The sequence below is a fragment of the Salvelinus fontinalis genome, chromosome 2, assembly GCF_029448725.1.
Source record: "Salvelinus fontinalis isolate EN_2023a chromosome 2, ASM2944872v1, whole genome shotgun sequence".
In the NCBI taxonomy this organism is placed as follows: Eukaryota; Metazoa; Chordata; class Actinopteri; order Salmoniformes; family Salmonidae; genus Salvelinus; species Salvelinus fontinalis.
Window position 1 is genome coordinate 46,042,832 of NC_074666.1, and position 144,179 is coordinate 46,187,010.

General features: G+C 42.1%; 3 protein-coding genes and 1 long non-coding RNA gene across 6 annotated transcripts; 1 reads left to right on the forward strand and 3 right to left on the reverse strand.

The window, feature by feature from the left end:
* Positions 1-20,990: 20,990 nt before the first annotated feature.
* On the reverse strand, positions 20,991-33,523 carry LOC129819844 (calpain small subunit 1-like). 2 transcript variants are annotated; one of them, XM_055876483.1, is made up of 12 exons: positions 33,389-33,523; positions 32,914-32,976; positions 32,662-32,733; positions 25,055-25,091; positions 24,849-24,941; positions 24,524-24,581; positions 24,250-24,314; positions 22,654-22,722; positions 22,427-22,505; positions 22,072-22,188; positions 21,782-21,840; positions 20,991-21,606 (listed from the first exon to the last, which is right to left on the reverse strand). In XM_055876483.1, the coding sequence occupies exons 3-12, from the start codon at positions 32,706-32,708 to the stop codon at positions 21,580-21,582; spliced, it is 651 nt and encodes a 216-aa protein (XP_055732458.1). In that variant the 5' UTR covers positions 32,709-32,733; positions 32,914-32,976; positions 33,389-33,523; the 3' UTR covers positions 20,991-21,579. The 2 variants fall into 2 exon arrangements, with proteins under 2 accessions (XP_055732458.1, XP_055732451.1); XM_055876476.1 differs by lacking the exon at positions 32,914-32,976 and having other exon boundaries at positions 33,389-33,522.
* Positions 33,524-41,026: 7,503 nt separating this feature from the next.
* alkbh6 (alkB homolog 6) lies at positions 41,027-59,210 on the reverse strand. Of its 2 annotated transcripts, none has more exons than XM_055876467.1 (6): positions 58,437-59,210; positions 54,597-54,665; positions 54,432-54,492; positions 54,178-54,329; positions 48,420-48,518; positions 41,027-42,825 (listed from the first exon to the last, which is right to left on the reverse strand). In XM_055876467.1, the coding sequence occupies exons 1-6, from the start codon at positions 58,458-58,460 to the stop codon at positions 42,553-42,555; spliced, it is 678 nt and encodes a 225-aa protein (XP_055732442.1). In that variant the 5' UTR covers positions 58,461-59,210; the 3' UTR covers positions 41,027-42,552. The 2 variants fall into 2 exon arrangements, with proteins under 2 accessions (XP_055732442.1, XP_055732434.1); XM_055876459.1 differs by lacking the exon at positions 58,437-59,210 and adding an exon at positions 55,850-56,188.
* Positions 59,211-65,541: 6,331 nt separating this feature from the next.
* nova1 (NOVA alternative splicing regulator 1) lies at positions 65,542-98,547 on the reverse strand. The gene is made up of 4 exons (XM_055876387.1): positions 98,117-98,547; positions 94,970-95,113; positions 79,366-79,532; positions 65,542-74,174 (listed from the first exon to the last, which is right to left on the reverse strand). Exons 1-4 carry the CDS (start codon positions 98,118-98,120, stop codon positions 73,155-73,157), a joined length of 1,335 nt encoding a protein of 444 aa, XP_055732362.1. The 5' UTR covers positions 98,121-98,547; the 3' UTR covers positions 65,542-73,154.
* A 73-nt stretch (positions 98,548-98,620) lies between these two features.
* LOC129819884 (uncharacterized) lies at positions 98,621-106,001 on the forward strand. The gene is made up of 3 exons (XR_008754131.1): positions 98,621-98,752; positions 105,247-105,516; positions 105,612-106,001. It is a non-coding gene; the product is annotated as an uncharacterized LOC129819884 (long non-coding RNA).
* Positions 106,002-144,179: the final 38,178 nt, after the last annotated feature.

A 144,179-nucleotide genomic window follows, 5' to 3' on the forward strand; every position in this document is an offset into this window, starting at 1 on the left:
TTAGTCTCCCGCTCCTTGAAAGCGGCAGCCTTTAGCTCGATACGGATGTTGCCTGTAATCCATTGCTTCTGGTTGGGATATGTACGTACAGTCACTGTGGGGACGATGTCATCGATACACTTATTGATGAGGCCGATGACTGAGGTGGTCTATTACTCAATGCCATTGGATAGAATTATGGTCAGATTTGTCAAATGGAGGGCGGGGGAGAGCTTTGTATGCATCTCTGTGTGTGGAGTAAAGGTGGTCTAGGATTTTTTCCCCTGGTTGCACATGGGAATTTTGGTAAAACTGATTAAAGTTTTCCTGCATTAAAGTCCCCGGCCACTAGGAGCACCGCTTCTGGGTGAGCATTTTCTTATTTGCTTATGTTCTAATAGAGTTGGTTGAGAGTGATCTTAGTGCCAGCTTCGCTTTGTGGTGGTAAATAGACGGCTACGAATAATACAGATGAGAACTCTCTTGGTAGATAGTGTGGTCTACAGCTTATTGTAAGGTATTCTACCTCAGGCGAGCAATACCTCAAGACTTCTTTAATATTCGACATTGCGCACCAGCAGTTATTGACAAAAAGACACACATCCCCCTCACCTCGTCTTAACAGAGGTAGCGTCTCTGTTCTGCTGGTGCATGGAAGATCCCGCTAGCTCTATATTGTCCGCATCTTCGTTCAGCCACGTCTCGGTGAAACATAAGACGTTACAGTTTTTAATGTCCCGTTGGCAGGATAATCTTAATCGTAGGTCATCAATTTTATTTTCCTTTGATTGCACGTTAGCAAGAAGAATGGAAGACAATAGGAGTTTACTCGCTCGCCTCCGGATTCTCAGAAAGGTGCCCAATCTGCGGCCTCTTTTCTGACGTCTTTTCTTCACGCAAAAGGCATGGACCTGGGCCTGTTCCAGTGAAAGCAGGATATCCTTCTCGTTGGACTCGTTAAAGGAAAATATAAATATTTTATTATTATTAATATTCTATATTTTTTAAAGGAACTCAGTCCAGCTTTAAATGTACTCTTGAAAGTTTTAATAGTAGAAAGCTCAAGGTGCAATTTTGAAATTGTGTCACGCCCTGACCTGAGATATCTCTGTTTTCTTTATATTTTGGTTAGGTCAGGGTGTGACTAGGGTGGATACGCTAGTTTTTGTATTGTCTAGGGGTTTTGTATTGTCTAAGGGTTTTGTAGGTCTAGGGATTTGTATGTTTATGGTGGCCAGATAAGGTTCCCAATCAGAGGCAGCTGTTTATTGTTGTCTCTGATTGGGGATCATATTTAGGTAGCCATTTCCCTTTGGTGTTTGTGGGTTCTTGTTCTATGTTTAGTTTCCTGTCTGTACTATTCATATAGCTTCACGGTTCGTTTTGTTATTTTGGTTAGTTTGTTCAGTGTTCATTCTTATAATAATAAAGAATGTACGCATACCACGCTGCGCCTTGATCCGATTCATACGACGAACGTGACAAATTGGGTAGTGCATCATTAGTTCCTCTTGTCATGTTAGTCATTGCAAACCTATGTTAGTCATTGCAAAGCTATTTACAACATGTCAGAAATGTCCAGATCAACTAGCCCATGTCAGCTAACGTTTTTTTAGCCCATAGATATTGTTGTAACTTTTTTTGTCATTCAAATATCACATGAATACACATTAGACATGTCAAAATGTATAGAATTACAAGAAAAGTTGCTTTAAAATCACAGAATGTTCTTTACACCCCATGACAAAACATAGAATTGCAGTAAATAAGTTTTAAACCTGCAAAATTCTTTCCACCAGAGTGATTCTTAGTAGTCTTAAACAAATCTACAAAAGTATACAGTGCCTTCGGAAAGCATTCCGTCTCCTTGACTTTTTCCACATTTTGTTACGATACAGCCTTGTTCTAAAATTGAATAAATAGTTTTTTGAAAAAGTTAAAAGAGGTCTTGTATCTCCAGAGATGCCAGAGCCCGGGCTCTGGCTGGGCCACTCAGGGATATTCAGAGACGCCACTCCTGCATTGTATTGGCTGTGTGCTTAGAGTCATTGTCCGGTTGGAAGGTGAATCCTGAGCACTCTGGTGCAGGTTTTCATCAAGGATCTCTCTGTACTTTGCTCCATTCATCTTAGCCTCGATCCAGACTAGTCTCCCAGTCTCTGCCTCTGAAAAACTTCCCCACATCATGATGCTGCCACCACCATGCTTCACCGTAGGGATGGTGCCAGGTTTCTGTGGTGGTTAATTTCTTTACTATCAAATAAGGAGAGACAAACTTATCACACAAGTCAGAGTCATACTTAAACTAAATCTTTAATAATAAGAGCTTTGCAAGAGCAATGACTTTCAATGATTCACCATTTCTAATGATCCATTGAGAGTGGCAAAACAAAAGTACAAAGCTCTTTTATAACCAAGATACACCCCTTTCAACCTACATGACGAACAACAGATACATAGAATGGTCACAAGGTTAAGATTTGTATAAAAGATATATATAAGATAATATATAATACATAGCAGACAGCATCTGCAGTGTCAACAGTTTTCATTGTATAGACCAGTGTCTGGCCCTCCTACTCCAAAATGGAACCATCTCTCCATGGTACGGCATAGAACAGAAACATTAACTCATGTTCTCTGGAATGCTTTTTGGGTTTTATCACCCAAGACATCGTAAATCTCCTCTGTCAGTGTTATCTCATATAGGCCCATCCTCAGTAGAACACACACACACAATAGTTAACAGAACACTCTATTCTGTTGAATAAAACAACTATTATAATGCAATACAAGCATTATAACATAATCTTGCAATTACCCTGACATTTCCTCCAGACGTGACGCTTGGCAATCAGGCCAAAGAGTTCAATGTTGGTGTCATCATACCAGAGAATCTTGTTTCTCATGGTCTAAGAATCTTTAGATATCTATTGGCAAACTCCAAGCGGGCTGTCATGTGCCTTTTACTGAGGAGTGGCTTCCGCCTGGCCACTCTACCACAAATGCCTGATTGGTGGAGTGCTGCAGAAATGGTTGTCCTTCTGGAAGTTTCTCCCATCTCAACAGAGGAACTCTTGAGCTCTGTCAGAGTGACCATTGGGTTCTTGGTCACCTCCCTGACCAAGGCCGTTCTCCCCTGATAGCTCAGTTTGCCTGGGCAGCCAGCTCTAGGAAGAATCTTGCTGGTTCCAAACTTATTCCATTTAAGAATGATGGAGGCCAATGTGTTCTTGGGGACCTTCAATGCTGCAGACATTTTTTGGTACTCTTCCCCAGATCTGTGCCTCGGCACAATCCTGCACTGTCAACTGTGGGACCTTATATAGACAGGTGTGTGCCTTTTCATATTAAGTCAAATCAATTTACCACAGGTGTATTCCAATCAAGGTGTAGAAACATCTCAAGGATGATCAATGGAAACAGGATGCACCTGAGCTTAATTTCGAGTGTCATAGCAAAGGGTCTAAATACTTATGTAAATAAGAGATTTCTGTTCATTATTTTTAATACATTTACAAAAATGTCATTATGGGGTATTGTGTGTAGATTGCTGAGGATTTCTTTTATTTAATCCATTTTAGAATACGGCTGTATCGTAAAACAAAATGTGGAACAAGTCAATGTTACGGCTGTCGCTCTCCTCATCCTCGGACGAGGTGAGGAGAGAAGGATCTTCAGACCAATACGCAGCTTCAGGGAAATAAGCCATCTTTTATTTAGAAACGAAAACTGATGATGATGGCAACACGAAAACAAACACTTTAACAAACTTACAAAATAAGAAAACGACGTAGAACGAAACCTGAACATAAACTTACATAACTGAACGTAAACTCACGAACAGGAAACAGACGACATCGAAACGAAACGAACAGCCAAACAGTCCCATATGTGAATATAAATCGACAACACGAGAGACATCACAGGAGACAATCACCCACCAACAAACAGTGAGAACGCCCTACCTAAATATGACTCTTAATTAGAGGAAAACGCAAACCACCTGCCTCTAATCAAGAGCCATACCAGGTAACCCAAAACCAACATAGAAACAGATAACATAGACTGCCCACCCAAAACACATGCCCTGACCATAAACACATAAAAAACAACATAAAACAGGTCAGGACTGTTACAGAACCCCCCCCTCAAGGTGCGAACGCCGGGCGCACCAGCACAAAGTCCAGGGGAGGGTCTGAGTGGGCAGTTGACCACGGTGGTGGCTCCGGCTCTGGACGCTGTCCCCACACCACCATAGTCACTCCCCTCTTCTGTCTACCCCTTCCAATGACCACCCTAAAACTACCTTCCCCTAAATAAACGGCCAACACCGGGACAAGGGGCAGCACCGGGACAAGGGGTAGCACCGGGACAAGGGGCAGCACCGGAACAAGGGGCAGCACCAGGATAAGGACCAGCACCGGAATAAGGGGCAGCACCGGGACAAGGGGCAGCACCGGGACAAGGGGCAGCACCGGGACAAGGGGCAGCACCGGGACAAGGGACAGCACCGGGACAAGGGGCAGCACCGGGACAAGGGGCAGCACCGGGACAAGGGGCAACACCGGGACAAGGGGCAGGTCCCGGCTGATAAACTCTGGCAGATCCTGGCTGAGGGACTCTGGCAGGTGTATGCAGGCTGACGGCTCTCGACGCTCATGGCAGGCTGACGGCTCTCGACGCTCATGGCAGGCTGACGGCTCTCGACGCTCATGGCAGGCTGACGGCTCTCGACGCTCATGGCAGGCTGACGGCTCTCGACGCTCATGGCTCTCTGACGGCTCTGGCTGCTCATGGCTCTCTGACGGCTCTGGCTGCTCATGGCTCTCTGACGGCTCTGGCTGCTCATGGCTCTCTGACGGCTCTGGCTGCTCATGGCTCTCTGACGGCTCTGGCTGCTCATGGCTCTCTGATGGCTCTGGCAGATCCTGTCTGGTTGGCGGCTCTGGCAGATCCTGTCTGGTTGGCGGCTCTGGCAGATCCTGTCTGGTTGGCGGCTCTGGCAGATCCTGTCTGGTTGGCGGCTCTGGCAGATCCTGTCTGGCGGGCGGCTCTGGCAGATCCTGTCTGGCTGGCGGCTCTGGCGGATCCTGTCTGGCGGACGGCTCTGGCGGCTCCTGTCTGGCGGACGGCTCTAGCGGCTCCTGTCTGGCGGACGGCTCTGTAGGCTCATGGCAGACGGGCGGCTTTGCAGGCTCATGGCAGACGGGCGGCTTTGCAGGCTCATGACAGACGGGCGGCTTTGCAGACTCATGGCAGACGGATGGCTCAGACGGCGCTGGGGAGACGGATGGCTCAGATGGCGCTGGGGAGACGGATGGCTCAGATGGCGCTGGGGAGACGGATGGCTCAGATGGCGCTGGGGAGACGGATGGCTCAGATGGCGCTGGGGAGACGGATGGCTCAGATGGCGCTGGGGAGACGGATGGCTCTGGCCGGATACGGCGCACTGTAGACCTGGTGCGTGGTGCCGGAACTGGAGGCACCGTGCTAAGGATGAGCACCTTCCTACTAGTGCGGGGAGCAGGAACAGGGCACACTGCCTTCTCAAAGCCTACTCTATCCCTGATGCGAGGTACCGGCACTGGTGACACCGGGCTGAGGACAAGCACATCAGGATTAGTAGGGGGAGAATATACAGTGTGTTCAGGGCTCTGGAGACGCACAGGTGGCTTAGTGCGTGGTGCCGGAACTGGAGGCACCGGGCTAGATACACGCACTACAGGGAGAGTGCGTGGAGGAGGAACAGGGCTCAGGATACGCACTGGTAGCCTAGTGCGTAGTGTAGACACTGTAGGTACTAGGCTGGGGCGGGGAGGTGGCGCCGGAAATACCGGACCGTGGAGGCGTACTGGCACTCTTGAGCATTGAGCCTGCCCAACCTTACCTGGTTGAATGCTCCCGGTTGCCCGACCAGTGCGGGGAGGTGGAATAACCCGCACCGGGCTATGTAGGCAAACCGGGGAAACCATGCGTAAGGCAGGTGCCATGTATGCTGGCCCGAGGAGACGCACTGGAGACCAGACGCGTTGAGCCGGCCTCATGACACCTGGCTCAATACCCAATCTAGCCCTACCAGTGCGGGGAGGTGGAATAACCCGCACTGGGCTATGCACTCGTACAGGAGACACCGTGCGCTCTACTGCGTAACACGGCGCCTGCCCGTACTCCCGCTCTCCACGGTAAGCCTGGGAAGTGGGCGCAGGTCTCCTACCTGCCCATGGCCCACTACCTCCTAGCCCCCCCCCAAGAAATTTTTGGGAGTTACTTACGGGCTTTTTGGGCTTCCGTGCCAGACGCGTTCCCTCATAGCTCCGGTTCCTCTCTCCGGTAGCCTCTGCTCTCCTCAGTGCCTCCAGCTGTTCCCATGGGAGGCGATCTCTACCAGCCAGGATCTCCTCCCATGTGTAGACACCTTTTCCATCCAATAAATCGTCCCATGTCCATTGCTCCTTCTTCTCCTGTCCCTTACTCCGTTTATTTTTCCCTTGCCGCTTGGTCTTAGCGTGGTGGGTGATTCTGTTACGGCTGTCGCTCTCCTCATCCTCGGACGAGGTGAGGAGAGAAGGATCTTCAGACCAATACGCAGCTTCAGGGAAATAAGCCATCTTTTATTTAGAAACGAAAACTGATGATGATGGCAACACGAAAACAAACACTTTAACAAACTTACAAAATAAGAAAACGACGTAGAACGAAACCTGAACATAAACTTACATAACTGAACGTAAACTCACGAACAGGAAACAGACGACATCGAAACGAAACAAACAGCCAAACAGTCCCATATGTGAATATAAATCGACAACACGAGAGACATCACAGGAGACAATCACCCACCAACAAACAGTGAGAACGCCCTACCTAAATATGACTCTTAATTAGAGGAAAACGCAAACCACCTGCCTCTAATCAAGAGCCATACCAGGTAACCCAAAACCAACATAGAAACAGATAACATAGACTGCCCACCCAAAACACATGCCCTGACCATAAACACATAAAAAACAACATAAAACAGGTCAGGACTGTTACAGTCAATACTTTCCGAATGCACTGTAAGTATGTACAGTTGAAGTCGGAAGGTTCAATACACCTTAGCCAAATACATTTAAACTCAGTTTTTCACAATTCCTGACATTTAATCCTAGTAACAATTCCCTGTTTTAGGTTAGTTAGGATCACCACTTTATTTTAAGAATGTGAAATGTCAGAATAATAGTTGAGTGATTTATTTCAGCTTTTATTTCTTTCATCACATTCCCAGTGGGTCAGAAGTTTACATACACTCATTTAATATTAATATTCTCACACAAATTATCAATGAACCCACCTGGTACAACCCCAAATCCGTAAACACGGGCACCCTCATAGATATCATCCTAACCAACTTGCCCTCCAAATACATCTCTGCTGTTTTCAACCACGATCTCAGTGATCACTGCCTCATTGCCTGCATCCGTGATGGGTCTGCGGTCAAACGACCACCCCTCATCACTGTCAAACGCTAACTAAAACACTTCAGCGAGCAGGCCTATCTAACAGACCTGGCCCAGGTATCCTGGAAGGATATTGAACTCAACCCGTCAATAGAAGATGCCTGGTCATTATTTAAAAGTGCCTTCCTCACCATCTTAAATAAGCATGCCCCTTTAAAAAATGTAGAACCAGGAACAGATATAGCCCTTGGTTCTCACCAGACTAGACTGCCCTTGACCAGCACAAAAACATCCTGTGGCGTTCTGCATTAGCATCGAATAACCCCCGTGACATGCAACTTTTCAGGGAAGTTAGGAACCTATATACAGAGGCAGTTAGGAAAGCTAAGGCTAGCTTTTTCAAGCAGAGATTTGCATCCTGTAGCACAAACTCAAAAACGTTCTGGGACACTGTAAAGTCCATGGAGAATAAGAGCACATCCTCCCAGCTGCCCACTGCACTGAGGCTAGGAAACACTGTCACCACTGATAAATCCACTATAATTGAGAATTTCAATAAGCATTTTTCTACAGCTGGCCATGCTTTCCACCTGGCTACCCCTACCCCGGGCAACAGCCCTGCACCCCATACAGCAACTCACCCAAGCCTCCCCCATTTATCCTTCTCCCAAATCCAGATAGCTGATGTTCTGAAAGAGCTGCAAAATCTGGACCCCTACAAATCAGCTGGGCTAGACAATCTGGACCCTCTCTTTCTAAAATTATCTGCTGAAATTGTTGCAACCCCTATCACTAGCCTGTTCAACCTCACTTGCGTATTGTCTGAGATTCCCAAAGATTGGAAAGCTGCTGCGGTCATCCCCCTCTTCAAAGGGGGAGACACTAGACACAAACTGCTACAGACCTATATCTATCCTACCTTGCCTTTCTATGGTCTTCGAAAGCCAAGTTAACAAACAGATTACCGACCATTTCGAATCCCACCGTACCTTCTTCGCTATGCAATCTGGGTTTCAGAGCTGGTCATGGGTGCACCTCAGCCACGCTCAAGGTCCTAAACGATATCATAACTGCCATCGATAAGAGACATTACTGTGCAGCCGTATTCATCGACCTGGCCAAGGCTTTCGACTCTGTCAATCACCACAATCTTATCGGCAGACTCAACAGGCTTGGTTTCTCAAATGATTGCCTCGCATGGTTCACCAACTACTTCTCTGATAGAGTTCAGTGTGTCAAATCGGAAGGCCTGTTGTCCCGACCTCTGGCAGTCTCTATAGGGGTGCCACAGGGTTCAATTCTCGGGCCGACTCTCTTTTCTGTATACATCAAATCAAATCAAGTTTATTTTATATAGCCCTTCGTACATCAGCTAATATCTCGAAGTGCTGTACAGAAACCCAGCCTAAACCCCAAACAGCAATCAATGCAGGTGTAGAAGCACGGTGGCTAGGAAAAACTCCCTAGAAAGGCCAAAACCTAGGAAGAAACCTAGAGAGGAACCAGGCTATGAGGGGTGGCCAGTCCTCTTCTGGCTGTGCCGGGTGGAGATTATAACAGAACTATGCCAAGATGTTCAAAATGTTCATAAGTGACAAGCATGGTCCAATAATAATCAGGAATAAATGTCAGTTGGCTTTTCATAGACTCACATTAAGCATCTCCAATCCAAAATTAAATCTAGAATCGGCTTCCTACGTCGCAAAAAATCATCCTTCACTCATGCTGCTAAACATACCCTCGTAAAACTGACTATCCTACCAACCCTCGACTTCAGCGATGTCGTTTACAAAATAGCCTCCAACACTCTACTCTACAAATTGGATGCAGTCTATCACAGTGCCATCCGTTTTGTCACCAAAGCCCCATATACTACCCACCACTGCGAGCTGTATGATCTCGTTGGCTGGCCCTAGCTTCATACCTGTCGCCAAACCCACTGGCTCAAGGTCATCTACAAGTCTCTGCTAGGTAAAGCACCGCCTCATCTCAGCTCACTGGTCACCATAGCAGCACCCACGTGTAGCACGCGCTCCAGCAGGTATATCTCACTGGTCACCCCCAAAGCCAATTCCTCCCTTTCCTTCCAGTTCTCTGCTGCCAATGACTGGAACGAACTGCAAAAATCACTGAAGCTGGAGACTCATATCTCCCTCACTAGATTTAAGCACCAGCTGTCAGAGCAGCTCACAGATCACTGCACCTGTACATAGCCCATCTGTTAACAGCCCATCTATCTACCTCATCACCATACTGTATTTATTTATTTATCTTGCTCCTTCGCACCCCAGTATCTCTACTTGCACAGTCATCTTCTGTACATTTACCATTCCAGTGTTTAATTGCTATATTGTAATTACTTCGCCACCATGGCCTATTTATTGCCTTACCTCCCTTATCTTACCTCATTTGCACACACTGTAAATATACTTTTTTTATTTTTTTCTACTGTATTATTGACTGTATGAATGTTTATTCCATGTGTAACTCTGTGTTGTTGTATGTGTCAATCTGCTGTGCTTTATCTTGGCCAGGTCACAGTTGTAAATGAGAACTTGTTCTCAACTAGCCTACCTGGTTAAATAAAGGTGAAATAAAACAAATAAAATAATATATATATATATATATATATATATATATATATATATATATATTTGGTAATGTTGCCTTTAAATTGTTTAACTTGGGTCAAACGTTTCGGGTAGCCTTCCCTCAATAAGTTGGGTACATTTTATCCCCTTCCTCCTGACAGAGCTGGTGTAACTGAGTCAGATTTGTAGGCCTCCTTGCTCGCACACGCTTTTTCAGTTCTGCCCACAAATTTTCTATAGGATTGAGGTCAGGGTTTTGTGATGGCCACTCCAATATCTTGACTTTGTTGTCCTTAAGCCATTTTGCCACAACTTTGGAAGTATGCTTGGGGTCATTGTCCATTTGGAAGACCCATTTGCAACCAAGCTTTAACTTCCTGACTGATGTCTTGAGATGTTGCTTCATTATATCCACATAATTTTCCTGCCTCATGATGCCATCTATTTTGTGAAGTGCACCAGTCCCTCCTGCAGCAATGCACCCCCACAACATGATTCTGCCACCCCCGGGCTTCACGGTTGGGATGGTGTTCTTCGGCTTGCAATCCCCCCCTTTTTCCTCCAAACGTAACGATGGTCATTATGGCCAAACAGTTCTATTTTTGTTTCATCAGACCAGAGGACATTTCTCCAAAAAGTACAATCTTTGTCCCCATTTTGCAGTTGCTAACCGTAGTCTGGCTTTTTTATGGCGTTTTTGGAGCAGTGGCATCTTCCTTGCTGAGCAGCCTTTCAGGTTATGTCGATATAGGACTCGTTTTACTGTGGATATACTTTTGTACCTGTTTCCTCCAGCATCTTCACATCTTGGCTGTTGTTCTGGGATTGATTTGCACTTTTCACACCAAAGTACGTTTATCTCTAGGAGACAGAACGCGTCTCCTTCCTGAGCGGTATGACGGCTGCCTGGTCCCATGGTGTTTATACTTGTGTACTATTGTTTGTACAGATGAACGTGGTACCTTCAGGCATTTGGAAATTGCTCCCAAGGATGAACAAAAAAAAAAAATTCTGAGGTCTTGGCTGATTTATTTTGATTTTCCCATGATGTCAAGCAAAGAGGCACTGAGTTTGAAGGTAAGCCTTGAAATGCATCCACAGGTACACCTCCAATATGTCAATTAGCCTATCAGAAGCTTCTAAAGCCATGACATAATTTTCTAGAATTTTCCAAGCTGTTTAAAGGCACAGTCAACTTAGTGTATGTAAACTTCTGACCCACTGAAATTGTGCTACAGTGAATTATAAGTGAAATAATCTGTCTGTAAAAAAATTGCTTGTGTCATGCACAAAGTAGATGTCCTAACCGACTTGACAAAACTATAGTTTGTTAATAAGAAATTTGTGGAGTGGGTGTAAAACGAGTTTTAATGACAGCAACCTAAGTGTATGTAAACTTCCGACTTCAACTGTATATATAAATATATATACAAAATATATATATGGGGGATTGGAATTCATGCAGACAATTACATTGATGGAAGCTACGATCTATCTACAATATTAAAGCTGATCTACCACCTAAAAAAAAAAAGAAAGAACATTAGGCTCCTTAAGAGCACATCTCAGGCTGAGCTGGATATAAAGGTGAACTTTTTAATTTTGGTTGATATTAATTGGGGCCAATGTGTGTTAAAATGCTGGTGTAAAGGCTACAATGTTCTACACTCTTTTGGAATTCTTGATCTAGTTTCTTAATCCTTTGATGGGGTGATTGAAATGAAAAGATGCAGTCTTGCAGAACAGCCTACACTGCAGCTCAGGCCAGGCTGCCCTCTAGTGACAACATTGTCACTTTCATCCCTGCCTTGACCCGCTTGGTCAATGTATACAATATACAATACAATATACAAGTTTTTGGGCGACCTGACCAAATTCACATAGAAATGTGAGATATAGATATGTCATTGAAAGCAAGACTAAGAAGCGGTAGACCTGTACTATTTACGCTATTTCTATGCTAAATTTTTTGTTTTGGCATCTTTTACAAATTTTAGTACACCAGCTTCAAACAGCTGAAAATACAATATTATATTTTCTACAAAGCTAAAATATTGAATTGTTTTAAGATGGTCATTCCGTGGATCATTTAGTTATTTTGTTTAGAATTTTTGATCCCCTTTAGCTTGCAAAAAATACATAATTTTATAATAATTTTATAAGATATTTTATTTGGCCTATATTACTATAGCCATAGAAATGCATTAATAAATAACACATTCATAAAAGGCAAAAAATAAATAAGGAATAAGGCTTTCAAGTGTCTGTCCTATATCTAGGAGATATAAGAAAGCTCAGGAAATATATTTTTTGGGACACATATTTAACCCCTTATTATTTTTTGCACAAAACTACCTCCATATTCCATTCATTTTTATAGGTTATCTTCAGACAAGTCCCGTGACACTTCTGGGGGTTGTAGAGCAAACCATTGTGTTCACGAGTCTCCTCTTTCCACAGTGGGGTCATATTAGTTTATAGCCCAAACATGACCCTTGGCCGTAGAACAAAACGGAAAACTCCACGGTGTTTGTGAGAGTCTAAGGCCAAACCGTTATTTGTTTTAGGCCAAAGAGTTCTGACACTACAGAGGTTTCATGAGAAGACCAATTTTCAGGATGTCTCATGGGATGACAAACACTGCTGTAGCTCGGCCTCCTTCCATCACAGATGCGGAAGGCTGACATAGGCGGATGCTGTGTATTGAGACGCAGCCTACTCTAGTTTAAACTGACAGATTTTGATGGGGATTTTTTTTAATGATGTTACTTTGATGCATGGGCGAGTCAATACACTTAAGGATTAAAACAGGTGAGTAGAATTTTGATTTGATTTATCGGACCATTTTAAAACGCAATACAACCACTTGTGGATTCAACAATGCCATTAAAATCATCAAGGATGACAACGTTTTTAAAAGTATTTCCATTGTGTTCATCATGAACATACATGAAAACAAAATACATCTAACATTTCTTATTAATAGGGGGGAGGAAACCATAAAAGGAATGAAATAGATGACCAAGTGACGTTAATTGAAACAATTATACATTTTGCCCAGAAACCATTTCCTAAAACTCCCTAGCGTAGGGACAGACTTCAGTAAAGCTCACAGACAACTAGTAAAGCGCAAACCAAGTTTATTCCCCCACTGGGTCAAACAGCTGCAAAACAAAGACATGTTTACACAAGTACATAAACTCAGCAAAAAAAGAAATGTCCTCTCACTGTCAACTGTTAATTTTCAGCAAACTTAACATGTGTAAATATTTGTATGAACATAAGATTCAACAATTGAGACATTAACTGAACAAGTTCCACAGACATGTGAATAACATAAATGTAATAATGTGTCCCTGAACAAAGGGGCGGTCAAAATCAAATAAAAAAATCTCCTCCTCATGGACTGCACCAGATTTGCCAGTTCTTGCTGTGAGATGTTACCCCACTTTTCCACCAAGGCACCTGCAAGTTCCCGGACATTTCTGGGGGGAATGGCCCTAGCCTTCACCCTCCGATCCAACAGGTCCCAGACGTGCTCAATGAGATTGAGATCCGGGCTCTTCGCTGGCCATGGCAGAACACTGACATTCCTGTCTTGCAGGAAATTCAATGACAACAAGCTCAGTCCGATGATGCTGTGACACACCGCCCCAGACCATGATGGACCCTCCACCTCCAGATCGATCACGCTCCAGAGCACAGGCCTAGGTGTAACGCTCATTCCTTCGACGATTACCGTGAATCCGACCATCACCCCTGGTGAGAGAAAGCCGCGACTCATCAGTGAAGAGCACTTTTTGCCAGTCCTGTCTGGTCCAGCGTCAGTTTGTGCCCATAGGCGACGTAGGCGACGTAGCCGGTGATGTCTGGTGAGGACTTGCATTACAACAGGCCTACAAGCCCTCAGTTCAGCCTCTCTCAGCCTATTGCGGACAGTCTGAGCACCGATGGAGGGATTGTGCGTTCCTGGTGTAACTCGGGCAGTTGTTGTTGCCAACCTGTCCCGCAGGTGTGATGTTCGGATGCACTGATCCTGTGCAGGTGTTGTTACACGTGGTCTGCCACTGCGAGGACGATCCACTTTCCGTCCTGTCTCCCTGTAGCGCTGTCTTAGGCATCTCACAGTACGGACATCAAAGTTTATTGCCATGGCCTCATCTGCAGTCCTCATGCCCCCTTGCAGCATGCCTAAGGCACGCCCACGCAGATGAGCAGGGACCCTCGGCATCTTTTTTTGTTTTTCAGTCAGTAGAAAGGCCTTTTTAGTGTCCTAAGTTTTCATAACTGTGACCTTAATTGCCTACCGTCTGTAAGCTGTTAGTGGCTTAACGACTGTTACACAGGTGCATGTTCATTGTTTATGGTTCATTGAATTAGCATGGGAAAAAGTGTTAAAACCCTTTACAATGAAGATCTGTGAAGTTACTTGGATTTTTACGAATGATCTTTTAAAAACAGGGTCCTGAAAAAGGGACGTCTCTTTTTTTGCCGAGTTTATATTTATAATTTACAATACATCTCTATTGCTAGGCAGGAACTTAAGTGGTGACTGTTTCTTCTCACTTCATCTGACCTGACCTCGGCCGGAATTCCTCATTCCTCCCTAATTCACGGCTGTCCTACCTTATCAGTGACTGAAGCCAGACTGTTACCCTTTTCCTCTCTCCATAAAATACACAAGATTTAACAAAACCATTTTTTAACAGAATGTAAGCTCTCTGCACTTCCTCACTCAGTAACTTTCCATACACCAAGTTGTTATCCCTCCATTGACCCCAACATATACATTCATTATACATGTACAGTAATCAATAAGTTCTAATATGAATAAGTATATTCCTAGCTAAAATCCAACAGTCCCTTCTTTTGAATAGTAACTCCATACTGTTCAACATTATATACATTTGGAAATGACTTATGAACAGAAAATAAAACATGATTAACACTCAGTTGATTTGTATATTTACACCTCTGAGACTTATGACCTCTGATCTATAATCACATTATTGCACACTCTTATTCCCCCCTCTCATCCTACAAAGGATAATGACATTTCAGCTGTAGCTTTTGACTTTCTCTATTTCAGCTTCCGGGTTCCTAAGAACATAACTAGTATTAACAATGCGTTAAGCTATGCATAATTAGATATGCAAAGAAAAACTGAAGTTTGATAACATGATGATTCCCACTCTCTCTTAGCCTGACTCTATACCTTCGGGATACTGTTTTGCTGGGTTTCACAAAAATGAAGGCCCTAAAAGAAGGTATGCTTTCACCCAGTCTTCCCCGTTAGGCCACAGATTACAGAAGCTGTTCCAACGCCATATAACTTTTAACTTCGCCCCCTATCTCCTTCCCCCATGGCCACCCAATATACATGTGCAGTGGCCTTAATCAACTTTACCTCATCTTGAGGCAAATCAGCACTGTCTACACATATCAACATCAATGCCTTCAGAAGGTGATATCCCAGCAATGCTCACAAGGTAACCCCTGCTACCAATAACACTGCCCATGATGCATACTTTGAAATACACCTAATTTGCGCCATAGTCCAGTTCCATGCTGTTACTATAGCATCCTTCACCACTACCACTACTTCTTCAATTGCTGTCCCTACAGCGACTGCCGTGAGAATAGCTATTGCATTGAATCTGTCTCCTGGTCTCCTATTGCCCTTGTGTTTTGCCGATAGATCTAGGACTGAATCTTTCATATACTTCCTACCTGTCTCCTAACTCCTACACCAACATCTCCAAGGACATGCTATGTTCTGCTACAGTCAGTATCTGTGGATAATACTTCCCTGTGCTCAGGTAAGGTACACACACATCTCTCATCCCAAGGCCAATCTACACCCCACCCCTTTGTAAGCACCCTCGTTACAGTGTAACCTTTGGGTCCCAACAGTTGATAAGCAGCAACCTTCTGACACTTTCCTGTTACCATCACTCGGTCCCACTGCTGGCAGTTAGGAATGAGGAAGAGATTTGTGGTGTTGGATGTGTATCCAACCGTAGAAACACATGTTTCTTAATCACCACCTGCAGGAGATGTGATGCTATTATTACAGTGAACTTCCCCCTTCGAGTGAGGTGGCTTCCTGTATTCAGGGATCCGTAGCTAGTCTTTCAAGAGATGTATCTTCTTCGATGGGTATGCGTGACGATTTGTCTTCATAGTAGTCTCTATATTGTGCATAGCTAGCTGTCCTTCCTCTACTATGAGCTATCCCCTGTATCTATACACAGAAGAGTGGTATCGTTCCACAGAGACACTCTTTACCCACTTCCTTAATCTATGAGCCTCACAAATCTCTACCACAGTCATATTCAATTCCGCTTTCCCAATTCCCTGTAACGTTAAAGCCTTGGCTTTTGGGATTCCATAGAATGCACCGATGTCGGTCCTGCAACTAACACACTTATGCAAACATTCAGTCTCAAACACAGGCCCCCTATGTACTTTGCCTCTGGCCACAAATACATTTGCACATAAATCATTCCATCTAACCCATAACATGCTAGTCACTACTGCTAGTCCACTTATATAGTTATAAACATACTAAAACATGCTCAAGTCAATTAGTCAGTTTCCAACAATCCCTCATCTGGAACAATGATCACTCATGTTCCACACCCCCTAGAAAACATATCGACTTGAACAGGGAAGATCATTTTTATTTAACTAGGCAAGTCAGTTAAGAACAAATTCTTATTTACAATGACAGCCTTCAAAAGAATACATGTTTAATAATTTCATACACCCTTGATGAGAATGAGATTGCAACAAGAACCATCCATCCGGTCTGTTCCATGCCAATGGGATGCTAGTCTCCATGCCAGTCTCCTTAATCCTCATCCTTGGGTCTCAAAGCAAAATGCAGACTATGAACCTTTTAAGTAATTAAATGTACTATATCATCCAGAAAGCCATATGTATTGATGAGCTTTAACATTACGATTCAGATGACATGGTAAAACAAAACCCCTACTATCAATGTCAACATCATGGTTAGTCCAAGTTACCGTCTAGTGCAGGGGTATATATACACTGCTCAAAAAAATAAAGGGAACACTTAAACAACACAATGTAACTCCAAGTCAATCACACTTCTGTGAAATCAAACTGTCCACTTAGGAAGCAACACTGATTGACAATAAATGTCACATGCTGTTGTGCAAATGGAATAGACAAAAGGTGGAAATTATAGGCAATTAGCAAGACACCCCCAATAAAGGAGTGGTTCTGCAGGTGGTGACCACAGACCACTTCTCAGTTCCTATGCTTCCTGGCTGATGTTTTGGTCACTTTTGAATGCTGGCAGTGCTGTCACTCTAGTGGTAGCATGAGACGGAGTCTACAACCCACACATGAATGGTCTCAGGACGCTTTACTGTTGGCATGACACGACTGATGGTAGCGCTCACCTTGTCTTCTACGGACAAGCTTTTTTCCGGAAGCCCTTAACAATCGGAAAGGGGATTCATCAGAGAAAATGACTTTACCCCAGTCCTCAGCAGTCCAATCCCTGTACCTTTTGCAGAATATCAGTCTGTCCCTGATGTTTTTCCTGGAGAGAAGTGGCTTCTTTGCTGCCCTTCTTGACACCAGGCCATCCAACAAAAGTCTTTGCCTCACTGTGCATGCAGTTGCACTCACACCTGCCTGCTGCCATTCCGTACTAGTGGTGCCCTGATCTCACAGCTGAATGAACTTTCGGAGACGGTCCTGGCACTTGCTGGACTTTCTTGGGCGCCCTGAAGCCTTCACAACAATTGAACTGCTCTCCTTGGAGTTCTTGATGATCCGATAAATGGTTGATTTTTGTGCAATCTTACTGGCAGCAATATCCTTGCCTGTGAAGCCCTTTTTGTGCAAAGCAATGATGACGGCACGTGTTTCCTTGCAGGTAACCATGATTGACAGAGGAAGAACAATGATTCCAAGCACCACCCTCCTTTTGAAGCTTCCAGTCTGTTATTTGAACTCCATCAGCATGACAGAGTGATCTCCAGCCTTGTTAACGTGAGAATCACTGACTTGTCAGCTGGTCCTTTTGTGACAGGGCTGAAGTGCAGTGGAAATGTTTTTGGGGGATTCAGTTAATTTGCATGGCAAAGGGGGAATTTGCAAATAATCTTATCACTTTTCATAACATTCTGGAGTATATGCAAATTGCCATCATACCGAGGCAGCAGACTTTGTGAAAATTAATACTTGTCATTCAACTTCTGGCCACAACTGTATATATGCGTCTGTGTATATATTTGTTTGTGTAAATATATATTATACACAAACATGTACCTGTGTAAATATTTGAGTATGTGTGGTTGTATATAAATATGCATGTATATGTTTTTTGTGTATGTGTAAAAACATTTATTTTAGGTTCAACACTTTTACTACATGGTTCCATAGTTTTGATGCCTTTACTATTATTCTACAATGTAGAAAAAGTAATAAAGAAACCCTTAAATGAGTAAGTGTCCAAACGTTTGACTGGTAGTGTATATACAGTGCCTTTGGAAAGTATTCAGACCCCTTCACTTGCTCAACATGTTACGTTACAGCCTTATACTAAAATGGATTAAATAAATCCTCAGCAATCTACACACAATACCCCATAATGGACAGAGTGAAACGTTTAGAAATGTTGCATATTTATAGAAAACAAAAAAACCTTTACATAAGTATTCAGACCCTTTGCTATGAGACTTGAAATTGAGCTCAGGTGCATCCTGTTTCTACAACTTGATTGGAGTCCTCCTGTGGTCAATTAAATTGATTGGACATGATTTGGAAAGGCACACACCTGACTATATAAGGTCCGACAGTTGACATTACATGTCAAAGAAAAAACTAAGCCATGAGGTCCTTAGGAACTGTCTGTAGAGCTCTAAGATAGGATTGTGCTGAGGCACAGATCTGGGGAAGGGTACCAAAACATTTCTGCAGCATTGAAGGTCCCCAAGAACACCACCATTATTCTTAAATGGAATAAGTTTGGAACGACCAAGACTTTTCCTAGAGCTGGTCGCTGGCCAAACTTTACAATAGGGGGAGAAATGAACAAAAACCCGATGGTCACTCTGATACAGCTCAAGAGTTCCTCTGTGAAGATGGGGGAACCTTCCAGAAGGACAACCATCTCTGCAGCACTCCACCAATCAGGCCTTTATGATACAGTAGCCAGACGGAAGCCATTTCTCAATAAAAAAAGCACAACAGTCCGCTTGGAATTACTCTCAGACCATGAGAAACTAGATTCTCTGGTCTGATGAAACCAAGATCGAACTCTTTGACCTGAATGTCAAGAGTCACGTCTGGAGGAAACCTGGCACCATCCCTACTGTGAAGCATGGTGTTGGTAGCATCATGCTGTGGGAATGTTTTTCAGCGGCAGGAACTGGGAGACTAGTCAGGACCGAGGAAAAGATGAATGGAGCAAAGTAGAGATCCTTGATGAATACCTGCTCAGAACCTCTGGGTTAAAAGTTCACCTTCCAACAAGAAGCAAACAGTCAAGACAACGCAGGAGTGGCCCGGGGACAAGTCTCTGAATGTCTTTGGGTGGCCCAGCCAGAGCCCGGACTTGAACCCACTCTAACATCTCTGGAGAGACCTGAAAATATATGTGCAGTGACGCTCCCCATCCAACCTGACAGAGCTTGAGAGGATCTGCACCAAATACAGGTGTGCCAAGCTTGTAGCGTCATACCTAACAAGACTTCAGGCTGTAATCGCTGCCAAGGGTGCTTCAACAAAGTAAAGGGTCTGAATACTTATGTAAATGTGACATCCATTTTTAATAAATGTGTAAACATGTGTATTCATTGAAGTGAGGCAGACATATTCCACAATGCCCCTTATCCATCTCGTTGTCTGCTCTCGACCTTCCCTTCCCAAAACAATTCTCAGTACATCACTGGACCTATATAAAATAGACAGCATAAATCTAAAATAAAATGCATTTGATAAACTATAGAATTCTGATTACAAAATAACATTTGATTGATAGTGTAACCTGGATAAAAATCAGCAGGTGGGCGCATCAAAAATCAGGTAAAGTGAAGTGTGTCCACGAATGCGCGTTTATATTCTATTTGATTCCCGTTACATTGCATGAAAGAAAAAGAATACAAGCCCTGCAACCAATAATTGCACTGCTGCGACAGTCTCGCGCAATCAGTTTAACAGACGCAACCCGAGTACCATCATCATCAAATTGAGCCATAGAGCAGCCAGTGCTCCAAGTCTTGATTTAGTTAATCTTGACGTTACTGAGTAGACTGCTATTTAAGTAGCTACATTAGGTAAAGTTACCCTTTCGGAAAAAATGCATGACTTGCTAGCTAACGTTAGCTGTAACGTTTATGTACACAGCGGCAAACCCTGTTGGTATGGCAAATGGTAACATATTAGCTCTGTAAAAAGCACAATGCCTCAAATGTCGTTTTGCAAATTTTCCCATGTTTATCCACAAATAACGCTAGCTAGCTAAACTAATGTTAGTTAGCTAATGTTAACTAGTCACGTCTTTACAAAATTGTAGCTAGCTACCCAACGTTTCCCACGCATTGTCGCCTCTTCATTCTTTTTACAAGACCGACGAATAAACTTGATATTTGTAATATTAGTATGCATGATAGTGTTACCTTTGAGGGAAATAAAGGTTGTGTCATTTCTGATTAGTGGGAAAACATTGTAGTTGGCTAGCTAGCTAACCAGTCATATTTCTCACGCTAGTTTGTACGCAAGCTCAGTAGCTAGCTACGTGGTTTACTTTTCTGAGAAAGGAGAAGTACCCGGACTGACCACAATACATGAGCTAGAGCACTGTGTTGGATGCACATCTGAATTATAATTTTTTTAAATCCATTTATCATTCCAGCCATTAGGTAAATGCATCAACCCTTAAAGATTGAATGGTCGATAAGTAGGCTTGAAGTGTTGAAATAACACATGCAATAAATACATTGTTTAGATTTCTTTAATTCCATACATTTCAAAGTAATAACAGCTCAGTGACTTATGGCAACATTTACCCAATCATTAAATGGCATCTGTTGGCTTCATGACGCAATGGCACAAGACAATTTTTTGTTGTGAGACATGTCTAAAACTAGCATTGTTTTGCTGTTGTGTAGCTACATATGTGACAGACTATTTCATAACTGGCTTAAATAATTGTTAAATGACTACTATTTGAGAGAGCTCTTTGAAAGGTGAAGACAGCCATAGCCTGTGTAGAGGTTTTCTTGAATTCAAAAGGAAAACAAGCAGATAGTCGTGGCAAGTGCAAGACTAGCATTGGTATTGAGCAGTCCAAAGAACAACGTGTGCAGGTTTTTGCTACCACAATAGTCTACAAATTGGTCTACAACTCCCCTTTGTTATATGAGAAAATGCTATATTCACATAGTGTAGGTTGCAAAGCATGTAGGGAAACCTGCATACACTGGGGGGCTGGTTGACTGACATAGGGTGTCCCTGGAGTGGTCTAAAGCGCAGCGCCATGTAGAAAGAGTTGTTTTGTAAACACGTGTAGGCATTTAATGTGCTTAGGAGTACATTGTCAACTGGAGCCACTGCAGAGAGACAGAAAAACAATTGATTGACATCAACCCTGTACAATGGTGGGTTTTGACCTCGTGTGATATCGTCGGCATTACTCTACAATGTTGTTCCTAAAGTAGTTCTGCTAGGCTAATTACATTCATAAAACCGTCTAATTGTTACAGCTTGTAAGTGTGACATGCTTACCTCTTGAACGTTGACCTTGATAGTTCCATTGTTATCCTTGTCTAAGGTTTTGAAGGCACCTGAACCAGGAAGATACTACTTTTAGTGACAAAACAACTTTGCCAATTTTCACAATGATTATGTACCCCATTATTTTCAAAGTACCATTAGTTGTGCTGACACAAAAATGTAACAAAGGTTAATGCGTATGTAGTTATATATATATATATTTTTACATCGAACATCTATACAGATCAAAAATAACCATTGCCATGGTGATGAGATAGGAAAGAGCAGGGAATTGGACTTACGGCACATAGCGTCCAATCTCACAAGGCAGCCAATGCAGTTGTCAAAGTCCATGTTCCCGTTCTCATCGCTGTATCTGCGAATGATCATCTGGAACAGCTGATCATTGAGGGGAAAGCCTGTGTTCAAACCATAGACATACATGTTTAGGTTTTATGTACATCCTTGGTCCACACTGAAAAGCTGATATGTATAAAGTTGTAAAGAATAACAGAATTGCTGGGTCAAACACCACTTGACTTAAGAACTTAGAGATTCAAAATGTATTCATATAACAAAGTGCAATGTTTCAAGATGTATGCTGTAAAAAGTGTCTGGCAAACAGCCAAAATGTTTGTGCTACATGATAGCTCTTACCTGCCGCCCTGAAAGCATTGGGAAGCTCATCTGCACCAATAACCCCAGAGCCATCAGTGTCATAAGTCTTATACACACACTGAAAAAACACAGTGAGATACATGTGTATGTTGTATGATACATCTATGATTAAATCTCCATGGTTACAAATTTGTATTATACTTTCTAATAAAAAAATTAAAATGTATATTAGTGCCAATACTCTCAAACTACTTTGTTACTCTCACCTGCCATTTCTTGATATTGTTCCAGAGGTGTTTGAACTCATGGAATCCGAGCTTCCCAGTACTGTCACACTGCAACAGCGTTAAGGTTAACAAAAACCTGACACCTATAACAATGCTGTGTACACAAAACATTAAGAACACCCGTTCCTTCCCTGACAGACAAGGTGAATCCAGATGAAAGCCATGATCCTTTATTGATGTCACTTGTTAAATCCACTTCAAAACAATGAAGGGGAGGAGACTGGTTACAGAAGGATTTTTCAGACAATAGGGACATGGATTGTGTATATGTGCCGTTCATAGGGTAATTGGGCAAGACAAAAAATATTGAAGTGCCTTTGAACAGGGTATGGTAGTAGGTGCCAAGCACACCGGTTTGAGTGTGTCAAGAACTGCAACGCTGCTGGATTTTTCAACCTCAACAGTTTCCTGTGTGTATCAAGAACGGTCCACCACCCAAAGGACATCAAGCCAACTTGAGAACTGTGGGTAGCGCCAGCATCCCAGTGGAATGCTTTTGACACCTTGTAGAGTCCATGCCCCGATTAATTAAGGCTGCTCCGAGGGCAAAAAGGGGGTGCAACTCAAGATTAGGAAGGTGTTCCTAATGTTTTGTACACTCAGCGTAAGTTACATCATTGGCTTGGTGGAAGCATGGGCTAATGGGAGTTTCCACCATATTTCTTATACCAGTCATTGGGAGATTCTCAATTTGTTTTGCTCGACTCGTTGCTTCCACTACTCGTCTCCTATGAAAAAGGCCAAAGGTAAATCGAGGAGCGGAAGAAAGGAAACAAATGCGCAGTATGAAATGAGACTCCACCACGCACATCAGGCAAATTACGTTTCCAGAGGAATCCCAAAATAAATGTGTTAAGTGGTAAAAAGAAATGTAGCTGGTTGTGCCAGACATTTCATATATAAAAGATAAGTAGTGTATTGATTTTAAACATGTGCATGGTCTTCTCATTCGAGAAAAAACAACAGATGATTCAAATGGGGTGTGGGCAGATTTCAAAACACTTCCGTGATAGGAAACACCAGAATGTCCTTGGCTGGAGGAGGCTATCAGAGAGGTGCAAACTCTTCCGTTCGCCTATTAACAAATTGACATCCCTACATATGGTGACCACTTATTGGTTTCCGGGTCACAGAAAAGAGGATGGCGTAGTCGAGGGGAGGACAAACTTTACCAATTGAGAATTCCCCCATTTCCTTTCAAATCAGTGAAGGGAAGTGAACATGTGCACAATTACTTCCCACAACTCTAAAAGCTTTGGATTGGTGGAGTGAGAGTTTCCACCATATTTTTTTAAACCAGTAATTTCCTTTCAAAATCAGTGAAGGGAAGTGAACAAATACCCACTTAGGAAGGTATTTCGACATGTTCTTAGACATTTTCTATGGCTAAGGTGGAGGTTATGAACAACCCATGCTTTCCAAGCATGGTTTGTCAATAAACCTTCCCCCGCTGAGACCTTTTATATGGCCATGTCTGAATAATCTCTCCATTCTTATGGCACTAAATTCTGGAAATTATACTTTTGCATCAACATCAGATGCATTACCACAAACAGATAATAACAGGAAGGATACATCCATGACTGCAACCATGCTCCTGCAGGACTCAATGCTAAACCCGTCTGTCTTCAGGTCATCATCTAAAATTCAAAAGCAGCCAGGTCACTCACTGGATTAACATGCCCTTAATGACTCACAAAGACAAACAATCAATCTCACTGAGAAATTCATCACAAATATTACATCTCAAACATGGCTTTCTGAGATAGAGTGATTGAATAACAAGTATACACTTAATGCACACAAGCACAGGCAAAGCCACATGAACAGAGACAGGAACATAGCTTACGTTTGGAAATAATTCTGTTCAAGATGTTCATCAATTCAGTTGGGCTCACCTCCATGTCCTTTGGGAAAAGTTATTCCGTTTAATTACTCCAACATCAAAGAATACCACGTATAAAGTGTCTTAACAATATTCAACTTGAGACATTCTTAAAACAGAAATAATTACATGAAGATCAAACTGCTATGCTGCATCAATTTCAGCAGTCACAGTGCCTTTCTAATGGCAATGTGTAGCATTGCCACAAGGGGTTTACTTTTACGGGGGTATTATGAAGGTAAACTAGAATAGGAATGTGTGAGAAGTGACAGGGACGTATCGTACTCACATCTCCAGCCAACTGCTGGAAGACTTTGCGAAACTGTCTTTCCTCGTCACTCTCATTCTGCTCTGCGTACGCAAGTGGCCTTCGTGGTGCGGGCTGCGCGATAACATTTGTACTTCAGGTTACAATTATCCATAACAAATGCACATTTTCAGCAATACAGTATGCTCTGGTGATAACTTGAATGATAAAATAGCGATGCCACTCACTGGGTCAGAGGGCACAAACACAGCTGGATCAATATTGCTGCAAAGGACACAGGAAATGAACAGGTTAGTCACTTTGTAGCATTCCTAAGAGATAGATACGACACACACACACACACTTGTGGACTCCCCTTCAAATTAGTGTATTCGGCTATTTCAGCCACACCCGTTCCTGCAGCCATGGAATCGCCTTAGACAAACATTGGCAGTAGAATGACCTTACTGAAGAGCTTTGAACGTGGCACTGTCATTGGATGCCACCTCTCCAACAACTCAGTTCGGAAAATGTCTGCCCTGCTAAACTAAGTGCTGTTATTGTAAAGCCTTGGTTTCATGCATGTTAACATCAGATGCCTCCTCCCTAAGTTTGTTCTATTCGCTGCTTTAGCACACTCCGCTAACCTGGATGTCCTAGCCGTGTCTGAATCCTGGCTTAGGAAGTCCACCAAAAATTCTGAAGTTTCCATCCCCAACTACAACATTTTCTGTCAAGATAGAACTGCCAAAGGTGGCGGAGTTGCAATCTACTGCAGAGATAGCCTGCAGAGTTCTGTCATACTGTCCAGGTCTGTGCCCAATCAGTTCATGCTTCTACTTTTAAAAATCCACCTTTCCAGAAATAAGTCTTTCACTGTTGCCGCTTGTTATAGACCCCCCTCAGCCCCCAGCTGTGACCTGGACACCACATGTGAATTGATTGCCCCCCCATCTATCTTCAGAGCTCGTACTCTTAGGTGACCTAAACTGGGATATGCTTAACACCCCACCCGTCCTACAATCTAAGCTAGATGCCCTCAATCTCACACAAATTATCAAGGAAACCACCAGGTACAACCCCAAATACGTAAACACGGGCACCCTCATAGATATCATCCTGACTAACCTGCCCTCTAAATACACCTCTGCTGTCTTCAACCAGGATCTCAGCGATCACTGCTTCATTGCCTGCATCCGCTATGGGTCTGCGATCAAAAGACCACCCCTCATCACTATCAAACGCTCCCTAAAACACTTCAGTGAGCAGGCCTTTCTAATCGATCCTGGAATCCTGGAAGCATATTGACCTTATCCCATCAGTAGAGGATGCTTGGTTGTTCTTTAAAAGTGCTTTCCTCACCATCTTAAATAAGCATCCCCCATTCAAAAAAAATTTAGAACTAAGAACAGATATAGCCCTTGGTTCACTAAAGACTTGACTGCCCATGATCAGCACAAAAACATCATGTGGCGTACTGCATTAGCATCGAACGGGCACACGATATGCAACTTTCAGGGAAGTCAGGAACCAATATACACAGTCAGTTAGGAAAGCTAAGACTAGCTATTTCAAACAGAAATTTGCATCCTGTAGCACTAGTTCCAAAAGGGTTTGGGACACTAAAGTCCATAGAGTATAAGACCACCTCCTCCCAGCTGCCCACTGCACTGAGGCTAGGAAAAACTGTCACCACCGATAAATCTACAATAATCGAGTTTCAATAAGCATTTTTCTACGGCTGGCCATGCTTTACACCTGGCTAACCCTACTAGAGATCGACCGATTAATCGGAATGGCCGATTAATTAGGGCCGATTTCAAGTTTTCATAACAATCGGAAATTGGTATTTTTGGACACCGATTTGGCTGATTTTTACACCTTTATTTAATCTTTTTTTTAACTAGGCAAGTCAGTTAAGAACACATTCTTATTTTCAATGACGGCCTAGGAACGGCGGGTTAAGTGCCTCATTCAGGGGCAGAACGACAGATTTTTACCTTGTCAGCTCGGGGGATCCAATCTTGCAACCTTACAGTTAACTAGTCCAACGCTCTAACCACCTGATTACATTGCACTCCACGAGGAGCCTGCCTGTTACGCGAATGCAGTAAGCCAAGGTAAGTTGCTAGCTAGCATTAAACTTATCTTATAAAAAACAATCAATCATAATCACTAGTTAACTACACATGGTTGATGATTTTACTAGTTTATCTAGCGTGTCCTGCGTTGCATATAATCGATGCGGTGCGTATCGTTGCTCCAATGTGTACCTAACCATAAACATCAATGCCTTTCTTAAAATCAATACACAGAAGTATATATTTTTAAACCTGCATATTTAGCTAAAAGAAATCCAGGTTAGCAGGCAATAGTAACCAGGTGAAACTGTGTCACTTCTCTTCCGTTCATTGCACGCAGAGTCAGTGTATATGCAACAGTTTGGGCCGCCTAATTTGCCAGAATTTTACGTAATTATGACATAACATTGAAGGTTGTGCAATGTAACAGGAATATTTAGACTTATGGATGCCACCCGTTAGTTACGGTTCTGTATTTCACTGAAAGAATAAACGTCTTGTTTTCGAGCTGATAGGTCATTAATATGGTCAAATCTGGAAACTAAGGCTCATATTTCTGTATGTATCGTGTTATAACTAAGTCTATGATTTGATAGAGCAGTCTGACTGAGCGGTGGTGGGCAGCAGCATGCTCGTAAGCATTCATTCAAACAGCACTTTCGTGTGTTTTGCCAGCAGCTCTTCGTTGTGCTTCAAGCATTGCGCTGTTTATGACTTCAAGCCATCAACTCCCGAGATTAGGCTGGTGTAACCGATGTGAAATGGCTAGCTAGTTAGTGGGGTGCGTGCTAATAGCGTTTCAAACGTCACTCGCTCTGAGACTTGGAGTGGTTGTTCCCCTTGCTGTGCATGGGTAACGCTGCTTCGAGGGTTGCTGTTGTCGATGTGTTCCTGGTTCAAGCCCAGGTAGGAGCGAGGAGAGGGACGGAAGCTATATTGTTACACTGGCAATACTAAAGTGCCTATAAGAACATCCAATAGTCAAAGGTTAATGAACAACAAATGGTATAGAGAGAAATAGTCATATAATAACTACAACCTAAAACTTCTTACCTGGGAATATTGAAGACTCATGTTAAAAGGAACCACCAGCTTTCATATGTTCTCATGTTCTGAGCAAGGAACTTAAACGTTAGCTTTGGCACATATTGCACATATTGCACTTTTACTTTCTTCTCCAACACTTTGTTTTTGCATTATTTAAACCAAATTGAACATGTTTCATTATTTATTTGAGGCTAAATTGATTTTATTGATGTAATCTATTAAGTTAAAATTATTGTTCATTCAGTATTGTTGTAATTGTCATTATTACAAATAAAAAATAAAATAAAAATCGGCTTTTTTTGGTCCTCCAATAATCGGTATCGGCGTTGAAAAAAATCATAATCGGTCGACCTCTAAACCCTACCCCGCCAACAGCTCTGCACCCATCCACATCAACTTGCCCAAGCCTCCCCCATTTCTCCTTCACCCAAATCCAGATAGCTGATGTTCTGAAAGAGCTGCAAAATCTGAACCCCTACAAATCAGCTAGGCAATCTGAACCCTCTCTTTCTAAAATTATCCGCTGAAATTGTTGCAACCCCTATTACTAGCCTGTTCAACCTCTCTTTCGCATCGTCTGAGATCCCTAAAGATTAGAAAGCTGCTGCGGTCATCCCTCTCTTCAAGGGGGGAGACACTCTAGACCCAAACTGTTACAGACCTATATCCATCCTGCCATGCCTTTCTAAAATCAAGTTAAACAGATCACCGACCATTTCGAATCCCACCGTACCTTCTCCACTATGCAATCTGGTTTCCGAGCTGGTCATGGGTGCACCTCAGTCACGCTCAAGGTCCTAAACGATATCATAACCGCCATCGATAAAAGACAGTACTGTGCAGCTGTCTTCATCGACCTGGCCAAGGCTTTCGACTCTGTCAATCACTGCATTCTCATCGGCAGACTCGATAGCATTGGTTTCTCAAATGACTGCCTCGCCTGGTTGACCAACTACTTCTCTGATAGAGTTCAGTGTGTCAAATCGGAGGGCCTGTCGTCTGGACCTCTGGCAGTCTCTATGGGGGTACCACAGGGTTCAATTCTCGGGCCGACTCTTTTCTCTGTATATATATCAATGATGTCGCTCTTGCTGCTGGCGATTCTCTGATTCACCTCTACGCAGACGACACCATTCTGTATACATCTGGCCCTTTGTTGGACACTGTGCTAACAAACCTCCAAACGAGCTTCAATGCCATACAACACTGCTTCCATGGCCTCCAACTGCTTTTAACTTCTTATGGCTGCATGGGCAGTTATGAGTAGCTTGGATGAAAGGTACACAGAGGTGCCCATAGTAAACTGCCTGCTCCTCAGTCATAGTTATTAATATTTGCATTGGATAGGAAACACTCTGAAGTTTCTAAAACTGTTTGAATTATGTCTGTGAGTATAACAGAACTCATATGGCAGGCAAAAACCTGAGAAGTTCCACTTCCTGTTTGAATTTTTTCTGAGGTGGCAGATTTTCAACCAAGCTCTCAATGAAATTACAGCGAGATATGGATGAGTTTTCACTTCTTACGGCTTCCACTAGATGTCAACAGTCAATAAAACTTTGATGACTCTAATGTGAAGGGGGGCCGAAGGAGACAGGAATTAGTAATCACTGCCACGAGCTGAGCATGCTTTCACATGAGGAGGACCTACGTTCCACCGCTCTTCTGAAGTCAATCTAATTCTCCGGTTGGAACGTTATTCAAGATGTATGTTAACAAAATTCTAAAGATTGATTCAGTACATCGTTTGACATGTTTCTACTGACTGTTACGGAACGTTTGGACATTTCGTCACGTTATAGTGGAGGCGCTTTGTGACTTTGGAATTGTTTACCAAAGGCGCTAACCAAAGTAGCTAATTGGACATAAATAACAGACATTATCGAACAAATCAAGCATTTATTGTGGACCTGGGATTCCTAGGACTGCATTCTGATGAAGTTCATCAAAGGTAAGGAAACATTTATCATATATTTTCTGGTTTCTGTTGACCCCAACATGGCGTCTAATTTGGCTATTGTTCTGAGCTCCGTCTCAGATTATTGCATGATTTGCTTTTTCCGTAAAGTTTTTTTGAAATCTGACACAGCGGTTGCATTAAGGAGAGATATATCTATAATTCCATGTGTATAACTTGTATTATCATCTACATTTATGATGACTATTTCTGTTGAAACGACGTGGCTATGCAAAATCACTTGATGTTTTTGGAACTAGTGAATGTAACGCGCCAATGTAAACTCCGATTTCTTGTTATAAATATGAACTTTATCAAACAAAACATGCATGTATTGTGTAACATGAAGTCCTATGAGTGTCATCTGATGAAGATAATCAAAGGTTAGTGATTAATTTTATCTCTATTTCTGCTTTTTCTGACTGCTATCTTTCGCTGGAAAAATGGCTGTGCTTATTGTGGTTTTGTGGTGACCTAAAATAATCGTTTGTAGTGCTTTCGCTGAAAAGTATATTTGAAATCGGACACTTTGGTGGGATTAACAAGATTACCTTTAAAATTATATAAAAGACATGTTTGAGGAATTTTAATTATGAGATTTCTGTTGTTTGAATTTGGCGCCCTGCACATTCACTGGCTGTTGTCATATCGATCCCGGTAGCGGGATGCAGCCATAAGAAGTTTTAAATGCTAGTAAAACTAAATGCATGCTCTTCAACCGATTGCTGCCCGCACACGCTCGACTAGCATCACTACTCTGGACGGTTCTGACTTAGAATATGTGGACAACTACAAATACCTAGGTGTCTGGTTAGACTGTGAACTCTCCAGACTCACATTAAGCATCTCCATTCCAAAATTAAATCTAGAATCAGCTTCCTATTTCGCAACAAAGCCTCCTTCACTCATGCTGCCAAACATACCCTGGTAAAACTGACTATCCTTCCGATCCTTAACTTCGGGGATGTAATTTACAAATTAGCCTCCAACACTCTACTCAGACTACATCCAATTTGCTATCACAATGCCATCCGTTTTATCACCAAAGCCCAATATACAATCCACCACTGCAACCTGTATGCTCTCGTTGGCTGGCCCTCACAACATATTCGTCGCCAAACCCACCAGCTCCAGGTCATCTATAGCAACACCCATCCGTAGCACGTGCTCCAGCAGGTATATTTCACTGGTCATCCCCAAAGCCAACACCTCGTTTGGCTGCCTTTCCTTCCAGTTCTCTGCTGTCAATGACTGGAACGAATTGCTAAAATCACTTAAGCTGGAGGCTTATCTCCCTCACCAACTTTAAGCATCAGCTGTCTGAGCAGCTTACCGATCACTGCACCTGTACACAGCCCATCTGTAAATAGCCCACCCAACTACCTCATCCCCATATTGTTATTTTTTCCCCCACCCAAGTATCTCTACTTGCACATCATCATCTGCACATCTATCACTCCAGTTTTAATGATAAATTGTAATTATTTCATCACTATGGCCTATTTATTGCCTTACCTCCCTAATTTTACTACATCTGCACATAGCTTTTTCTATTGTGTTATTGACTGTACGTTTCTTTATCCCATGTGTAACTGTTGTTTTTGTCGCACTGCTTTGCTTTATCTTGACCAGGTCGCAGTTGTAAATGAGAACTTGTCCTCAACTGGCCTACCTGGTTAAATAAAGGTGAGAAAATAAATAAATAGGAGCAACAACAGCCCTGCCGCAAAATGGTAAGCCACACAAGCTCACAGAACTGGACCACCAAGTGCTAGAGCGTAAAACTCACCTGTCTTCAGTTGCAACACTCACTACCGAGTTCCAAACTGCCTCTGGAAGCAACGTCAGCACAATAACTGTTTGTTGGGAGCTTCAGGAACTGTATTTCCATGGCTGAGCAGCCGTTCACAAGCCTAAGATCACTGTGCGCAAAGTTTGGTGGAGGAGGAATAATGGTCTGGGGCTGTTTTCATGGTTCAGGCTAGGCCCCTTTGTTCCAGTGAAGGGAAATCTTAACGCTACAGTGTACATACTCGACGATTCTGTGCTTACAACTTCTTGGCAAAAGTTTGGGGAAGGCCCTTTCCTGTTGCAGCATGACAATGCCCCTGTGTACTAAGCAAGGTCCATACAGAAATGGTTTGTTGAGATCGGTGTGGAAGAACTTGACTGGCCTGCACAGAGCCCTGACCTCAACCACATCGAACACCTTTGGGATGAATTGGAACGCCGACCATGAGCCAGGCTTAAATTCCCAACATCAGTGCCCGACCTCACTAATGCTTGTGGCTGAATTGAAGCAAGTCCGCACAGCAATGTTCCAACATCTAGTGGAAAGCCTCCCCAGAAGAGAGGAGGCTGTTATAGAAGTAAAGGGGGGATTCCATATTAATGCCCATGATTTTGGAATGAGATGTTCAACAAGCATGTGTCCACATACTTTTGATACTATAGTGTATGATGAGGGATTGTTTTATGGCCTGAGGTTACTATCTGAAGAATCATGCTCCTATCCAACATAGCTTGGCTGTTGCAATGGTACAATCAGTTTTAGGAGTGTCAGTGTCCTAAAATTAGACTACTTTCATTGCCCTTCCTCCCCCGCAACCTATACAGCCTCCTCAACCACCTTCCCATCTGGCAAAGTCCAGGAAACGATTATTATTTTTTTTGCCAGAAACATGTAGAGACTAAATTCTCGTGGTGAACATTGTTAATACATAAGAGAATGATTTAGAAGACGTCCTTACTACTACAGCCAGATCCCTACCTTACGACATCAAGAATGCCACCGATGAGTCTTTTGGCAAGAAACATGTTTAATCAATTGAAATGTGTCAACCTGGGAGAAAGGAAAAACATGAAAAAACGTTAGTCGTTTTTAAACGTAGTTTATATTTAAAAAACACCTGAGTCAAATAAATCATGGAAATCATACGGCCATTACAAGAATAATGGAAGCCTACTAAGTCAGCTAGGATAGGCCAATTACTCAAGTTGATACATGCCATGGGAGTCATACCCGCTGCAAATGTTTCGCCCTAAGACGACTTTGGCAAAAAAACACCCCTTTCAGAGTGGTCTGCTAAAAAGGACAAAATTAATCAATATTAAACCTGCGAATGATAAATTGATGTTTAACTCACGACAGCAAGTTAGGGGGGTAATTTGCCGACCACATCGACGTTAACTAGCGAAGTTAACTTAAATCAATGCTACGAACATATTTAATGGGAAGGCTGAACAGTCAGTTCGTTTAAATAATGTTACGATTACAACCCAAAACTGTATGGTCTTTTTCGTAAGCCTACAAACCAACTACTAGACAGGCTAGCTACTAGCTAGCTTGCCCGGAAAGGAAGAGGATGGCTAGCAGGGTGTTACTAACTAGTTAACGTTAGCTAGCTGAGCATGCTGACGTGGTAGGCAAACGAGGCTACAATAACACTATAGTCACATCGACAAAAGTATTCAACATGTTAGTAGTAGCTACTTACCAGACTTTGAGTTGCCAGTGATATTGTAAAAAGAAAGCAAGGAGGCTGTCACGCACGTTATTTTGGTAAACCAATGAGGAGTGATGCCGTGCCCATGTCATGTCTGAAACTGGGGTCCTCTTAGTTAAAGTGAACGTAAGTTTTTTGCGTAGAGCTAGCTGCTTCTTCGATGAGGTTTAACGGCGGTTAGCATCCAATAAATGTTGCATTACAGCCACATACTACACTGGAGTACAACTAACTCCCTTATACTTTGCTTGAATTTTATTTATTTTATAAAAATTTAAAAAACGACCCTCTAACACTACACTCACAAAAAAATAACACCACACTACTCCACTATTTAAATATATTTAGTCCTACCTCAGGCCAATAACCTGAAAGGATGGGACACCACCACTTAACACACCCTGTAAATTCTGATGTCATGTCTCGCACACCCAACTACCTCTCTGCAGCTGCCACCACAACCTCAATTTTCTGTGACTTACGTTCTATCCCTCCAGTACAGTTGATAACCATTGCTATAAATGCTAAAAATCCAATCTTACTCTAACATATCACTTTTTGGCCTATCCCTCTGTACTGGTACATATCTACCTCACACCCCTCCTCGCAGGATCCCTCCCCCTTGACCCATCTTCCTCTACTTTCTTCACTGTCTCAGCATATGACAACTTTTGCACTACTCTAACCATGAAAACATCAACCTGCCTCACTCGCACGGGCCTTTTCTGATCCTCAGCCCCATGACTACACCTACAATTAACACATACCACTACTTTCCCCAAAGCTACACATTCCTTTGTCTCATGCCCTTCTGCACACTTCTCACATCTAGGAACCTCCCTCCTACACACTGCTGCTACATGCCCATAAGCTTGACACCTGTAACAACGTAAAGAGTTCGGCACAAAAGCTCATACAGGATAACTTATATATCCCAACATCACTTTGGCAAGCAGACTCAACATAAAAACAACAAACAATGACTCTATTTCACCACTCACACCACCCTGTCTGCGTTGCACCAAACGACGAGCATCACAAACACCGGGAATCTTCCCCTTCAATTGGTCAACTTTTACATTTACTGTTACCCCAGTAAATCACTCCTTTCAATGGCGCTATTTTATTGGGAGCAAAACAATTAAAATGTCTTGCCCCCATTGGTTTAACGCAGAGCACCTTCGTACCTATGACCAGCAGAAACACAAACAATTATCACAAGACCACTTCTGGTTACCCTCACTGATTCCACAGCACCCAATTCTGTTTTCACTGACCCTAAAACAACAAATGGATCAGCCAAAGGGCAAGGGTCCACATCTTCCAAAAACTTCAGCCCTACTGTCAGACTCATCTTTATCCTGACCCTCGGTGCAAGCCTCGGGCTCCGAGAAATTCACCACACCTACCACCTCGGATACTTCGACCTCATTCACTTCCATTTCTCCTCCTGTCTTCAGCTCACTCTGCTTACAATTTCTACCATTCTTCTTTAACAAACCATATCCCTTTTCCTTGCCATTTTTAACCGACTCAAGCTTATCCTCTACCGTGCTCTCTCTCTCTGCCTCTCTTTTTCCCTCCATTTCAAGTATATGTCTCCTTATGATAATACTGCACTTCTCCTGACATACATCTTGTTCTTGCCTTTGTAACGGATGTGAAATGGCTAGCTAGTTAGCGGTGGTGCGCGATAATAGCCTTTCAATCGGTGACGTCACTCGCTTTGAGATCTTGAAGTAGTGGTTCCCCTTGCTCTGCAAGGGCCGCGGCTTTTGTGGAGTGATGGGTAACGATGCTTCGTGGGTGACTGTTGTTGATGTGTGCAGAGGCGCCCGGGGCGAGGGACGGACGTAAAGTTATACTGTTACATTGATGCTGTTGACCCGGATCACTGGTTGCTGCGGAAAAGGAGGAGGTCGAAAGGGGGGTGAGTGTAACGGATGTGAAATGGCTAGCTAGTTAGCGGTGGTGCGCGCTAATAGCCTTTCAATCGGTGATGTCACTTGCTCTGAGATCTTGAAGTAGTGGTTCCCCTTGCTCTGCGAGGGCCGCGGCCTTTGTGGTGCGATGGGTAACGATGCTTCGTGGGTGACTGTTGTTGATGTGTGCAGAGGGTCCCTGGTTCGCGCCCGGGGCGAGGGGACGGACTAAAATGATACTGTTACACCTCGCGTCCTTTGTGGGGCGATGGGTAACGATGCTTCGTGGGTGACTGTTGTTGATGTGTGCAGAGGGTCCCTGGTTCGCGCCCGGGTCGGGGCGAGGGGACGGACTAAAATTATACTGTTACACCTTCAAGGGACACCATTTAACCGGCTGTCACATTCTCCGTACAATGTAGCGCTGCTCAACAGTGCATCCCACTTATAAAGCAGCTGCTTCATCTTGATGTTCTTTTTTATCAAAAGCTACCTCAACTCTTTTCCATTTCAAACAAGCGCACTCTTCCAACCACCATCTACATAACGCTAACCCTTTTTCTAATCTTAACCTAAGTCGCATAGAGCTTGCTATTGGTTGATTCTGATACATACTGTAGTTCCCAAGTGGGAACTCTGGTATCATCTTTCTACGCATAAGCAAAATGTCTGTGATTCCGCGTGAGTTGATCATGGCATAAACAAAACCACTGACACTGTCAATCAAACTCACTAGCTGGGTCCCCCGAAGCAGAATGGATGATCATGCAAAGAGAAAGGAAGTCTTTACCGCCAAACATAACTTGACCACAAGTAGAAAATATTTGCCACAATCCTGATAAAACCATACATTAAATATTATCATCTAACATCTGTGTGTAGTTTTATGTACTGTTATCTGTACAAAAATCTGAAAATCTATAGACTCTGGTTTCTCCTCATTACGCAAAAACCTGTGCAGTGGAGATTTTCTGGGGTTGTGTTCCTCCATACCTTTTCTCCATCTTCTATTTTATTTTGGCGGACAAGGGGACAGCGCTAGTAACAGTGACTTGACCACGGCTATGGCTGTTCCCCTAGTTCACGGACCACTCAGACACCTGAAAGACTGGGGAAGAAGGGAAGCTACTGTAAGTGTCTTGACAGCGGTCTGACCTGACTCCATGGACAATCCCGGACTCCCCCAGCCACAACCAGACAACCGCCAGTAGCAGTTTCCTAACAGGAGAAACCAGGCCGGACGCAGAAAACACCACCTCAACCAGGGCACAGAGTAAGGAATCCCCTAAAGATACCAACCTACGCCCGGAGCGAGCAGGCCACAGGGGAGTACCATCACTGACCTCCGGGTCTTGGGCTTCCGTGTCTGTGTAACAGTATAGCTTCCGTCCCTCTCCTCGCTCCTACCTGGGCTCGAACCAGGGACTCTCTGCACACATCAACAACTGACACTCACGAAGCATCGTTACAACTACTTCAAGGTCTCAGAGCGAGTGACGTCACCGGTTGAAACGCTATTAGCGTGCACCACCGCTAATTAGCTAGCCATTTCACATCGGTTACATCTGCTCGCTCCTCAAGTTGTCCCAGTTCCAGCACCAGACCCAGGACCGGAACCAGTCCCAGACACCAGACGAGGTGCAGAGGATGGACCAGAATTCTAATCTTCACCTGAAGCAAGCAGACCACAGGGGAGTGCCACCGTTAACCACTGGGTCTAGGGCTTCCTTGTGTGTCTCTGCTTGCTCCTCAGGTTGCCCTTCCTCCTGTCTACAGACCCAGTCCCAGCACTAGAACCAGCACCCACCCCAGGTTTCCAGTCCTGGTACCAGCACAACTTCCAGACCCGGACCAAACACAGGTACAAACCAATGATTTACAGCAGGGATCATCAACTAGATTCATCCACTGGCCGATTTCTTCTTGAGCGGATGGTCGGGGGGCCGGAACATAATTACAAATAATTTGGAGACTGCAAAAAGCCCAAACAGATATAATATTTGACTAAAACTTAATCATTTCAAACCTTGCTTACATTTGTATATGATCACGTGTCTCTCTATTTTGTGTGGAAATGCATTTTACATTTACATTTTAGTAGACAGATTTCCCAAATTAAAATCATTTGGAGCCAATTTACTGGTGTTTTTACAGTTTATGTCCAACAATGAAAATTCAACAGACACTTGAGGGGCCAAATAACTACCCGTGGGCCGGTAGTTGGGGAACCCTGATTTACAGTATATACACTGAGTATACAAAATACCAAGAACATCTGCTCTTTCCATGACATAGACTGCAAGGTGAATCCAGGTGAAAGCTATGATCCCTTATTGATGTCACTTGTTAAATCCACTTTATTTAGTGTAGATGAAGGGGGGGAGACAGGTTAAAAGAAGATTTTAAGACAATTGAGACATGGATTGTGTATATGTGCCATTCAGAGGGTGAATGGGCAAGACAAAATATTTAAGTGCCTTTGAACGGGGTATGGTAGTTGCCAGGTTCACCGGTTTGTGTCAATAACTGCCACTCTGCAGTTTTTTTTGTTCACTCTCAACAGTTTCCCATGTGTATTAATAATGGTCCACCACCCAAAGGACATCCAGGAGCGGTGCAACTCAACATTAGGAAGGTGTTCGTAATGTTTGGTATACTTAGTGTACACATACATATACACACATACACATATATATATATATATATATACACATACATACATACATACATACATACATACATGACAGACACCTTAATGCATACTTTTAAATTATTTTGTGAGAGCATTGCAGAATAATAGTGAAGACATCAAAAATATGAAATAACATATATGGAATCATGTAGTAACCAAAAAAAAGTGTTACAAATGTTTTTATATTTAAGATTCTTCAAAGTAGCCAACCTTTGCCTTGATGACAGCTTTGCACACTCTTGGCATTCTCTCAACCAGCTTCATGAGGTAGTCATCTGGAATGCATTTCAATTAACAGGTGTGCCTTGTTAAAAGTTAATTTGAGGAATTTCTTTCCTTCTTAATGCGGTTGAGCCAATAAGTTGTGTTCTGACAAGGTAGGGGTGGTATACAAAACCAAGTCCATATTATGGCAAGAACAGCTCGAATAAGCAAAGAGAAACGGCAGTCCATCATTACTTTAAGACATGAAGGTCAGTCAATTTGGAAATTTTCAAGAACTTTGAAAGTTTCTTCAAGTGCAGTCGCAAAAACTGTCAAGTGCTATGATGAAACTGGCTCCCATGAAGACCGCCACAGGAAAGGAAGTTGCAGCCCAAATAAATGCTTCACAGAGTTCAAGTAACAGACACATCTCAACATCAACTGTTCAAAGGAGACTGCGTGAATCAGGCCTTCATGGTCAAATTTCTGCAAAGAAACCACTACTAAAGGACACTAAGAAGAAGAGACTTTTTCCACATTTTGTTGTGTTACTGCCTGAACTGAGAATGGATTAAATGGAAGAAAAAAATGACACTGTTCTACACACACACACACACACACACAATACCCCATAATATTTTCCAAATGTTTACAAATTAATAAAAAATGATGTCTTGCAAACCTAAATAAATTCAGGAGTCGAAATTTGCTTAACAAGTCACATACTGTAAGTTTCATGGACTCACTCTGTGTGCAATAATAGTGTTTAACATGATTTTTGAATGACCTCATCTCTGTACCCCACACATACAGTTATCTGTGAGGTCCCTCAGTCGAGCAGTGAATTACACTTTGGATGGTGTATCAATACACCCAGTCACTACAAAGATACAGGCGTCCTTCCTAACTCAGGTGCCGGAGAGAAAGGAAACTGGTCAGGGATTTCACCATGAGGCCAATGGTGACTTTAAAACAGCTACAGAGTTTAATGGCTGTGATAGGAGAAAACTGAGGATGGATCAACAACATTGTAGTTACTCCACAATACTAACCTCATTAACAGAGTGAAAGGGAAGCCTGTACAGAACAAAAGCATTACAAAACATGAATCCTGTTTGCAACAAGGCACTAAAGTAATACTGCAACAGTGCATCCAATACAACACATTACCGAGTACCACTCTCCATATTTTCAAGCATAGTGGTGGCTGCATTATGTTATGGGTATGCTTATAATCGTTTAGAGCGGGGGAGTTTTTCAGGATAAAAAAAGAAACGTAATGGAACTAAGCACAGACAAAATCCTACAGGAAAACCTGGTTCAGTCTGCTTCCCAACAGACACTGGGATATTAATTCACATTTCAGCAGGACAATAATCTAATACACAAGGCCAAATCTACACTGGAGTTGCTTACCAAGAAGACAATAAATGTTCCTGAGTGGCCGAGTTATAGTTCTGACTTAAATCTACTTTAAAATCTATGGCATGGCCTGAAAATGGTTGTCTAGCAATGATCAACAACCAATTTGACAGAGCTAAAAGAATAATGGACAAATGTTGCACAATCCAGGTGTGGAAAGCTATTAGATACTTAACCAGAAAGACTCACAGCTGTAATCGCTGCCAAAGGTGCTTCAAAGTATTGACTCAAAGGTTAAACAACAAATGTGGAATAAGTTGAATAAAATAGAAAGGATATTTTTCCCATTCCGACTTGAGTGCTATTATGAAGTGGCTATGTTGAGCGTAAAAGTGATCATATGAAACAGTTCATATTCACTAGATTGAGTAATTTGGCAACAATTGTGAATGATACTACCCTTAAAAATGTCCAAGAAATCAAAAATATACGAGCTGCATGATGCAACTACAGGCTACTGATGAGAAAGTCGCAAAAAACCACTTGCGCTCTGTTCCTTGCCTTTGGCTGCACAGCTGTTCTCTCAGCAAGTGATCATATTTTCACCAATCATACTTTTCTCCATTTAATCTTTAATGTGCAAAACTAGTTTTGATTTAAGAAGGGCCCGTTATGAAATGAGCAAGAACAGGGGCAGGGGAAAGACGTCATCCGTTTGTACTCCAATAGTGAATGGAGGCCACTTTCCCGCCGGTTCATTTTTTCTCCCCAATGATGCTGGGTAGGCTACTTCAGTTTTATAGCAGAGCATGTGCTTAATATGAGCAGCTAAGCAATAAATATAGTAGCAGCAGGGATCCTCTTTTTAGTGGCAACCACAAAAACGTTGCTTTCACACGGGGTTGCATAGAGAAATGTCTGGCCTTATAGGAACACTTACATCACTCCACGCATCAATCACTGCTTGAGGAGCATGCACTCGCAGTGTGACAGGTGATATTCCGCCCAAACTCTGTATGTCATGGGCTCTCCAACCCTGTTCCTGCAGCAACCCATTGCTTAATTTGGGAAACCAAGTAAAATCTGTTGGGGAACATCGATACTAACATGTTTTCACAACAAAACATTTAATTCAACCGTTGACAGCCCCTCTCTCTGCACGACCGAGAAAGGAATGAAGGAGAGAGGAGCTGGTGAGATTCTGTATAGCTAAAAGGTCATGTGTAAGCCTAATAAATTATGAAAATATAAAAGAATGCAGGTTTTTCAAAAATCAAATACATCACTATAATTGTAGGCTAACTCCGTGAGCCGCCCTGCACAATCAATGAACCAACAGCATCGCCTAGGCCTATACGTTCTCTTCCAGACTCGTAGACAACGTTTGGAGCGTAGCACAAGGCAACCAGTCCATCCAGTATGCATAATAATACAGTCCACACTCAAAAGGCAACTACTAGAATGTGTTTAATTTTGGAGTGTAGGCAAGACCAATTACATCTGAAATCAGTTTTGTTTTATATTTTCTGCCGTGCATAATATGCGGTAGGCTATATATTGTATAACGGCACAATCATTTAAATTTGTTTTAAAAACTGTTTTACCCTTGCATATGCGTAAGCTCTAATATGTGCATGGATGTTTTGAATTAATCATCACCTTAGAAAGTACTGTCCATTTCATTGTTTTGGTCGTTGTTTCAGAGCCTATGTTTTCCACTCAGTTCCAACCTGTTGTTGAACTTCTTTCTTCAAATTGATCATCACAGTGAGGTGTTTTAAAAGCACAATACTGTTTTGAAGATAAGTGTTTATGATTTTCGATAGCAGTTGCATTGATGTCAGAGTGGTTAGAAGTACAATAGAGCCCTGAGTACCAGGCCATTGGTGACCTGAAGGTCATTAGCAATTTGGGTACTACCAACCAGGGCCTAAAACTAACTTTTCTGTATACCAGCCACTGTGGCAGGTATAATTATTATTATTTTAAAATCTACTAGCGACTCAGATTTTTTAATCAGACAAAATATAGCTTTGCATAATTACACAAAAAAAACATGAGCATGCTTAGTAATGTTTCTAAAACAAATGTATTACTAGTAAGAATGTTGTATATTGAGTTAATATTCTGTGACCTTTGAACCAAAATAACAGAGAAAAAAAAATCTGCTGCCTGTTACCTTGGTAACAGGGACACTCAAGTCATGTGTGCCTGTGAGAATCTCACTAGTAGAGTCCGACAATGTCTGTTTTTGCTAGCAGAGGGAGCAAACTCCAACATTAAAAATAAACCTAGTTTGTGAACAAAACAATGTCAATAGCCAAGAAAAACGGGGACAGTCTCACTTTAGTCGAATTGAGTAAATTAGACCAACTTTTATTCCTGTGCGCATTGCTTCTAAAAACAAACCTTTTAGCACTTCACACATGGTGCTCATAGCCCCCTAGACAGGCAGCATTGCTGTGCGAGGTGGGATAGCTATAACGTTACGATTCAGATTTCTTTGTGCATTACCAGATATTAAACAAAATGGCATTTATTTTGCTATAAATCACAACTGGCACTTGTGCCCATACTTGACTATTTTTATGAAATGCTCGCACTGTAGAGTCCTGAGTATTACCACCTGCCAACGTGGCTAGTGAATTACACATTTTAGGCCCTTCTACCAACGGATGTCCAGATCACAGAGAAGATTACCGTGACCGTTGTCATGTGGAACTTTACTGCAGCCATGACAAATGACTGCCGGTGTGGCGGTAATATATCCACTGCAACAACCGTACCCGTTTGAAATTTCAACTTCAACGGGATGACGTCAAGAGTTGGAACATCCCAAGGATCCCATTTAAACTTTTCCTTGGCATTATAATTAATACATTTTATAGAGGATCGAGACAGTGAATGACATAATCAAGTCAGTCTGTATCATGGTGTCAATTTTTTCCCAAGCCCTCAAATGTCACTTCCTCTTGTCATTTCCTGCCCAGGAGCAGATTGGCCCTCATGACTATGGGCACGTGACGCACGGTGAGGGACACCCTGGTGCCTCGGGTTAATGTGGCACCTGGCAGGACACCAGCAGCGAGCAGGTTGGCCACCCTTTCAGTGAGGGAGTCGTGGTGCGTCCCCTGGATGCCGTGGAGGAGGCGCTGGTACATGTCGTCCTGGAGGATGAGGAGGCTCCGCGGCCGCACCAGCAGAGACAGGAGGTAGCGGCTCTCCTCAGTCTGTGGCACCTCATCCAGCTGGGGATGAAGTGAGTGACAAGACATTAGTAAGCTAGTTCCACCAATTCGGTGTCTTTTGAGAAGTGTAACTTGGTAAATAATTATAATAATAAATCACCTCATAACATTGTCAAAAAAGAACACATGTTCAACTTCATAAAAACAAGTTCCCATTTTAAGAGGTTAAATAAACTATAGTAAGTGTCTATTGAGTAACAGGGTTGACAATTTATTCTTAAAAATCAGCCATGAATCCCTTTATGACATGGGGAATAGAATCTTGTTCTGTGCAACAGCGAGTGGAAATTGAACGTGATCTTCATCCCCAAAAATGTCATTGTTAAAACATTTCTAGCCTTTCTATCCATGGATAGATAACAGGGTTGATGCGTTATGCTCGAACCGCTCAGTTTTAGAATACAAACCACAAGAAACTGTCCAAAATGAGAACCATCTCAACTGCTTTAACTCAATTTTTTATTTTATCTTTATTTAACTAGGCAAGTCAGTTAAGAACAAATTCTTATTTTCAATGACGGCCTCGGAACAGTGGGTTAACTGCCTTGGAAATAAGCAAACAGGAAACCACTCACCCAGAGGCAGCGCTCCTAGTGGCAGGAGACTAATGCAGGGAAACTTAAATCAGTTCTACCTCATTTCTATCAACAAATGTTAAATGTGCAACCAGAGGGGAAAAAAACTTCTAGATCACCTGTACTCCACACACAGAGACACGTACAAAGCTCTCCCTCCATTTGTTAATCCGACCACAACTCTATCCTCCTGATTCCGGCTTACAAGCAAAAATTAAAGCAGGAAGCACCAGTGACTCGCTCTATAAAAAAGTGGTCAGATGAAGCAGATGCTAAACTCCAGGACTGTTTTGCTAGCACAGACATGAACATGTTCCAGGATTCTTCCGATGGCATTGAGGAGTACACCACATCGGTCACTGGCTTTATCAATAAGTGCATCGAAGACGTCGTCCCCACAGTGACTGTACGTACATACCCCAACCAGAAGCCATGGATTACAGGCAACGAGCTGCCGCTTTCAAGGTGCGGGACTCTAACCCGGAAGATTACAAGAAATCCTGCTATGCCCTGCGACGAACCATATACAGGCAAAGCGTCAATACAGGGCTAAAATTGAATAATGCTACACCGGCTCCGACGCTCGTCTTATGTGGCAGGGCTTGCAAACGATTACAGACTACAAAGGGAAGCACAGCCACGAGCTGCCCAGTGACACAAGCTAAATCACTTCTATGCTAGCTTCGAGGCAAGCAACACTGAGGCATTCATGAAAGCATCAGCTGTTCCGGACGACTGTGTGATCACGCTCTCCGTAGCTAACGTGAGTAAGACCTTTAAACAGGTCAACATTCACAAGGCTACGGGGCCAGACGGATTACCAGGACGTGTGCTCCGGGCATGTGCTGACCTACTGGCAGGTGTCTTCACTGACATTTTCAACATGTCCCTAATTGAGTCTGTAATACCAACATGTTTCAAGCAGACCACCATAGTCTCTGTGCCCAAGAACACGAAGGCAACCTGCCTAAATGACTACAGACCCGTAGCACTCAAGTCCATAGCCATGAAGTGCATTGAAAGGTTGGTAATGGCTCACAACACCATTATCCCAAAAACCCTAGAACCACTCAAATTTGCATAAGGCCCAAACAGATCCACAGATGATGCAATCTCTATTGCACTCCACACTGCCCTTTCCCACCTGGACAAAATGAACACTTATGTGAGAATGCTATTCATTGACTACAACTCAGCGTTCAACACCATAGTACCCTCAAAGATCATCACCAAGCTAAGGATCCTGGGACTAAACACCTCCCTCTGCAACTGGATCCTGGACTTCCTGACGGGCCGCCCCCAGGTGGTGAGGGTAGGTAGCAACACATCTGCCACGCTGATCCTCAACCCTGGAGCCCCCCAGGGGTGTGTGCTCAGTCCCCTCCTCTACTCCCTGTTCACCCACGACTGCACGGCCAGGTACGACTCCAACACCATCATTAAGTTTGCAGACGACACAACAGTGGTAGGCCTGATCACCGATAACGATGAGTAAGCCTATAGGGAGGTGGTCAGAGACCTGGCCGGGTGGTGCCAGAATAACAACCTATCCCTCAACGTAACCAAGACTAAGGAGATGATTGTGGACTACAGGAAAAGGAGGACCAAGTACGCCCCCATTCTTATCGACGGGGCTGTAGCGGAGCAGGTTGAGAGCTTCAAGTTTCTTGGTGTCCACATCACCAACAAACTAGAATGGTCCAAACACACCAAGACAGTCGTGAAGAGGGCACGACAAAGCCTATTCCCCCTCAGGAAACTAAAAAGATTTGGCATTGGTCCTGAGATCCTCATAAGGTTCTACAGCTGCAACATCGAGAGCATCCTGACTGATTGCATCACTGCCTGGTACGGCAAATGCTCAGCCTCCGACCGCAAGGCACTACAGAGGGTAGTGCGTACAGCCCAGTACATCACTGGGGCTAAGCTGCCTGCCATCCCGGACCTCTACACCAGCCGGTGTCAGAGGAAGGCCCTAAAAATTGTCAAAGACCCCAGCCATAGACTGTTCTCTCTACTACCGCATGGCAAGCGGTGCCAGAGTGCCAATTTTAGGACAAAAAGTCTTCAACAGTTTTTACCCCCAAGCCATAAGACTCCTGAACAGGTAATCAAATGGCTACCCGGACTATTAGTATTGTGTGCTCCCCCCAACCCCTCTTAAGCTGATGCGACTCCATGTTTATCATATATGCATAGTCACTTTAACTATACATTCATGTACATACTACCTCAATTCACCCGACCAACCAGTGCTCCCGCACATTGGATAACCGGGTTATCTGCATTGTGTCCCGCCACCCACCAACCCCTCTTTTAAACTACTGCTAGTCTCTGTTCATCATGTATGCATAGCCACTTTAACCATATCTACATGTACATACTACCTCAAATCAGCCCCACTAACCAGTGTCTGTCTGTATGTAGCCTCGTTACTTTTATAGCCTCGCTACTGTTATTTTTCACTGTCTTTTTACTGTTGTTTTTATTTCTTTACTTACCTATTGTTCACCTAATACCTTTTTTTGCACTATTGGTTAGAGCTTGTAAGTAAGCATTTCACTGTAAGGTCTACACCTGTTGTATTCGGCGCACGTGACAAATAAACTTTGATTTGATTGTTCAGGGGCAGAACAACAGATCTTTTTACCTTGTCAAGCTTTCGGGTTACAATTCCAACGCTATAACCACTAAGCTACCTGCCACTCCTATTTGATGAGCATTCTATGTTGACTGTTTTTTTTTTTTTTTAAATCACCATATTAAAACAAGAGTTCAGTTCACGTAACAGGGTTGACCTTAAAGATAGACGCCCCACAAGTCCTCAACTGGCAGCTTCATTAACTAATACCCGCAAAACACCAGTCTCAACGTCGACAGTGAAGAAGCGACTCCGGGATGCTGGCCTTTTAGGCAGAGTTGCAAAGAAAAAGCCATATCTCAGACTGGCCAATAAAAATAAAAGATTAAGATGGGCAAAAGAACACAGGCACTGGACCTCTGCCTAGAAGGCCAGCATCACGGAGTCACCTCTTCACTGTTGACGTTGAGACTGGTGTTTTGCCGGTACTATTTAATAAAGCTGTCAGTTGAGGACTTGTGAGGCGTCTGTTTCTCAAACTAGACACTCTAATGTACTTGTCCTCTTGCTCAATTGTGCACCGGGGCCTCCCACTCCTCTTTCTATTCTGGTAAGAGCCAGTTTGCGCTGTTCTGTGAAGGGAGTAGTACACAGTGTTGTATGAGATCTTCAGTTTCTTGGCAATTTCTCGTATGGAATGGACTTCATTTCTCAGAACAAGAATAGACTGACGAGTTTCAGAAGAAAGGTCTTTGTTTCTGGCCATTTTGAGCCTGTAATCGAACCCACAAATGCTGATGCTCCAGATACTCAACTAATCTAAAGAAGGACATTTTTATTGCTTCTTTAATCAGGACAACAGTTTTCAGCTGTGCTAACATGATTGCAAAAGGGTTTTCTAATGATTAATTATCCTTGTCAAATGATAAACTTTGATTAGCTAACACAACGTGCCATTGGAACACAGGAGTGATGGTTGCTGATAATGGGCCGCCGTACGCCTATGTAGATATTCAGCTACACTACCTTTTGAACGATCGTTGCACGAATGTACCTAACCATAAACATCAATGCCTTTCTTAAAATCAATACACAGACATAGATTTTTTTAAACCTGCATATTTAGTTAAGAAATTAATGTTAGCAGGCAATATTAAACTAGGGAAATTGTGCCACTTCTCTTGCTTTCATTGCAGGCAGAGTCAGGGTATATGCAACAGTTTGGGCCGCCTGGCTCGTTGCGAACTAATTTGCCAGAATTTTACGTTATTATGACATAACATTGAAGGTTGTGCAATGTAACAGCAATATTTAGACTTATGGATGCCACCCGTTCGATAAAATACAGAACGGTTCCATATTTCCCTGAAAGAATAAACGTTTTGTTTTTTCGAAATGATAGTTTACTGATTTGACCTTATTAATGACCAAAGGCTCATATTTCTGTGTGTTATTATATTATAATTAGGTCTATGATTTGATAGAGCAGTCTGACTGAGCGGTGGTAAGCAGCAGGCTCGTAAGCATTCATTCAAACAGCACTTTACTGCGTTTGCCAGCAGCTCTTCGCAATGCTTCAAGCCTATCAACTCCCGAGATTAGGCTGGCAATACTAAAGTACCTATTAGAACATCCAATAGTCAAAGGTATATGAAATACAAATGGTATAGAGAGAAATAGTCCTATAATAACTACAACCTAAAACTTCTTACCTGGGAATATTGAAGACTCATGTTAAAAGGAACCACCAGCTTTCATGTTCTGAGCAAGGAACTTAAGCATTAGCTTTTTTACATGGCACATTTTGCACTTTTACTTTCTTCTCCAACACTTTGTTTTTGCATTATTTAAAACAAATTGAACATGTTTCATTATTTATTTGAGACTAAATTGATTTTATTGATGTATTATATTAAGTTAAAATAAAATTGTTCATTGTTCATTCAGTATTGTTGTAATTGTCATTATTACAAATATATATATAAAAAAAAGTTTTTTTATTTTTTATTTTTTATTTTTTAAATCGGCCGATTAATCGGTATCTGCTTTTTTTGGTCCTCCAATAATCGGTATCGGCGTTGAAAAATCATAATCGGTCGACCTCTAGACCTTATACAGTCAGGTGTGTGCCTTTCCAAATCATGTCCAATAAATTGAATTTATCACAGGTGGACTCCAATCAAGTTGCAGAAACATCTCAAGGATGACCAATGGAAACAGGATGCACCTGAGCTGATTATTTTAATTTAATCCATTTTAGAAGGCTGTAACTTAACAAAATGTGGAAAAAGTCAAGGGGTCCATATACTCTCCGAATGCACTGCATCTGTATATTGCGCGTGTAAAATGTGCTCCATAGATGAATTATTACTACATGTTAGCATCTATTCACATATTTATAAATGAGAGCAGACACAGTGCTGTGTTGGGAAGCTTACCTCCTCGGCGCTGATGGGCCTGTAGAAGTCCAGCAATGTGTGGGAGCCCAGGCTAATGGTCGTCACTGTGGGATGGTACAGAGGCCCGTCCTCATGGGGCTGTGACAACACACACACACACAACCCCCCTGTAGTAAGCAGTAGCCAAATCACCACCTACCAGGGGCTGGTCATATACAGTACCAGTGAAAAGTTTGGAAACACCTACTCACTCAAAGGGTTTGATTTATTTTCACTATTTTCTACATTGTAAAATAATAATGAAGACATCAAAACTATGAACTAATACATGGAATCATGTAGTAACCAAAAAAAGTGTTCAACAAAACAAAATGTATTTTATAGTTGAGATTCTTCAAAGTAGTCACCCTTTGCCTTGATGACAGCTTTACACACTCTTGGCATTCTCTCAAACAGCTTCATGAAGTAGTCAACTGGAAAGCATTTGAATTAACAGGTGTGCCTTGTTAAAAGTTAATTTGTGGAATTTCTTTCCTTCTTACTGCGTTTGAGCCAATCAGTTGTTAACAAGGTAGGGGTGGTATACAGAAGATAGCCCTATTTGGTAAAAGACCAAATCCATATTATGGCAAGAACAGCTCAAATAAGCAAAGAAACGACAGTCCGTCATTACTTTAGAGTTACCAGCCTCAGAAATTGCAGCCCAAATAAATGTTCAGAGTTCAAGTTATTTTTTTTAAATTTCACCTATATTTAACCAGGTAGGCCAGTTGAGAACAATGTAGGTAGGTAGGCCAGTTGAGAACTGCGACCTGGCCAAGATAAAGCAAAGCAGTGTGACACAAACAACAAAACAGAGTTCCACATGGAATAAACAAACGTATAGTCAATAACACAAGAGAAATATATACAGTGTGTGCAAATGAGGTAAGGCAATAAATAGGCCGTAGTGGTAAAGTAATTACAATTTAGCAATTAAACACTGGAGTGATCGATGTGCAGAAGATGAATGTGCAAGTAGAGATACTGGGGTGCAAAGGAGAAAAAAAATAATAATAACAATATGGGGATGAGGTAGTTGGATGGGCTATTTACAGATGGGCTATGTACAGGTGCAATGATATGTGAGCTGCTCTGACAGCCAGTGCTTAAAGTTAGTGAGGGAGATAAGTCTCCAGCTTCAGTGATGTTTGCAGTTCGTTCCAGTCATTGGCAGCAGAGAGCTGGAAGGAAAAGCGGCCAAAGGAGGTGTTGGCTTTGGGGATGACCAGTGAAATATACTTGCTGGAGCGCGTGCTGCGGGCGAGTGCTGCTATGGTGACCAGTGAGCTGAGATAAGGTGGGGCTTTACCTAGCAAAGACTTATAGATGACCTGGAGCCAGTGGGTTTGGTGACGAATATGAAGCGAGGGTCAGCCAACAAAAGCATACAGGTCGCAGTGGTGGGTAGTATATGGGGCTTTGGTGACAAAACAAATGGCACTGCGATAGACTACATCCAATTTGCTGAGTAAAGTGTTGGAGGCTATTTTGTAAATGACATCGCCAAAGTCAAGGATCGGTAGGATAGTCAGTTTTACCAGGGTATGTTTGGCAGCATGAGTAAAGGAGGCTTTGTTGTGAAATAGGAAGCCGATTCTAGATTTAACTTTGGATTGGAGATGCTAAATGAGTCTGGAAGGAGAGTTTACAGCCTAACCAGACACCTAGGTATTTGTAGTTGTCCACATATTCTAAGTCAGAACTGTCCAGAGTAGTGATGCTAGACGGGTGGGCAGGTGCGGGTAGCGATTGGTTGAAGAGCATGCATTTAGTTTTACTTGCATTTAAGAGCAGTTGGAGGCCACGGAAGGAGAGTTGTATGACATTGAAGCTCGTCTGAAGATTAGTTAACAGTGTCCAAAGAAGGGCCAGAAGTGTACAGAATGGTGTCGTCTGCATAGAGGTGGATCAGAGAATCACCAGCAGCAAGAGCGACATCATTTATGTATACAGAGAAAAGAGTCGGCACGAGAATTGAACCCTGTGGCACCCCCATAGAGACTGCCAGAAGTCCGGACAACAGGCCCTCCAATTTGACACAATGAACTCCATCTGAGAAGTAGTTGGTGAACCAGGCCAGGCAGTCATTTGAGAAACCAAGGCTGACCAAGACCTTGAGCGTGGCTGAGGTGCACCCATGACCAGCTCGGAAACCCGATTGCATAGTGGAGAAGGTACGGTGGGATTCGAATCGGTTGATGATCTGTTTGTTAACTTGGCTTTCGAAGACCTTAGAAAAGGCAAGGTAGGATAGATATAGGTCTGTAACAGTTTGGGTCTAGAGTGTCTCCCCCTTTGAAGAGGGGGACGACCGCAGCAGCTTTCCAATTTTTGGGGATCTCAGACGTTTTGAAAGAGAGGTTGTAATAGGGGTTGCAACAATTGTGGTGGATAATTTTAGAAAGAGAGGGTCCAGATTGTCTAGCCCAGCTGATTTGTAGGGGTTCAGATTTTGCAGCTCTTTCAGAACATTAGTTATCTGGATTTGGGTGAAAGAGAAACGGGGGAGACTTAGGCAAGTTGCTGTGGGGTGTGCAGAGCTGTTGACAGGGGTAGGCGTAGCCAGGTGGAAAGCATAGCCAGCCGTAGAAAAATGCTTATTGAAATTCTCAATTATTCTCCATGGACTTAGTGTCCTAGAACTTTTTGGAGTTTGTGCTACAGGATGCAAATCACTGTTTGAAAAAGCTAGCCTTTGCTTGCCTAACTGCCTGTATATATTGGTTCCTAACTTCCCTGAAAATGTGCATATCGCAGGTGCTATTCGATGCTAATGCAGTACGCCACAGGATGTTTTTGTGCTGGTCAAGGGCAGTCAGGTCTGGAGTGAACCAAGGGCTATATCTGTTCCTGGTTCTACATTTTTTGAACGGGGCATGCTTATTTAAGATGGTGAGGAAGGCACTTAAAGAATAACCAGGCATCCTCTACTGACGGAATGAGGTCAATATCCTTCCAGGAAAGGCCTGCTCGCTGAAGTGTTTTAGGGAGTGTTTGACAGGGCTGAGGGGTCATCGTTCGACCGCAGACCCATTACGTACGCAGGCAATGAGGCAGTGATCACTGAGATCCTGGTTGAAGACAGCAGAGGTGAATTTAGAGGGCAGGTTGGTCAGGATGATATCTATGAGGGTGCTCGTGTTTACGGATTTGGGGTTGTACCTGGTAGGTTCCTTGATAATTTGTGTGAAATTGAGGGCATCTAGCTTAGATTGTAGGACGGCCAGGGTGTTAAGCATGTCCCAGTTAAGGTCACCTAAGAGTACGAGCTCTGAAGATAGTTGCGGGGCAATCAATTCACATATGGTGTCCAGGGCACAGCTCCGGGCTGAAGGTGGTCTATAACAAGCGGCAATGGTGGGAGAATTGTTTCTGGAAAGGTGGATTTTTAAAAGTAAAAGCTCAAATTGTTTGGGCACAGACATGGACAGTATGACAAAACTCTGCAGGCTAACTCTGCAGTAGATTTCAACTCTGCCCCCTTTGGCAGTTCTATCTTGTCGGGAAATGTTGTAGTTGGGGATGGAAATTTCCAAATTTTTGGTGGCCTTCCTAAGCCAGGATTCAGACACGGCTAGGACATCCGGGTTGGCAGTGTGGTAAAGCAGGGAATAAAACAAACTTAGGGAGGAGGCTTCTCATGTTAACATGCATGAAACCAAGGCTTTTACGGTTACCGAAGTCAACAAATGAGCGCACCTGGGGAATGGGAGTGGAGCTAGGCGCTGTAGGGCCTGGATTAACCTCTACATCACCAGAGGAACAGAGGAGGGGTAGGATAAGGGTACCTGCTAAAGGCTATAAGAACTGGTCGTCTAGGGCATTCGGAACAGAGAGTAAAAGGAGCAGGTTTCTGGGCGCGGAAGAATAGATTCAAGGCATAATGTTAAGACAATGGTATGGTAGGATGTGAATACAGTGGAGGTAAACCTAGGCATTGAGTGACGAGAGAGGTTTTGTCTCTAGAGACACCATTTAAACCAAATCAGGTCACCGCATGTGTGGGAGTTGGAACAAAAGGGCTAGCTAAGGCATATTGAGCAGGGCTGGAGGCTCTACAGTGAAATAAGACAATCACTAACCAAAACAGTGATCATAGGGTCCAGTGAATAGCTAGGCGAGCTGGAGACACGGCAATTCAGACAGCTAGCGGGCCGGGGATAGACGGGCCTTCAGGGGACGTCGCGACCGAGGAGCCTGTTGAAACCCCCTCGGGCGGATTACGTCAGTAGGATCGTGATGGATCAGCGGGGCTCCTTGTCGGCAGTAAAAGGGGTCCAGGCCAATTGGCAAAATAGGTATTGTAGCCCAAGAAGTGGCTGATTGTCCTCTTCAGCTAGCTGGGAGATGGGCCTAGCACGAGGCTAGCTCCAGGGTAACTGGTGCTTGCTTCGAGACAGAGACGTTAGCCAGGAGTAGCCTCTCGGATAGCAGCTTGCTAGCTGCGATGATCCAGGTGAAAAGGTTCAGAGCTTGCGGTAGGAATTCGGAGATGTGGTAGAGAAAAAGCAGTCCGATATCCTCTGGGTTGAATGGCGCTGTGCAGATTGGCAGGAGTTGACCGGGCTGAGGTTAGCTGATAACCGCTAGCAGTGGCTAACTGACTAAGCTGGCTAGCTTCTGTTGGGGGTTCCGGTTCTAAAGCATAGAAAATTGCAGATCCATACCACATTGGTATTGGGTGAGGAGAGTATGTTGAAATTGAGGTTAAAAATATATATGGATTCTGATGATAGACACATCAACATCAACTGTTCAGATGAGACTGCGTGAATCAGGCCTTGATGGTTGAATTGCTGCAAAGAAACCACAACTAAAGGACACCAACAAGAAGAAGAGACTTGCTTGGGCCAAGAAACATGAGCAATGGACATTAGAAGGTGGAAATCTGTCCTTTTGTCTGTTGAGTCCAAATTTGAGATTTTTGGTTCCAACCGCTGTGTCTTTGTGAGACACAGAGTAGGTGATGGATGCTCTCCACATGTGTGGTTCCCACCGTGACGCATGGGGGAGGTGGTGTGATGGTGCTTTGCTGGTGACACTGATTTATTTAGAATTCAAGGCACAGTTAACCAGCACGGCTACCACAGCATTCTGCAGTGATACACCATCCCATCTGGTTTGTGCTTAGTGGGACTAGCATTTGTTTTTCAACAGGACAATGACCCAAAACACACCTCCAGACTGTGTAAGGGCTATTTCACCAAGAAGGAGAGTGATGTAGTGCTGCATCATATGACCTGGCCTCCACAATCACCTGACGTCAACCCAATTGAGATGGTTATGGTTTGGGATGAGTAGGACCGCAGAGTGAAGGAAAAGCAGCCAACAAGTTCTCAGCATATGTGAGAACTCCTTTAAGACTTTTGGAAAAGCATTCCTGGGGAAGGTAGTTGAGAGAATGTCAAGAGTGTGCAAAGCTGTCATCAAGGCAAAAGGTGGCTACTTTGAAGAATCTAAGATATATTTTGATTTGTTTTAACACTTTTTTGGTTACTACATGATTCCATATATGTTATTTCATAGTTTTGAAGTCTTCACTATTATTCTACAATGTATAAAATAGTAAAAAATAAAGTAGGTATCCAAACTTTTGACTGGTACTGTACAAAATGAACAATGACACAAAAGCAGTGAAGTAACACACCCGATGGAATGTATTGAACACTTATTTTCACACACACACACAAAAGTGCACAAGAATATCGGTGTTATCACACAGTGCTAATGACTGAAGCTGATGTGAGAACCGTACCATTATTCCCTCCCCTGGCTTATATTCATTCACCAGTACATGATTGGCAGTCTTCCCAGCAAATGCACCAAGAGCAGATATTCTCTCGCAGTACTTCAGGAGCCAATCAGGAAGCTTCTCTCCAAGCATCCCTTTCGGACGAGGCAGCCCACCTGTATTAAGTACATAGGCGTAAGAATAGCATTTCACCCAGCAGTCATATCATTCCCAGTTCACAAATGCACCTCACATTCAGTTTTAAATCACTGACATACCCCAGTTCTGGAGCCTTCTGTTGGATAACTGCGTCCATTTAGTTTTTGGTGCCTTATACACCTGGAACAGCATTAGAATAAAGGCATTTCATGATGTCATGTCTAGTTGGCATTATACCTAAACATGTGTAGTGCATGTCACCCCCTTCCCTTGTTTTCCATTACCTGTTGTGATAGTTGAGACTCCTCATCCTCTGTTATGAAATCTGGAATGTAGTAAACCGTTGGTGGAGCCTAAAAATGTAAATATCATACTCAGATTAATATCCATTTCACATTTAACCTTTTCATATAATGTATGCCTACCTAGAGCTAGACTAGTTAGTAGCAAAGATTATGATAATGTTTTCCCTTTCATCTGTGCTTGCGTAAGATGCAAGCTAGTAAAATATTGGCCAAGTAGCTAAATCTATTAGCATCCTATCTAGCTAGATAGCGTTTTTTATACTGACCAATTTATAAAACACATGTTAAATGTTTCATGAGCTGAAATAAAAATCCCTGAAATTGTCAATACCCACAAAAGCATATTTCTCTCAAAGTTTGTGCATACATTTGTTTACATCCCTATTAGTTAGCATTTTTCCAATGCCAAGATAATCCATCCACCTGACAGGTGTGGCATATCAAGATGATTAAACAGCACGATCATTACACAGGTGCACCTTGTCCTGGGGACAATGAGAGGTCACTTTAAACTGTTAATTTCGCTACCATAAACTGCCCCCAACGTCATTTTATAGAATTTGGCAGTATGTCCACCTGGCCTCACAACCGCAGACCACGCCAGCCATATGAACAGTAACTCAAAATATTTGAAATTGTGTTTATATTTTTGTTCAGTATGTTTTAATTCAGAGAAGCTCAACTTGCTCTCGAAAACACAACCGTTTTCAGCCATTAGCTTTGCCCACAACAATCCCTACCCTGTGTTAACGTTTAGAAACGTCAATAATCGCTTGTGATATCGCTTTCGAAGCATACGGCCCTTATCTTTCATCAGCGATAAAGAATCATTCAAATAAAAAAATATATACTTTTGCACAGATCCATACAGTTCTATGGGTGCCTCAATCTGACGAAACTACATTTCGAGTTATGCTTACACACAGGTGTTCAGAGCATGCTAGATAGCTAATTAGCACAGGTGGTAGCCTCGTCTACCGTAAACAAGCGCAGTAACGTGGAGATATGGCGTGTGGGAACACTACATCGAGGTGTGTATCAATGTAAAACAATTGTATTGTTATTTCTCGGTGAGCGTCGGTCTTATAAAACTCCCCGTAAAGAACACGCCTTCGTCCAATGACTTGTGTAACGTTAATGTAATGGAGTCGTGCTCAAGGGCTAACCCTCAACTATCTGACAAACACTATGACACTAGAAGTACATGAGGGGGGTATTAAAGTTTTTCTTACGTCTTTTACGACATATCGTTCCAAATCCTCAAAACTACTGCATGGGTGTTCCATATCTCCTCGTGAAAGTTGACATGGAATGCCTGCTAAAAGTAGTTGGAAGGAGCTAACCGTTAGCTAAACTGGCAGCTAGCTAAACGTGCACCTATACCAGCATTTTCCCTGAATATAAAACGTATTAACCGTAGCTACTATGAACACAAAACAAAGTCATGTAATATGACAAACAAGATTCATCGATCGCTACAGTGGCTAATTGTTCTCGAAGCACTTCTCCTGATACGCTTATTAGATTCTTCTTCTAAACCTTGAACAGCTGGCTTGAATCAATATGTAGTGCAATACTGCCACCTACTGCACTGGAGTATATCGCAAAGCAGAGGGTCCTTGGTTCAATCAGATATGTGATCATTGGTTCACTCAGAGATGCGGTCATTTCTGTCTAGCTCCCGCCTATCTTTTATTTGTATTGTTGGATACCTAAATGATAAAGCCCGAGAAACCAGTGTTTGGAAGATATATTATGGCACGGGCAAACCGTGCCAATATATCCTCCAAACACTGGCTTCGAGAGCATTATCACTTTTATACAACAGGTTACCAACACATGATTGACATATTTTCGTTGATTTTATTCATTCTATTTCATACTTCCACAAGATATAGTCCCGACACAAATGTAGGGTTGCTACACCTTCTATCGGTTTGGTTGCCAGAGACGCGACCCTGTCAGTCTTTTTGTTCTGTATCAATGGACGCAACCTAGTTGTTCTTTCTAAATGTCCCATTGTCATACTGGCTGGCAACGTTCTAATCCCTTGCTTGCTAGCTAGCCAATTACGGCTAATTTACAGTCACGTCAAACAGTGCATACAGAATAACAACAGTAGCTGCATTTGTTTAAACTGTATTGCAGTGACATTTATTTTGATACAGCCATAACAATGAGCTAATGAGGCGCGATTTTGCCTGGCATAGAAAATGTGCTCACTTTTCACAGACTGCAAGGTTTGTACAATTCTCTGCTGTTGAAAACTAAATGTTATTCTAAAAGAAATGTGAGAAATGTTTAGATGTTTTTTTATAGTGGAGATCAAGTGTATAACTTCCCTGCCTGGGTTGATGAGACAGTGGATTGCGCAGTCAAATGGAACAGAGTAAATAGGCATTTTCATGTCATAGATTTAGCCGGTGGTAACTTGTGGAATAAACACTGGCTGGAACACGGTTTTAACCAATCAGCATTCAGGATTAGACCCACCCTTTGTATAAATCTCATTATAAACTGGGTGGTTCAAGCCCTGAATTATAGTTGGCTGACAGCCATTGTATATCAGACCGTATACCACAGGTACAACAAAACATTTATTTTTACTGCTCTAATTACGTTGGTAACCAGTTTATAATAGCAATAAAGCACAGGGGTTTGTGGTATATTGACAATATAGCACGGCTAAGGGCTGTGTCCAGGCACTCCGCATTGTACTTAAGAACAGCCCATAGCCATGGTATATTGGCCATATACCACACCTCCTCGGGCCTTATTGCTTAATTATTGTAATCCTTTTTTGAATATCTAAAGAGGGTTGTTGACGTCAACCGTTTGTATTCAATGGAGAGAGATGATATGCTAATAGCCTCAAATCCTGAATATGCAGAGCCATCTCGAGACAACTTCAATATAAGTGTCTTTTTCTCAAAGTTTCCAGGCTGTCATGTGTCCTTATCAGTAAACTCGTAACAACTTAAGCATTACGAAAATTATATTTTATCAAAGAAACCTCACATTCATTTTTTTGTTGAACAAATTCGACACTCTCTCATTGACCTCCATACAAAAACTCCTTGCTTGTGAGTGAAACAATGCCACCTGCTGGAAGGAGAAATGTTTTCAGCCGTGTTGGGCCTCTCTCTGCTGGTACCCAAACTAGTGGTTCAGTGTAATACTGCAGTCTGTTAGGCTGTTACCTACCTAGAACGAGACTACAGTGTTTTTAAAAATCTCATTATTGATTTGTCTGAAACTGACCAAACTAACATAATGTGCAACACAAACACATCATATATTGAGAATCTTACATAGCTAGTTCATATTAAACAATCCAAATTATTTAATAAATTCAAGACTAGTTTGGATGTATAAAGACAATTAGGGATCATAGTATGATACTTTACAGTATCTGTACAGTAGTTTGTTTTAATAATTTTTATTAGACTTGGTATATTATGAAGAACCATGTAAATGTATTACAAAGGCTCTGCAGAGATATCTACTCATTCAATCCCACTCCATCGAGATTCACTCCAACCATGAAATATAGGTTTCCATGGTTACATTAGGAGCTATGTTAAGGGGTGCCTCAATGCCTCTTGATTCTGCAGTAGTCTCCACCTTTATTTTCCATTCACCATGTTGCAAGACAGTGCCATCTTAGGAATAGGGCTGTGCTGCAGTTCTAGTGTTTGAAATCACACAAATAGGGGAACCAATTATTTTTTGCAACATCATTGACCTGAGTCACCTTGCTGTGTGTTTCAAACGTTGTGATTTATTGAAACAAAAAATATCAGCACAGCTCGCACTTACCTGGTCATCCTGATGGGGGTGCATTGCAGATCTTGAGTTGTTCAGGAGTTGCCAGGGCTACAGATTTAATCCTTGCAAGAGCATCCCCAGTGTGACATATTGTTCTCGGTACAACCTGTTACCTTGACAACATGATTTGATCATTCTAGTCCACCACTACCTTTTCCCACAAAGGGGATCAAATGCTTTCACAAAGCCGGATAAGACTGCGGTTTGCCGGGAATGTCTTGAAATATATGGTACCACCACACTTGCTTCCAGGGTTTTTTCTGGGTCAAAATGGGGCTTAGGTGGTGGGCGTGGCGGGGGCTTGCCCAGTGGTGTGTCGCTAACCGCAAATTGTAGAGGCAACCTTGTTGGCCACAGTGAAAAAATGTAGCTGTTTTAAAGCTAATTTCCTGCAATTTTTAACATTTCGCCATGGCTTATGCTATCTGAGACTCAAATATTATAACAAAATCAATAGAGGCCCATGGCATGACAAAAATACTCCTGAATGGATAATTTAGGTGTTTTTTGGTTCTCTTATCTACGTACTTTATATCTTTATAACTTTTTTTACAATCCGAAAATGTATATATGTATATATACACACACTGACTGTACAACACATTAGGAACACCTTCCTAATATTGAGTTGCACCACCTTTTGCCCTCAGAACAGACTCAATTCATCAGGGTTGACTTCAATGCTTCCTGCAGTTGTGTCAAGTTGGCTGGATGTCCTTTGGGTGGTGGACCATTCTTGAGACACACAGGAAACTGTTGAGTGAGAAAAACTCAGCAGCGTTGCAGTTCTTGACACACTCAAAACGGTGCGCCTAGCACCCCGTTCAAAGGCACTTACATATTTTGTCTTGCCCAATTACCCTATGAATGGCACACATACACAATCCATGTCTCAATTATCTCAAGGCTTAAAAATCTTCTTTAACCTGTCTCCTTCCCTTCATCTACACTGATTGAAGTGGATTTAACAAGTGACATCAATAAGGGGTCATAGCTTTCACCTGGATTCACCTGGTTCAGGTCTGGAGATTGGGCTGGCCATGACAGGGTCTTGATCTGGTGGTCCTCCATACATACCTTGATTGACCTGGCTGTGTGGCATGGAAGATTGTCCTGCTGGAAAATCAATCCTCAGAGTTGGAGAACATTGTCAGAGCAGAAGGAAGCAAGTTTTCTTCCAGGGCAACCTTGTTCGTGGCTTGATTCATGCGTCCTTCACAAAGACAAATCCACCAGATTCCAGCCTTACTGAAGCACCCCCAGATCATCACCGATCCTCCACCAAATTTCACAGTGGGTGCGAGACACTCTGGCTTGTTGGCCTCTCCAGGTCTCGCACTCACTGTGAAATTTGGTGGAGGATCGGCCATCGATTGCTTGGCCCAATCTCCAGACCTGAACCCCATTGAAAACCTCTGGAATGTGATCAAGAGGCAGATGGATGGTCACAAGCCATCAAACAAAGCCGAGCTACTTGAATTTTTACGCCAGGAGTTGCATAAAGTCACCAAACATCAATGTGAAAGACTGGTGGAGAGCATGCCAAGACGCATGAAAGCTGTGATTGAAAATAAGGGTAATTCCACCAAATATTGATTTCTGAACTCTTCCTAAGCCATGCTGGTTAAGTGTGCCTTGAATTCTAAATAAATCACTGACAGTGTCACCAGCAAAGCATCCCCACACATCACACCTCCTCCTCCATGCTTCATGGTGGGAACCACACATGCTGAGATTATTCGTTCACCTACTCTGCATCTCACAAAGACACGGCGGTTGGAACCAAAAATCGCACAGTTGGACTCATCAGACCAAAGGACAGATTTCTACCGGTCTAATGTCCATTGCTCGTGTTTCTTGGTCCAAGCAAGTCTCTTCTTCTTATTGGTCCTTTAGTAGTGGTTTCTTTGCAGAAATTCGACCATGAAGGCCTGATTCACGTTGATGTTGAGATGTGTCTGTTAGTTGAACTCTGTGAAGCATTTATTTGGGCTGCAATCTGAGGTGCAGTTAACTCTAATGAACTTATCCTCTGCAGCAGAGGTAACTCTGGATGCTCCTTTCCTGTGGCGGTCTTCATGAGAGCCAGTTTCATCACAGCGCTTGATGGTTTTTGCGACTGCACTTGAAGAAACTTTCAAAGTCCTTGAAATTTTACGGATTGGCTGACCTTCATGTCTTAAAGTAATGATGGACAGTCATTTTTCTTTGCTTATTTGAACTGTTCTTGACAATATATGGACTTGATCTTTTACCAAATAGGGCTATCTTCTGTATACCACCCCTACTTTGTCACAACACAACTGATTGGTTCAAATGTATTTAGAAGGAAAGAAATTCCACAAATTAACTTTTATCAAGGCACACCTGTTCATTGAAATGCATTCCAGATGGCTACCTCGTGAAGCTGGTTGAGAGAATTCCAAGAGTGTGCAAAGCTGTCATCAAGGCAAAGGTTGGCTACTTTGAAGAATCTCAAATATAACATATTTGGATTTGTTTAACACGTTTTTGGTTATTACATGATTCCATATGTGTTATTTCATAGTTTTGATGTCTTCACTATTATTCTACAATGTAGAAAATAGTAAAAATAAAGAAAAACCCTGGAATGAGTAGGTGTGTCCGAAGTTTTGACTGGTACTGTATATATATATTTTTTACTGTTTGGACATAGGCGGCCCGAAAAACACTTAAACGGCCTGCCCAAGACTTTTCTATGAAGAAAAAAACCTGTCTTCCTTTACCATTGTGCGGTGTAGGGTGGGGAGTTGGTGAGACCTTCTCCTTGATATTATGCACAAAGCACAGATGAGAATAGATTACATTTATTGTTGAATGTATACGCTCAGCCAGATATTGCTGTATTGGTTTTGCCGGCTATTTGCTAGTCTTCACACATGGTGAACCCATCTGTTGGCGCATCTGTTTCAGTGTTTTCTGTTATCACTACCATCCCATGTTACTGAATGACTTTCCAATAACACCCTAAACAAATGCTTAATTTACTCAGGGAAACCCATATCTGTTTTTCATGTAACTTCAGAGATTGTAACTTTTCTGTGTCTCATCCAAAGTCGCCGGAACAGCCAATATCTTTCATTCATGAGGTTGCTCAGCCACCTGTCTGAATACACGCATTGGGTCTCTAAAGGAGAACATTCAAAGGGTAGGAGAAACCAAGCAGCTTCACATGGTAGGCCTACTGTGGGTGTATTGCAGTGTTGAGAGCCTTTACACTGTTTTAACCTCTCACATTCCACAGAAATATGAAACATATATTATTATAACTACCTTAGATTCATATATTTCGCAGTGGCGGAGACATGGTTGAGCAGCATCCCATATCCTCACCTCGAATGTACTCCCCGCCATCTACCTCAAGGCACCTCAGACTCTAGGTTCTATCAAATCTGGCCTCAAAACGTACCTACAGTGCCTTGCAAAAGTATTCAAGCCCCCGTGGATTTCTTCACCTTTCATTGGGTTACAAAGTGGGATGAAAATGGATTTAGTTGTCATTTTCTGTCAACAATATACACAAAATACTCTGTAATGTCAGCGGAACTAAAATTCTTTAAAATATATATTTAAATTACTCAAATATAATCATTGATTAAATATTCAGCCCCTTTGTTTAGGCAAGCCTAAATAAGTTCAGGATAAAAATGTGGCTTAACAAATCACATAATAAGTTATATGGACTCACTCTGTGTGAAATAATAGGGGCTGACATATTTTTTAACCACTAACCCTTTTGCTGTCCACAATACATACAAGATCTGTAAGGTCCCTGAGTCAAGTATTGAATTTCAAGCACAGATTCAACTTTCGATACCACGACGGTCCTCCGATACCATGACGGCCCTCAAGGAACTACACTGGACTTTGTGGAAACTGGAAACTACATATCCTGAGGCTGCATTTATTGGAGCTGAGGACTTTAACAAAGCAAATTTGATGAAAAAAAAACCCTACAAGCATTTCACTACACCCACAATAACATCTGCTAAATATGTGTATGCGACCAATAAAATGTTATTTTATTTCCAAAAATCAGGGATCTTTTAAAAAGCCTCATAAAGAATGGTAGTGATTGGTAGATGGGTAACAGTAACACATCAGACATTGAATATCTCTTGAAGCATGGTCAAGTTAATAATTATGCCGTAGATTACATATATGAAATCACCCAGATACATCAAAGATACATTCGTCCTTGTGAACTGAGCTGCAGGAAAGAAATTAAACTTCCATGAGGTCATTGGTGGTTTTAAAACAGTGTCAGAGTTCAGTGTCTGTGATGGTTGAAAACTGAGGATGGATCAACAGCCTTGTAGTGACTCCACAATAATGACCTAAATGACAGTGAGAAGAAGAATACAATATACATAATAAAAATATTCCAAAACTTGTATCTTGTATGCAACAAGGCACTAAAGTAATACTGCAAAGGGATACACTTTTTGGCCTAAATGCAAAGAATTCTGTTTGTGACAAATCCAAAACGTAACTGAGTAAACACGGATATGATGCAGCCACCACCATGCTTGAAAATAAGGAGGCAGTTTGACATCGACAAATACTAGGGAGTTTTTCAGGATAAAAACACATGGCAAAAATCCTAGAGGAAAACCTGCTTCACACCAGCAACTGTGAGAGAAATTTACCCTTGAACGGGACGACAACAACCTACAACACAAGGCCAAATCTACACTGGAGTTGCTTACCAATAAGACAGTGAAAGTTCCTGAGTGGCAAATTTAGAGTTTTGACTTGAAAATCTATGGCAAGACTTGAAAATGTTGAGCCATGATCCCCAATCACCTTTGGCAGCGATAACAGCGGTGAGTCTTTCTGGGTAAGTCTCTAAAAGCTTTCCACACCTGGATTGTGCAACATTTGCCCATTATTGTTTTCAAAATTCTTCAAACTCTGTCAAATTGGTTGTTGATCATTGCTAGACAACCATTTTCAGGTCATGCCGTAGATTTAAGTCAAAACTGTAACTCAGCATTTATTGTCTTCTTGGTAAGCAACTCCAGTGTAGATTTATTAGATTATTGTTCTGCTGAAATGTGAATTCATCTCCCAGTGTCTGTTGGGAAGCAGACTGAACCAGGGTTTCCTGTAGGATTTTGTCTGTGCTTAGCTCCATTACGTTCTTTTTTTATCCTGAAAAACTCCCCAGTCCTTAACGATTACAAAAAAATATGGAGAGTGGTACTCGGTAATGTGTTGTATTAGATTTGCCCCCAAAATAAAATTTGTATTCAGAACAAAAAGTGAATTGCTTTGGCCCATTTCTTAGCAGTATTACTTTAGTGCTTTGTTGCAAAGAGGATGCATGTTTTGGAATATTTTTTATTCTGTCCAGGCTTCCTTCTTTTAACTCTGTCAATTAGGTTAGTATTGTGGAGTAACTACAATGTTGTTGATCCATCCTCAGTTTTCACCTATCACAGCCATTAAACTCCGTAGCTGTTTTAAAGTCACCATTGGCCTCATGGTGAAATCCCTGAGCAGTTTCTTTCCTCCCTGTCAACTGAGTTAGGAAGGACACCTGTATCTTTGTCGTGACTGGGTGCATTGATACACCATAAAATAATAACTTTACCACGCTCAAAGGGATATTCAATGTGTGCTTTTTTTTTACCCATTTACCAATAGGTGCCCTTCTTTGCAAGGCATTGAAAAACCTCCCTTGTCTTTATGGTTGAATCTGTTTTTGAAATTCACTGCTCGACTGAGGGACCTTACAGGTAATTGTGTGGGTACAGAGATGAGAAAGTCATTCAAAAATAATGTTCAACATTATTATTGCACACAGAGTGAGTCCATGGAATTTTTGTGACTTGTTAAGCAAATGTTTACTCCTGAACTTATTTAGGCTTGCCATAACAAAGGGATTTAATACTTATTGACTCAAGACATTTCAGTTTTTCCTTTTTAATTAATTATGTAACATTTCTAAAAACATAATTCCACTTTGACATTATGGGGTATTGTGTGTAGGCCAGTGACACAAAATCTAAATGTAATAAAAATTAAATTCACACTGTAACACAACAAAATGTGGAAAAAGTAAAGGGGTGTGAATACTTTCTAAAGGCACTGTAGATCAAGGTAACTTCAACAGGTTCTGGCCTATTTGAAGAACTTCACAGGTTCACAAAACAGATACAGGTGTAGGATATACATTTGACCAGTTTCTCACAGCAGGAAAATAATCCTGCATCAATAGAAAATATGAATTATTGTGTGGATTATAATTAATGGAGATGTTTAGTTAGGGCAAATCAAGTCTGACATTTTGAAGTGGAAATTACTAACTTTAGAAGTCTTTTCAAACCTTGAATACACTACAAGTTTGCATTTCCTGCTGAGCAGGGAATTTCCTGCAACAACAGGGTGATCAAATTAAGATCTCAGCTATTTCTGTAACGCTCCAACATTCTGCCCACACACCACTGTACTAGAACTACCCACTGGGCACACAATGGTTAAATCAACATTGTTTCCACATAATTTCAATGAAATTACATTGAACCAACGTGGAATAGACGTTGAATAGATGTCTGTGCCAGGTAGACACTAATTAGCTTAGACGCTAACTTTAGCTTTCACCAAGACCTTGAACAACGATTAGGACAGCACTCATACAGAACATGCACAATAAAATCGCAGTTATGATTTGGAGATATAGAGTGGCGCAGCGTTTAAAGGCACTGCATCACAGTGCCAGAGTCATCACTCCAGACCCTGGTTAGATTCCAGGCTGTTTCACAACCGGCCGTGATTGAGCGTCCCATAGGGCGGAGCGCAATTGGCTCAATGTCGTCCGGGTTAGGGTTTGGCTGGGGTAGGCCGTCATTGTAAATAAGAATTTGTTCTTAACTGACTTGCCTAGTTAAATAAAGGTTAAATAGAAATATGTAAATGTTTCATGAACTACTTCATAAGCGAAGATTCAGCACTCCATTTAGAAAACAAACATGTCGGTGAGCATATTGCATGCAGTTTTATCAACTCAAGACCTTTCACTCCAATGAGGCAGAGAGTAGAGGTGGAGGAGAATAAAGGAACAGAAGACAAGTGATGCTAAAATGAACATTTATAATGACTCTTTGTTGCTGTTGCCATCGCAAAAATAATCTTTAAAAAACAATTCAATATATTAACACTGAAATGCTGACTTCACTGGTAGTCCACGAGTCATAAAACACAACTCACAGATTTTTTTTACAAACACAGTACTACAGTTACATTATATAGTCATTACCCTTAAATCTATTAATGAATGATGTTCAGATAAATTTATAATAATAATTAAAAAAAGTTCACAAAAATGACACTTTAAAAATCCTTTCATTCCCTTTTCATAGTTGCTGTTGTCATTAATCAACAGTGTATCGTTATAAAAGGAACTGCTTCTGAGATGTTTCACTGAGGAAAGCAGTAAATAGACTGGCAGCATATAAAAATAGTGGCATGTCATGTCAAATGTCAAACAATGAAGTGTTGTCTGGGAGAAATGGGATTGGGAAGTGAACCATCCCAGTGCTACCACAGATTCAGTGTGTAGGCTAGCTGGCTTTTGGCTTAATGGAGATTTCATTTGGCACTCGTATTGGCAAATATCTCGATTAAAAAGCTCCCATCCGTACTTCACTGAAATGGCTCAAGGAAAGAGAGTGTTGCCCTTGTATCTTTCAGATTGAGACTGTGTCTGTGTAAAGGCATCCAAGCAAATGCTTAAGTCAAAGGACAAGTGAGGCCTAAACTTTCAAATGGTATCTTCTCTGTCTTAATATAGAGACACTAGTCATTCAGATTGACAAAACTCTTTTTAGTTTTGAATAACATTTAACTTATGCTGACAGTCCATTTCTTGAAATGGAAAAACAAAAAGAGTTTTACAAAATTAAAAACCTAACCTAAAATAATATTTGCAATGGAGCCAAAGAGGTGTGCAAGGCATTGTCATGCTTTTTCAATCAACATTTTAGTTAACTTTCAACCCTTCAGAATTATCCGGATGACAAGAAAACAAACAAACAAAATGAAAATTCATACAGTTGTAGTCTCAGCAAAGTTTGGCAATAAACCTGGGGTCAAAATAATAAAAACACACAAAGGGTGGATAAGGTCAACTAAGTTCATGGGAGGGTCATAAAAGGGTCAAAGATAAGGTGCCAGACACAACACCACACATAATCGTAATGTCATGTAGGCTGAAATGATGATGAAGAGAGTTGAGGAGAAGCGGGGGCAAGCAGCCTGAACCGTCTTAGTCCTGTGTCTGATAGTTCAACGGAATCCCCCCCCGAGGAGGATCACTGGGGGGTTAGGTGAATATCCAGATGATTCTTTTTTAAATAATATATATTTTATAAATGTTTGGAATGGTGTTGACTTAGTTTGGCACTCTGTAGTGGAGAGGTTAGAACAGTGATGGAGGTTAGTAGCAGTGCATGACAGAAGAATGAGACAGACACTCAAAGCATGCATGTGGTAAAGTAGTTAGGCCATTTTAGGTTACACAGGGTTCTAAAATGTTGTTGTCATCAAATACACCAACACTGACAGCGGTATGACCGAAGTGATCACATTTTTCCGGTGCTGTTTTTGTCTCTGATCTAATATTACATTAGCGAGACCTTGGGATAGCATTCTGTAACGTAACAAATATGGACTCTGATAACAACACATAGAGACAGTGTATGAGGTTTACCATGCTTTCAATGCCAATTTGTTCATAAAAATACTCCCACCGCTAGACTTCAAGGCAGCAGAATGCAACATGACAAGGTGGAACAGTTCCACTCTTAAGTTCCCTCTTTTAAATCTAGAATCCTTAATTGAAAAAATTACAAAGCTGAGGGATGGGTCTGGAGAAATGTAACAACTCAAATTCATAGACAGTCATGGATGCAAGGACTGACCATGCATGATATTAACATTTTAGTTTTAACCATGTTTTGAGGCAATAAAGCGTTTGTTTACATCTACATTGTTAGCAAACATTGGAGTAAAACAAGCGCATATTTGGGGTTCTGCTGTGATACGACAGTTGAACTAAGCTTATGAGGCATGTATAAGTTATATTCTTCAAGGATCAATGGGTATATATCATTAATTTATAAGTTAAAAAAATTATGTAGCAACAAAGGATTCTATCTTCAAAGAGAGATTTGCTCATTGCGATTAACACAAATCTTTGCTAAAAGGAAATGAGAATCGATATTGTGAGGACTCGGGTGCCACCTTTTCAAAGAAGTCTGATACACAAACCCCTCTCATCATTCACAAAAAGTTTCATTTTTTTGAGTGTTTGTTTGTTTTTTACTAAAACAATAACATCAGAGCAACAGCAAAGAATGACAAAAACGGCAGAAAATTAACATTGTTTGCTTTGTTTCACATCCAATAATAGGAGATGTAATTTGTAAAAAGTAAAGTGCATTTATGCAACACCAAACATACAGGATAATGTTTACAGCGAATCTGAAGTGTTGTTGAAACATATCTGGATTATGACTATGGCCATGTCCGGCCTACCTGACTATAGCTGAAATTGGTTCTTGACATAATATGTTAACGCTACATGTAGTTGACATTCCAGCCTTGAATTCACATTTAAAGACTGATAAACATTCAACAGAAATAATGAGCAAATGGTAGTACATTCATAGATTAGATCTGGGAATTCAAGCTGTAGTATAAAAAATCGTAAAAAATATTACGCAGGTTTTGTGAGGTTTAACCTGATCCTAAAAAAATGCATGCCTGGTATTCTAGAAAGCAAAACACAAGAATAACACTGACTAACATTTTCGCATTTGTAATACGTCTCATGGTACCTTAAGAAAACAAAATCATATCTGTAATAATATAAAGAGATGGACTGTATGAGAATTTGATCTGAAATATGTTGTATTTGGACCAACATGACAATAATAGAACCCCTCCCAACTTACGACAATAAACCATTTTTTAAATATGAGACGGTTTTAACGTAAGTGCTCTACAACTGATTGCATGCAACGTTATGTCTTTGAATGTTGCGAGAACACCTCCATTTTTTTTGCATTCATTTTTTCCCCTCCTTATTTCACTTTGATACCATGCAATAGAAGACGTGCAAAAAGATAACACCTAACTCCACGAAACACATTTTGTCTGATAATGGCTGGCTATGTTATGAATGCTTATAACATGTTATGCTAAGTCCATGCTGGCCTATAGAGACATTTGTGAAAAACAGCAGTGCTTAAGCCACAGGTCAAATGAACACACAGGGGATGCATGGAGTGTAAAACAACATGGATCCATAAAAATCACAATCTTTAGCTCTTACTTTATGTAGCTATGGGGTAAAACAATGCACAAAACAGTTATCCATCCTTTGTTTTCTTAAGTAATGTATTTGATTATCTTTTCTTAACTTAAAAACATTGTTTGATTGGCACTTGATCAGCACTTCTAAACAAGTTATTGATATCTAACATTTGATTGCACATCTACAATTTCAAAAGCTGCAGAAGTCTAGTTTGGCACAGGTTGTACTATAGAGTCTATTATTACTGTTACTATCTTACCAATACTGTATAGTATTCTATACACCTAATTGTATGCCCCTGTCTTTTAGAGCATGTTTCTAATCAACAGACCAGACATCTTTTCAACTAAAATGTTTTGTATATTTTACTTATCAAATAGCAGCATTTTCATAATTTACAAAAAGTACATGTAAACCTATTAATTCAAAATCTTAGTAATTTCAAAGGTACATACGACAAACATAACCAAAACACAAAACAGGACAACATGCTACTATATTGCTTCCAATATTCTTTACATTTTTCTTACGGTCAAACTAAATGACAGAAATATGGACGCCATATGATGAGTCATCGTAATGCACAAACAAATAGCGAAGCTAATCTTACTCAGGCTTAGTTGGCACTCTTCATCATCCACACAAAGATAACATAGAGTTTCACATTGTATCGACGAGACGCTGGACTGCATTTGGACTACAAACTAGAATAGCTACAATAACGTACATATACATCATGTTGACATGACATATTCCACAGAAATTAATTTCTAGTCATTTTTCAGATAAGAGGATATGCATAAAGGATGTCACTGTTTCAGCATGAGGTCACGAACGAGTTCCCATCTTTCTCTTGCGCTCTATCATTAACTTTTTTTGAAATAAACTCCTGTTAAAAGGCTGAAATAGAAGTTCTGTTTGGTCAACCAACAGACATTTGCTCATTGAACAAAGATTTGCTTTCTTATTTTGCTTTCCAGTAGAAAAAAATACATAACCTCTCCCGTTCCCCTAAAAGGTCATAGATTACAACGTAAGCCTGTCTAACTCCTACTTGTTCTTCTTTTAGTAGGGAATTTGATACCGTAGTTTGAACCAATGTTGCTTGTTGGTCTTGTGGGGTGTCACAGTTTGGAGGCAGTTGTTATCTGTGCATTTTTTGCCTGGTGAACTCTATGGGCTGTGAAAATATTTGCATACCCTTATGACCTATAGTGCATAACTGCTATCGATCACTTTGGCACTCCCTGCAACCCCAGACGTCAGCGCCTATGAGTAGACGTCAGGAAGGAGAGAGAGGGGGAGCAGAGTGGAGGAGAGAGAGAAGGGAATCTGGATATAGGAGCGTTCTAAAATATACTCAAAATACCATATGAAGGGTGGGAGAAATGTCGGAGTAAGTAATGTAATGAACGGAAAAGGAGGACAATGTATAGATCAGACAGCTCTAGAGTAGTCCTCTAAACCAAGTCTAGTTGCATTGCTTATATTATTAAATTCACCTTGATTTGTGCTTTTATTTTAAATCAGCGTAAACATTTTGTGAGGTTAGGGCTAAAATATGAAGGTTTCTGAACCCCACGGGTGGAAGTTACAGATATTTTAACTGGAGTGCCATTTCAAATAACCAGTGCACCATTGAGTACTGTTATAAGTCACAGCACATCCCTTCAGAAATACAATGAAAGGGAAACGTATATTCAGTTGAGTCAAGGTAATGGGGCTTGTGGCTAATGCCATGCCATGCGGAGTGCTCAAACACATAGTTGATAGTAAGATGAGGTAAAGGTAACTTCTTTCTCGAGCAAACATTCCTTAGAATAACTATTGAGTAGGTATGGTGGAGGAGGGGTGTGGTCATTTCACTCATAAAAAGGGAGTGTTGCTTTTTCTTTGATTCTCTGCAGCTATCCCTTCCGGTCCTGTATTACTGAAAGCCAATCACAGAGCTCTGGTTACATAAGGATAAACGTGTGAAATGGAAAAGAGGGTCCGAATAAGATTCAGGGACTGCTGTGCAGGAAAATAAATGTAGTAGGAGTCATTTGGATTAATAAAAGACAATATGGTTGACCGATGACTCTGGACTCATCAGTAGAAGAGACTTCCATTAATATGAATGTATAGCAGCTCTCTGCTGTGCAATATTATTGGTAAACCAAAACATCTCCAAGACATCACATTATGGATGTTCTTGTGGAGATGTTCCTTATCTCACTGCCCGGCTGGTCTTGCTCTAGAACATGCAATGCATGTGTGTCAGCTGTAGGCCTATTTCTTGGATATGTACATCAACATATGAACACTTGGCTCAAGAAGGGACAGGCGAAATATGCGTTGTGTCTTCGTTGTGTCTCACAGTGCAGTCATAATAGACCCAGTGTACTCGGATGAAAACCAATGTATAGCAGCGCAGAAGCAAGCAAGGGTAATCTTTGTTTGTTTGAGAATGTTCTAGAAGACAATTACTCCCCCCCCCCCCCTGCAATTATCCTTACAGAATGTCAGCAAAATGTTTCAGCAATGCATTATGCACTACTGCCAATGTAAGCTAGTGTCGATGTCTGCTTTAGGCAAGATAACAAGTTGGACTGACCAACTGCATATACTGTTCGACTCCATATTGGTATTTACTCTGATTGGGAAGAATGGTTCACAAAAAACTCTAAATGGTTTCAGTCCAAATGTGTTTCATGGTGACTCCATTTCTTTCTCATTCGTGTCTCTCTTGACTACCAGCCACCCTAAATCTAAAGCAATTGTCTTCTTGTTCACAGATAAGGTTCAAACTGCTTTTCTTAACAAAACTGCTTTGTAGTGCTTCATTCCCTTGGGGGACTCTTCTGGTTAGATGTTCCTTCAATTGAAAAGGTAATGTAACATACCTCGAGCTGTGTCTAGTGCTGTCTTCCCTTTTGGATACGATGCTCCTTCCCATAGGGGTTTAATCATATTTCTACATACTGTAGGAGTATGTCCCAAGGAGCAATATCGGCTGGCAAACTCAAAGTACATGGCCAATTTATGACAATAGGATAACAATTATTGGTTTTAAACCAGTAACTACGTTATTTGGATCTAAACTGCCCATGATGGTACAAGAAACAGTTTGCCATGGCAACTAAAGGACAACTGATTTACTGGGGTAAAATATTAAGACTAGCAATCATAGCATGAGATCTTTACTCACATAAAGGCAGAACTAAATCCCGTAAACTATAAATGAGTGGACAACGCTTGGCATCTCACAATCATGGATAGGGAGAGCAATCTCCAAAGGGATTTTCAATTTAGGTAATACAGGAGATATAGGCCTATCTGTAGTTATGTTTTCGTAGCACCAAAAGTGGTGTGTATGTGAGTGGCGGTCTACATGTATGAATGATTGTCTGTGTGTGTTCCTGTGTATGTGTGTGTACATTCCTGTGTGTCTCATCTATCCTCTCACATTGAACATTTGACCCCCGATCTACACTCATATATAGTTACTGTGCAGTTCTGGGTTAAAACTATACATATCTGTCACTGCAACTCAACATTTGATCCTCGTTAATAACAAAATAACAATAATACTGTCTTTACATTCATATCAACCCGAATTCACAGGTTAAAATAATCTATACGTGTTTGAATGAGACCATATTTCAATAAATAATTGATGAAAATAAAAAATTATAACAACCAAAGTGTTAAAATCTTAATTTTGATATGAATCATACAGTGGCATGTCATTAACATTGTGATATCCGTTAAGAATTTAGATTAAAATGGATGCCTAATGGTCTTGGACGACCTCTGGTGAGCATCATTTAACCTCTCTCATGTAGACAAGGCCTTTTTTGCTTTGTTCACATGGAGAAAGGTTAACATCAAAGGAAAAAGGCATGAGCAAACATCCATCTCTGCTCTTTTAGCTTGTCTGGAACCTCAACTGACTCTCAACTCACCTGGAGCGGAGGTCTGCAACTGAAGCTGAAAAACCCACACAATGATAGAAGAGTGAAACGGAAGAGAACGAAACCCAAAACAAACCCAGCTATGAGGTTTCTGAATAGGGGTGAACTCGTGTGCTCACCCCTGGATCTGCAGCTTGGCAGTGGACCAGTTCAGCTTTACTCTAATCGCCATCATCAAAAGGACTCCTCACAGCTTTTTAAAAACATCAGGACCTCGGTCCTAAAAACACAATCACATATCACACAAACTTATCTTGGTTTTCTCCACCTCTTCCTCCTTTGTGATCTTCTCTTTTTAATACTGAAATATTGAACGGATATTTGGACATTTTTTTCCCCTCGCCGTGACCCTCGATTCCCTTTTATTTTCTCTGTCTCCATCCTTCCTTTATTTGACTATTTTTTTCCCATTTAGCCCACCTTCTGTGGGTTGGTGGCACGCACACCCTGCTCATACGTGATCCGCTGGCTGATCAGATACTGGGCAGCTTGCGTTGCCGCGGGCGACCCTGTTATGGTAACTTTACGGTTTCGCGTGCCGGGGATGAACTCTCCCTTTTTGGAGATCTGGATGCGGGCGCCTGTCAGCTCCTGGTACTCCACCAGCGTTTTACCACCTTTCCCCAGGATGGCGCCCACCAGATTCTCGGGCACGGCAATCTCCACCACGTCCTTGGCCCCATCTCCCAGCTTCTCTGTGGCCAGCAGGGAAGAGGCCATCAGTGGGGATGAGGCGTTCAGGTAGCCGTTGGAGGCCCCTGTGGCGGCAGCCAGCGAGCCCAGGGAGAAGCCGCCCAGGCCGACAGCGGGGTGGCCGGAGCCGCCGGAGGCATCGCTGGCATAGGAGGCCAGGAGGTTAGCGGCGGCAGCAGCGGCTGGGTTAGCGCTAGCAGCCACGGCGGCCAGGACCCCGGAGGCGGCAGCGGGGTTCAGGCCCAGACCCAGGGTGTTGGTGTTGTAGCCATAGCTGGCCAGTGTGTTGAGGGCCGAGGTGATGGCCAGCAGGTCATTGCCAGAGAAGCTGGACATGGTGCCCGGGAAGCCGCCCATTCCTGCCAGGCCGGCCTGGCCCAGAAGGCTGGAGGCAGTGGCGGCAGCCGCGGCTGCGTTGGGGAGGACCTCAGATGAGTTGGCGTAGGGGGAACCGGTGGGGTTGGAGTTGGCCACGGGGCCTGAGATGTTGGAGTAGCTGATGTTGAGGCAGCTGCTGCTCTGAGGGTCCTCCTGGATCTTCTGCACGATGATCTCCACGGCTTTGCAGTTCTGCTCGGGCTCCCCACTGATGGTGACCACGCGCTCCTGCAGGTTGATGCCTTCAGGCTTCTGGGACAGCTGCACCCAGGCACCCGACTGCTCCATCACCGCCTTGACCGTGGCCCCGCCCTTACCGATGATCAGCCCAGCCGTGCTGTTGGGCACAATCAATTTAGCCTGCAGAGGAATGTTGGGAGCCAGAGGGAGGAGGGGAGGGAGGAAGGGAGAGAGTGAGTGATTGTTAAGTAGGAAAGAGAGGTAGATAAATATATCTCTCACAGAATCATTCTACAATCCCAGCCCCCCTGCTTTACTCAGCAATGTGTTAATCCCAGGGGTTAAGGCTACAGCTGTCGTCCAGCTCTGTGGCACTGTGGAGGACCTAGCGGTCGGTCGGCCGTTAAAAATAAACCCTTGCCTTCACATATTTCTGACCCTGTCAGGACTCGGGTTGTGGGGCAAGTTCCCGGTAAGAAGGCTCACCCCTGTCAGAAAAAGTGTGTGGCAAGTGTGACTGTGTTCTTGCCATGTGCTGACCATGTGCCCTTATGACCAGGTTTGCCATGTCCAAGGTTTTCCATCCAAATTGGGCTACTTTGAAAACGATGTTGTGGGTGAAAATGTTTTGGTGGCGGGCTGCGGGTTTTTGGGCTACTTCTAAGTTGCACTGCGACCGCCATTGCATTTCTCTTTAGAAACAAAAATGTATTTCACTGTGACCTAATGACTATCAGGCAGTGAGGCAGGCTGTTGCTGAGTGAGTGAGTGGTGGGGAGGGCCAGAGGAGTGTTTGTTGAGCGAGTGCTGCAGCAGGCAGCTGAGTCTACTATTGGCTGAGTTTACATGAGTGAGAGGATACATAGCAGCAGACGCGCATGTCATGACAACATTTTACCAGTTGTGGGCTATTTAGATTGTCATTATGGAGACAACTATTTCTTTTCAACCTTTTTTTCCTTAAAACATTAACATGCTAGAACTGATGCGCATCAAGAAATAACGGTGTCATAGCACTGGAAAACGACGTTGGGCGATTAGATAAAAAATTAACCATATCAAACAAAGTGTTTTATGCATGTTCAGTTCTTGGGTCTCGAAGGCTGCGCGAGTGGAAATTTGAAATGGAAGTTATGGATCCCCCTCGTGTGCTTCTGTTATGGGGAAGTCCTCAATGGAACTGACATTGAAATGTTGAGAATGATATCTGTTGGCCATCAAGTAGCCTATTCATTTATCTGCCATTGTAGGCTACTGTAGTCTACCATTTGATACAATAAATATGTTAAAATGGCGATATCACTGGAGTCATTACAAATCAATTAGTGCCACTTCTGTAGCCTACCTGAAGCTGGCAAACCAATTTAATAAATAGCCTATAACTTCAGTTTATTGTTGTTGTAGCCTTGTGTTATTATGCAATTATTAATTCATTAAATTGGAAGTTATCAAAGCTCCACAATTGCTGATCAGTAGGTAGAATGCATTAGATTGACGGTAACAGTAGTCAGATTAGGCTAAAGAAAAAAAACACTGGCTGTTGTTGACAAGCATATTCAGTTCATATCCATATTCTTAATATTTGGTTCAGTGATTGAAATTATGACCCCATCCTCAGTAGCCTATTCCAGCAGGCTATTGGACAACACAAGCACTTCTTACCTCGAAATCACCTCGCTATTCATGTTGAATAAATGAGTCTGTCAATTTGAACGAAGCAAGCCGCTAAATCATTCTGCTTACATCTTGCCTACATCTTGGCTAGACTACTGTAGGCTATCTGAAATTAGATGTAGACCTATCAGGGCTATAGGCTACCTGCATATAGCTAAGATCCTCCTGATTCATGCTTACAAGCACAAATTAAAGCAGGAAGCACCAGTGACTTGGTCTATAAAAAAGTGGTCAGATGAAGCAGATGCTAAACTACAGGACTGTTTTGCTATCACAGACTGGAACATGTTCCGGGATTCTTCCGATGGCATTGAGTACACTACATCGGTCACTGGCTTTATCAATAAGTGCATCGAGGACGTCGTTCCCACAGTGACTGTACGTACATACCCCAACCAGAAGCCATGGATTACAGGCAACGTACACACTGAGCTAAAAGGGTAGAGTTGCCACTTTCAAGGTGTGGGACTCTAACCCGGAAGCGTACAAGAAATCCTGCTATGCCCTGCGATGAACCATCAAACAGATAAAGCGTCAATACAGGGCTAAGATTGAATCATACTACACCGGCTCCGATGCTCGTCTTATATGGCAGGGCTTGCAAACTATTACAGACTTCAAAGGGAAGCACAGCCACAAGCTGCTCAGTGACATGAGCCTACCAGATGAGCTAAATCACTTCTATGCTCGCTTCGAGGCAAGCAACACTGAGGCATGCATGAGAGCATCAGCTGTTCCGGACGACTGTGTGATCATGCACTCAGTAGCCGACGTGAGTAAGACCTTTAAACAGGTCAAAATACATAAGGCTGCGGGGCCAGACGGATTACCAGGACGTGTGCTCCGGGCATGTGCTGACCAACTGGCAGGTGTCTTCACTAACATTTTCAACATGTCCCTGATTGAGCCTGTAATACCAACATGTTTCAAGCTGACCACCATAGTCCCTGTGCTCAAGAACACAAAGGTAACCTGCCTAAATGACTCACTCAAGTCCGTAGCCATGAAGTGCTTTGAAAGGCTGGTCATGGCTCACATCAACACCATTATCCCAGAAACCCTAGACCCACTCCAATTTGCATACCGCTCAAACAGATCCACAGATGATGCCATCTCTATTGCACTCTACACTGCCCTTTCTCACCTGGACAAAAGGAACACTTATGTGAGAATGCTATTCATTGACTACAGCTCAGCGTTCAACACCATAGTACCCTCAAAACTCATTACTAAGCTAAGGATCCTGTGACTAAACACCTCCCTCTGCAACTGGATCCTGGACTTCCTTACGGGCCGCCCCCAGGTGGTGAGGGTAGGTAGCTACACATCTTCCACGCTTTTCATCAACCTTGGAGCCCCCCTGGGGTGATTGCTCAGTCCCGTCCTGTACTCCCTGTTCACCCACGACTGCATGGCCAGGCACGACTCCAACACCATCATTAAGTTTGCTGACGACACAACAGTGGTAGGCCTGAACACCGACAGCGACGAGACAGCCTATAGGGAGGAGGTCAGAGACCTGGCCGGGTGGTGCCAGAATAACAACCTATCCCTCAACGTAACCAAGACTAAGGAGATGATTGTGGACTACAGGAAAAGGAGGACCGAGTATGCCCCTATTCTCATCGACGGGGCTGTAGTGGAGCACGTTCAGAGCTTCAAGTTCCTTGGTGTCCACATCACCAACAAACTAGAATGGTCCAAACACACCAAGACAGTCGTGAAGAGGGCACGAGAAAGCCGATTCCCCCTCAGGAAACCAAAAAGATTTGGCATGGGTCCTGAGATCCTCAAAAGGTTGTACAGCTGCAACATCGAGAGCATCCTGACTGGTTGCATCACTGCCTGGTACGGCAATTGCTCGGCCTCCGACCGCAAGGCACTACAGAGGGTAGTGCATACGGCCCAGTACATCACTGGGGCTAAGCTGCCTGCCATCCAGGATCTCTACACCAGGCGGTGTCAGAGGAAGGCCCTAAAAATGGTCAAATTGCCACCCCAGTCATAGACTGTTCTCTCTACTACCGCATGGCAAGCGGTGCCAGAGTGTCAAGTCTAGGACAAAAAGTCTTAACAGTTTTCACCCCCAAGCCATAAGACTCCTTAACAGGTAATCAAATGGCTACTCGAACTATTTGCATTGTGTGCCCCCGCCAACCCCTCTTTTACGCTGCTGCTACTCTCTGTTTATCATATATGGACAGTCACTTTAACTATACATTCATGTACATATGTACATACTACCTCAATTGGCCCGACCAACCAGTGCTCCCGCACATTGGCTAACCGGGATATCTGCATTGTGTCCCGCCACCCGCCAACCCCTCTTTACGCTACTGCTACTCTCTGTTCATCATATATGCATAGTCACTTTAACCATATCTACATACTACCTCAATCAGCCTGACTAATCGGTGTCTGTATGTAGCTTCGCTACTGTATATAGCCTCGCTACTGTTTTTCACTGTCTTTTTACTGTTGTTTTTTTTTCTTTACTTACCTATTGTTCACCTAATACCTTTTTTGCACTATTGGTTGGAGCCTGTAAGTAAGCATTTCACTGTAAGATCTACACCTGTTGTATTCGGCGCACGTGACAAATAAACTTTGATTTGATTTGAAAACCAAGGCAAAGTTGAATTGCAATCATAAACCCAGATTTTAGTCTGTAGCCTATGCCTATTGAAATAACAAGACAATCTCGCAAATGGGCCATTAATAACGGTTTGTAGTCTTAACATCTGACATAATAACGGCACAATTGCCATTTTTTTAAAGTGTTTTTTTTGCGCAGAGACTTTGAAATCCTCTGTCCAACTTTCATCACTCAAACTCTCCTGTCTGATATATTTATAGTTATGTACATGCGCAAAAGGGATTTATTTACACGTATAGCCTGGGTGGTTCGAGCCTTGAATGCTGATTGAATGACAGCCGTGGTATATCAGACCGTATACCACTGGTATGACAAAAACATTTTTTTTTACTGCTCTAATTACATTGGTAACCAGTTTATAATCGCAATAAGGCACCTTGGGGGTTTGTGGTATATGGCCAATATACCACGGCTAAGGGCTGTATCCAGGAACTCCGCGTTGCGTCTTGCTTAAGAACAGCCCTTAGCCGTCGTATATTGGCCATATACCACACCCTCGTGCCGTATTGCTTAAATATGGAACGGGTATGACAAAAAAAAACGTTTTACTGTTCTAATTATGTTGGTAACCAGTTTACTGTATAATAGCAATAAGGAACCTTTGGGGTTTGTGGTATATGGCCAATACACGGCTAATGGCTTTATCCAGGCATTCTTGCAACATATTCAAATTCCTTTATTACGTCACGTCATAGCTCGCATTTATTATTTTGATGAAAACCAGATGCAGCTTCTAATGCCATTACAAGTTACGTCGATATTTCTTCTTCATTGGCCCGATAACGTTATGGAAAAAGGGTTTATTGCATAAATGTGTCAACTCCTCTCTTGTTGCAGAAAAAATATGGGCTACTTTTCAGGCCTTCTGTACAGGTTTTAAGTGGTCATTGGGGTAGAAATTTTAGTTAGACCTGGAAACCCTGCTTATGACATGTCAATATTGTAGACAAACAGACAGATCATCAGGGAAGGAACATGCTTTGATCTGTCAAGTATGATGGTCGGTCAGGGCTGGCTGACTGTGAGTGTACCGTGCCTCACCTGTTTGACGCGGTCGGGGTTGACAGTGGTCTGTGGTTGCAGTATGCTGACTGGCTCTGTTTTCTGGGCGCTCTGAGGCATCTCACGGACTTTCTCCGCGATGAAGCTGTGGACACTATTCAGCGCCTCGACTGTACCCTGTATCAGACATACACGCTCTGTGGTTCCTGTGTGGAGAGAAGAGAAAACATATACATCTCGGTGTATCAATACCACTTTCTTTGGGATCACAGTCTTGTGAGAACATAGATTCTTGTGCTTTGGGGTCAGCGTCCGCTATGGCTGTAGTATATCACTTCCAAGAGACTTCCTTGTTCAATTTAAGGAACAGGATTTCTTGGATAAAACATGTTTTTATCAAGTACCTGTTTTACTAAAACTAATACTTAGTGTTGCAAAGCAACCTAATTTATAACTGAATAGCTACTTATGCAGTGACTATTTGCAGAAAAAAATGGATGCTCAAGGTTTGATATCACAGTTTCTTTATGCAGTGGTGCTAATTGCTAACCTATCCCATAATACTCCACCCCCCAAGTAGGCGCTCAAAAATAGAGCAGCTAAAAGAGTAGGATTCCTCCTAAATTATGTAACTCTTCCAGGGCCCTGGAATGCAGGGCCTTTCCTTTCCCCACTGCCCCGTCCATAGTCTCCATACACCCTTCCCTCTTGCAAGTTTCTTTCTACACCCCCGTTGTCGGGCCTACCGGAATTCCGTTGCCATGGTTAAGGAGCTGCACTGTGGAAACAGGTGATGTAACAGCATGTCCGTTCTACAGCCTGCTTCTCTTCCTTTGACTCCTTCGCTTTCTCTCCCTCTCTTACTCCCCTCATTTGCCTTGCTTTATTTCTCTCCTTCCTTCGCACAGATTCACATTCAAGAAAAACTTAAATATGTTTTACCTCATTTCTACCAGCATGTCACATGTGGAACCAGAGGGAAAAAAACTTGAGACCACCTTTACTCCACACACAGAGCCTTTATTTGGCAAATCTGACCATAATTATATCCTCCTGATTTCTGCTTACAAGCTAAAACTAAAGCAGGAAGTACCAGTGATTCGTACATATCAAAACCAGAAGCCATGGATTACAGGCAACATCCATACCGAGCTTAAGGCTAGCGCTAGTCGCTTTCAAGGAGCTGGATCCGGACGCTTACAAGAAATCCCGCTATGCCCTCAGATGAACCATCAAACAGGCAAAGCGTCAATACAGAACTAAGATTGAATCCTACTACACCGGCTCTGATGCTCGTCGGATGTGGCAGGGCTTGAAAACTATTACGGACTACAAAGGGAAACCCAGCCACGAGCTGCACAGTGACGTGCTCCTACCAGACAAGCTAAATGCCTTTTATGCGTTTTATGTGAGCAAGACAGAAGAGCTGTGGACTATAGGAAAAGGAGGGCCGAACAGGTCCCCATTAACTTCGAAGGGGCAGTAATGTAGCGGGTCGAGAGTTTCAAGCTCTTTGGTGTCCATAAGACCAACGAACTATCATGGTCCAAACACAACAAGACAGTTTTGAAGAGTGCACAACACCTTCTCTCCCTCAGGAGACTGAAAAGATTGGGCATGGGTCCCCAGATCCTTAAAAAGTTCTATAGCTCCACTATCGAGAGCATCCTGACCAGTTGCATCACCGCCTGGTATGGCAACTGCTCAGCATCTGAACGTAAAGCGCTATATAGGGTAGTGCGTATGTCCCAGTACATCACTGGGGCTTAAGCTTCCTGCCATCCAGGACCTATATATTTTTTTAAATGATTTAACCTTTATTTAACCAGGAAGGGCTCATTGAGATTTGAAATCTATTTTTCAACGCCGTTCTGGCCAAGATAGGCAGCACCAAGTCATTACACAATTACAGACAGACATGAAAAACTACAAGTAATCTAGTAAAAAAACAGAGAATTCACAAGAATATAACAAAATCATAAAACAGCAAATTAAAAGCATTGACAGGTCAGGGAATCAGCCTCAAAATCCTTCATCAATGATTTAAAAACACCAATCGGTTCTTCCAGTTGAAAAGTATTTTGTGAGGCGTTCCAAGCCAATGGCGCAGAGTACATAAAAGCCTTTTTACCAAATTCAGTTTGAACATTTGGAACAGTTAGCAGGATAAAGTCAAGATATTTATATGAGGTTACAGTCTCAATCTCATTGCGGTAGTAATAGGTGAAAGGTTCAGAGGTCTATTTCTTGCTTTAGAAAACACAATTAGTTTAGTTTTGTCAATATTGAGGATAAGCTTCAATTGACACAAGGTATGTTGAACAGTATAAAAAGCAGTTTGCAAGTTCTGGAAAGCTTTTGTGAGAGACGAGTCACAACAATAAATAACAGTATCATCAACATAAAAGTGAAGTTGCACATTTTTGTCAAAATTATTTATATAAATAGTGAATAAGAGGGGACCAAGTACAAAGCCCTGGGACACACCATTACAGACAGACAATTTAATAGACATGAGTCCATCAAATTGAGTGCACTGAGTTCTATCAGACAGATAGTTAGCAAACAATGCAACTGAATGCTCTGAAAGACCTAAGCTCGACTATCTCTGACTCAGTATAGCATGATCAACTGTATCAAAAGCCTTAGAAAAGTCAAGGACTTCAGTGATATCATTTAAAACCTTAATGGCTGCTGTAATTGTGTTATGTTTCTTCCTGAAGCCCGATTGGTACGTTGATAAAGTAGAGTTACTATATAAAAAGGTTTCAAGTATTTTCGCCAGGGGTGACAGCTTTTAGATTGGCCTATAATTATTTAAAAGAGTTGGATCTCCCTCTTTTATTAAAAGTGGTAGGACAAATGTGTCACGCCCTGACCATAGAGAGTATTTTATTCTCTATTTTGGTTAGGTGTGACTAGGGTGGTTGATCTAGTGTGTTGATTTCTATGTTGGCCTGGTATGGTTCCCAATCAGAGGCAGCTGTTTATCATTGTCTCTGATTGGGGATCATATTTAGGCAGCCATTTCACCACTGTGTTTTGTGGGATCTTGTTTATGTGTAGTTGCCTGTGAGCACTGCTTGAGCTTCACATATCGGTTATGCTTCTTTGTTGTTTTTGTGAGTTTCATTTGATTAAACATGTGGAACTCTACGTACGCTGCGCCTTGGTCCGTTAATTCATTAGACGATCGCGACAAAATGCTGATTTCCAGATCTTTGGAATTTCATTACATTCCAGGGTTAGATTGAACAGATATGTACTGTAAGTGGTTCAGCTATGAAATCAGCTGCCAGTTTTAAAAAACAGGGATCAAGAAGATCAGGACCTGCAGGCTTTCTCTGATCTAAGGATTTCAGGGCTTTATGTACTTCCTGCACTGAGAATGGCAAAAAGCTAGAAGTTGGACCAGCTCTCACTGGTTCATCCACACAGGGTTGTACAGAGACAGAGGATACTGAATCAAACAGCCTACCAGATGATACAACGTGCTTATTGAAACAATTCAGCATTTCAGTTGTCATATTCAACCACAGAGTCCTTCAATACACATGACAGTAATTCATGTAAGCATTACAGACATAGACTTAGTAGCCTTCCAAAACTTTCTAGGGTCATTCAGGTTATCAGTGGTAACAGACATAACATTTTCAGACTTGGCCTTCCTGAGAAGAAAAGAACACTTGTTTCGTAGCTGCCTGAAAAGAAGCCAATCAGCATCAGAATATGATTTCCTTGCTTTAGCCCAGGCTAGATTACGTTTGTTAATAATACAAGACATCTCAGAAGAAAACCCTGGATTATCTCGCCCTTTAACTCTGAACTTGTGGAATGGGGCATGTTTGTTTACTATTTGGATAAAAAACAATCTGAAAGAATTTACAGGCAGTTTCCACTCCAGACAAAATAAAACAAATCATGAAAGAAAGCCTGCTCATTAAAACTCTTTAAATGTCTTATGAATAAAGCGTGGGTTTGTTTTAGGAACCTTCGTATTTCTAACATCAACAACAGCACAATGGTCACTTAAATCATTACAGTAAACACCAACCACAGAATATTTATGTGGAACATTTGTCAATATAAAATCAATCAGGGTAGATTTCTCTGGACATTTGAGATGTGGGTGAGTTAATCAACTGGGTACGGTAAGATTCATAGAATTACAATACATTTTATAATCAGAGACCGACTTTAACCAACACCAGTTGAGATCACCAATCAAGATAATTTCACTGTAAAGAAGTTTAGACATACGGTGCAAAAAAATAATATATATATACATCACTGAGAGCAGAGGGAGGTCTATAACAGCCCATCACAGTTATAGAGAGACCCTTTGAAACCTCAAGATTCAAAGCAAGAAAGTACAAGAAAGTACAACTGTTTACAAATAGTTGAAGACTTTGCCACACTTACAAGGAATTTAGTCTTTACATATATAGCCACACTCCCACCTTTCTTAACTTGATCAGTGCGATACACATTGTAACCATTTATACAAATATCCTTATCAAGAACAGACTTGCTGAGCCAGGTTTCAGAAAACACAATTACATCAGCATCAGTTGATTTAGCTCAAATCCTAACCCCATCCACTTTTGACAACAGTACATTTAAATGAAAAATACCAAAACCAGATCTAGATTTAAAATCAGAGGGGGTTTGGAGACATTGCATATCAGGGCCAGGTTTAGGATGCACGTTACCTGATATCAACAAAATTAGAATAACTAGGCACCTCTGTTTAATAACCTTCCACGGCTTCTCTTTTTTAATAGACTTACTGCAAGCGAATTCTACAAGTGAGTTACCAGACAATACAAAACAGTCATTTAAAACCATTCGACTTTGGTAGTGACACAAGTTCGTACCGTTCACATCATGCCTCAAAGGCATCGGCACTTGGACTAGTGGACCGAGTGAAAAAGAGCGAGTTTCCGCAGACAAAATGTCTAATGGACGGGAGAGCACATTGTCAGATGTACTCACCCAGCGACAATGTATGTTTTCTCCAGAGTTCAGTAAAGTCAGTGCACAAAGCAATACCACGGAAATTGTCATTTTCTCTGAGAGATGTAAGAAATAGAGGCCAAGGAAAGGTAAGGGGAGAGAGGGACTGTGCGTATGTATGAGTCTGTACGTGAGTGTGTGAGTTTATTGGGTGTGGGGGTTGATTGAGAGAACGGGTTGGGGATTGTTGAGCTGCCTCTGATAGCCAGGCGGAGAGCGAAGAGGAGCAGCTTGGACGAGACAATCCGCAGAGGGAAAGCTGAAGATATAACCCAGGCCAGCCAGAGAGAGAGTTACTTTGGTAAACTTCAAGTAAATAAGTGCAAATAGCAAAAAATATATATATCAGAGTTGAGGGAGACCTGCGATCTTTGCACCAGCAAAAGAAAATAGTTTGCACTACACAACAAGGAAATTGTAGATTTGCTCCACCATAAATTAATAGGTTATTAGTAGGTTAGAAATTACTAGTCACAGACAAACAACTTGACATGCTGCCATCTTGGATCTATATATTGTCCCTAGAATTTCTAAGCAAACAGCTGGAGGCAGGGCTTTCTCCTATAGAGCTCCATTTTTATGGAATGGTCTGCCTATCCATGTGCAAGACACAGACCCGGTCTTGACCTTTAAGTCTTTATTGAAGACTCATCTCTAGTAGGTCCTATGATTGAGTGTAGTCTGGCCCAGGGGTTTGAAGGTGAACAGAAAGGTACTGGAATGACGAACCGCCCTTGCTGTCTCTGCCTGGCCGGTTCCCCTCTCTCCACTGGGATTCTCTGCCTCTAACCCTATTACAGGGGGCTGAGTCACTGGCTTACTGGTGCTCTTCCATGCCGTCCCTAGGAGGGGTGCTTCACTTGAGTGAGTTGAGACACTGACGTGATCTTCCTGTCTGGGTTGGTGCCCCCTCGGGTTCGTGCAGTGGGGGAGATCTTCGTGGGCTATACTCGGTCTTGTCTCAGGATAGTAAGTTGGTGGTTTGAAGATATCCCTCTAGTGGTGTGGGGGCTGTGCTTTGGCAAAGTGGGTAGGGTTATATCCTGCCTGTTTGGCCCTGTCCGGGGGTATCATCGGATGGGGCCACAGTGTCTCCTGACCCCTCCTGTCTCAGCTTCCAGTATTTATGCTGCAATAGTTTATGTGTTGGGGGGCTAGGGTCAGTCTGTTATATCTGGAGTATTTCTCCTGTCATATCCGGTGACCTGTGTGAATTTAAATATGCTCCCTCTAACTCTCTCTTTCTTTTCTCTCTTCTCTTGGAGGACCTGAGCCCTAGGACCATGCCTCAGGACTACCTGGCCTGATGACTACTTGCTGTCCCCAGTCCACCTGGTCGTGCTGCTGCTCCAGTTTCAACTGTTCTGCATGCGGCTATGGACCCCTGACCTGTTCACTGTTCACCGGACGTGCAACCTTGTTCCGGACCTGCTGTTTTCGACTCTCTCTCTCTACCGCACCTGCTGTCTCTAACTCTGAATGATTGGCTATGAAAAGCCAACTGACATTTACTCCTGAGGTGCTGACCTGTTGAACCCTCTACAACCATTGTGATTATTATTATTTGACCCTGCTGGTCATCTATGAATGTTTGAACATCTTGGCCATGTACTGTTATAATCTCCACCTGGCACAGCCAGAAGAGGACTGGCCACCCCGCAGAGCATGGTTCCTCTCGAGGTTTCTTCCTAGGTTCCTGCCTTTCTAGCGAGTTTTTCCTAGCCACCGTGCTTCTACATCTGCATTGCTTGCTGTTTGGGTTTTTAGGCTGGGTTTCTGTACAGCACTTTGTGACATCAGCTGATGTAAAAAGGGCATTATAAATACATTTGATTGATTGATTGATTGATAGATAGATAGATATACTAGGTGGTGTAAGAGGAAGGCCCCAAAAATTGTCAAAGACATCAGTCACCCTAGTCATAGACTGTTCTCTCTGCTACCGCACGGCAAGCAGTACCGGAGTGCCAAGTCTAGGTCCAAAAGGCTCCTTAACAGCTTCTACCCCCAAGCCATAAGAATGCTGAACCATTAATCAAATGGCCACCCGGACTACTTACTTTGTTTTTACACTGCTGCTACTTGATGTTTATTATCTATGCATAGTAACTTTACAAATGACCTTGACTAAACTGTACCCCTGTATATTGCCTCGTTATTGTTATGTCATTTTCTTGTATTACTTTTAGATATAATTATTTTACTTTACTTTATTTAGTAAATATTTCCTTAACTTTATTTCTTGAACTGCATTGTTGGTTAAAGGGCTTGTAACTAAGCATTTCACGGTAAGGTTGCATTCTGTTGTATTCGGCGCATGTGACAAATAAAATATGATTTGAAATACTTCTACACCCACATCATACATTCAATCTCACACCACCAGCTTTACAATAAGCACTACATTGTGTTATATCTATCAAAATAAATAATTTAATTAAAAATACATTAATCGACTGTTGAAATGACTTGCTGGTGAACAGAAATCTCATCAAATACAACAATCCAATAAGTGAAAAATGCATTCAATACTAGTGACAAGACCTTTTAACTGGGGGGGGGGGGGGGGGTTCTCTGTTAGCGATGAGAGTCAACCTAACCGAGTTTTCTCCTATCAGGAAGACCGGCTGGTTGAGACTGGCCTGTTACTTTTGCGGGTTGACACTGCTCCACTCTAGCCAGTCCGGGCCATTTGTGTTCCTTTCCTTTTAATGTGAGCTCATCTCCCCTTACAGAATTGGGTGACACACATCTGCCCTTAGAAGAACTTGTCAACATTCAGGAAATGTCTGACAAAGTTATCAAAACACAGCCCACACAGTCTGGTGACGGGACAGGATCTCACTCAAACTCGATCCAACTCCGGCTGGTTGCTACTGTTCCCATCTTAGAGTCCGATGTAAAGACATTCAACCATATTGTCTTTCAGTAGTTATGCTGTGTGGCATGGACAGAGTACAGTCCCTATGGGGCTACTACTGAAGGTTGCATCATGGGTTTACGTATACTTGTGCCTGTGCCTCAAAGTTCTGTCATACATTGACTGAGACGGGTTAAAAACCGCAATGGTTTCTTTCCAAGTAATTTGGGTGGGATTGAGGTTCTCTGGGAGCTTGGTTTACTTGACAGCGTTATTAGGAGCAGTTATAATATAGGTTCTGATATGTGTGTAATAAAAATTAGAGTAACAGTGTGTTTAATCTTAGAGGGTGGTCTGGCACACAGGGCAGCAGTTCCAAAGGCAGAATGATGTAGGACCTTGAATTTGGAGTCCAGTGGCTTCAGTAAAAGCCTGCAATTTTTTAACTGCAGAGGGCTATAAAGCAGCAACAACTATCTGCGTTTCACTATGAATACTAAAAGGCTGTCTTCAAAGCATTTCAATGAGGTTACTTAACTATGTAACATGCTTTTTGATCGAACTACCTCACACAAAATGGACTGACATGGTGTTGTTTTTCAGGGTGAGGTCAGTCTTTCTGTTTTTCGGCTAATCTAAAAAATCAGCACCATATTCCTATGACATCATAACTATTTTATCTGTTTGTGTAGCACAGTGTGTAACTTTATATGCTAACTGAGCTGACGGCTAACTGCACAAAGCAGGGAGCCTGGATTGTTGGTTCTTTGCGCCCTTACCAAGGACTCTCAGCCTAATTTGCAGCTGCTGTGAAATTTGTGTGTGTGCACATTTGTGCGTATGTACATTAATGCGTGCACGTGTGTACAGTATGAGTGAACAGTATGTTGTTCAAATACTGGGGTATGGTTCATTCTGTCAGTTATGGTTTAAGTAAGGATGTGATTGAATGACAAAAAGGGGGCTGGGGCTGTTTGTTACGAGGCAAACAAAACTCTGTAGAGACCGCACAATGCCATCTAATCTGGATAAAACTTCCAAACTATTAAGAACAAGTGCTATGAGAAAAACAGGCTCAGGAGGGAGAGAGAGAGGGGAAGAGGAAAATTGGCGTAGTGAGAGAGCAGTTTGATTACAGCTGGGGCTCAGTCACTTCCAAGGAGAGAGAGATTGAAATAGGCTATTTCTGGGACTGCCCCCCTTTCCCCTCCCCTCACACACAATCATGCATCGTTCACACCCTTCACTATCTCCAGTCATCTATGTCAGGCCACCACAGCAGGGCCTAGTAGTACAGTTCCCATTCCCATCAAGGCCTTCCCCCATTCATGGTTTCATGTCTTACAATGCATTCGGAAAGTATTCAGACCCCATGACTTTTTCAAAATGTTCTTATGTTACATCCTTATTCTAAAATGTATTAAATCCCGCGCCCCCCGCATCAATCTCCACACAATACCCCATAATGACAAAGCAAAAACTAAATTTTAAAAATGTTTTTTGCAAATGTATATATATATACATTTTTTAAAGATCACACTTATATAAGTATTCAGACCCTTTACTCAGTACTTTGTTGAAGCACCTTTGGCAGTGATTACAGCTTCGAGTCTTCTTGAGTATGAAGCTACAAGCTTGGCACACATGTATTTCGGGAGTTTCTCCCATTCTTCTCTGGAGATAATCTCAAGCTCTGTCAGGTTGGATGGAGGGCGTTGCTGCACAGCTATTTTCAGGTCTCTCCAATGATGTTCGATCGGGTTCAAGTCCAGGCTCTGGCTGGGCCATTCAAGGATATTCAGAATCCCCTCCTGCGTTGTCTTGGCTGTATGCTTAGGGTCATTGTCCTATTGGAACGTGAACATTCGCCCAAGTCTGAGGCCCTGAGTGCTCTGAAGCAGGCTTTCAATAATGATCTCTCTGTACTTTCCCTCGATCCCCACATTTTTTGGCACCCTTCCCCAGATCTGTGCCTTGACACCATCCCTGTCCCGGAGCTCTACGGACAATTCCTTCGACTTCATGGCTTGGTTTTTGCTCTGACATGCGCTGTCAGTGTGCGCCTTTCCAAATCATGTCCAATCAATTGAATTGTCCACAGGTGGACTCTCAAGGATGTTCAATGGAAACATTATGCACCTGAGATCAATTTTGAGTCTCATAGCAAAGGGTCTGAATACTTATGTAAATAAGGTATTTCTGTTTTATTTTTAATACATTTGTAAAGATTTCTAAAAAACAGTTTTTTGCTTTGTCATTATGGGGTATTGTGGGTAGACTGATAAGGGAAAACAATATTTAATCAAATTTAGAATAAGGCTGTAACGTAACAAAAAGTGGAAAAAGTCAAGGGGTCTGAATACTTTCCAAATGCACTGTAGACTGGTGGATGGGAGACTGGAGGAGGGTGGGATTGTTCTAACCAGGGCTATCACTATTTAGCAGATTGCTGCGTGGAATGTATGTCTGTCTGTATCCTTGTTGTGCTGTAGGTAGGGTAAGCCAAGGCACCTGCAGTGTTACAGATTAAGGGGTGATCTGTGCATATTGGTATGAACATGACATGTCAACATAGGCCTCTCATAGCTCAACACAGAATGGAGATAGACCAACTTTCAAGTCCCTTCACTGACATTTTCAAACTCTCCCTGACGGAGTCCGTAATACCTACATGTTTCAAGCAGAACACCACAGTCCCTGTGCCCAAGGAAGCGAAGGTAACCTGCCTAAATGATTACCGCCCCGTAGCACTCACGTCATTAGCCATGAAGTGCTTTGAAAGGCTGGTCATGGCTCACATCAACAGCATCCTCCCGGACACCCTAGACCCACTCCAATTCACATACCGCCCCAACAGATCCACAGATGACGTAATCCCAATTGCACTGCCCTTTCCCACCTGGACAAAAGGAACACCTATGTGAGAATGCTGTTCATTGAACGTTGAGCTGTAGTCAACACCACAGTGCCCACGAAGCTCATCACTAAGCTAAGGACTCTGGGACTAAACACCTCCCTCTGCAACTGGATCCTGGACTTCCTGACGGGCCACCCCCAGGTGGTAAGAGTAGGCAAATACATGTCTGCCACGCTGATCCTCAACACAGGCCCCTCAGGGGTGTATCCCCTCCTGTACTCCCTGTTCACCCATAACTGCGTGGCCAAACCTGACTCCTACACCATCATTAAGTTTGCTGACGACACAACAGTGGTAGGCCTGATCACCGACAACGATGAGGGAGGAGGTCAGAGAACTGGCAGTGTGGTGCCAGGACAACAACCTCTCCCTCAATATGAGAAAGACAAAGGAGCTGATCGTGGACTACAGGAAAAGGCGGCCGAACTGGCCCCCATTAACATTGACGGGGCTGTAGTGGAGCGGGTCGAGAGTTTCAAGTTCCTTGGTGTCCACATCACCAACGAACTATCATGGTCCAAACATAGCAAGACAGTCGTGAAGAGGGCACGACAAAACCTTTTCCCCTTCAGGAGACTGAAAATATTTGGCATGGGTCCCCAGATCCTCAAAAGTTTCTACAGCTGCACCATCGAGAGCATCATGACTGGTTGCATCCCCGCCTGGTATGGCAACTGCTCGGCATCTGACCGCAAGGCGCTACAGAGGGTAGTGCGTACGGCCCAGTACATCACTGGGGCCAAGCTTCTTGCCATCCAGGACCTATATAATAGGTGGTGTCAGAGGAAAGCCCATAAAATTGTCAGAGACTCCAGTCACCCAAGTTATAGACGGTTCTCTCTGCTACCGCACGGCAAGCGGTACCAGAGAGCCAAGTCTAGGACCAAAAGGCTCCTCAACAGCTTCTATCCCCAAGCCATAAGACTGCTGAACAATTAATAAAATCGCCACTAGACTATTTACATTGCCCCCCCCCTTTTGTACACTGCTGCTACTCGCTGTTTATTATCTATGTATAGTCACTTCACCCCTACCTACATGTAGAAATTACCTCAACTAACCTGTACCCCCTCACACAGACTCGGTACCGGTACCCCCTCTGTATATAGCCTCGTTATTGTTATTCTAATTGTGTTACATTTTATTATATTTGGTAAATATTTACCTGTTTGTCATTAAAAACAAGTTTGATAAAATACTGCAGCAGAATTTACAACATGTTTGCACTAAGTTCAGTAGGGAATAAATCACGAAAGGTAGAACGAAAATGAAAGGTTACAGACTTGCGTTGAGGAACAAGGTAGTCAAAATAAAATTTCATTGATTAGCTTTGTTTCTCGTCTTTTAATTCCTCAGTAAAAAATAACGGCTGCAAACTTTGAACAGGTGCTAAAGCCTCGTATATTTGGTCATATAAGTGTACATTGAATACACGCAGACCTTCTGGAAGAGTTCCGGCCCATTGTGTGAGATGGTGTAGTAGTTTAATTTGACTTTGGGGACCCTAGCAGTACCCAATGAAATGGCTGCCAGCATCCTCTCCCTGAACTCATCACAACACGATGAGGATGGGGCGGGGCAGAGCAGGTGGTGCTCTATCAACACATCCACCACCCAGCGAGAGGAAGAGGATACAAAAGCACAACTGCTTCAAAGTGTGTTTTCAATGTATACTAAGTAGTTGTGTTGCACGGTATACCTCTTCATTTTTTCTTCACTTTCGGTACTTCTGTCAAATGTGTCTCACGTCATCTACTGGTTGAGAGAGGATCAAGTCTGTCTATCAGCACAGCCAATGTCCTCTTATAGCACGAGAGCACAGTGCCTGTTGCACTTCCTCATTCCTAACTCTAGCCTGTCCTGAAGAACCACTCCTCTCACTGGGAGTTTGGGCTGCATCACCACTTATGCTGCACAGAAGTTAACACACTTGAATAATGCAACATCACATGTTGCAATTTTGAAACTAGCAACGCGCATGCCCCGCCCAGCTGAGGATCTGTCTTTTAGCCATCTATTCCCTGTGTTTGAGGGGCGCTAAATCCGCTTGTTACTTAAATCTCGCTGGATTGACTGCTTTAATTTTACTCCTCCAACTCATTTCATACTTTTGCTTGTGTCTGTCAATTTTTCCCCCCATGAACGTTACGACCGCTGAAATGTTTGTAATGACCTGTCAACGCTTCATCGGAGATTGAACTCACCGTCTCGAAACATCACAAGAAAGAGAAGAAAAATCACTTTATTTTGATGGGTGTTCATTTTTTTTGTGTAATTGGGAAAAAGTTATAATCTAACACAGTTGAAATGTTTATATATTAGATGTGCTGAAATGAAAGCAACATTCGAAAATGAGCTCTCGGATGAAAGTGATATTATGTATGATCTCGCAAACATCGTAAAGTATGTTTATGTGACTGCAGTTAGGGTAGACTGAGAAAGTGTTGGTGGTCGCAACCTTGTTCCTCCCTTCGCGTTAATGTATTCATATATGCAACAACAAAAAACGGGATTATAAAAATTCCAAAAGTTTGGAGTATCTTAATTCATTGTTCAAATGTGCATTTATTAGAATAGTTTTTAAAACCTTTTAACAATTTCGATGACCATTGCTATCGAATCATTTCTGTTCACAAAAGAAAGCTTACAGCAGAAGCTAACATCAATTGACTATCCTAGTACCTTGCTTGTAATCATATGTAAACCAAAATGCTAAATGCTGATGATTTTCACCCAAAAACATTATTCATTCACTTAATCTCCCCTGCCTCACATCTCTCCCAAAATCATATTTGCTCAAGCCTAGAATTTAGTGTGTGTATGATGTCATGGGTCTTAAAGAGACAGCACACACTTTTAGAAAAGAAGAGATTGTTCTTCTTCTATGCAAATAATAAAATAAGCCCCAAATGGAAGGTAAACATTGTTTTTCATCTGTAGCCCCATGAATTCATCCAAAACAAGCTCAATAACTCATTGCATGCACACACTCCTATTGAATATGTATTCACCTGTATTGTTAATAGGCCTAGGCTACATCTTGATTCACCCAGTTTATCAATAGACTAGAGATTGACCTTTCAAATAAATTGCATGCTTGTATAATTGTTTTCTTAATGCATCCATTCAAACATCTACAATTTCAAATGTAATGATATTGAACTCAAAAGAACTGTCTGGATTGAGTGCCATTCTGTGACTGGCTAATGCACCTTATTTTTTCCCTTGGTATCGCTTTGCTATAGTTTTGCTATCGAGCTTTGTGATGCTTAACCTGATATTGATATCAAAGTCAAAATTCTGATATCGTGACAACGCTACAAAGTAGTGCTGCTACATTGTATGCAAAAGTAAGCCATTACTATAGTTCATTTTCAGCGTGTCGTGGTGACGATCGATGAATCCAGTATTTCAGATAGTGCAGTAGTGGGATATAGGAGATACCCTAAAAAGGAAATATTATTGTACTTCTATTCTTGCCAAGGTTCAATAATTATTGGGAACAATTTATATATGGATAGTCAATCTGTAGATGCTCTACAGACTATCAGTAACATTCAATTTAACTATCTACTAACACTAACTTTAACCCTTATCCTAACCCTAAACTTAACCCTAACCCTTATTCTAAACCTAACCCTAACCTTAGCAAGCAGTTGCTTATCAACAGATAGTTTGTTGAGAGTATGACAATCTGTAGAGCATCTACAGATGGACTATCCAAATAAAGTGTGACCTAATATTTTTCCAAGGTTTAGTCCAAGTGCAGTATATCACAACTTCCGCGTGTCAGAACATAGCCCATATTTGAGCCATATTGCCATTTTTGTTCAATCAGTTAGAGACGTGAGCCAGCAACTGCAGTGTTGCCAGTTCTAATCTGAAAAAACAAGAAAAAATCTGTCTGGAAGTGACCTGGCAACTGGAAGGTTGCTGGTATCAATTCCTAGATGCCATTACCTGCTGTTGTGCCCTTGAGCAAGGCACATAACCCCCCACAACAACAGGTGCCCAGTGTGGCAGCCCCCTGCACCTCTCCATAAACCTGTATGTGTGTCTTTCGGAGGGGTTGGGTTAGAAGCGGAAGTCAAATTTGTGTGCAATTGGCTAATAAAGTAATCTTAATCTTAATCAACAGCGAGCCGCCCGACACCTGTTATTTTCCAGAAGGTTGAAGCTTCCTCAGCCATGAAGGACAAACGCATACACTTTACTGCGGCTCTCACATTTCCTGCTCCGAAGACAAGATGCTTCAGCACCAACCAGAGAGTGCAGTGACCTCCATCAGTGTGGGGTCATTGGGAAAACATGAGCATCTTTTTCCATGTTGACATGTTTTTAAGAACAAGGCCCTATTGGGCGACTACTGCTTTCAGTGTACCTTACATGTCCTCGACATTGGATAATGTGCTCTCTCCATCTTGGAGTAAAATGGCAGCCAGGCAGCTAAGCGGGGAATTGATTAAATGCAGTCTTTGCATTGTAGCAGAATGAAGAATGATAGTACTTCTGGGGACTACAGACTTTTCACAGAAATTGGATCAGCTCCCTGCTAAGAGCACAGCCAAATTGAAAGAGCAATTGCTTCTTATCTAAAAATGCTATTCCTGAGTCAGAAGCAGCTGTAGCATCTGAATAGGTCTTTTGTCTGGGTAAAAATACTGTGCATTTGGAAGGCTGGATCAAACTCATTGGGCTCCCCAGTTGGAATTCAAACTGCAGCGTAACCAACAAATAACGTCTTGTACTGAACTTGAATTGAGAGAGTCCGATGATTTTGGGGGCTCTTACTTGGGTGTATGCCTTTATATTTGGAAAATTTGCTCAGGGACAAAGTGGGATCCAATTACCTGGGTAGAAGTCTTTGGATTTGGACAGCTTGATGGTGGCGCCCGTCTCTTTCTGCAGCTGTACGATGGTCTGGCCGCCCTTGCCAATTATGGAGCCGGCCGCATAGCTGGGGATCAGCACCTTCAGGAAGTACTCACCCTCCTCTGGAAGGACATAGAGAGAGAGAGACGAACAGGCAGGAGAGGTTCAGAGCTAGTAAAGAAGCTGTAGTCTACACACATACACCATACTGCAAGTAACCCAGACACCTCAGCTGATACATGCCTCTGGCTCCATTCACACTGGCTCCATTCAATCATTCTCAATAGGAACATGTAAACGTCAGATCAGATGCAAACAGTTGAATAGGTAGCTAGCCACATATATTCTTGTCAGACTGACACTTTGGTAGGAAGGTATCTAAAGGTATTTTTCATTTCGGAGTGTGATTCTTTTGTAGCCTCTAGTCCCATATTTCATCAGAGTTTGGTGACACGTTCTGTGTTCTGTCCCAGATTTCCTGTGGAGTAAATGCTGACCTCCTTTCCAGTTTGCAGAGGTCTAATTTTAACTGTTTTCAATGAGTTTTAGTATCATTTATCAGAATCTTCTGACAAAATATCTAATTCATGGTTCAATCCAAGCCAAATCCTACAATGTAAAAAAATATATAATAATCTCAATCCGAGAGACAAAGGGGTGCATAAACATCATCGGAATGGTGAGAATTATAGGATGTATTAACATTACTCAGACTATTACTCACACAGGACTATGTCGAAACATATGCTTGCGGTGCATGAAATCCAACCAATTGTGATCCAGAGTAATAACTGTTAGAGATGCTAGCATAAGGAAACAAAATCCCTCTGATTTGTTCAAATTGGATACTGCCAAAAAGACAGACTCAATCTCCTCCCGTTGAAAAGGGGGTTCAGTGGCTTACAACACTGTCTTGTATCAGTCAGTGATTGATATCATGTCAGCTCAAAGAATTCACAGATCAAACCTTCTGTTCTTCATCCTTTTAATCGAGAATGTTCCACTCCACATACTGGCTAATCAAGTAGATTTAATCATCACCCAGGTGAGCAGTGTGTGTCACTCCAAACAAATCCAGATTGGGTAGCAATTGGGTAGAGCAATCAACCCAATGTTGGGATTGGACTCTGTGCCAATTACTGCGAATACCAACCCAAAGATGGTGGATTGGTCAGAGGTCCGGTCTGCTTAAGGGATGGCTCTCCCATAGATACCAATGCAATAGCAGCTGGTTCTGGTCTGCTTAGTTCATTAACTGTAGATTAACCAGAAAAAGATTGCGACTGGGATGTCTCACTTTCTCTTCCGTCTCTGTACCAACCAACACCTGGTTGTGCTATTCCAGACATAAGTAATCAACATGGGAGACAGACATGCGATCAATATATAAACCTGTGAGAAAAATTCTTACTCAATGTCACCCCAGAAATCAATTAGATAATAATAGCCTAAATAATTCTTCAATCATCTGTGCTGGTATGACCCAAAAAGTATCTAGTATGGTTTTCAGATATCAACTACTAGTTTTAACATTCCTTTTTCAATGAATGACTCCAATTTGGGACTTCTTCAATGCTTCATCAGCAAGGGTGACGTCACTCTGTCAAGAGCGTACATTCAAAGAAGTGTTTATATCAGTATACAAACGTCTTTTTAATACAGACCAGCACAAAAAAAAGATAATGACGATATCAAACCGTAGTTGTTCGTTTTAATGGTGATTTTGGTTGACAACGCCAAGATGCGTGTTTGCCTGTGTCGTCGTTGTATAGCTTCATGCAGGGGGATAGATTTGCAGGCTCGTCCAGGGAAGATGGATGGATGGAGGTCTGCACACATCGATGTCACTGTTCTAAGACTGACCTTCTGTTTGCCTCTTAAATGGGCTCATTAGATCCTGATCACAATGAATGTGGCACTGTGACATCTAGGGATTTCAGTCACTCTACGTGTCAACTCTCTACTGATTCTTTTAACATGCCCCTCATGTTCCATTTGGATTTTGATAGGTCTCTCAATAAAGTCATGACACGTTGATATCTAAAACCCAAAGTCAATTATGTTAACTCGGACTAAAGGACCTTCCTTACTGGTCACACATTAGACTACTAGAACCAACATTTATTTGAAAATTCACACCACCTTCACATGTCTAGTCCGTCAACACATTTATATTGTAAATCACACCGATGAATGATAGAGCCTTTCTGAGAACATCCATTAGTCCTCTATCAATCGGAGAGAAACCATTATGACAATCTGACACAAACCACACTCCTTTAGCCAAGGCACTTTTTCTGCTTGGATTTCTGCTTTCTACTCCATTAATCTTCCCCTTTCAGAGAAAAAAGTTTTCCCTTCCAGAAAAAAAAAAGAATAGATGACCTTGATGAAAAAGTAAAAACCATGGCTTAGACATTGACATTGTCTTCATGGAAGTACAGACTTTTCTACTGTCAGTCAGAGGACACATGTTAGTACAACTCTCCACACAGGATAAACTGAACAATAGGAATGGAAATGTCCTCTATTAGACCTGTGTTGGCAGGGGTGCACAAGTTCCCATTTCTATGTGTCTTAAAACCAGGGTGAACCCAGCAGGGGAGAGCATGCCATTGAGATTCACTCCATTGCCCTCACAGGTAGCGTTTGCAGTCATTAGTCAATCATTAATTTCGTCCTAGCGTCTGAAAAATCACACTAACAGGTTTCAATGGCGTCATGTAGTAGAGTAAACATGGCAATCTGTTGCTGCAATCCGTCAGGGGAATGGGAGCAGTATGGGGCAGGTTGGGAAGCTAAGCCAGTTGGGGCTGTTGAGTTCAAACCCCATGCATCCAATACTGGAGGGATGGCTTGAAGGAGAGACACGGACACTGAGCCAAACGTGTTTAGTGAAGTCACTCAAGGGGGGTGGGTCAGGAGGAAATGCCTTGTGACCACCCCCCACTCCCTCCAAATACCCACTCTGCATGTCAATGGACCAACCTGGCGCTGACAGGCAGCAAGAACGATGGAACAAAATGGGCAATAATGAGCAGAATAGATTTTACGTAGTCAAGTATAAAGAGTTGAGTGTGATAAATGAATTCAACAAGTCATGACAAAAACAGTTTGGCTCTTACCCATTCTGAGATCTGCTGGTAAAATCCTCTGTCAGATCGCCATCAATACCGGGGTACAATCTTGTAAGGGTACCTTAACGTTAGGCTAGTCATAGGTGCAATGGTGGCGTTGAGGAATGCGGCCAGTCAACCTTTTTCACAGAGGTCTAATACATCAGTGGGTGCAAAAAAAAGATTTCACCGCAACATCCAAGCCATGCCTGCAGCTGGCCAGAGCCTCAATTGTATGAGAAAATGCTAATGCAGGCTCTCAGTATTTTCAGTGAAAGACGCCACGCATTGTTCAAGCCTGCACCGGTTTGAAGGGGGGGGGTCTTCCCTGCCGCATCACCCTTTTCACTGCTCTCATCCATATTCATCGAGTGGCCTGTCCGTCTGCAGCAGCGTGGCGACTGACACCTGCCCTGGCCAATCGGCAGTCTCCTCCCTTGCACGTCATTCCCCAACCACCCCCCACAATGCCTGTCCCCGAAAAAATATATTTTCTTCCACACTCCGCCTCTTTTGACGCAGCACTATAAAGCATAGCAACCCATTCACTTTCTTTTTCCGTGAAAATGACAAACTGGTTTGTGCGTTTCATTGGAGAGAACGTGGGGTGACCTTGAGCGATGGCTGAAAAGGTGTGTGGATGCGGTGAGTGGAGGAGGAGAGGACTGATCTGATAGTGTGTGCCGTACACCTCATCTCATCCACCCCTCTTCACTCAAACGGCCATGTTTGAGTGGGAGGGGGGCCCTCATCAACCACTGCAAATGGCAGTGCCGCAGAATGGTGGAGGGGGGAAGGGGTGGGGGGCAACGAAGCCAATCACTACGTCTATAAATCTTGTAGACTATAGAGCGATGTATCCTACGTGTGTGTGTGTGTGTGTGTGTGTGTGTGTGTGTGTGTGTGTGTGTGTGTGTGTGTGTGTGTGTGTCTTTGTGTGTGTGTCTTTGTGTATCTATGTGAGAGAGAGTCTGTGTATGTGAGGAGAGGGGAGGGGGGTTGGCTCCGCTCAATAGTAATTTCCAGGGAACCTCTAGAAACACTAGTACCATTTTCATAGTCTCTTTGTTCCTTTTCTAGATGAATTTCCAATGTATTTAAATCACAGAGCAAACTGAAGTAATAACTGAGGCACATAAGCATCTGGGCAAACGTCTTACTGTAAATTCTACCGATGAACCGTTCACTGTGTCACCCGGACTCACTGGTGTACATAAGCATTGTCTCTCTGTAGGCTCCCTCCTCTCTTCCTCTGCCACCTGGCAAATTCATAGTCTGCTCACGTCACATCTCTCTGCAAGGGCACCTGTGTCCTTCTCACAAAAAAATCACCAGCTCACATTCCTGTGCCAACCTTTCCATTAGCAACATTACCATATCATACATAATCCTTCAACTACACAGGCTTAGGAAAGGCACCCAGGCCAGTAAAAGGGGCTTGGGACATGGGAAATTACAGGCTAAATTAGCATGAGCGATGAATGAAAGAGGAGAGGGGTGTTGCTGATAAAAGAAGCAATAGGCTACCTCTTCCTCGAGTTGGGCAGTAATTCGCCAGCAATCCTAAATGCACAATAGGCACACGGCAGTAAAAAAACAGCAGAGCCGTACTCCTTTGTTATGGTAACTGCCAGTCATGTTAATGATCAACAGGAATGATGTAATCAATATCAGACACAATTTGTAATGTAATGACCACGATGGCTGAGGATCATCAAGCAGTGTCACCAGAAAAATACTTATTACATATGTATTATATACGGTGTCCTCAGAAAGTATTCACACCCCCTCACTTTTTCCAAATGTTGTTGTTATAGCCCGAATTTAAAATTGATTAAATTCAGATTTTGTGTCACTGGCTACACACTGGCTACCCCATAACGTCAAGGTGGAATTATGTTTTTAGAGATTTGTACAAATTAATACAAAATTAAAAGCTGAAATGTCTTCAGTTAATAAGTATTCAACCTGGGGCGGCAGGTAGCCTAGTGGTTAGTGTTGGGCCAGTAACCGAAAGGTTGCTAGATCAGTTAACCCACTGTTCCTAGGCTGTCATTGTAAATAAGAATTTGTTCTTAACTGACTTGCCTAGTTAAATAAAATAAAAACCCATGTGTTATGGCAAGCCAAATAAGTTCAGGAGTACAAATGTGCTTCATGAGTTGCATGGATTCACTCTGTGTACAATAATAGTGTTTAACATGATTTTTGAATGACTACGTCATCTCTGTACCCCACACATACATATAATTGTAAGGTCCCTCAGTCAAGCAGTGAATTTCAAACAGGGAGTTTTTCCAATGCCTCAAAGAAGGGCACCTACTGGTAGATGGGTAAAAGCATTTTGTTAAAGCAGACATTGAATATCCCTTTGAGCTTGGTGTAATTAATAATTACACTTTGGATGGTGTATCAATACACCCAGTCACTACAAAGATACAGGCATCCTTAAATGTGGAAGACACATTTCAGTTGAATGCATTCAGTTGTACAACTGATTAGGTATCCCCCTTTCCTTCCTAACTCAGTTGCCGGAGAGTAACGAAACAACTCAGGGATTTCACCATGAGACCAATGGTGACTTTAAAACAGTTACAAAGTTTAATGGCTGTGATAGGAAACTGAGGATGGATCAACAACATTGTAGTTACTCTACAACACTAACCTAAATAACAGAGTGAAAAGAAGGAAGCCTGTACAGAATACAAATATTCCTAAATTTGAATCCTGTTTGCAAAAAGAGACAAAAGTAAAACTGCAAACAAATTGGCAAATAAATTAACTATGTCCTGAATACAAATAGTTATTTGGGGCAAATCCAACACAACACATCACTGAGTACCACTCTTCATATTTTCAAGCATATTGGATAAGGATGAAAAGAAACGAAAGGACATGATTTGTGACACAACGTTCATCCTGTTAAGACAAGTTCCCTCCAAGCTATGGTGATCATCTACCTCTAGAAAATGATTACATTGCTGCATTAGAGAACATTATTTCTTCAAGTTGAGTTAATCACATACTTTTTTTTATTATGGGAGTGCAAGAGATGATTGACAACATTATATATTCCCTTCACATGTTGAATAAATGTGTCCTATCAAATGAGGATTGGAACTGTCTAAATGGGCATCATGGGGGACACCTTCCAGGGGTTGCTGGCTATCAATGATCCAGGTCAACAAGTAGTGTTTACCATGATTTGCGAGGATTGGAACGGTCTCCCATTTGAACTGTCCAAATGGTCATCATGGGGTATACCATGATGACCATTTGCTGGCTATCAATGATCCAGGTCAACAAGTACCCCAGCTCATCTATCTCTGGTCTTACCAGTCTTGATACGCTCCCTACGAGCAACAGCGCTTGTCTTCTTTAAGTAGATTATTATGTTTTTCCACAGGACCTTAGAAAGACAAAACAATATAGAAATTGCATTAGTTATTGTGTATGATATTGTTTGTGTTACATTTCTGTGACACAAATACATTTAAGAGCCACTGTGTTGTTACACATTTCATTCTGTACGGAGCAGACATGGAGAGAAGAGAGAACACGCACATCGAGAGGGATTAGAAAGCATAGTTTTATGACTACTGAATACCAACTATCAATCACTTAGATTATGTATTTTCAGGCTCGCGAAGCAACTGTTTCTAATCCCTCTCAATGTGCATCTTCTCTCTATGTCTGCTCCATACAGAGCGGACAAGTTTAAGCAAGCGCCCAATCGATTATGGTCATTGTAGTTATTTACTCCACTTTCTGCACTAAACTATGTAGAATATTGGCCTGTTGGAAACTACAACTCCCTACTACATCGCACAGTTCAGGCTTGATCTGATTTATCTCTACTGAACCTGCACATTGAGCTCACAGGAAGAAAAACAAACGAAATGGAATTCAAATAATTGAACCAACATCAGTCAATTAGTTGTTTAAAAAACAAAAAATAACCAACATGAGTTAATCGCTCAGCACTAGTATTTACAAACAAGCGTGAAAATGTATTTCACTGAGTTGTGGCTGAATTACGACATTAAGAACATACAGCTGGCGGGTTATACACTCTATCGGCAGGATTGAACAGCAGCCTCTGGTAAGACATGGGGCGGGGGCCTATGCATATATGTAAAACAACAGCTGGTGCACGATATCTAAGGAAGTCTCAAGGTTTTGCTTGCCTGAGGTAGAGTATCTCATGATAAACTGTAGACCACACTATCGACTTAGAGTTTTCATCTGTATTTTTCGTAGCTGTCTACATAGCATCACAGACCGACGCTGGCACTAAAACCACACTCAATGAGCTGTATTCCACCATAATCAAAAAGAAAAACGCTCATCCAGAGGCGGCACTCCTAGTGGCCGAGGACTTTAATGCAGGGGAAACTTAAATCCATCTTACCAAATTTCTATCAGCATGTTAAATGTGCAACCAGAGGGAAATAAAATCTAGACCACCATTACTCCACACACAGAGACACGCATAAAGCTCTCCCTCGCCCTCCATTTGGCAAAGCTATAGGCTACCTGCATATAGCTAAGATCCTCCTGATTCCTGCTTACAAGCAAATATTAAAGCAGGAAGCACCAATGACTCGGTCTATAAAAAGTGGTAAGATGAAGCAGATGCTAAACTACAGGACTGTTTTGCTAGCACAGACTGGAATATGTTCCGGGATTCTTCCGATGGCATGGAGTACACCACATCAGTCACTGGCTTTATCAATAAGTGCATCGAGGATGTCATCTCCACAGTGACTGTACGTACATACCCCAACCAGAAGCCATGGATTACAGGCAACATTCGCACTGAGCTAAAGGGTAGAGCTGCTGCTTTCAAGGAGCGGGACTCTAACCCGGGAGCTTATAAGAAATCCCGCTATGCCCTCCGACGAACCCGTCAGGATGCTCTCGATGGTGCAGCTGTAAAACCTTTTGAAGATCTGAGGGCCCATGCCAAATCTTTTCAGTCTCCTGAGGGGGAATAGGCTTTGTCGTGCCCTCATTACGATCTGATCACGTTGAGGGAGATGTTGTTGTCCTGGCACCACACGGCCAGGTCTCTGACCGCCTCCCTATATGCTGTCTCATCGTCGTCTCACTGTTGTGTCATCGGCAAACTTGATGATGGTGTTGGAGTTGTGCCTGGCCGTGCAGTCATGAGTGAACAGGGAGTACAGGAGGGGACTGAGCACGCACCCCTGGGGGGCCCCGTGTTGAGGATAAGTGTCGCGGATGTGTTGTTACCTACCCTTACCACCTCGGGCGGGCCGTCTGGATGCCCAGGATCCAGTTGCGGAAAGAGGTGTTTAGTCCCAGGGTCCTTAACTTAGCAATCGGTTTGTATTGCTAGTACTCTACGGATTGGGATTATGGTCGTTGTTTAGCAGGCTAGCTAGCTAACTAAATTACATATCTAAACCAAACACCGCAAATTAAAGCGTGATGTTAGCTAGCTAAGGTTAGCTGACGTTAGATGGCTGGCTAGCTAGCTAACATTACGTGTATGAACTGTGTGTAACATTAGTGATGTTTTCTCAGAATGCCATTTTGCATTGTTAGTTATCACCTAATTTTAGCTACAGTTGAAGTCGGAAGTTTACATACACCTTATAGAATTGAGGTCTGGGCTTTGTGATGGCCACTCCAAAACCTTGACTTTGTTGTCCTTAAGCCATTTTGCCACAACTTTGGAAGTATGCTTGGGGTCATTGTCCATTTGACCCATTTGCGACCAAGCTTTACCTTCCGGACTGATGTCTTGAGATGTTGCTTCAATATATCCACATCATTTTCAATTCCTCATGATGCCATCTATTTTGTGAAGTGCACCAGTCCCTCCTGCAGCAAAGCACCCCCACAACATGATGCTGCCACCCCTGTGCTTCACGGTTGGGATGGTGTTCTTCGGCTTGCCAGCCTCCCCCTTTTTCTCCAAACATAACGATGGTCATTATGGCCAAACAGTTCTATTTTTGTTTCATCAGACCAGAGAACATTTCTCCGAAAAAGTACAATCTTTGTCCCCATGTGCTGTTGCAAATCATAGTCTGGCTTTTTTATGGCGGTTTTGGAGCAGTGGCTTCTTCCTTGCTGAGCGGCCTTTCAGGTTTTGTCAACATAGGACTTGTTTTACTGTGGATATAGAAACTTTTGTACCTGTTTCCTCCAGCATCTTCACAAGGTCCTTCACTGTTGTTCTGGGATTGATTTGCAATTTTCGCACCAAAGTACGTTCATCTCTAGGAGACAGAACACGTCTCCTTCTTGAGCGGTATGATGGCTGCGTGGTCCCATGGTGTTTATACTTGTGGTCTATTGTTTGTACAGATGAACGTGGTAGCTTCAGGCATTTGGAAATTAATCCCAAGGATGAACCAGACTTGTGGAGGTCTACAATTTGTTTCCTGGGGTCTTGGCTGATTTCTTTTGATTTTCCCATGTGTCAAGCAAAGAGGCACTGAGTTTGAAGGTAGGCCTTGAAATACATCCACAGGTACACCTCCAATTGACTCAAATGATGTCAATTAGCCTATCAGAAACTTCTAAATCCATGACATATTTTTCTGGAATTTTCCAATCTGTTTAAAGGCAGTCAACTTAGTGTATGTAAACTTCTGACCCACTGGAATTGTGATACAGTGAATTATAAGTGAAATAATCTGTCTGTAAACAATTGTTGGAAAAAGGACTTGTGTCATGCACAAAGTAGATGTCCTAACCGACTTGCCAAAACTATAGTTTGTTCACAAGAAATTTGTGGAGTGGTTGAAAAACGAGTTTTAATGACTCCAACCTAAGTGTATGTAAACTTCCGACTTCAACTGTAGCTAATATTGAACCTATTTGATTAACTTTAGCTAGCTATGACAATCGGTTTGTATTGCTAGTACTCTATGGATTGGGATTATGGTTCATTGTTTAGCTGGCAAACTAGCTAGCTACATGTCTAAACAAAAGACCCCAAGTAAAGTTTGCTGTTAGCTAGCCAGCTGACGTTACAGTAGATTGCTGGCTTGCTAGCTAAAATTACATTTATGAACTGTGTGTGGTGATGTTATCTCAGAATGCCGTTTCGCATCTATAGTATAATAATGCTATAATATTTGTACCTTGAATTTGTCTTTCAGCATCAGTAGAACATGCCTGGCTCTCCTCCACCAGTCATACAAGGAGAATGGTCTAATGGCTCCAATCAAAAAAGAGAGCTGGCCAAAGCAAGCATGGGTTACACCTGAAGCATAAGACCTTGAACTTCATCAACAACTACGCAGAGGATAATGCAATAGTATTACCAGAACACCACCCAGGACACAAATACTTTGGTGGAAAGCTGCTGCCATCTCATGTGACAAAAGCAGCAGTGTGGCATCTCTACAAGAAATCGATGACAACACTTGGTATGTAAAGCATAAACATGTTTTGATTATTTAATTGACCTCCAACATGAATGGCACTACTTTTATTGATCTAACATTATTTATGTATTTTCCAGAGGTACGTGTAGTCAGGCTGTCTTCCTTCACGAATCTGTGGAGAAATTTGCTGCCCCACATCTCAAGCACCAAGCCCAGGACAGACCTGTGCTGGCAGTGCAATGGGAACAACTATGAGGTCTTCTGATCTGCCACTCTGCCAGAAGCTGTTAAATCAGCCAAGCTGAAGAAGCAAGAGCAGCATCTCATGCTTGTTCAATGAGCGGTCTGTCTACCAGAAGATAGTTGCTAACTGCAAAACCACCTGTCAAGACCTGCAGTTGTCTCTGGTGGCCCCTACTGAACCAGCAAGCAAATACATCAGGATGCATTACAGCTTTGATTTTGCTCAACAAGTAAGCAACATATTCTCCTTTATACTGATTAAGGACATAGATGGATAGATATAAGATTAAAAAAAAAAAATCATATATATAAACTCAGCAAAAAAATAAACGTCCTCTCACTGTCAACTCACTGTCACTGTCAGAAAACGTAACATGTGTAAATATTTGTATGAACATAACAGGATTCAACAACTGAGACATAAACTGAACAAATTCCACAGACATGTGACTAACATAAATGGAATAATGTGGCCCTGAACAAAGGGGGGGGGGGGGGGGTGTGACTAACATAAATGGAATAATGTGGCCCTGAACAAAGGGGGGGGGGTCAAAATCAACAGTAACAGTCAGTATCTGGTCTGGCCACCAGCTGCACTAAGTACTGCAGTACATCTCCTCCTTATGGACTGCACCAGATTTGCCAGTTCTTGCTGTGAGATGTTACCCCACTCTTCCACCAAGGCACCTGCAAGTTCCCGGACATTTCTGGGGGGAATGGCCCTAGCCCTCACCCTCCGATCCAACAGGTCCCAGACGTGCACAATGGGATTGAGGTCCAGGTTCTTCGCTGGCCACGGCAGAACATTGACAATTCCTATCTTGCAGGAAATCACGCACAGAACGAGCAATATGGCTGGTGGCATTCTCATGCTGGAGGATCATGTCAGGATGAGCCTGCAGGAAGGGTACCACATGAGGGAGGAGGATGTCTTCCCTGTAACGCACAGCATTGAGATTGCCTGCAATGACAACAAGCTCAGTCCGACCATGACGGACACTCCACCTACAAATCGATCCCGCTCCAGAGTACAGGCCTCGATGTAACGCTCATTCCTTCGACGATAAACGCGAATCCGACCATCACCCCTGGTGAGACAAAACCGCAACTCGTCAGTGAAGAGCACTTTTTGCCAGTCCTGTCTGGTCCAGCGACGGTGGGTTTGTGCCCATAGGCAACTTAGTTGCCGGTGATGTCTGGTGAGGACCTGTCTCACAACAGGCCTACAAGCCCTCAGTCCAGCCTCTCAGCCTATTGCGGACAGTCTGAGCACTGATGGAGGGATTGTGCGTTCCTGGTGTAACTCGGGCAGTTGTTGTTGCCATCCTGTACCTGTCCCGTATGTGTGATGTTTGGATGTACCGATCCTGTGCAGGTGTTGTTTAATGTAGTCTGCAACTGTGAGGACGATCAGCTGTCCGTCCTGTCTCCCTGTAGGACTGTCTTAGGCGTCTCACAGTACGGACATTGCAATTTATTGCCCTGGCCACATCTGCAGCCCTCATGCCTCCTTGCAGCATGCTTAAGGCACGCTCACGCAGATGAGCAGGGACCCTAGCCATCTTTCTTTTGGTGTTTTTCCAGAGTCAGTAGAAAGGCATCTTTAGTGTCCTTACTTTTCATAACTGTGACCTTAATTGCCTGCCGTCTGTAAGCTGTTAGTGTCTTAACGACCGTTCCACAGGTGCATGTTCATTAATTGTTTATGAGAATCAATGTTTAAACTCTTTATAATGAAGATCTGTGAAGTTATTTGGATTTTTACAAATTGTCTTTGAAAGACAGGGTCCTGAAAAAGGGACGTTTCTTTTTTTGCTGAGTTTATATACACTACCGTTCAAACGTTTGGGGTCATTTAGAAATGTCCTTGTTTTTGAAAGAAAATCTACTTTTTTTGTCCATTAAAATAACATCAAATTGATCAGAAATAAAGAGTAGACATTGTTGATGTTGTAAATGACTACTGTAGCTGGAAACGGCAGATTTTTTATGGAATATCTACATAGGCGTACAGAAGCCCGTTAACAGCAACCATTACTCCTGTGTTCCAATGGCACGTTGTGTTAGCTAATCAAAGTTTATCATTTTGAAAGGCTAATTGATCATTAGAAAACCCTTTTGCAATTATGTTAGCACAGCTGAAAACTGTAGTGCTGACTAATTAAAGAAGCAATAAAACTGGCCTTCTTTAGACTAGTTGAGTATCTGGAGCATCAGCATTTGTGGGTTTGATTACAGGCTCAAAATGGCCAGAAACAAAGACCTTTCTTCTGAAACTCGTCAGTCTATTCTTGTTCTGAGAAATGAAGGCTATTCCATGCGAGAAATTGCCAAGAAACTGAAGATCTCGTACAACACTGTGTACTTCTCCTTTCACAGAACAGCGCAATCTGGCTCTAACCAGAATAGAAAGAGGAGTGGGAGGCCCCGGTGCACAACTGAGCAAGAGGACAAGTACATTAGAGTGTCTAGTTTGAGAAACAGACGCCTCACAAGTCCTCAACTGGCAACTTCATTAAAAAGGACCCGCAAAACACCAGTCTCAACGTCAACAGTGAAGAGGCGACCCCGGGATGCTGACCTTGGCAGAGTTGCAAAGAAAAAGACATATTTCAGACTGTCCAATAAAAATAAAAGATTAAGATGGTCAAAAGAACACAGACACTGGACAGAGGATCTCTGGCTAGAAGGCCAGCATCCCGGAGTCGCCTCTTCACTGTTGACGTTGAGACTGGTGTTTTGCGGGTACTATTTAATGAAGCTGCCAGTTGAGGACTTGCGAGGCGTCTGTTTCTCGTGAATTCAGGGCCGACAGACACATTCCATACTTTCTTCCCCTTCCACTTGCCTCTTCCATTTTTGCGGTAATGCTGCAATTAGTTGGTTTTAATTTTGAGTACATACATTTTTAGCTTGATATTGTTTGTTAAGTTAGCGAACAGCTCCATTGCATCACTGTTATTAGTGGACAGAACCGTAGGCTAACATTAGCTAGCAAATTATCTAACTATCTAGCTTGCTAACATTAAGTCACAGAGAACAAACCAGCCAAGGTATTTAGCTGGCTAGCCACAAACTTGCAACCTGCGGCACTGCAAAACCGTTACCAACTAGTTACAGGCTTGCTCGTTAGCGTTACATTCCTCTTGTTAGTAGCCTCTTCGCTTCGAGAGACAGGGGTGCATTCATTAGAGAAACCATTTACCGCTTTAGAACTAAACGGAAGCAAAAAAGAAACATAACGAAACGGGGAGGTACCTACCTGAATTTTTCGCATAGAAACTCTCGTTTGCAGTAAACGGTTTCTGTTGCAAGACATTTTGCAACAGAATTGACTTAATGATAACACCCCAGGTCTCCCGGAGGCTATCCTGTTAGCTGACGTTACCAATAGTAGTTTTTCCTGTCAGCGAACACATCTAGGTTTTAAAAGTTGTGACGTTAGCAACCTTGCCAGTTATATAGCTATGTATGACTATGCCAGAAATACTCATATCTGGCTATACATTGCTTTGACCAACTAGTTAACATTATCAACCAGAGAGACATTCAGGTCTTAGCTACGATTCCTAGCTAGTTGTCTAATTCTAGCTGTAAACAGCCGAGTTGACTTCCTATTTTAATATGCCTAGATGAGTGGAATTGATATATATTTTTACTTCGACCAATCACAGGAAGAAGATCAGCAATGATCCGCAATGGACGTCACCAACAATGCGAGGTAGGCTACACCTGAAGTCAGACGGTTACTAGGAGGGTGTGTGGGGGTGGTGTTTCTTTATCTCATCTCTCACTGATAATTTCTGTCATGCCCTGATCTCTCATTCCGCTTCTCTCTCCCTCCCCTTTCTATCTTTCTCTCTCCCCCTCTCCTTCTCTCTTCCAGTGTGAAGGCTATGTGTAATGAGCTCCACAACACTCTCATGGCCATCAATGAGAAGGACAAACTGCGCTGGTGGAAGAACACCCACAGACCAGGCATACTCACTGACTCACCTCAGTTCCAGGTGCAACACACACACACAGCGGCTAATGGAAGTTAATGGGGCCTAATGGAGTATACTGTAATATGGGATGATGTAGACTTCAGCCCCTTTGTTATTAGTCTAATGTATTGAACAGTGTTACAAGCTAATGTAGCAGACTGTTTAACAGTAATGTATGGTCCAACAATGTTACCATTATTAGAGACTGCTGGAGGGTAAGACTTTATACAATCTGCCTTGTTGTTCAATGGAGTCGAATGAAACCTCTTTCAGGAGTGGGCACCAGAAAAGAAAAGCAACAAAGGGGAAAAAATAAGTAGAGGCACAACAAGGCACAATAGAGGGGATGGGTATTTTAAATGGATACTTCAGTATTTTGGCAATATCTACTTCCCCAGACGAACTCATGGATACCATTTGTATGTCTCTGCATCCAGTATGAATGAAGTTAGAGGTAGTTTCGTGAGCCAATGCTAACTAGCGTTAGTGCAATGACTGGGTGTAAATGGTATCTACTAGCATGCTAGCAATTACCATAGACTTCCAGTCATTGCTCTAACGCTAGTTAGCAACTTCCTTCAAACTGCACGCAGAAATACAAATGGTATCCACAAGTTCATCTGACTCTGGGGAAGTAGATAAAGGGACAAAATCCTGAAGTATCCCTTTAAAATACCCATCACATTACAAATTTAGTAAGGACAGCACTTTCTTCCCAAACTATACGTTTTTCGAGTGATTGGATTTTGAAATTTGCCTAGGGCAAACTGACAGTCGCAACCAACAATAGACATGTAATCCATAGATGGCAGTTCTCATTCAAGTCAAGACTGATTCAGATTCAGTGTTTAATAGTCATATGTACAGGGTTGCAGGTGTGATTGCAGGGTACAGTAAAAATCTTAGGCTTTGAGCTCCAACATGCAGGACTAAGTGAAATAAAATAGTTAAAATGGTAATAAAAAAAACAACAATACTAATAGAAATAGCACTATATACCAGTGGAGGCTCCTCAGGAGGAAGGGGAGGACCATAAAAATAAAAATTGTGAAACAAAAAAAGTAATAATTTTTAGATAAAATTATTCTTAATATATTCATATATCACCAAATAATTTATTAAAACACACTATTTTGCTATCAATGACTGCTGTAGCCTCAACAACACTCTGTAGGGTAACACTATGGTGTAGCCGGAGAACAGCTACAGTGAGGGGGGAAAGTATTTGATCCCCTGCTGATTTTGTACATTTGCCCACTGATAAAGAAATGATCAGTCTATAATTTTAATGGTAGGTTTATTTGAACAGTGAGAGACACAATAACAACAAAAAAATCCAGAAAAACGCATGTCAAAAATGTTATAAATTGATTTGCATTATAATGAGGGAAATAAGTATTTGACCCCTCTGTAAAACATGACTTAGTACTTGGTGGCAAAACCCTTGTTGGCAATCACAGAGGTCAGATGTTTTTTGTAGTTGGCCACCAGGTTTGCACACATCTCAGGAAGGATTTTGTCCCACTCCTCTTTGCAGATCTTCTCCAAGTCATTAGGGTTTCGAGGCTGACGTTTGGCAACTTTCAACCACTCCACAAATTTCTTGTTAACAAACTATAGTTTTGGCAAGTCGGTGGGACATCCACTTTGTGCATGACACAAATAATTTTTCCAACAATTGTTTACAGACAGATTATTTCACTTATAATCCACTGTATCACAATTCCAGTGGGTCAGAAGTTTACATACACTAAGTTGACTGTGCCTTAAACAGCTTGGAAAATTCCAGAAAATGATGTCATGGCTTTGATGGAAGTGATGGAAGCTTCTGATAGGCTAATTGACATAATTTGAGTCAATTGGAGGTGTAACTGTGGATGTATTTCAAGGCCTACCTTCAAACTCAATGCCTCTTTGCTTGACATCATGGGAAAATCAAAAGAAATCAGCCAAGACCTCAGAAAAAAAATTGTAGACCTCCACAAGTCTGGTTCATCCTCGGGAGCAATTTCCAAACGCCTGAAGGTACAAAGTTCATCTGTACAAACAATAGTACGCAAGTATAAACACCATGGGACCACACAGCCGTCATACTGCTCAGGAAGGAGACGCGTTCTGTCTCCTAGAGATGAGTATCATGTAATGTGTCCATAGGGGGAGTAGTAGAGGGGGAGGGGGAGCCGGCTGCTGACTAGTGTTTGTCTGAGGTTAGAAACTATTGGCGAGTGTTTGCCGTGATGCTTCTGTTCTGCCCGCATCTGAGTGATTTGAAGCGGGGAGAACAGGACATGGCTTGGGTGGCTGGGGTCCTTGATGATCTTCTTGGCCTTCCTGCAACACTTGGTGTTGTAGGTGTCCTGTAGGGCAGGCAGTGTGCTCTCAATAGTGTGTTCGGCTGCACGTATCACCCTCTGAAGAGCCTTGCTGTCCGCGGGAGTGGGTTGCCGTACCTGGATTTGATGCAGTTCGACAGTATGCTCTCGATGGTGCTTCTGTGAGAGCCCTCGGGACAGGCCAAATTTATTCAGCATCCTGAAGTTGAAGAGTCGATGTCTTGCATTCACTACGGTGTCCGTGTGGTTAGACGATTTCAGCTTCTCTGAGATGTGTACACCAAGGAATTTGAAGTTATTGACCATCTCCACGGCGGTCCCACTGATGAAGATGGGGTCATGTCCAGCCTGGTTCCTCCTGAAGTCCACAATCAGCTATTTTTTTTTTGCTAACGTTGAGGGAGTGCCTACTTCCTCCCTGTAGACAGTCCCGTCATTGTTGTTAATCAGGCCTACTACTGTCGTGTCGTCAGCGAACTTGATGATAGAGTTGGAACTGTGTGAGGCCACGCAGTCGTGGGTATACACTGAATACAGGAGGGGACAGAAGACGCACCCTTGTCAGCCCCCGGTGTTGAGGATTTCAGACCCAGGGCCGTTAGCTTTCTAATGCGCTTATAAGGCACTATGGTATTGAAGGCAGAGCTGTAGTCAATGAACAGCATCCTCACATATGCATTCATTTTGTCCAGGTGGGTAAGGGCAGTGTGCAGTACAACGGTGATTGTGTCGTTCGTGGTTCTGTCAGGACGGTAGGCTAATTGGAGAGGATTGAGATTTCGGTGAGGGAGGAGGTGACTAGCCTCTCGAAGCACTTCATGATGACGGCAGTGAATGCTACTGGTCGGTAGTCATTCAGTTCGGTTACTTTCCATTTCTTGGGCACAGGATGATAGTGGACAATTTGAAGCAGGTGGGTATAGCAGCCTGAGCTAGGGAGATTGAAAATGTCTGAAAACACAACAGTCAGCTGGTCTGCACATGCTCTGAGGGCACGGCTAGGGATTGGCAGCCATTGCTAGTGTACCCATGAGTTTAACAGTCAAATTGCCGGGGTTAGAGGTTCCAAAACCCTTCTATAGATTATATGTCTATGGCCACAATGCAACAAGCTGTTCCACAGATAGAAAGAGCGATAGGAGGGGAAAAGGTGCTTGTTCATTGACAAGCACACCAAAAACAGCATTAACGATAATTAATAAGATAAAGACAGCACTTCTAAAAGCATATTTCACACCATAGCCTGCTGAATTTGCAAGATAACTTTTCTTTCATTCTGATTTTGGCACAAATTAAAATGTGGCAGTGATTCGCCCATGGATTGATGTTTCAGCATTGTCTCAAAGAAGAGTTTGACGTTCGACTAGCGACATGCACCCGCGGTTACAAGCTTGCAAGAGTTAGAGGCAGACGGGCAATCAATATCCACTGTCGTAGTACGGATGAAGCCTGACCTGGAATGTGAAGCTAATTGAAGCTGGCTAACTGAAACTGGCTAGTTATAAAAGGCTGAGTATATCCATCTTACTTCGTAGTACACCACTCTGGTGACAGACACAGCGAGACACACGCTAACCACCATTCCTTTGCATCTCTCTCTGTTAGTCTAATGCAGCGGTTCCCAAACTAGCGGTCGCCTGATATAAAAATGGGGTTGCGGGAGAATTTCCAAAATTCTGAAGAAAAACAAATACAGTGCATTCGGAAAGTATTCAGACCCACTTTTTCCACATGTTGTAATGTTACAGCCTTATTCTAAAATTGATAAAAGTTGTTTTTTTCCCTCATCAATCTTCACACAATACCCCATAATGACAAGCAAAAACAGGTTTTTAGAAACTTTTAAAAATGTATTAAAAATATAACACTGAAATATCACATTTCCCCTTAAATCAGTACTTTGTTCAAGCACCTTGTTCAAGCACTTCCCTGACCAAGGCCCTTCTCCCCAATTGCGAAGTTTGGCCGGGCAACCAGCTCTAGGTAGAGTCTTGGTGGTTCCAAACTTCTTCCATTTAAGAATGATGGAGGCCGCTGTGTTCTTGGGGACCTTCAATGCTGCAGAAATATGACCCGATTTAGGAAACTAGGCATATGTCACAAGTCACGACTTCACAGGAGAGCCGTTTGAACGAAAATAAAAAAAAATTTAATCAAAATTCATTTTTATTTTGTTGCATTAATGCCTTCTCGGACATGTGAACTTTCATGTGCCTTACTTACAAACTTTTATGCCATCTGTAAATACGAATAAAGTTGTTAAATTAAGAGCCTAGTTGGTTTAGCCAAAGAAAAATACAGGAACCATCCTGCTAGCCATGATTGGCTGAGATAATGAGTGGGCTGGACATGTCGAGAGGTGAGTTTCAGATTGTTCTGCGGTGTAGCATCTTGTGTCTTTAAAATGAGCTGCTCGTTCTGCGTAGATAATCCTTTCTACTGCAGTTTTTTTCTAAAGATATAACGTTTGCCATGGAGAACTGCAAATATGTTGCTATTGCTCTCAATAACATTGCTGCCATGAATTTATCAGGCACTATCGACTATCTGTGGGAAAAAGTTGTGATGGACTACTTTCTGTAGGACGCTTGTGCCATGCTGACTCTCTCTGACTCTGAAAATGAATCAGACGTTGAGGAAATCCCTGATTTGATAAAAACATTTTCATTGTATGGTCTTCTGATGACGGTGATGGGGACGAAACGGCAATCAACAGTGTTGTTGTCTAGGAAGAAGTTGACCGAGTTTTGAAATCAGTGGAACACAATGGGCCAAACAAGCTGTGCAAACTAAATGGAAACGACACAGAACGTCTTGTTTAATGAAAGGGGTTGCAGTCTGCCGTGAAGCTTTCATCCATGTATACAGGTAAGAATCTAGCAACAGTTTCAGATATTATACATTTCTAATTTTGTCAGAAAGTTGTTTTCATTGCAAGTTAAGGCTTGCTGTTAGCTAGCTAGCTGGAGATCAACGGCTGGCTTGCTAGCTAATGTTAACGTTGAACCTTACTTATTTGGTTAACTTTAGCTAGGTAACGTTAACGTGACATGTCTAAACAAAATACCCCAAGTTAAAGCTTGCTGCTAGCTAGCTAACATTAGCTGCGGTTAGATGTCTGGCTTGCAAGCTAACATGAATTTACATGTATGAATTGTGTGTAACTTTAGTGATGTTTTCTCAGAATGCCATTTCGCATCGCTAGTTACAGCCTAATATTAGCTAATGAACATTTAACCTACCGTAGGTAGTAGAGGTCGACCGATTAATCGGAATGGCCGATTAATTAGGGCCGATTTCAAGTTTTCATATCAATCGGAAATCGGTATTTTTGGACACCGATTTGGCCGATATTTTATTTTAATTTTTTTTTTTTTTTTTTTTTTTTACACCTTTATTTATCATTTATGTAACTAGGCAAGTCAGTTAAGAACACATTCATATTTTCAATGACGGCCTAGGAACGGTGGGTTAACTGCCTTGTTCAGGGGCAGAATGACAGATTTTTACCTTGTCAGCTCGGGGATTCAATCTTGCAACCTTACAGTTAACTAAAAGTGGCAGTAATAAAGCCTCTCTTGAAAAAGCCAAACCATGACCCAGAAAATATAAAAAACTATTTGCCTATATAGAATCTTCCATTCCTCTCAAAAAAAATTGAAAAAGCTGTTGCACAGCAACTCACTGCCTTCCTGAAGACAAACAATGTAAATGAAATGCTTCAGTCTGGTTTTAGACCCCATCATAGCACTGAGACTGCACTTGTGAAGGTGATAAATGACCTTTTAATGGCATCAGACCGAGGCTCTGCATCTGTCCTCGTGCTCCTAGACCTTAGTGCTGCTTTTGATACCATCGATCACCATATTCTTTTGGAGAGATTGGAAATCCAAATTGGTCTACACGGACAAGATCTGGCCTGGTTTAGATCTTATCTGTCGGAAAGATATCAGTTTGTCTCTGTAAATGGTTTGTCCTCTGACAAATCAACTGTAAATTTCGGTGTTCCTCAAGGTTCCGTTTTAGGACCGCTATTGTTTTCACTATTTATTTTACCTCATGGGGATGTCATTCGAAAACATATTGTTAACTTTCACTGCAATGTAGATGACACACAGCTGTACATTTCAATGAAACATGGTGAAGCCCCAAAATTGCCCTCGCTAGAAGCCTGTGTTTCAGACATAAGGAAGTGGATGGCTGCAAACTTTCTACTTTTAAAATCGGACAAAACAGAGATGCTTGTTCTAGGTCCCAAGAAACAAAGAGATCTTCTGTTGAATCTGACAATTCATCTTGATGGTTGTACAGTCGTCTCAAATAAAACTGTGAAGGACCTCGGCGTTACTCTGGACCCTGATCTCTCTTTTGATGAACATATCAAGACTGTTTCAAGGACAGCTTTTTTCCATCTACGTAACATTGCAAAAATCAGAAACTTTCTGTCCAAAAATGATGCAGAAGAATGAATCCATGCTTTTGTTACTTCTAGGTTAGACTACTGCAATGCTCTACTTTCCGGCTACCCGGATAAAGCACTAAATAAACTTCAGTTAGTGCTAAATACGGCTGCTAGAATCCAGACTAGAACCCAAAAATGTGATCATATTACTCCAGTGCTAGTCTCCCTACACTGGCTTCCTGTTAAGGCAAGGGCTGATTTCAAGGTTTAACTGCTAACCTACAAAGCATTACATGGGCTTGCTCCTACCTATCTTTCCGATTTGGTCCTGCCATACATACCTACACGTACTAATTGTCCCAAGAATTTCTAAGCAGACAGCTGGAGGCAGGGCTTTCTCCTATAGAGCTCCCTTTTTCTAGAATGGTCTGCCTACCCATGTGAGAGACACAGACTCGGTCTTGACCTTTAAGTATTTACTGAAGACTCATCTCTTCAGTGGGTCATATAGACACTCAATCGAGTGTAGTCTGGCCCAGAAGTGTGGAGGTGAACGGAAAGGCTCTCGAGCAACGAACAGCCCTTGCTGTCTCTGCCTGGCCGGTTCCCCTCTCCACTGGGATTCTCTGCCTCTAACCCTATTACAGGGGCTGAGTCACTGGCTTACTGGTGCTCTTCCATGCCATCCCTAGGAGGGGTGCGTCACTTGAGTGGGTTGAGTCACTGACGTGATCTTCCTGTCTGGGTTGGCGCCCTCCCTTGTGTTGTGCCGTGGCGGAGATCTTTGTGGGCTATACTCGGCCTTGTCTCAGGATTATAAGTTGGTGGTTGAAGATATCCCTCCAGTGGTGTAAGGGCTGTGCTTTGGCAAAGTGGGTGGGGTTATATCCTGCCTGTTTGTCCCTGTCTGGGGGTAACATCGGATGGGGCCACAGTGTCTCCTGACCCCTCCTGTCTCAGCCTCCAGTATTTATGCTGCAGTAGTTTATGTGTCGGGGGGCTAGGGTCACTCTGTTATATCTGGAGTACTTCTCCTGTCTTATCTGGTGTCTTGTGTGAATTTAAGTATGCTCTCTCTAATTCTCTCTTTCTTTCTCTCGGAGGACCTGAGCCCTAGGACCATGCCTCAGGACTACCTGGCATGATGACTCCTTGCTTTCCCCAGTCCACCTGGCCATGCTGCTGCTCCAGTTTCAACTGTTCTGCCTGTGGCTATGGAACCCTGACCTGTTCACCGGACGTGCTACCTGTCCCAGACCTGCTGTTTTCAACTCTCTAGAGACAGCAGGAGCGGTAGAGATACTCGTAATGATCGGCTATGAAAAGTCAACTGACATTTACTCCTGAGGTGCTGACTTGCTGCACCCTCGACAACTACTGTGATGATTATTATTTGACCATGCTGGCCATTTATTATATTAAGTTAAAATAAGTGTTCATTCAGTATTGTTGTAATTGTCATTATTACAAATACATAAAAAAAAATAAAAAAAGTAAATCGGCCGATTAATCGGTATCGGCCTTCTTTGGTCCTCCAATAATCAGTATCGGCGTTGAAAAATCATAATTGGTCGACCTCTAGTAGGTAGCTATGAAAATCGGTTTGTATCGCAAGTTAAAGCTTTCTGTTAACTAGCCAGCTGACGTTAGATGGTTGGCTAGATAGCTAACATTACGTGTATTAAGTATGTGTAGTGATGTTATCTCAGAATGACATTTCACATCTATTTTATAATAATGCTAAAATATTAGTATTTTTAATTTGTCTTTCAGGATCAGTAGAACACGCCTGACTCTCCTCCACCAGTCATACAAGGAGAATGGTCTAATGCCTCCCATCAAAAAGAGAGCTGGCCCAAGCAAGCAAAGGCAGCAGCGCAGTCAACAACTACATGCACCATTTCTTCACCAACTACAGAGTTGGGGAAACACATGTGGACCTGAATTGTGATAACTGTAATGACCAAAACAAGAACAAGTTTGTGCTCTGGTATTGTGCCTTGCGGACCTTGCACAAACTCCACCACAGTCTGGATCTTCACTTCCTGATCACAGGCCACACCAAGTTTGCCCCCGACTGGAGTGAATACTTTGTCTGGGATTGCTGGTGTTGTGAAAAACAGCACTGTGACAGGGGTCAACATCCCACAGCTGGTTGGACTGGAGGATGGTGCGGTGCTGGTGGAAAGCTATGGCTGGCAAAAACACCGTACTTCAGGCCGCTGCCACAGATCAAGCAGTACCAGCACTTCAGGTGAAAATCATTTTCATTGCATTTGTATTTGTATTTATTATGGATCCCCATTAGTCTGTTCCATAGGTGTTTTTTTATCTGTTTTTTAAATCAAATTTTACTGCTTGCGTCAGTTACTAGATGTGGAATAAAGTTCCATGTAATCTTGGCTCTATGTAGTACTGTGTGCCTGCCATAGTCTGTTCTGGACTTGGGGACTGTGAAGAGACCTCTTGTGGCATGCCTTGTGGGGTATGCATCGGTGTCCGAGGTGTGTGCCAGTAGTTTAGACAGACAGCTCGGTGCATTCAACATGTCAATACCTCTCATAAATAAAAGTAGTGATGAAGTCAATTTCTCTTCCACTTTCAGCCAGGAGAGATTGACATGCATATTATTAATATTAGCTCTCTGTGTACATCCAAGGGCCAGCCGTGCTGCCCTGTTCTGAGCCAATAGCAATTTTCCTAAGTCCTTTTTGGTGGCACCTGACCTCACGACTGAACAGTAGACAAGGTGCGACAAAACTAGGGTCTGTAGGACCTGCCTTGTTAATAGTGTTGTTAAAAAGGCAGAACATCACATTATTATAGACAGAATTCACCCCATCTTAGCCACTACTGCATCAATGTTTTGACCATGACAGTTTACAATCTAGGGTTACTCCAAGCAGTTTAGTCATCTCAACGTGCTCAATTTCCACATTATTTATTACAATATTTAGTTGAGGTTTAGGGTTTAGTGAGTGTTTCGTTCCAAATACAATGCTTTTAGTTTTAGAAATATTTAGGGCTAAATTATTCCTTGCCACCCACTTTGAAACTAACTGCAGCTCTTTGTTGAGTGTTGCAGTCATTTGAGTCACTGTAGTAGCTGACGTGTATAGTGTTGAGTCATACGCATACATAGACACCCTGGCTTTACTCAAAGTCAGTGGCATGTCGTTAGTAAAACATTTAAAAAGCAAGGGGCCTAAACAGCCACCCTGGGGAATTCCTGATTCTAACTGGATTATATTTGAGAGGCTTCCATTAAAGAACACCCTCTGAGTTCTGTTAGACAAGTAACTCTTTATCCACATTATAGCAGGGGGTGTAAAGCCATAACACATACGTTATTCCAGCAGGAAACTATGATCAATAATGTCAAAAGCTGCACTGAAGTCTAACAAGACAGCCCCCACAATAATTTTATCATTAGTTTCTCTCAGCCAATCATCAGTAATTTGTGTAAGTGCTGTGCTTGTTGAGTGTCCTTCCATATTAGCTTGCTGAAATTCTGTTGTCAATTTGTTTGCTGTGAAATACCATTTTATCTGGTCAACACACAATTTTTTCCAGAAGTTTACTAAAGGTTGGTAACAGGCTGATTGGTCGGCTATTTGAGCCAGTAAAGGGGGCTTTACTATTCTTGGGTAGCGGAATGACTTTACCTTCCCTCCATGGCTGAGGGCACATGCTCTCTAGTAGGCTTAAATTGAAGATGTGACAAATATGAGTGGCAATATCGTCTGCTATTATCCTCAGTAATTTTCCATCTAGTTTGTCAGACCCTGGTTGCTTGTCATTGTTGATAAACAATATTTTTTTCACCTATTCCACACTGACTTTACAGAATTCAAAAGTACAATTCTTGTCTTTCATAATTTGGTCCGATATACTTGGATGTGTAGTGTTAGCGTTTGTTGCTGGCATGTCATCCCTAAGTTTGCTTATCTTGTCAATGGAAAAAGTCCTTAAAGTAGTTTGCAATGTCAGTGGGGTTTGTGATGAATGAGCCATCTGATTAAATTAATGAAGGAACCGAGTTGGCTTTTTTCCCCAAGATTTCATTTAAGGTGCCCCAAATCATTCTTTATATAATTGATCTTTGTTTCATAGTGTAGTTTATTTTTTATTTAGTTTCATCACATGATTTCTTAATTTGCAGTACGTTTGCCAATCAGTTGGGCTGCCAGACTTAATTGCCATACATTTAGCCTGATCCCTCTCAACCATACAATTTTTTTATTATGAATTTTAAAGTCTGAATACTTACATAAATAAGGTATTTCTGTTTAAATTTTATTTTTAAACCTGTGTTTGCTTTTTCATTATGGGGTATGGTGTGTATATTGCTGAGGATATATATTTTTACAAAATGTGGAAAAAGTCAATTGGTCTGAATAGTTTCCGAAGGCACTGTATGTTGAAGATTGAAACATTGATAGGTGCCTATGGAATCAAATATAAATGTAATGAACAATGTTTTCAATATCCAACTTTCAATACAACTTCAATACTTTTTATGGTAGGTAATAAGGTGTTGTCAGGTGGTCATTACTAGGTTATGGTGAGGTCTTATTAACTATGACCCGTACATAAAATACCGGTAGCACATAATATAGTGATCAAAATTATGACCAGCTGATCAGATAGAGGTCACAATTAAGACAACCTTGCAGCGTTGGGTAGGTTACTTTCTAAAGGTAATCTGTTACAGTTACTAGTTACCTGTCCAAAATTGTAATCAGTAACGTAACTTTGAATTACCCAAACTCAGTAACGTAATCTGATTACATTCAGTTACTTTTAGATTACTTTCCCCTTAAGAGGCATTAGAAGAAGACTAAAATGTATGTTACCAATTGAACGACATCTATTGCAGGATAAATCAATGTTAAAGTTTACATAGCTGGCCATAAATAGATGTTAAATTATACTTTATGGGTTGGTTATGTAGGCTTCTTCTAACCCACATATGTCAGAGTCAAGGCCCGCGGGCCACATCCGGCCCGCGAGAAGGTTTTTTACGGCCCCTGGGATGATCTTGATTTATTATTAGAACCGGCCCGCAGACCGCAGCAAGCCGGCAGCCCGCAGATCTTTTACACGCACCAATACTACATTTCCCACAATGCAACGGTGACGCACCGAGCAGTAGGCTGCTTCATTTCAATATTTATTGGCACAGCAGTCGTCAGCATCACAGTAAAATTAACTTTCAGATACCCATCAAAAATGGCAAAACGGAAGGTGGACACTGAGAACCGGGGGTTTCAAACAAGGTGGGAGTCGGAGTATATGTTCACGGAGGTAGCTGGAAAACCTGTGTGTCTTCTGTGTGGAGAAAGTGTGGCGGTACTGAAAGAGTATAATCTGAGACGACATTATGAAACGAAACACGCGGACAAAAACAAGAATATGGACATGGAACAAAGGCTACAAAAGGCAGAGGAATTAAAACGAGGCCTCAAATCTCGACAGGCTCTGTTCAAAAAAGCCAAATCACAAGGCCAGGCTGCTGTCAAGGCCAGTTTTATTTTGGCAGAAGAGATCGCTAAATCAGCCCGGCCATTTACGGAGGGGGATTTCATCAAAAACTGCATGATTAAAGTTTGTGACGAAGTTTGCCCAGAAAAAAGGCAACTCTTTTTAAATGTGAGTCTGAGCAGAAACACCATTGCCGAGAGAGTAGACCAGTTGTCCATCAATCTAAAAGAGCAGCTTGTGAAAAAGGGAAAAGATTTCATTGCATATTCCTTGGCTGTGGATGAGAGCACCGACATTTCTGACATTGCCCAGTTGTCAATTTTCATCCGCGGAGTGGACTCCAGCCTAAGCGTGACAGAGGAGTTTTTGGCTTTACGTCCTATGCATGGCACAACTACGGGGCATGATTTGTATGAAGAGGTGTCAAGATGTGTAAATGAGATGGAGCTGCCTTGGGAAAAACTCGTGGGTTTGACAACCGACGGAGCACCTGCGATGTGTGGACACAGGAGCGGACTGGTGGCGAAGATACGGGAAAAGATGCAAGAGGAAAACGCGACAGGTGAGCTGACAGCTTATCATTGTATCATACACCAGGAAGCGTTGTGCGGTAAAGCCTTGAAAATGGAGCATGTAATGAGCATCATCACGCGCACAGTTAACTTTATCAGAGCCAAAGGTTTGAATCACCGCCAGTTCAAGGCATTTCTGACGGAGTTAGAAACGGAGCATGGTGATTTGCCTTATCACACAGAGGTGCGATGGCTAAGCCAGGGAAAGGTGCTTCAAAGATGTTTCGAGCTTCGTGAGGAGATTTGTCTGTTCTTGGACAGCAAAGGGAAAGACACAACACAACTCCGAGACGAAATGTTTCTGTGTGAAATGGCTTTTCTGTGTGACATTACGAGTCATCTGAATGCAATGAACTTGCAGCTGCAGGGTCGGGATCATGTCATCTCTGATATGTACAGTACAGTGAAGGCATTTAAAACCAAACTGACTCTGTGGGAGACGCAGATGCGGAAAGAAAATTTGAGCCACTTTCCCAGCTGCCAGACCATGAAAGAGAAGCTCTCTACCAGTGCGTTCCCGAGCGCACAGTTGGCTGATAAAATAGGTATGCTTGCCGCTGACTTTCGACGCCGATTTGCTGACTTTGAAGCACAAAAAAGCAGGTTGGAACTGCTCGGTAACCCATTTGCTGTTGACGTGGAAAGCTCACCACCAAACCTCCAAATGGAGTTGATTGACCTCCAATGCAATGATGCACTGAGGGCAAAATATGCGGCAGTGGGTGCTGCGGAGTTCGCCCGTTTCCTCCCCGACACAATGCCCCAGCTGCGCATCCAGGCTGCTCAAACGTTGTCTATGTTTGGCAGCACATACCTGTGTGAACAACTGTTTTCTTTGATGAACCTGAACAAAACATCACACAGAAGTCGACTTACTGCTGAACACCTCCACTCAATTCTGAGGATTTCCTCAGCTCAGAGCCTTACCCCGAACATTGATGAACTTGTGGAAAAGATGGGACACCACCAAGTATCACCCTCAACCTCAAACAAGTGAACATTACTGTGCAATCACATATTTAGAGTTTTTACTCAGTTCAAGTTTAAAAGTTAAAGTTTAATATTTGTTTTCACTGCATGTTACTTCTCCTTAAACAAAGTGTTGTTTTTGATTAATAGATTTTTGCACTTTATTTTATTGTATTTCAATCCAATTATATTTTAAAAATATTTCAGTTGAGTGGATGATAGAAAATTGCTATTATTGTTTTTTTCTTTGAAGTAAATTTAGCCCACTTTTGCTAAAATAGAAAATATAGGCTACTGATGGTGCCTTGAATACCGGTTTCTTTCATTTAATGTTCATGTTATGGGGATTTTTATATAAAGGAAATTTGTCTTTTGTGTCTGTTGAAAATTAAAGATTACTGACAGAGCCATAAGAAAATATTGCTTTATTTATCTGATCATATTGGAATATATTTGTTAGGTTTTCAGTAGGTTCAATTAGGTTCACTAGACTATATGCGTCATTTAAAAAATTTTCAATGAACATTCGAACAGTCCGGCCCTCGGCTTGTAGCTAAATTTTTTATTTGGCCCTCCGTCCATTTGACTTTGACACCCCTGTTCTAACCCATTGCTTTCTACTACATATAATATTTAAATTATATCATTACATTAAAAACCAACGTCTATCAGAATTCCAGTCATTCCGATAAATGTTAAAGCCCTTGATCTTCAAGAATAGGACTTGGAAATATGGAAGTATAGATTAGCCAAATTGTTTTACCTGAGCATAACCCCAAAACTAAGGACTTATTAGCCAGCCCTACTCTGTTGTTTATGATTTTGTTGTCATGGAGGACTGATTGGGCTCATTGATTCGAGTTGAAAAATAAATGCTGCGCTCATGAAATGGCATGCTTTGAGCACCTCTGAAAAGTGCTATTTACATGTGAAAAATGAATGCCATGTGTGTTACGTCCGTCGTTGAATGAGTGAGACCAAAGCGCAGCGTGGAAAGTGTTCATGATAATTTAATAATGAAACACTGACAAAACAACAAAACAATATAAATGAACGTAAAGTTCTGCAGGGCTCTCAGCTACTGTGCAAAAACAACTTCCCACAAACTAGGGTAGAAAAACAGACTGCCTAAGTATGATTCCCAATCAGAGACAACGATAGACAGCTGCCTCTGATTGGGAACCATTCCCGGCCAACAAAAAAATAAAACTAGAATGCCCACCCAAATCACACCCTGACCTAACCAAATAGAGAAATAAAAAGGCTCTCTAAGGTCAGGGCGTGACAATGTGCTGATTTTGCTATAGGCCTATTGTGTACCTTTTTGTTGGTGGCACTTTGATATCTTGATAATATTCAGCTGTTTAAAGGGTAGATCCACAAATGTAAAAATGACAAAACGGCCACCGCTCTGATCAGATGAATAGACAGAGCTATGTATGCAAGGACTGACCATCCATGACATCAAAATGATTGTTGTAACCATGTTATGAGGCTATACAGTGTTTGTTAACATTTACAATGTTTACAAACATTGGAGAAAAGCAAGCTTATATTTTGGATTCTCGTGGAGTTTGACAGTTGAACTAAGCTCATGAGGCATTTATTTATAAGTTCTATTCTTCAAGAATTAATGGATATATATATTATTATTTTTTATAAGGCCAAAAATGGATGTAGCAACTACAGATTGCCCCTTTCAGTATATCAAAACTGTGCGAGTTTGAGCATGTGTCCATTCGGCCTATGGATTTTTTTAATCAGCATGAATTAAATTGAGCAATAAAAGCCTGGCTTTTATTCCATAGGCTGGGATCCGCACTATGCAGCTGTTGCAAGACTGTATTTTCCACTGGCTGTCCACTGGTCTCAAAAACAATGATTTATAGGCAGCTTAAACTTCTTGAATTATTGGGTTCAAATACACATTTGGATGTGTGAACAGCCATCCACAACAACCACATCCGTAAGGCGCAAATAGGTAAACGAGAGAGCAGCAGTGTGATTCACATCAATACGCTATGTAGATATCAATAATAAGTGATATCCGTATCGCTGTAGACTACACCACTGCTGTCATCCTTACCTCCAAGCGGTTATTCAAGTTGTATAGTCTCTGGATGCTGACAGCAGTCGCACCATTAGAAGGCATACCTTAGTCTGTAGCCTACAAAAGTTTATTCCTCCACTTTTCCCGCGATCGATCAAACACATTTGGTGCGTCATCATAGTGACTTGTGGTCAGACTCGCTCAGGTGGAACAAACTTACATTTGCGCCTTTTTTAATGCTGATTTGAATGTCATTGAGAAAACAGAGAAGTGTCAAAGATTTTTTTTACGCAAATATCCTTTCTGAATTTAAAAGTAATGCTTTTAGTAATTATCTTGTTTTTCAAAAGTATCATAATCTGATTACAATATTTTTGCTGGTAATGTAACGGATTACAGTTTTTGTTTTTTGTAATCCCTTACATGTAATCTGTTACTCCCAAATCCTGCCAATTTGTCATGTGGTGGTATGAAAAACTCCTCATATTCTGGTCAGTAAAAATATAAAAACCCTTATTTTTCAACCAGTTTGCTACCAGATTAAGTCATAAAAAGACGTCATACTGATGTATTTTCAACCAGGTTTTGCCAATCTGGTAGGCAATAGGCATTTTAGATACATTGATGCAATGTGCTTCTATACTTAAGTATCTATGAGTATGCTTGTAAAACATAGGCTACAAAAGTTGTATATGCCGAATCTTATGCATTAAAACATCAGACTACCGTAACTACATGGTTATGACATCTGATTGACATACTAGAAAATATTAGTTATAGATAAGAAGTTTCTAAGTTTGTCTGTCAAATGTATCTGGCTGACAAGTTACATTTGCTGAGGCCCTGTAATACGAGTTAGCCTACTGTTAGCCTACTACTTGACACGCGCTCCAGACAATGTATCCTATGGAGGGTGTGCATGAGGCACTAGGTCTTACCTCCCGTGTTTGTGCGCTTGGTACAACAGTCTTCCTCGGTCGGAGTTAGTGGTCGTTTACGAGAGTCTGGGGGAACCGACTCCATGTGGTACTGTTGACTGTGATAGTGAGGATTCAAGAATATCCCGTTATGTTCAACTGCTCCACCTGCCATCATTAACCGACCAGTTTGTTGGAAATTTTCGTTATTCCACCGCGCTCGCACCACATGAATGGAAGCGAGTTGTCAAAAAATTATCAAAATCTTTCAGTTTTGACTTAAAATGTCTTTACGTTTCCTGTTTGAGAACACCAACATAAACAGACAATACAGCGCATTCGGTCTTGCTTGTTCTTCTCGAATCTGCTTGCAGTTGGCTGATAGAGCGTCACAGAAAGCTAAATATAAAAATCCATTGAGTGAAATGCATCCATTAGCGCGCTCCTGTCACTTCAAAACCTTTGTGTTCAGGAATTGTCCTCTTGCCCGTGATTTACACGCAATAATCAAGGTGACTTTAAATAATGCCTTGAAGTCAGTAGTGACACTGATGAACGATCCTATCAAAAAGGTAACTATTTGAAAGATTTTCGCCTAGGAAAAATATATATTTTTAAGTAATCTTCACGCCATCTTCTAGGATAAACATAGCCTACAGTAAGTCCACGGCAGTTCGGTCGCTGTAAGTGCAGCTGTTGTTATTGTTGTCTTTGAAGTGCAAGAGGAGGGAAATATTGTTTCAAAGCTGCAAGTAGGCCTAGACCACACTGCCGCTGACAGGTGAGAAATTAAGCAAAACGACCCACCAGGCCAGGGCATCTTCTTATATTTTTAATGCATACAGTAACTAATATACTGTTTTAAAGGGGCATACAGGTCTGCTCTGACTTACTTTACACTGTTATTGTTCTATTTATTTATTAATACTTATTTCCAAGTGAGAAAGGAATGTGTATATATATATATATTTGTTTGTACTTTAGATTTTTTTATGATCACTTTTCATATGCATCAGCTATTTTCACTTTAAGTTAAATGGTGAAGATCTCGGTTCCTTATAGCTTATATTCACTGCTCCTACGTTTTTGACTCATCCTACAGTTCATACTGTTATATTATCTTTGTTGTTTTGTCTTTAGTTTATCTTAATGCTAGGGGGTTACGAAACAATGTGAAGCGCAAGGCCTTATTTTTATTTGCTAAACAACTTCGAACAGATTTTAGTTTTTTCAGGAGTCGCACTCAATTTCTGCTGATGCCAACTTCTGTAAGTCACAAGGTGGCAACGGAATTTGACTTCCCCATGGCTCTGAAAGCTCCGCTGGGGTAATTACAATGAAAAATACCTTTGGTGGTAATATTCTACACTCGGACTGTGACCCCTTTGGTCACTTTATTTGTCTTGTGATCAGTTACAATGACATTACGCTCATTACTGTAAACTTCTACGGTTACAACACCAAACATGAGAATGATGAGTTGCTCGAATCTGTAGAGAAACATATACTTCATTGGTTATCTAAATTTCACATTCCGTTATTAATAATAGGAGGGGACTTTAACATTGCTATAGATAATTCAATTTACATGGCCCCCAGGTAAGCCAACCAATCAGAATTTGGGTTTAATACTTTTTTTGGACAAGTTTGATCTTACTGACATATGGAGAGAGAGATTTCCCGGCTGACAGATCATTCACTTGGAGTGACAAAACAGGTTCCAGACAGTCCAGAATAGATTTTTGGCTTATATCGAATTGTATTGCTCGTGTTTTACTACAAATATTTGTGTTACTACAAATATGTGTACAATTCCCCTCACAGACCATAGGGCCATTTACATTGTTGTCAAAATATTTACCCCTGATACTAACCTTGGTAGAGCGTCCTACTGGAAGCTAAATAGCTCCTTATTAAATAATGATATAGATAAGTTTGAGGTTAAAGCGCTGCTCTCACACTTTTGGGAAAGGGCTTGTGAAGAAAAATCTTATTGCAAGAACTGGGAGCTCTTTAAATTTGAAGTGGCCAAATACCTTAGAAAATTTGGTGTTAATCTTGCTAAAACCAGAAGAGATGAGGAGGAAAAGGTGATCATTATGAGAACTTCCCTTTCTCAGAGGTCCCCAGCAGGCTTCTCAGGGGAGAAGATGTAACTGATTGAGTTACAAAATAAAATGGATAATATATATAGGTTAAATAAACTGAATCATATATATAGATTAAATAAACTGGATAATATATATATACAGTTGAAGTCAGAAGTTTACATACACCTTAGCCAAATACATTTAAACTCAGTTTTTCACAATTCCTGACATTTAATCCTAGTATAAATTCCCTGTCTTTGGTCAGTTAGGATCACCACTTTATTTTAAGAATGTGAAATGTCAGAATAATAGTAGAGAGAATGATTTATTTCAGCTTTTATTTCTTTCATCACATTCCCAGTGGGTCAGACGTTTACACACACTCAAATAGTATTTGGTAGCATTGCCTTTAAATTGTTTAACTTGGGTCAAACATTTTGGGTAGCCTTCCACAAGCTTCCCACAATAAATTGGGTGAATTCTGGCCCATTCCTCTTGACAGAGATGGTTTGTAACTGAGTCAGGTTTTAGGCCTCCTTGCTTGCACATGCTTTTTCAGTTCTGCTCACACATTTTCTATGGGATTGAGGTTAGGGCTTTGTGATGGTCACTCCAATACCTGGACTTTGTTGTCCTTAAGCCATTTTGCCACAACTTTGGAAGTATGCTTGGCATCATTGTCCATATGGAAGACCCATTTGCGACCAAGCTTTAACTTCCTGACTGATGTCTTGAGATGTTGCTTCAATATATCCACATCATTTTCCTACCTCATGATGCCATCTATTTTGTGAAGTGCACTAGTCCTTCCTTCAGCAATGCACCCCCACAACATGATGCTGCCACCCCCATGCTTCACGGTTGGGATAGTGTTCTTCGGTTTGCAAGCTTCTCCTTTTTCCTCCAAACATAACAATGGTCATTATGGCCAAACAGTTCTATTTTTGTTTCATGAGACCAGAGGACATTTCTCCAAAAAGTACAATCTTTGTCCCCATGTGCAGTTGCACAGATGAACGTGGTACCTTCAGGCGTTTGGAAATTTCCTCCAAGGATGAACCAGAAATCTACAATTCTTTATCTGAGGACTTGGCTGATTTCTTTTGATTTTCCCATGATGTCAAGCAATGAGGCACTGAGTTTGAAGGTAGGCCTTGAAATACATCCACAGGTACACCTCCAATTGACTCAAATGATGTCAATTAGCCTATCAGAAGCTTCTAAAACCATGACATCCTTTTCTGGAATTTTCCAAGCTGTTTAAAGGCACAGTGGGTCATAGTATGTAAACATGTGACCCACTGGAATTGTGATACAGTGAATTCTAAGTGAAATAATCTGTCTGTAAACAATTGTTGGAAAAATGACTTGTGTCATGCACAAAGTAGATGTCATAACCGACTTGCCAAAACTATAGTTTGTTAACAAGAAATTTGTGGAGTGGTTGAAAAACCTATTTTAATGACTCCAACCTAAGTGTATGTAAACTTCCGACTTCAACTGTAGATTAAAAGCAGAAGGAGCCTGCATTAGATCTAGGAAAAAACTGCTTGGGGAGGGAGAACAGAATTCCTCCTATTTCTTTAGACTTGAGAAATGTCACTCTACAAATAACACTATCCATAAGTTAAACATTGATGGTGTTATTACAGATGACCAAAAACGTATCGCTAACTACTGTAGCAATTTTTACAGGAAAATGTATAACTCTATGTACTCTAAGGAATCCACAGATATGTTTTTTTACTCACTGAATAATGTTCACTTTATCAGTGATACAGAATCTAAACAGTGTGATGAACCTATCATAGTTGAAGAGATTATTGAGTCTATCAAACATCTAAAGAACAATAAATCCCCAGGTATTGATGAAATTACATCAGAATTTTACAAGTATTATCTGAACAAGTTGCTCCCTTACTAATTTAAGTCTTTTTTAGAGAGCATTAAAAACAATGTTCTCCCTCCTACAATGAGTCAGAGGTTTATAACACTGATTATAGCCCAAAAACTAAGGGCTATTCATCGATAACTGGCATCCAATTTGTCTTCTTAATAATGACTATAATATATTAGCCATACTACTTGCAAACATAATTAAAGAAGTCCTGGATGCAATCATTGATGAAACACGGTCTGGCTTTATAAGGAACAGACATATTTCTAACATTCTCACACTAGTATTAGACATACTTGACTACTCAGACCTAATAACTGAGGATAGCTTCATATTATTTTGGGATTTTTAAAAAACATTTGACACAGTAAAGCATTAGTTGCTCTTCCACTCCCTTGAGAAATTTGACTTTGGGGATTTTTTTCTGTAAGGCTATTAAGGCTGTCTATACGAATGGTAACAGCTCTATCAAACTGAAACATGGCTCTTCACCTAGATTTGAGTTAAACAGAGGAATTAGGCAAGGTTGTACTATCTCACCGTGCCTGTTTTTATTAATCACCCAACTTCTTACAAATTCTTTAAATTATAGTCTTGTACAATGTATTTCCACAGCTGGTAAAGAAATTAGTATAAGCCAGCTGGCTGATACTTTTTCTGAAAGACCCTAGTCAGTTTCCCATGTCGATCAATGTGATACAGTCCTTTTCTAAAGCATCTGGTCTATGTCTTAACATTAATAAATGTGAACTCATGGCTGTCAAAGATTGTGTGACACCCTCATATGATGGTATTCCAGTGAAAGAAGAGCTTACATATTTAGGCATAACCATTACTAAGGATTAGAAGTCTAGAGGCTTGCTAAATTTTTTATCCTCTTATTTTTTTAAACCAGAAGCTAAATCAATGGCTACAGAGGGACTTATCCTTAAAAGGAAGAGTCCTAATAACCAAGACTGAGGGTATCTCTAGGCTAGCATATGCTGCTCTATCTTTATATCTTGACAGTAAAATAAGCAGATAGACCAGATGCTTTTAAACTTTCTGTGGAGAAACCGTACCCATTACAATACGAAAAGTTTTGCAATGAACACTTATGAGTATGGTGGGCTGAATTTTCTGGACTTTACTGCCTTAAACAATACTTTTAAGACCAATGGGATAAAACAATTCCAAAGAAGACCCACTACTATGTAGAACTTTATTCCTCATCATGTCTTCTATACTTTTGGTGGTCTTAACTTCATGTTGGTTTGAAATTATAGTATTGACAAAGTTCCAGTGAAACTCTGCTTTTCACCGGGAGATTTTCTGGTCATGGCTCTTAATTTATAAGCACAATTTTTATCCACACATATTATATATGGAATAATCGGGACATGTTGTATAAAAATACTTCTTTGTTTTTAGAGTATTTGTTCTGAAATAATATCCTATTGGTGAGCCAACTTGTAAATGCAGATTGTATTTTACTTAATTAGAAGGAACTCTTAGCACTTTAAAAGATCCCTGTAACACCTAAAGATTTTGCAATGGTTTTAGATGCCATTCCATCACGTGTTGCTTTATTATTCTCGAACGCGTTAAGACCTGACACTCAGAACATACCTACGATTAACCCTGTCGACTCATCAGTAGGAAAGATTTGTTTTTCTTTTGGTCCATTCAACAACAACAATAGAGCTATACAAGCCTTGTTTCAGCAGGAAGTTGTATCTATACCTTATGCCATGCCTTATTGGAATGGTTTTGTTGATAATGTCTATAATATCTGTTGGAAAAAAGTTTGGATGTTGCCACACATACCTACTTATTAACAAAATGAATGAAGTTTATTTTTAAATTATTCATAACTATTATCCTGCAAACCACTATATGAAGAAGTTTAAGAAAAACATAAATTGAAATTGTACTTTTTGTAATGACCACCCAAAAACGGTGTTGCATCTTTTTTGTATTCATTGTATCCATGAATCCTTACCTATGATAGAAATACGTTTAAACAATTTTATGTAAGCTAGAGGTTTTACTCCGATCCAGACCGGACACTGGTTTTAACATGGACATATAATACCGACTGGGACTATATACTGTACAAAAGTATACAACATGCAACAATTTCAACGAGTTTACTGAGTTACAGTTCATATAAGGAAATCAGCCAATTGAAAAAAATTCACTATGCCCTAACCTACGGATTTCACACAACTGGGCAGGGGCGCAGCCATGGGTGGGCCTGGGAGGGCATAGGCTGACCCACTTGGGAAAAAGGCCCACCAACTGGGGAACCAGGCTCAGCCAATAAGAATGAGTTTTTCCCCACAAAATGGATTTATTACAGACTGAAAATCTTTCATCAGCTGTCGGGGTGACTGGTCTGAGACGATCCTGCAGGTAAAGAAGCCAGACGTGGAGGTCCTGAGCTGGCATGGCTACACGTAGTCTGCGGTTGTGAGGCCTGTCAAAGTCCAGGTCTGTGACCAGCGCACTGTGTCCCTCTGGTCACACAGAGGTACATAGGCGACTCACACTATACTCCTGGACATCCCTGAGAACACAATGTACTGACCGTAGACTAGAAAGTGCCTGGACCACCTAGAGAACACAAAACACTGACCAGAACAAAATAGAATATCCTTACTGACCATGAAAAAGCTTTATTCAACAAATGACTGAAATTCTACCACTGCAATAAGATATGGGTGTGCGACTTTCATTTAATTAGATTTCTGAGGTAATGTTCTGTTAGTTAGCCTCTCTCAAATGGTTTGTGTTCTATATTAACGTATTCTTAGTATCTAATAGCAGACCTGCCAACCCTGTCCAACTTTTTAAGAGTACCAGATGCGTGCGGCAAATTGGATTTGGATTTTCTTTCCCCCACCACACTCGTGCGCGCGCTGTTGATGAGTCTGATCGCAATTACAGAATTGTACCAAATCAAGTCTATGAAAGGTTGGAATACTTTCTATCTTGACAGCATTCTATTTACACATATGGTAAAAGTCACTAACAAGATCCAATCACTAGTGCCAGCTCCCAAGTATTGGCTTTTTAGAAACGGTTCCTAATCAACACTAAAAAGCTAAATAATTTTGAAAACATAAAATCGCATCAACACAGACTGCAAACTGGCTACACAAAGCTTAAGTAGGCTACCACAAAGGGAATCTAAACGCTATTCGCTAGAAGAGTCAGGTGTTTCAGCCTATGTAAAGGTGCCTATTGTATTTCTTTATAGGGCATACATAATTTCAGATTTTCTAAATTTATAAAATCTCAAATCTAATGCAAAGGCATTTTAGAAGCATTGCCTTTATAGCCAACACTCATTCATTCTCAATCGCGCAGTCTTCTAAACTCCCGACTCCATTTAATACCAAGATGTTTACATTTATTTTTGATTATACTTTTTGTGACGTGGATCATAATTACAGTTACAGTCTATCAGGTTGCGTGATCCTCGTAATGTTACGTAGAAAATACAACTAATTGGACGCAGAATTAAATGTAAACTCAGCTAAAAAAGAAACGCCCTCTCACTGTCAACTGCGTTTATTTTCAGCAAACATAACATGTGTAAATATTTGTATGAACATAACAAGATTCAGCAACTGAGACATAAACTGAACAAGTTCCACAGACGCGTGACTAACAGAAATGGAATAATGTGTCCCTGAACAAAGGGGGGTCAAAATCAAAAGTAACAGTCAGTATCTGGTGTGGCCACCAACTGCATTAAGTACTGCAGTGCATCTCCTCATGGACTGCACCAGATTTGCCAGTTCTTGCTATGAGATGTTACCCCACTCTTCCACCAAGGCACCTGCAAGTTCCCGGACATTTCTGGGGGGAATGGCCCTAGCCCTCACCCTCCGATCCAACAGATCCCAGACGTGCACAATGGGATTGAGCCAGGCTCTTCGCTGGCCATGGCAGAACACTGACATACCTGTCTTGCAGAAAATCATGCACAGAACGAGCAGTATGGCTGGTGGCATTCTCATGCTGTAGGGTCATGTCAGGATGAGCCTGCAGGAAGGGCGTACTTTTAACTCGGCTCTCGTACCTGCGTACATGGACAGAGAATTGCGTAGTCGGTACGCCGTATACCAGTTAATACCAGGTAAGTAGCCGTATACCAGTTAATACTATAGCGAATTGGTTAGGTTAGTCTGACTTCATTAGCCAGCTAATTGTCACACCATAAACTAAATTATTTGATCAGTGAAGTTGGCTAATGTTGCTCAACATTTTTCTGGCTAGCTAACGGAGAATTCGATCAAACTAGCAATGGTAACAATATTTGTTCCACCACACTTTCTCCCTCACCTCAAACTTTCCAAATGGCAGTTGTTTTTCGGTTACAGCTCATGAAATATGCTTCATCACCTTCTCGCCCCAATGGTCAGGCTTCTCACCTCCCTCTTCGTTATCGTTCAGGAGACACGCTGCTGTAGCTGGCAAACTGCCATTCCACTCTCCTCTCTTTCCAGAGCGCGCGCTGATGCTATAATTAGCAAATTGGTTGTCGCTTCTCTCTTCAGTCTCGTACTGCATTCTGTTGTTATGTAAATGATGGGCTGAGCCTTGGATACAGCTAGTATTGCTACAAACATGCATCACTTGTTTGCATACAGCCAATAGTAATCCAAAGCCACCCCCTCGCCCAAACTTTTCTCATCGGATCTACACGAATCACGTAGATCACCTATTTTGGATTCAAAACAGCGAATTTCACAGTTTGCATATCTGAATATACCAATAGCTGCACCTAGCCCAATGGTAGGCTAGGGAGAGGTTCTGACCAAATGCTCTCTCCTCCCATCTAATCATTTCAGACGGGGGAGTTAACCAAGTGGGTGTTTGAGATTGATTGCAGTCGTGATGTGATGCTCTCGAACATGTCCAGAGTTTTGTAAGGAAATGCATCAGCAAATCATAGGTTGTGTCCCAAATGGCACCTATTCCTTGCCATTTGGGCGCAACCATACCCAGAGGTCAAAGGTCATAGCGGTGCTGCTCAACAATACAGTACACTCCCACCTCTCCGAACCTGTCGGGGTCGGCCAGCTCTGCCCTGGAATGCAGAGGGATGAGCAGCAGTGGAGATGGGAATGTCCTGCTACACCCACCAACTCTACACAACCTCTAATCCGTGCGAACGCATGTAAAAACAGACACAAGATGGACGGGTGAACACAATGGGGGAAAAAAACTAAAAAACACGGAAATTCAATGCATTCCAAAGTGATGTAGCTAAACATCCAGCCTTGATTTTTTTGGTGAAAGGGATAGTCCACTCAAAGTACCCTCTTTGTTACCTTGCTAGCTATGTATAGTCAGAGTAAGAGAGAGAGAGCAAGGTGGCCACTGTTAGATTAGGTCGCAAATGGCACCCTTTACCCTATATAGTGCACTACTTTTAACCAAAGCCCTATGGAAGCTGGTCAAAAGTAGAGCACTAAATATGGAATAAAGTACCAATTGGGGCGCAATCTATGATTGGGTAGTTTGTAAGTTGTGTATAGGCCGTCCTCACCAGGTACAGTCTGGTCCCACGCAGGCCCACGCAGCTGTTCTGACAGCTGGCCGAGAGACGACGACCGCCAGGGATACTCAGCACATCCAGCCACAACACACTGCAGAAAGAGGGAACAGTGAATACATACACACAACTGAGAGGCAACAGCAGACAGAGGGAACACAAACTAACTTGCTGGGTAGCTCAGGGATGAGTCTCTCTACTGGCTGCTCTTCAAATTGGTGAAAGGAAGAGTTCTATTGGAGAGAAAAGATGTTTACTCGTCTCCCACACCAAACATTACAAAACTCACTGTACACACACACAGGTTTACCTCCTTGTAAAGATGAATCCTCTGGTCATGACCACTGAGCAGAAACGCTGTCTCACTGCATCCATCTCCACACATGTCATTAACAATGTAAGGAAGTGATAAACATGGTATCATCATGCCAGGCTTTTTTATACATTCAATGTAAATAGTCCAGTGGCCATTTGATTAATTGTTCAGCAGTCTTATGGCTTGGGGGTAGAAGCTGTTAAGTAGTCTTTTGGTCCTAGACTTGGCGCTCCGGTACCGCTTGCCGTGCAGTAGCAGAGAAAATAGTCAGTGACTTGGGTGACTGGAGTCTGACGATTTTACGGGCTTTCCTCTGACACCGCCTATTATATAGGTCCTGGATGGCAGGAAGCTTGGCCCCGATAATGTACTGGGCCATACGCACTACCCTCTGTAGCGCCTTACGGTCAGATGCCGAGCAGTTGCCATACCTGGCACTGATGCAACCGGTCAGGATGCTCTCGATGGTGCAGCTGTAGAACTTATTGAGGATCTGGGGATCCATGCCAAATCTTTTCAGTCTCCTGTGGGGGAAAAGGTTTTGTCGTACCCTCTTCACGACTGTCTTGGTGTGTTTGGACCATGATAGTTCGTTGGTGATGTGGACACCAAGGAACTTGAAACTCTCAACCCGCTCCACTACAGCTCCGTCGATGTTAATCGGCCTGTTCGGCCGTCTTTTCCTGTAGCCCACGATCAGCTCCTTTGTCTTGCTTACATTGAGGGAGAGGTTGTTGTCCTGGCACCACACTGCCAGTTCTCTGACTTCTTCCCTAGAGGCTGTTTCATCATTGTCTGTGATCAGGCTTACCACTGTTGTGTCGTCAGCAAACTTAATGATGGTGTTGGAGTCGTGTTTGGCCACGCAGTCATGGGTGAACAGGGAGTACAGGAGGGGACTAAGTACACACCCCTGAGGGGCCCCAGTGTTGAGGATCAGCGTGGCAGGCGTGTTGTTGCCTACCTTTACCACCTGGGGCGGCCCGTCAGGAAGTCCAGGATCCAGTTGCAGAGGGAGGTGTTTAGTCCCAGGGTCCTTAGCTTAGTGATGAGCTTTGTGGGCACTATGGTGTTGAACGCCGAGCTGTAGTCAATGAACAGCATTCTCACATAGTGGAAAAGGGCAGTGTGGAGTGCGATTGAGTCACTGTAGTGTGTACAATACTTACTCTTTGTGGTAAAGCTGGAAGGGGGTGAACTGCAGCTCCAGGTTCAGACAGCTCTCTAAGAAGAAGACAAAGCAATAGGCTATAATCAGGTTCATGTTCACGAGGCACTAAACAGAAGAAAATTATTCATAACAAAGTGAAAGGGGGAGGTACTATCTGAACTGTCCAATAAGAAACTCTTGTTTTCCGTCGTATAACATTTTGAAAAACTTTACTATGGTGTTCTTAATTAACACAACCCTGCAGAACTACGTGAATTGCAGAAGGGTTCATTGTGTGTTAACTTCTATGTGATTCAGCTGCAGTGGGTGACAGATGACTCGTGTGCAATGAACTCCAGGTTAAACTCTGACCATGGCTTGTTGTCACAGAAGATGCTGAGGAACAGAGTGGCTTTGTCACCAGAGTCCTGGGGGGAAACGAGTGAAGACAAGTGTTATGGATACAGTGATGGATGAATACACTTTCATCTACCAAAGAGAGAGAGAGAGAAGTGATCAGGGTCATATTATGTTCAGTAGTCAAGAAACATAAGAAAATGTCCCAAAACAGATAGAAACATGGAGGCACTGTCTGAACTTGCCCATGAGAAAAGCTTTTTTTCAGTTTTCCTACAGTGTTGCCTAATGAACATGACCCATGGAGGATATGTGTATGGGTAGGATATGTGTACAAATCCATTCACTAGGAGAAGGGTAGGGCATTTAAGAATATATTGATGGACGTTATGCCCACGACCAGCCCCCTGTTTGGTGGGGATTTGTTGATAGCATCAGTTGATACAATCTCCGCATCAACTGAAGAGACAGACATACATTAGCAAGTTGACTAACGTTACACATTTTGTACACACGCATGCACACACATTTTGAATTTGTATGAGTCGATTAACTTGTATGTAACACCAGTAGCAATAATGCAACAGTAGCAAGATACATTACGGAGCTATCTCATCTTCACCTGGTATGTAGATGAACTGTACTTCTTTAGCAACAGGTCTTATTTTCTGTTGGAGGTATTGGTACCTGAAACGGACAACTTTGCCTTTCAGCGTAGCGGTGAGTAACGTTAGCTCTTGCTCTCCCGCCAGCAGAGGCCGTACACGTGTTACTCTGGGACAGAAAAAGTGGCTGAAACTATCCTCTGAGAGGGGACACGCTTCTTTCCCCTCACGCAGCATGCTCCTGACCTAGTAAATACCATTTATTTCATATGTATTTGCCAAAACTAGTGCAAAACACCATCTCATGTAAAGAATCACAACTTCCCATCACCGGCATACGAGCAATTAAAAAGCACAACATCCGGGTGTGGGCGGAACCACGAGTAAAATGGTCAACGACTTCTAGCAAATCAGCGTGGAGTTCTTCAACCAATCACTTCACTTCCCAGTTTAGTCACTGCAAAGCAATTTGCTAAATCAACCACTAGCTGTCAGCAAAATCTCAATAAAAAAGTATATGATCCTATCTGTGGATGTTCCTAAGCAACAACCAAGTTTCTTGGCGTTGTATATAAATAAAAGTCATCCGTTGGTGTATTCAGTTTATTTATTGACTTATTTGACTCAGTGTCCTCAAACGGTTTTCATTTGTGGCTTTAAGACAGGATAGTACCGATTACTTCTGAGCGGATGTGGGCTCTCCTCTGAGCAGGTGTTTATAAAAAATCTAATAAATCACTGTCTTTCTTACAGAGAGCACACCTCACTGTCACAACCAAGTTCACCAGTCAGTCCCTGACACATTTCTATATATCTCTCTGTGAGTCAAGCATCTCTAATTAAAACAATTGTTATATTGTGGAGGTGAGATGAATGCTGAGTTTTTTTGAAGACAGTAGTCTTAAACCATATAGAATATGGTTATCAGTGTGTGTGTGTGTGTGTGTGTGTGTGTGTGTGTGTGTGTGTGCTAGTGATGTGCGAGTCAGTTATTCATAACCCATCCACAACGGGCCGACTATATGTGATTAAGTGAAAATCTGAGACCTGACCCGACCCGACCCGTAAAAATATAAAATGCGCTTTACATTCAGTACATTTTTTTGACAGGGGGTGCAGGATTTTTTTAAAGCCTTATTTAGATAGACCTATGTTCCTGCTTAAAATTTCTGACAATTTGTCTATACATTCAGCTCTTCTGTCTTTACTAGTTTCCCTAGAATCCTAAATAGGCTGGGTTTCTGTATAGCACTTTGTGACATCGGCTGATGTCAAAAGAAACCCTAACCCTAACCCTAACCCAAACTATAGTTTGATGAAATCAGCCAAGACCACAGAAAATAATTGTAGACTTCCACAAGTCTGGTTCATCCTTGGGAGCAATTTCCAAATGCCTGAAGGTACCACGTTCATCTGTACAAAAAATAGTACGCAAGTATTAACACCATGGGACCACACAGCCATCATACCGCTCAGGAAGGAGACGCGTTCTGTCCACTAGACATGAACGTACTTTGGTGCGAAAAGTGCAAATCAATCCAAGAACAACAGCAAAGGACCTTGTGAAGATGCTGGAGGAATCAGGTACCAAAGTATCTATATCCACAGTAAAACAAGTCCTATATTGACATAACCTGAAAGGCTGCTCAGAAAGGAAGAAGCCACTGCTCCAAAACCGCCATAAAAAGCCAGACTATGGTTTGCAACAGCACATGGGGACAAAGATCGTACTTTTTGGAGAAATGTCTGATGAAACAAATATAGAACTGTTTGGCCATAATGACCATCGTTATGTTTGGAGGAAAAAGGGGGAGGCTTGCCAACCGAAAAACACCATCCCAACGGTGAAGCACGGGGGTGGCAGCATCATGTTGTGGGGGTGCTTTGCTGCAGGAGGGACTGGTGCACTTCACAAAATAGAAGGTATCATGAGGCAGGAAAATGATGTGGATATATTGAAGCAACATCTCAAGACATCAGTCAGGAAGTTAAAGCTTGGTCGCAAATGGGTCTTCCATATGGACAATTACCCCAAGCACACTTCCAAAGTTGTGGAAAAATGGCTTAAGGACAACAAAGTCAAGGTATTGGAATGGCCATCACAAAGCTCTGACCGCAATCCTATAGAAAATGTATTGGCAAAACTAAAAAAGTGTGTGCCAACAAGGAGGCCTACAAACCTGACTCAGTTACACCAGTCAGGAGGAATGGGCCAAAATTCACCCAACTTATTGTGGGAAGCTTGTGGAAGGCTACCCAAAATGCTACCCAAAATGCTACCAAATACTAATTGAGTGTATGTAAACTTCTGACCCACTGGGAATGTGATGAAAGAAATAAAAGCTTAAATAAATCATTCTCTCTGCTATTATTCTGACATTTCACATTCTTAAAATAAAGTGGTGATCCTAACTGACCTGAGACAGGGAATTTTTACTAGGAGTAAATGTCAGGAATTGTGAAAAACTGAATTTAAATGTATTTGGCTAAGGTGTATGTAAACTTCAGACTTCAACTGTAAATCAAGAAGAGTAAAGGACCAAGAATAGAACCCTGAGGAACTCTACAAGGTAAATTAATGTACTTAGACTCTGAACTATTCTATGAAAATAGTTGGTTTCTGGCAGATGAGTAGCTCCTAAACCATTCAAGTTCTGTATCTTGTAATCCATAAATGTGAATATGTGTAGCAATATTTAATGATCAACAGTATTCAACGCTTTTGAAAAATCTACTACAAAACCCACTGTGTGTATATGTCTCTCGTGGAGGTGTTGGCATAAAGCAGTAAACACATTGCCATTGCTTATGGACATTGGTCAATAAAGTTATCTTCTTCCTGCTGAGAAAATGTGTAGTGTCATTGGGTCTTGTACGTAATGTGATGGAAAATAGTTTGTTGGTGCGTTTCTTTTTTGATACATTTCTGTGTTCTATGTTTGTGCTTTTCTATAAACCAATTTCTGTGTTATTGCAAGTGACTTATTGAACGAATCCTCACTATCAGTATCTGCAAGGTGTCAATACCCCCAGACCCTTGTTTTGAGAACCATATCTCAGTTTCAAGGTCTCAGCTTAGAGAGAAGAAGCCTTGTGAGGTATTGGTCTGTCACATGTTATGAAACAGTTTTGGTCGGTCACATGAATGAAGCAAACATGAATGATTAATTAATTATGAATTAGCTAAATCATGCAAATATGTCTCGTCAGTATATAAGAGAACTAACGGGACTGCCCTGTTAGAGCTCCTGACAAACGTTCAATATGGTGCATCAAGTTTGTTTGAACCTCTCCACCGCGCTGACAATAAACAATGATCCATTTAAGATTTCCTTCGAGTGTCCCTGTGTAAGAGTTTCCACAACAGTGTGTTGTATGTAGAGACAGTGAGATCTCCTGTTGGACTATGTTCTCCAGTTCAGGAATAGCTTGTGCCACACTCCCAGTTGCCCTAATACCACCTGGATAATCTCCAGGCAGGATTACTGTCCACTGTAATCAATCAACCACATTGTCATCTAAGATAGCATCCTCTGACTAAACACACACACACACACACACACACACAGAGAGAGAGAGAGAGAGAGCCGGCCCTAGCCTTTTGGGGGCCTAAGCAAAACAGAAAAAAGTAAATTTCCTGCAATTCTACACATTTTGCCATAGGGCGTAGAGAAAGTAATGCAGTTTTTAAGCAAGTTTATTGCAATTCAACACATTTTCCCATGTTAGCAGAGAGAAGATTTTTCAGTTGTATAACTTATTTTCATGCAATTCTGCTCATTTTGCGATGGGATGGAGAGAGAAATCTGAAAATTAGCTGACATGGGCTAATTGATTGACTGACATAAAAAGAGAAAAACTGCTGATGCACAACCAAATTCCAATTTTAGAAATTGCCAAGTAACTGGAGATCTCGTACAATGCTGTGAATACTTATGTAAATGTAATACTTCATATTTTTTTATATACAGTATATATAAATTAGCAAACATTTCTAAAAACCTGTTTTTGCTTTGGCATTATGGGTATTGTGTGTAGATTGATTGGGGGGGGGGGGGAAACAATTTAATCAATTTTAGAATAAGGCTGTAATGTAATAAAATGTGGAAAAAGTCAAGTTGTCTGAATACTTTCCGAATGCACGGTATATATTGCAAGAGAACAGCAAACCTGGTTAAAAAAAACAAATAAAGCAACACCTCATGGCACAACGCCTCTCCCCATGTGACCTACTTGTTGTGTGTATATTCTGACGTGTATGTGTAACTGATAGATGCACACACACACACACACACACACACACACACACACACACACACACACACACACACACACACACACACACACACACACACACACACACACACACACACACACACACACACTACATGATAATGTTTTTAAATGTATGTAAATTGAGTCTTTTGTCTGTATTGTATTTTTCGTTATATGTCGGACCCAGGTAAGACTAGCTGTTGCCATTGGTGTCGGCTAATGGGGATCCTAATAAATCAAATCCTACTGAAAAATGATCTATCTACAGCTAATGGGGGATCCTAATAAATAACAAATACCAACAATACCAGGGTTTTAACCAAGCCCAGTCTGCTTAGCTTTGATGTTTGTCACTGACCACTACCAATGTGCTATCATGAGAATGATTATTAAGAGATCTCTTAATAACTAAATATAATCACTGTTGCTATTGAAATCAGGGTAGGTTTAAATGAGCAAATGAAATGTAACCATACTTTATAAGTAATGTATCATCAATAATACTATTTAGGCCTATATAGCATTTGCAAAGTCATCAACAGCTATTGTTTCAATTCAACCCAGGATTAAATAAAAAAAATAGACAATACGTATAAACCTAGGATTTCAAGCTTTGGTTGATTTCAAATATATCGTCAAGTTAATCATTAAACTGATGGATTTTGATGGGGACTTTTTTGTATTATGTTAATTTAGGATTTTTAATGTTGGATTCAAGTCTCCATCTCAACCAAAAATCGAAGTTAAAGAATAGGGCTAAATCAAATCAAACTTTATTTAAAGTGGATTTAAAGTTTGATTAGATTATAATTAGGCCTATTCTTTCATTTAGATTTTTGGTTAAAATGGAGAAATGAATCCGACAATATCAATGACTAACTTGTAGACAAACTGTACATTGAATTGTCAACACAACCAAATATCAACATTTGAAGGAGATGTATCTTCTGCTTGGATAGTTCCATCTCTGCCAATGACTTAGTCTGGTTTTAATTCCAGTTTGTCTACAAATTAGAAATTGACATGTTGGATTGACGTCTCCATCTCTACCAAAAAATCTATGCAAAATTGTTGCAACTGGGTTGGGGATGTGTGTGTGTGTGTGTGTGTGTGTGTGTGTGTGTGTGTGTGTGTGTGTGTGTGTGTGTGTGTGTGTGTGTGTGTGTGTGTGTGTGTGTGTGTGTGTGTGTGTGTGTGTGTGTGTGTGTGTGTGTGTGTGTGTGTGTGTGTGTGTGTGTGTGTGTGTGTGAGTGATTGGGACTGACAGCAGTCTGTATTACTGGCTGGCCAGCAGATTTAGCCGACCCATTTTAGACACTCTAATCTGGATTAACCACTGCAGTGTGTCAGTGGGGACACGGCCCGCACCCTCCTCCACCCTCTTTATACCTTCACCTGCTTCCCCCTCTCCATCCCTCCCTCCCTCCATCCACCTCACCCCCCCTCTTCCCTCTGCCATCTCGTTCCTCCTCCCTCCAACTCTCCCCACTCTCAATCTCTCTGAGTTTACC

Bases quoted from the DNA above. Each gene is read 5' to 3' on its own strand.
- LOC129819844 (XM_055876483.1), bottom strand. From the start codon at position 32,708: ATGTTTCTTGCCAAAAGACTCATCGGTGGCATTCTTGATGTCGTAAG. The intron at 25,092-32,661 runs GTAGGGATCTGG...TGTCCTTTGCAG, and splicing joins GGCATTCTTGATGTCGTAAG to CAATATTGATCCAGCTGTGT. The intron at 24,582-24,848 runs GTGAGTACGATA...CTTTTCCCAAAG, and splicing joins TCCAGCAGTTGGCTGGAGAT to GACATGGAGGTGAGCCCAAC.
- nova1 (XM_055876387.1), bottom strand. The intron at 79,533-94,969 runs GTAATTGGATCC...CTCTCCACACAG, and splicing joins ATCCAAAGACTTCTACCCAG to GAACCACAGAGCGTGTATGT. The intron at 74,175-79,365 runs GTGAGGCACGGT...ATTCCTCTGCAG, and splicing joins ACCCCGACCGCGTCAAACAG to GCTAAATTGATTGTGCCCAA.
- alkbh6 (XM_055876459.1), bottom strand. From the start codon at position 55,903: ATGGAACACCCATGCAGTAGTTTTGAGGATTTGGAACGATATGTCGTA. The intron at 54,666-55,849 runs GTAAGAAAAACT...TTACATTTTTAG, and splicing joins AACGATATGTCGTAAAAGAC to GCTCCACCAACGGTTTACTA. The intron at 54,493-54,596 runs GTAATGGAAAAC...ATGCTGTTCCAG, and splicing joins AGTCTCAACTATCACAACAG to GTGTATAAGGCACCAAAAAC.